This window comes from Triticum aestivum, chromosome 7D, assembly GCF_018294505.1.
Source record: "Triticum aestivum cultivar Chinese Spring chromosome 7D, IWGSC CS RefSeq v2.1, whole genome shotgun sequence".
NCBI lineage: Eukaryota > Viridiplantae > Streptophyta > Magnoliopsida > Poales > Poaceae > Triticum > Triticum aestivum.
Window position 1 is genome coordinate 458,189,717 of NC_057814.1, and position 144,179 is coordinate 458,333,895.

The 144,179-nt window shown below is 46.9% G+C and overlaps 1 protein-coding gene across 1 annotated transcript; it reads left to right on the forward strand.

Moving 5' to 3' along the window:
- Positions 1-10,164: 10,164 nt before the first annotated feature.
- LOC123171167 (E3 ubiquitin-protein ligase ATL4-like) lies at positions 10,165-116,693 on the forward strand. Its single transcript, XM_044588787.1, has 2 exons — positions 10,165-10,408; positions 115,952-116,693. Exons 1-2 carry the CDS (start codon positions 10,165-10,167, stop codon positions 116,689-116,691), a joined length of 984 nt encoding a protein of 327 aa, XP_044444722.1. The 3' UTR covers positions 116,692-116,693.
- The last annotated feature ends 27,486 nt before the right edge of the window (positions 116,694-144,179 follow it).

A 144,179-nucleotide genomic window follows, 5' to 3' on the forward strand; every position in this document is an offset into this window, starting at 1 on the left:
GTCGCCTTACCATGGCCCGGGACCGTTTGCGCCTTTTGGCTCACGTATATGACAATGTCGCTAGCATCCATATGACAGAGAACCCGGGCCGACATGGCTAGTTGTGAACCCAAAGCGGCACTAACGTATGGGGACAGGCATACATGAATCAACATCGAACGTGTCAGTCAGCAGCGTGTGAATCCAGGCTGTAGCACTGGGCTAACAGGACTCCGGGAACCCGGGCTGTAGCAGGCTAGGCAGGACTCCGGATGTCACCGCGTGACATTTCCCCGAAGGGACAGACACAGGAACGATATGAATCACATGCCGGCCAGTCAGGTGTCCAGAGCAGTAGTGCTGGGCTAGCAGGACTCCGGTGAACCGGGCTGTAGCGGACTACTATGGCTCAAGGAGGCACTAGACTACATTTCCCCATAAGAGAGGCTGCCAAGGATAAACAACTAGATTGTCTGATCCCACACATACAATGCATTTCAAACATACACACAATATGCTCGATATGTGCAAATACAACATGGCATCACAACAAAACTCTACAACTCAAAGTACTTTATTTAAAGGGCTCCGGAGAGCCTTACATAACTTGTTCATACAGATAGGGGTCACATGACCCGACACTCAAGTCATACAATCATACAAGCACATGCGGAAGCAAACTGTCTGGGTACAGACACTAGAAAGAAAGAAGGCTTGACGAAGCCTGTCTATCTACATAGGCCCTTCACAAGCCTAGATCACCACCTGGGTGGCAAGTCACTCGTCGTCGTCGAGTTCTACGTAGAACCCATCAGAAGGGGCGGTGTTGTCGTCTGAAAACAGTAATTGAAGCAACATGAGTACAAAGGTACTCAGCAAGTCTTACAACAGATCCTACTATACATGTTCGTTCTCAAGAAGGTAGTGGGGTTATTGCAGCAAGCCAGCTTTGACTCTTGGCTAAGCTATCCTACGATACACCACTTGTGAAATAGTTTTCGCACACGAGTCCACTAATCACCATCTCAATACCCCACCGTGGATCCTCCCTCGTCATCCCATGAGAGGGCCATCCGCGGTACTCACACTTATCTTGAGGCTTTTAGTAGTATCCATGTACTTGTCTATGAACTGCATAAGCAACCAAGTAGTCCTTTACCGCGGACGCGGCTATTCGAATAGTTTTATACCCTGCAGGGGTGTACTTCGTCACACACGCTCTCACCACTTATCGTCGCTACACGACGTGTACTCGGCAACCTTCAAGCGGAAGCCCAACGTGGGTGTCGGCCACAGCCTACCTAAACACTCGAGTCTCTAGTCCAGGTTTATCGCCTATTTAGGTTCCATCCGCAGGGAGTCCGGCCGAGGTTTCCACTTACGGCCCCAAACGATGTGTGCAGGGTTCCCGGACACCAAACGGGCGACTCGGTACACCGTGCCACGAGCCTACCGCATCACAGCCCACCCCTTGGTCAGCGCTGTCCACGGCCTCCAGCTTACTACAAACACCAGAAACTACGTGCAACTCCTGGACAGAGGACAAGGGTGATTAAGAAGCCGAGGGGGTCCATTGGTTTCGGGCCCAATGTGTGGTAGTAGCTGAATCTCAAATCACGCATACAGATCTCAGTTCTTAGGGACGGACTCAATGAAACAACCCACCATGTAGTCCTACATGGCCTCCCATCGACACCTTTACCAAATCGTATTCAAGACTTCACTCTCATTATCGACACACACACTTTCACTCTAGTTCATCACCCTGATGAGCCAGACCTGACACAACTCTAAGCGTAGCATTGTAGGAACACAACATGGCTCAATCAACTCCTACACATGCTAGTGGGTTTCATCTAGTTACTGTGGCAATGACAGGTCATGCAAAGGAAAGTGGGTTCAACTACCGCAACACACAGCAGTTTGAATCGCGTTGTCTTAATGCAGTAAACGAGAGCAGAAGCGAGAAGATGGGTTTGTATCGAAATGATCAATGGGTTGCTTGCCTGACGGAGTGGTGGTGGGATACTGCCCTTCAGTTGGATACTCATGAATATCCTCGGAGGTAGGACCTACCACAATGAACACATCGAAGCACAATCAAAACCAAGCAAGTGCAACAATATGATGCATGCATGAGACATGGCAAAATGGATGTATTGGGCTAATGCAACTAGGACCAGATGGGTTTGGACTATTTTGAATCAAAGATTCAAATTCCAAGTTCATAAATGGCCCATATTAGTGCTTTATCTTGTTCTGTGTAAAACAGTAGGTTAACTTGCTTAATCATGCATGAAACCAGTACAGATGGATAGAATGGATTTTTCTGATCATTTTTAATATATAAATCTTTTCATTCTGAGCTATAGATTATTTTCTATGATTTTTTGAAGTTTGTGATAATTTCTGGAATTTCCAATATAAGAATAACTCCAGTAATGCTTTACTGCGTCAGCCTGACTTCAGTGTGATGTCAGCAGGTCAACGGGGTCGTCCAGGTCAAACCTGATGTGTCGGTCCCCTGTGTCAGTGTCACTGTTAGGTAATTAGCTAATTAGGATTAGTTTTAATCTCTAACTCGGATTAATTAGCAGGCGGGCCCCACTTGTCAGTGTCTCTGGGGGGTCAACCTGTGGTCAAACCACGCTGACTCGCCGGCGTTTAGCCGCCGGCGACGTCCAGACGCGGCGGTGGAGTGCGGGATCCCTCCTCCGGCGACCAAATGGACGGCGGAGGGTACCTACGTGTAGCTGGGGGCGAACCGCGTCGACTGGTGGTGGTGGTGGAGCTCGGGGTCGCCGGAATCGACGCCGGCGACGAGTCGTGCGGCTGTCGGGGTACGGGCGTAGTTGAATCCGTTGCTAGAGAGCACGGCGAGGGACATGCGATGGTGCTATAGGTTCCTGGCGTTGCGGTGGAGCTAATGGCTACGGTGGTGCGGCCGTTGGATGGCCGGAGCCTCATCGGCGACGAGCTCGTGCGGCGGCGCGTACGGGTGAGCTTCGTGCAGTGGCTGCAGAGCTCGAGAGGGAGAGAGGAGAAAATGGGAAGGTGGCCATGCTCACGGCGGTTGCGACGGAGCGGACGGCGAGGTCGGAGGCGAGCTGTTGCAGTGGCGACGGCGGAGGGGATCTCCGACGGTGAGCGGCGAAGGCGAGGTTGGAGGCGAGGCTTCAGGGCAAACGAGCGCTCGGGGCTCGACTTGCTCGAAGGAGTGGGCGACGGCGGAGGGGATCTCCGACGGTGAGCGGCGAAGGCGAGGTCGGAGGTGAGGCTTCGGGGCAAACGAGCGCTCGGGGCTCGACTTGCTCGAAGGAGTGGGCGACGGCGGAGCTGTTGGACACGGTGGAACGGCGCGAGGTCGACGGTGGGCGCGGCTACTCCGGCGAGGTGGTTGCGGCGGCGTCGGCCATGGTGGGGGAAAGGCGAGGGAGAGGCGACGGGGGAGAATGGCGGTGTCCAAAGGCTCGGGGGCGCGTCGAGGGGTTCGTCCAGCGCATCCACGGGCGAGGGCGGCAAGCAGGTGGCGCCGTGGCGAGCTCGCGCTCGCCGGCGTCACCTCTCTGCCTACTCTGGCGAGAGCAGGCAGCTGACTGGCGCGGGCCAGCACAGTGCTGGGCCGCCAGGTGGGCTGCCAGGTAAGTCCTTCTGCTTTCTGTTTTCTCTTTTATTTATTTATTTCTGTTCTGTGTTTTGATATAGTAAAAATACTATTTCATTTGGAAAAATCCTGAAAATATTCTGAGGCACCTATGAAATTATTCTCAACAGCCTAAAAATACCTTCAAGATTATTTGGGCATTTGAAAATATTTATAGAATTAAAAATGCCCAAATGGAAATACTTATGGCTTGTGCAAAAATCCAAGATGGCCTCCAAAAATATGAAACCATTTTTGGCAGAGGTTTTGGCCAGAACCAAAGATGGTGAACATTTATGGAGGGCATTTCAGGTTCATTGAAAAGGATTTTAGTAAACCCTAGTTGTTTCAGGGGGGGGTGCTGGGGGTTTCTGACATCCCCATTTCAAGTTTCTGTGAAAAATAGACATGATGCAACACTCTAATGCATGAACTAGCTAGGATGTGACACTCTTTCTTTTGATAAGATTGGTGATGTTTTCAAACCGGTGTTTATGAACCCGGTTAGGCTGTCAACTACAAGTTGTCAGTACATGATCAAGTTATAATCCGGAGACTATCAGCCTGGTCTGGTTTTGACTGAAAGTCACCAGTAGGGAATAAACCGGTGTTTATCACAACCCGGAGCGATTTTATTGTAAACTGGAATCATATAACAGGAGTTACTTTTACTCCGGATTAGGGTTATTACCCTCATTATAAAGTTGGTCAGCCAACACTATGCCTAAAGGTCACAGGTATCATATATTTCCATATTTGGTTATCTTTTACAACCTTGGTTATAAACCTTGGTCATGTATATATTTGGGTATCATCACCCGCCCGGTGGTAAACCGCCAGGGCGCTTTAAGCTCCTTATCTGCAGGAACAACTTGAATAAATAGCTATGGATTATAAACATTGTATCTTAAGCATGGCGGATTAACATGCATCAGTCGCAGATAAATATGCACGAAGGCATAACAGACCAAGTGTTTTAACTAGCCTATTACAAGGCGTTTTAGTGCCAAAAGGGATAATTGTTTCTCAATAAGCATTGCAGCAAGTGGAAGACTAAACCGGCCCCCGTATTATGATTGCTTGTCAGCTTGACCTGACGGCTGCGGATCATCTTGCACCGGTTCATCTTCTTCGTCTCTACCCAGCGGCTGGAAGTCAACAGTTGTCCAGTCGATCGCAGTTAAAGCTTGGAACACAGCTTCGTCGCTTATAAGGGTTGACGGTTCAATATCAGGGGAATAAGTGTGCTTACGGATTGGAGGGATCAGATTTTGCGCTTCTGGAATTGGCGCCGCAACCCGTCTGTTCTTATCATCATAGCTTGCCTGATAATATGAGAGGTCAACTTCCTCAGCCAATTGACAAGCTAGTGGACATACTTCCCGGTTTATGGCACGGAGATCCTCCTGGCCAAATTCTGATCCATCTTCTTTTAAGCTTGGGAAGCCTTTAGCCACGTCCACCAGATCAAGATCAGGCACCCACGCCTTTGCCCGGGTTAGAGCGGTCAGAGCTCCGGCCCTTGCCGTAGCTTTCTTTAGTTCTTCAACCCGGGCAGGCAGCATGGATAGCCTTTCTAAGGTGTCCTTGATCAATGTTGGAGGAGGTTTATTGTGTGAAGCGATACAAATGATCCGCTGCGCGCCGGTATATAGCTGCTCTATCAGACTATAGGACGCTTTCAACTTCTTCTGTACATCAGAGCCCAGATGGCTAATGCGAGTTCCTGCATCATTATAAACGTCAGTAAACCAGCCACACATGGGAAGATATGTTGAAAGTATAAAGCAACGATGCTTACCAAACACAGCAGCGATCATAGCATGTACTTGCCGCTTTACACCAGTCAGCTCGTCTACCACCGGTTTGAGAGCTGCTTCGGCGTCTTCAGCTCTTTTCCGCAAAGCGGATTTCTCTGTCTTCCAATCCGCCCGCTCCTTGGCGAAGCTCTCCTTTAGCTTTTCCATAGCGGCTAAGGCGCTCGTCAGCTCATCTTTTGCTTTGGAAGTTTTGGCCTGTTGGGACTTGATGTTCTCTTGCAGATCTGCGGTTTGACTTTCCTTCTTGCTCAGTTCAGCCTATAAAGAGACAGATACATAATGAGTTAACAGTACATATTTGAAGTAACAAGCACATAACAAGTTATGCCCTTGATACTTGGGGGCTAATGCATATTTGCTCCATATCAGAAATTTCTACAAGTCCCAAGCACAATACAAGTATTAATCTTGGCACCTGGGGGCTAATGTGTGTTTGCTCAAAAAACTGTTGGTATGGGAATTCTTCTACAGTCCCGGTTCATCTTTATAAAGTTAAACCGGCCCTTGGGGGCTATACCGGTGAAAGAGCAGTATGGCAAATTTTAAGGAACCGGTTCATCTTAAAAAGGTAATCCGTTCCCTGGAGGCTAAATATGCAAAGTTAAGTTATGACAAAAGTCCCGGTTTAGATTGATATCATAAAACGTTACTTGGGGGCTACTAGGAGTTGATAAACTGCAATTGGACAAAAGAGAAAAATAGTAGTTACCTCATATCGCTCCTTCATCAAGTTTACCAAACTAGCTTCATAGTCACGGCTGGTATACACACGGTTCAAGAAGCCAGAGTGAATGTCTTGAGCATTGAGATGGGCGTAGCTTGATAAATCGGCATTCCATTTGCCTTTGCCGATAGCAGAGAGCTCATCCTTGGAAGTATGTTTTGACAAAGCGACAGGATTGCCAGGAGTGGTGTGGCCAGTGCCAGTAATCATAATTTCATCATCTTTGTCATCAGCAGCCTTCACTAGAGTTGGCGGTTTGTCAGTATCCTTAACTGGACTGACCGGTTTATCATCAGTTCGGACAGGGCTGGTTGGCTAGTCTGCATGGCTTGTAGCGTCAACTTGCACTTGTTTGGCAAGGAAGTCATGGTCTTGAGGCGGCGGATCATTAAGCATGGCGTCAGTGTCGGTTTCTTCCGAATCTGGAGTTGTTTCCGGTTCAGCAGCTACATTATCATCAGCCGGTTTGCTTAATCGAGCCTTCTTGCTGGGTCTTGGCTTGGCGCTGAGAAAAGATAGACATAAGGATCAGTACAGTATGTAAAGATAACACATCAAGAATAAAGACACGTGCATAGCTCACCCAGGAACTGTTTTGAGGGGTGGAAGCTGTGTGGCCGATGACTCGCCAGAGGATGAGTGAGAAGTACCCTGATAATTTGAATCATACGGGTTAAGAGGCTGGTGGAAACAACCTGCTTTTGGGCATGAAGTATCAATGGAATAAGAGACCTCTGATCGGCGTTTCCGAACCGGACTGTTCGGTAAACCGGCGGAGGTAACTACCTGGCCGCTGTGCCGGGTTGTACGGCGAGCCTCGTGCTGCTGCGTCTTCAAAAGAAAGTTTGGGTTCAAGTAAGCAAGAGGGTGAGAAAATTTTACTTTCCGGTTTGCTTGACGGATTTTTGATGTTGGCAGAGGATCTGAATCAGAGGAAAGAATGGTTACCTCTACGTCCTCAACATGACTGCCTTCAGAGTCGTCCTGATAATAATCATTGTCAATGAGATGTACGAAAAATGAACCAAGAGAGTCAAGTTCTACCTCTGGTTCCGGATTACCCACATCACCATCAGCTGGTGGATCGGAGGATGCAGTGGTCCTTCTCTTGGCAGGTTTTTAACAACCTTGGTCTTTGGACGAACTGGCTTGACCGGTTTGTCTTGCGGCTTCGTCGGTTTGTCTTGTGATGTTTTCTTGTTCCAGAACGGATCATCACCCTGTCAGAAATAATCACACTTTCAGAAATTATTTGGACAGAAGCAACTTCAGATAAAAAGATTATATGATTCTTATAGCTGGTGGTTTGTTGAAGGTGCAGAAAGGGATTAGTCCGGTTTGGGCACGAACAGCCTCCGGTTCATTCAGTATCTTTTTTACAGCCTCAGTGACTTCTGCATCTGTAAGCTGAATGTCAATGTGCTGCTGAGCATCCTTCAAACTCCCTGTATACTCAAACATCAAACCAGAGCGCCGGCTTAAGGGAAGAATACTCCAGCTTATCCAACAACGAGCAAGATCAACTCCTGTCAAACCGTTTGCCATGAAGGCTCTAAGCTTTGATAATTGAGGAGCATAGTTGGCCCTTTCTCTTGTAGTCAAGCTCTAAAGAAAAGGATGTGTGTTGCTTAGGCGTTCAGGGCGGTAACCCGACAGGGGGTTTTCATCAGGTGCAGATGTATCCATGCAATAAAACCAAGTCTGGTTCCACTCTTTGGGGTGACTGTGGAGTTTGGGATGAGGGAAGGTGACTTCTTTCCTTTTCTGAACCGCCATTCCGCCCAGTTCCGTGTTGGGTCCATCCGAGAACTCTGTGCGACGGTTTAAGTGAAAGAAATCCCTAAACATTTCAACAGTAGGTTCCTCTTTCAGATAAACCTCACAGAAGACTTGGAAGTGGCAGATGTTGGTCACAGAATTGGGACCGATGTCTTGAGGGCGCAGTTGAAAATTGGCTAGTACATCTCGGAAATTTTTTGAACCGGGAGGGCTAAAACCTCGTCCGAGATGATCAGCAAACACGACTACCTCTCAATCCTTGGGTGTAGGAGGATTTTACGGGCCAGGGACCCTCCAGTGGATGACATCTTTCTTGGCTAAAGCGCCCGTTTTAACAAGATTGTTTAACTATTCTTGGTTACACGAGAAGGAGCCCAATTGCATTCATAGACTTGCTTGGCCATGGCAATGAAGGATCTGAAACATGATTATTACCGGTTTAAGATTTGCAGTGGACAACTACACAGCGGTATAAGGATACAAGCATATTGATAAACCGGATTTGGTTATTCGTAAACCGGAGTCTGACAAGGGAAACGGTGTAATGCATTGACGGTTCAACAGGGGACTAATGGTATCTACCGGGTCATCATTTTTTCTATGAAGTTAAACCGCCCAATCTGGTATTCAAAGTGTGTAAGTGAAGGAAGAAACAAGTTTCACATCTTGCTATGGTAATTTCAGATCTACCGCGCGTTGGAAAAACAAAATATATCCTGACCTAATTTCCAGCGTGCTAAAAGTTCACCAAGTTGAGATGAGTTGGATACCAAACAGGTGCTAAAACTACTACGACGCGAGATCTATGTGGTTTTTGGATCTAATCCATGGATATAAATAAGGATAAAGAAGGGCGGCGACGAACACTGATGAATGTCGAAACCCTAATGGTGGATCTGGAGCAAGGAAGAGGAAACTTACCGATACTGATGGCACAGCGGAGGAGCGCCGCATTTGTCTAGTACGATCAGGTTGATGCAGCGGCCGGAGTTGAAGATGAGGGCGAAGCTTGACGACGGCGGCTGCGTGTGACGGTCAGGTCGGCGCAAGGAAGAAGAAAGATGAAGAGGCAAGGGGGAAAAATGGAAAGACCCCCTGGCCCTATTTATAAGGGCAGAAAGATAAACGTCAGGCGCAAAAATCGAGGAGCCGAATTTTTGGATATGAGGCGGAGCTGTCGCCTCGATTGTCGGAGGCTCATTAATGAAGATGGGTTATACATAGTTTTAAAAGAAACAGGTGATGTCTCGACGGTTTGTCATGGTCCTAGAAGATGATGTCACGGCGGTTTACAAGATTATGTGAAGATGTTGAAGAAGAAGTTTTCTTAAGTATTGAGGATTGACATGAACCAGTTCAAATCAATCTGGGGCCTAATGTTGGGGATATTACCACTGGGCATAAACCGGCCAGGAGAGGCCGGGTTAACCCCATAAGTAGTTCATCCGTATCTGAAGTCCATGAAGACAGACGGTGACGCTTTATGAAGGCCCAGGGCCCAAAGCTGGTTTAAGGCCTGTAGACATAAACCGGCATTGATATGTAAACTTGTGTTGTAAGATAGAAGTAGCAGAGACCGAGCCGGACACGATAATGAGCCGGCCTCTGGATTCTGAAAACCGACGGGCATCAACCCATGTATATAAGGGGACGACCCGGCGGCGGTTTAGGGACGACAGACAACAACTCGAGACTCAGGCAAAGCATATTCGCTCCCTGGTCATCGAAACCCCATTAATTCCATCACAACTAGACGTAGGCTTTTACCTTCATCGTAAGGGGCCGAACTAGTTTAAAACTCTCTTGCATCCCTTGTCCGCTTTAACCCCTTTAAGCTAACCCGTAGCGATGGCTCCACGACTAAGTCCTTTCTCTAGGACATCTGCCGTGACAAAACCACGACACCGCCCCCATCAACCACACTGCCCCGAGGGGCGTCCCCAGCAAGGGTGCCAAGCACCGAGCCCACGCACATGGAGGAGGAGGAGGAGGAGAACTTGGGCACTGGTGGCTTCGCCTCGACAGCAGATGTTGGCGGGGAGGGGACTTCTGCTTCCCAGCCTGGCATTGGTAAGTCTCTGGCCTTCCGTCCCTGCTCTCTCTCTTATTTTTGAATCTTTCATCTTGGCTCTACCTCACCCTCTTCTTGATATCTAGATCCTTTCTCCGCGGACCGGGAGGACCTGGACACCGTCATCGAGGAATTGGCCAAGGACGCCATGGCGGAGGCCGAGAAGATCGCCGCCATGGAAAAGTCCAGTGGTGTTGCGGAGGACGCCGCCGAAGGGCCTGCCGGGGAGCCCGACATGGCTACTGCCGAGGAAGCCAACAAGGGGCCTGCAGGAGAGACCGGCGAGGCCACCGCCGAGGAGGAGGTGGTCGATGACCAGCCTTCCTCCTGCGATGCCTCTGGCTCCGGCAATTATCTGAGGGTGGGCGGCAATCTGTTCGTCCACCTTCCAGGTGTGTCGAGCACCAAAACGCCCGTTGAGGGAGAGGTGTTCGACGACGAAGTGCTTGCCGCCGCTGGGCTTGAGGTCGTCGACGAGCCGAGCACTGGTGGCGATGCCTCCCAGGAGGAGCGGCTCCTCCAGGCCATGGACGCCAGCTTCCGGAAGCTCCAGGCACTCCACCGCGCCCGCCTGGACAAGGCCAAGTCCAGGATGGCCGTGGCGGCGAAGGCGGAGGAGGACCTCAAGGTGCGCATCGCCGAGGTGCAGACTTGGTTCCGCCAAGCCTGTGAAGAGCTGAAGACCGCCCGGGGCAAGCTGGCCAAACGCGAGGTGGAGCTCACCATGCAGCGGGCTGACATTGAGAAGGCCCAAGAGACGGCGGAAAACATGGCCGCCGCCGCCGAGGCCGCCCGGACCCAGCACGAGGCTGCGCTGAACTCCCAGGAGGAGTATCTCGCCAAGCACGAGGCAGACATCGATGCCAAACTCTGCGCCAAGGACACGATACGATCATGAAACAATTTGCATTGGGTACTGAAATGATCACGTTCATTGCAAAGTTCACAAGTACGGCTAAGAAAGTTTAAATTTTCAGCACAAAAATCTAGCCTTTCTTGCAACCATTTAGTTTCCAAATACTTATGCCTGTTGCAAAATCTATCTTCCCTGTTTGCTATGTACTTGCAAACTCTATGCACTCCATAAAAATCGACATGCTTATAAGAGATAGTTTCATCATAACTAGTGCAATCATCATTAGTACTATGGATATTCAAAGGGTACATACTAACAATATTACAATCATGCCCATCATTCAAAGATTTAGTGCCAAACATTTTAATGCATTCTACTTCTAACACTTTGGCACAATTTTCCTTTCCATCATACTTACGAAAGATATTAAAAAGATGAAGCGTATGAGGCAAACTCAATTCCATTTTTTTCTAGTTTTCTTTCATAAACTAAACTAGTGATAAAACAAGAAACTAAAAGACTCGATTGCAAGATATAAAGATATACCTTCAAGAACTCACCTCCCAGGCAACGGCGCCAGAAAAGAGCTTGATGTCTACTATGCAACCTTCTTCTTGTAGACGTTGTTGGGCCTCCAAGTGCAGAGGTTTGTAGGACAGTAACAAATTTCCCTCAAGTGGATGACCTAAGGTTTATCAATCTGTGGGAAGTGTAGGATGAAGATGGTCTCTCTCAAACAACCCTGCAACCAAATAACAAAGAGTCCCTTGTGTCCCCAAGACACCCAATACAATGGTAAATTGTATAGGTGCACTAGTTCGACGAAGAGATGGTGATACAGGTGCAATACGGATGATAGATATGAGTATTTGTAATCTGAAAATATAAAAACAGCAAGGTAGCAAGCGATAAAAGTGAGCGTAAACGGTATTGCAATGCTAGGAAACAAGGCCTAGGTTTCATACTTTCACTAGTGCAAGTTCTCTCAACAACAATAACATAATCAGATCATATAACTATCCCTCAACATGCAACAAAGAGTCACTCCAAAGTCACTAATAGCGGAGAACAAACGAAGAGATTATTGTAGGGTACGAAACCACCTCAAAGTTATCCTTTCTGATCGATCTACTCAAGAGTCCGTAGTAAAATAACATGAAGCTATTCTTTCCGTTCGATCTATCATAGAGTTCGTACTAGAATAACACCTTAAGATACAAATCAACCAAAACCCTAATGTCACCTAGATACTCCAATGTCACCTCAAGTATCCGTGGGTATGATTATATGATATGCATCACACAATCTCAGATTCATCTATTCAACCAGCACAAAGAACTTCAAAGAGTGCCCCAAAGTTTCTACCGGAGAGTCAAGACGAAAACGTGTGCCAACCCCTATGCATAAGTTCACGGAACTCGCAAGTTGATCACCAAAACATACATCAAGTGGATCACGTGATATCCCATTGTCACCACAGATAAACACATGCAAGACATACATCAAGTGTTCTCAAATCCTTAAAGACTCAATCCGATAAGATAACTTCAAAGGGAAAACTCAATCCATTACAAGATAGGCGAGGGGGAGAAACATCATAAGATCCAACTATAATAGCAAATCTCACGATACAACAAAATCGTACCACCTCAAGAACACGAGAGAGAAATACAGATCAAACACATAGCTATTGGTACATAACCTCAGCCCCGAGGGTGAACTACTCCCTCCTCGTCATGGAGAGCGCCGGGATGATGAAGATGGCCACCGGTGAGGGTTCCCCCCCTCCGGCAGGGTGCCGGAATAGGGTCCCGATTGGTTTTTGGTGGCTACAGAGGCTTGCGGCGGCGGAACTCCCGATCTATTCTGTTCACCAATGTTTTTAGGGTATATGGATATATATAGGCGAAAGAAGTCGGTCAGGGGAGCCACGAGGAGCCCTCGAGGGTGGGGCATGCCCAGGGGGGTAGGGCGCGCCTCCCTGCCTCATGGCCACCTCGAAGCTTCCCTGACGTCTACTCCAAGTCTCCTGGATTGCTTTCGTTCCAAAAATAACTCTCCCGAAGGTTTCATTCTGTTTGGACTCCGTTTGATATTCCTTTTCTTCGAAACACTGAAATAGGCAAGAAAAGAGGAATTTTGGCTGGGCCTCCGGTTAATAGGTTAGTCCCAAAAATCTATACCTATACTAATTCTAGACTTCCTAGAAATTCCCACGTTAATTGGATCCTGATTTCGAGATAAAATAAAACTACGCACGTAAGATATAGAAGGAGATTGGATCCGTATTTCGAGATAAAATAAAACTACTCATGTCAGATATAGAAGGGGATTGGATCCGTATTTTATTCCATCTACTAGTCCACCGTCTCTACCCCCTATTTTATCTGTCTCTGACTCTATCTCCTCCCATAGAAACCATTCGACAGACCCGCCCCCTCTGCAATCTCTCCCCATGAGAAAAAAAACAAATGCATCTACCGTGCCTCCTCTCTATTCTTTCTCTCCACCCATGGAAACTACTCCACCTCCCATCCCCCTCCATGGAAAACAAATTAATTGTCTCCCTCGAAACTAATGCGAGGATGGTTGAGATGGATCTGACCAGGTCAAGGGGCATACTGCCTCAAATTTATTTTCCCCAACTAGATCAGGTTCGTTTCTCATAGTATAGCGCCACCCGGATTTCTTGGCCCGTATGATTATTACTTCCCTGTTTTTCTCTAAGCTTAGTTGGCTATGCGACCTCTTATTGGCAGAATTAATTAGATATTCACAAGCAGAACTGTCGCCAGGAATGAGGCGACATGCAAGCGGAGGGGTACAAAACTGCATGCAAGGTCTTAATTAATGCAGTAGCCAATGCATGCCCGTTTTGGGCGAGGCTTTCTCTCTCTCCCATGAAGAATTAATCCCTTCCTATAGATGATGAATTAAATTCTTTTGGTAACTGATGGTGAGTTAATTTTTCCTTGATCTCAGTGTTTTGGCATGCATCCCTTTTAAACCGGGAGGAATTTTGGAAAGCGAGGATCGGTGTAATAGCTATGGGATTCCAGTAACCTCAACAAAATTGAACTGATTAGCCTTTGCATGGTACTACTTGATGAAGAGGTCATTTTTTATTTATTGAAAAGTACATGTATATTCATAATAAATAGGCTGCTACGATTATAGAAGTTTTTCTTCTAAATTTTGAAGCTTCTTCACCATTAACAGTAATTTTTTTAAGGGCACTATGTATGATATATTGCAAGGTAGTGAAACATATGTTTAGAAGTTCATGGTCTTTTGTATCATGTCCATTAGTATATCTATAAAAGCCAAATAGGTATTGCTCTCAAGACGATGTTGTAAGGAAATAAATATGGCGCCCACTTGCAAGGAACAGTTCAAGAGCGTATCTTCTATATCAGAAGAATACTACAACAAATAACTCTAATGACGTGTATAAATGTAAATACAGGTAATTATACATATTCCTTTTCTTATATTTTCTAATGTGCTATTTGTCGGGTGGTAGGTGCGACATATGCCAACGGGTGGCTTATCATTGTGGGAGCCAGTAAGACATCGCCGGTGCCTGGAAATGGGAAAAGGCGAAGACATGCACGCCGGCGAATCTTACCCAGTTCGGGGCTCTCCATGGAGATAACACCCCTAGTCCTGCTCTGCGGGGTCTCCGCATGATCACTAGATCAACACAAGTGGCTACAAGTGGCTCCTTGAGCTGTTTGGCTAGAGGAAGAAGAAGGGCAAGGCTAGCTCTCCTCTTCTCTCTATGTGGTGTCTAAAACTCTAAGAGATCAACCCTTTGCATGGGTGCCCCGGGGGTTTATATAGGCCTACCCCCCAGGGGTACAATGGTAATCTGGCTGGACGCGGGTCCTAGCAGTCAGTGTCTGTATTCACCGGCTTCTGCCCCGACCGCCGGGGCCCGCCGACTGGTGGGTCCCGCTGGCTGCCGACCTATTGGCCGACAGGCCGGCCCCACCGCCTGGGGATCTTGTTGGTGGCTGGTTACTGTAGCCTCGCCCCTGATGACGAGGGCTTTGTCGAGGCAAGCATGGCTTCAGTGCCGCCGCCTGGCGGGCTCTCACTGTAGCCTTACCTCGTCTTGTCTCCTTAATGATGCACATACTTCGAGGGAGGGAGGTAGCCGGCTATTGGGAGCCGGCTACGCCCTAGGCCGACTGGGGGAGGCTTGGCCGTCTTCGAGCTTCTCTCTGGCTGAAGGGGCCCGCCGCCCATCGGCCGTACTGACAGCCTGTCGTGGGTGGAGTCACAGTCAACATGGCAACAGTGCCACGCCGGACGGGGGATGGCCGACCCGTACGGCCCACTGTGGCCACACATGCTCCGGGATTCGGGGGTGGCAGGCTGTACTGTAGCCACGCCCCGTCTCGTCACCGTTATGTGGGTGCAGCCTTTGAGGGTGCAATCTTGGCCACTTGCCGGGAGCCAGTCCTCTTATGGCCGGCTTCTGGGAGTCGGTCCTCTTGTGGCCGGCTTCTTGGAGTCGGCCATCTTGTGGCTCTCTTCGGGAGGGTTTTTAGGGTCGGGCCGACTTCCAGCAGTCGGTCCATGAGATAGCCGGCCAGGGGAAGGCGGCCCTGCGCTTTGGGTGCTTGAAGGCTTGATCGGCCCAATAATTTCTTGAAGAGCCAGGGGGAGTCCGTTAGGCTACGTACCCGTGGTCATTTACTCCGACAGTAGTCCCCGAAGCTGGTTGGGCTTCGAGGCTGAAAGGAGGACGAGAAGCTCAATCAGCTTCCTATCTTGAAGAGCCAGCAGCTAGGAGCCGTCTTTGATCAGGTGCGCCGTCTTGGTGAGGTTTTGAAGTCTGAAGGCGGGAACCAGCTGGCGCGCACGCCGGGTTGCGGGCCGGCCGCTTGCCGCCCGCAGGCTACGTGGCACCCTCCGGCTGGAAGAGCCTGCCAGCCCCCGCGCGTGACGGGACGCCGCTGCAGGCCCGGGCCCGCCACTTCCATGCCTAGGCCTAGGTGTGGATCTTCTGTGGCCCAAAATGGGCCATTCGCCTTCCAATGGCAGTTTCCGCACGCCGTTAGGGCGCAATAATCGCGGGACGTGGGGGAGTGGGCGCAGTTAATCCCACATCCCCCCATGCCTCGCCTCCTCGGCTTCGCCGCACGAGGCTATAAATAGGGGGAGGAGGGGGAGCGGCAGACGCTCGCACGCTCACCCTCGCTCCGCCATCTTCTTCTTCTTCCTCTCCGTCGCTGCAGCCCCTCGCCGTCGCGCCATCCCTCTAGTCTTCGCACTACCTCGCAGCTTTGCCGCCGCGGGGCCGTGGTTTCGCCGTCGTCGCGCCCTTCTCATCGGCGTCCTGCCTCATGTTGCACGGCGGAGACTGGGACGGCTCCAACGTCCACGCGGACCACATCGACTTCCTCCGCAAGACGCGGCGGTTACCCGGCAGGGACCATGTGCGGGTCCGTCTTGCGCCGGAGAGGAAGATCTCGCCGGTGCCGGAGGAGGGCGAGCGGGTAATCTTCCGCTCACACTTCCTGCGCGGCCTTGCCCTGCCTGCGAGCGGCTTCTTCCGATCCTTCCTCGAATTCTACCAGCTCTAGCCGCACCACCTCACTCCAAACACGGCGGTGCTACTGTCTGCCTTCGTCACCTTGTGCGAGGGTTTCCTGGCGTCCTTCCCACCCTCGAGCTCTGGGGGGAATTCTTCCGTCCAAGCTCGGCACTGCCATGCAGGGCGTGCCGGCTCAGAGCGGCGCCTTCATCGCGGTGTGCAGGCCGGTAGCTGACAACCCTTTTCCTCCCATCACGCTGATCCAGTCAGTGAAGCTCTGGCAGAAATCCTACTTCTATGTGAAGAACGTCGCTCCGCAAGGCGACTTCGTCAACTTGCCGGCTTACGTAGCCGGCCCGCCGGATGGGAGGCGGCCCCAGTGGTCCTACCGGGCCAAAACGCTGTCGCCTGCTGGAGCCGCCGCCGTCGCGTGACTCCGGGTAATGGTCCAGTCGGAGGGCCTGACCGGGCCCGACCTGCTGGCCGCCTTCGTGGTGCGCCGGGTGCTCCTGCTCCAAGGCCGGCCTCATATGATTAGTCAAATGAGCGGCCAACTCGATCCGAGTTGGATGTGCACCAAGGAGATGCCTCATGCCGAGGTAGCTCTCATGGTGAACTACCTCGCGAACTGCAAGCTCACCGACGAGTGGCAGTTTGGCAAGGAGCCGTACTTCCGTGCCCATCACCCGCCTATGGTAAGCTTTCTTTATCTTCTCTTCTTTACTTTTGTCACCAAGTTTCTCTTGGCCGACTCTGATCAGTTGGTTTGTCTAGACAGAGCCCCCTCCTTCGACCGGCAGCCGGGGCAGCGGGGTTGGAGCGCCAATATCTTCCCGACCGGACGGCGCACGACTTGGACGACCCCGACTTGGGGGCGGCCGCTCTGGACGACAACACCATGGGGGGAGGCGGCGAGGCAGGCGGCTCCGGGCTTGGAGCCAGCTTTGACGAGTGGTCGGATGATGATGAGGCGGAAGTCGTCCCGCGCCGCCAGCCGGTGTCCGATCATGGCGCGTGTTCATCTGCCGCGACGGCTGCCCGAGGCGGTGCGCAGAAGCGCCGGGCCGCGCCGGGCCTACTCGGCAGTCGGCCGAAGATCCCAAGAGCACGGCGGCGGCGACCAAGCGGGACGAGGCAGCCGCGAAGGCTGCCCGCTTCCGCAAGGTGGTGAAGCACCCACAAATGGATTCGGCGTAAGTGTCAATTTTCTCGCGTATTCCTTCTTCTTTTTTGTTGATATCTTCTGAATCCTTGTCTTGACTTATCAAATAGGGCTCCGCTCTCTCTTGAGCGGACCGCTACCGCCTCCGTGGTTGCATCGGCGGGAGGATCCACAAGCGCCCACCGCGTGGATCCCCGTGCCGAGGTTCAAGCGGCGACGGAGCGGAATGCGCGAGAGGCGCGGGAGGAGCGGGAGGCGGAGGAGCTGAGGGCGGCTGCTGCCAAGGCGGCGCGGGATCTGGCGGAGGAGTCGGTGGAGGCACAAGCCAACGCGGCAGCCAAGGCCCAGGCGGAGGCTGCAGCCGTAGAGAGGGTGGCGGAGGCCCTGCTTGTCGTCCCCCTGCGCGCTATGGCGCCGGAGATCCCGGAGCCCCCGCCGGAGGAAGCCGGTGGCGACCGGCTGGGGATGGAGAGGGAGGAGGACGACATCATCGTCCGAGAGAGGGAGGCGCCACCACCATCGCCGACTGGGGCGGACCAAGGCAGCCGGCCTAGCGCGCCGCCCATGCAACCGGCTGGGGGCGAGCCGGCTGCGAGGGCAGACCTGGTGGTCCAGTCGCCATCGCACCAGCGGGCGGGGAAGGCGACTTCGGTGCCGGACCCGCAGAAGGCCGCGGGCTCTGGCTCGTCGGCCCAGGATCTGGAGACGGCCAGCGCCAGCTCGGGGTGGACACCGGGTGGTGGGACGGCCGTGCTGAACGTGGCAGCGCAAGAAGTCCGGAACCGTGCTGAGGCAGTATAATCAAAGAGTTCCTCGCGACACGGACGGCCATTAGGGTGAGTCTTCCCGCTTTTTGTTTCTTACTCTTGATTTCTTCCGTGGGGGCGCGTCAGCGCACCCACTGGGTGCAGTCCCCGAGTTCCGAGTCGGCTGCTGAGCACGCGGCTTGGAACTTCTTAGTAGACTTCGATTGCTATCTTGTTCTTATTCGCTCCTTTGTCCTATTTGCAGCACTATCACAACCTCCGCACGGCTACCTTCAACTCCCAGGTCCGGGAGCTGAACCAGAAGACCACTGATCTGACTGAGAGCCGGAGTAAGTGCTTCATCTTTTATCTCACATAGGGGCGCATCAGCGCACCCACTGGGTGTAGTCCCCGAGATTCGGGCCGACTGCCGAGCAGTCGGGCCGGATCTTGCCTAGCGCGCCGCCGTGCAACTGGCTGGGGGCGAGCCGGCTGCGAGGGCAGACCTGGTGGTCCGGTCGCCATCGCGCCAGCGCGCGGGGAAGGCGACTTCGGTGCCGGACCTGAAGAAGGCCGCGGGCTCTGGCTCGTCGGCCCAGGATCTGGAGACAGCCAGTGCCAGCTCGGGGTGGATGCCGAGTAGTGGGACGGCCGTGCTGAACATGGCGGCGCAAGAAGTCCGGAACCGGCTTTAATCCCAGGCCACCGTGCTGAGGCAGTATAATCAAAGAGTTCCTCGCGACACGAACGACCATTCTAGTGAGTCTTCCCGCTTTTTGTTTCTTGCTCTTGATTTCTTCCGTGGGGGCGCGTCAGCGCACCCACTGGGTGTCGTCCCCGAGTTCCGAGTCGGCTGCTGAGCAGGCGGCTGGGAACTTCGTAGTAGACTTCGATTGCTATCTTGTTCTTATTCGCTCCTCTATCCTATTTGCAGGACTATCACAACCTCTGCGCGGCTACCTTCAACTCCCAGGCTGGGAGCTGAACCAGAAGACCACTGATCTGATTGAGAGCCGGAGTAAGTGCTTCATCGTTTATCTCACGTAGGGGCGCGTCAGCGGACGCACTGGGTGTAGTCCCCGAGATTCGGGCAGACTGCTGAGCAGTCGGGCCGGATCTTTCCTGGCGACTTCTTTCTTATTGCTTTTTTCTTCTTTGCCATATCTGCAGAGGCCAATGCTGACCTAAGGGAGCAGTTGGGTGGGGCCCAGACCGCCCTTCGCGCCAAGGAGGCCGAGTGCAATGCCTTGGCTCAGGAGTGTGACCGCTTGGCCAAGAGGCTGGCCGACCAGGAGGAGAGCCATAAGGCGGCCCTGAAGGCGGCGCAGGACAGCGAGGCCGCCCTCCAAGCCGAATACGAGACCGAGGCGGCGGGCTGGGCTGAGGCAAGGCAATTGCTGATCAATGGCTACGGCCAGATCGAAGATTTGGTTGACGGTAGGCCTTCTTCTTCTTCGTTCCTTTGCTTGCCGCCTGCCATTTGGTCCATTTTCTGACTTTGTGTTTTTTCTCTTCCTTTCTTACCTGTGCACAGTACTTCCCTGGTTACTCCTTTTCCGCCAACCAAGTCATCAAGGCCCACCGCGAGGCGCAAAGGCAGGCTGGTGCTGAGATCGCACCGGATGCTCGCCGGTCGCTTGAGGAGCAGCTTCTGGCGATCCAAGCCCGCCTCCAGCTGGCTCACCGCATGCTCTGCCATCTTCAGCGTGTTGGGGCGCAAGTGCTGGCCGCCGTCTCGCCCAGCGAGGTGGTTCCCCGTACCCCCAGTCGGACTGCCGACTGGCTGGAGGTAGCGGTTGGCCGCTTCGAGGCCTGGAAAGCTTCTGCAGCTCGGTCAGGCGACAGGCGGGCGTTGGAGTTCGTCAAAGCTTGGTATCCTGAGCTGAATTTGGACCAGCTGGCCACCTGGCGGCAGGAGGCTGACGAGGAGCTGGAGGCGGTGCGGCCGGCTATCATCCAGCGCGCCTCGGCGATCACCGACTACACCGACACCAGTGCCTTTGCCCCTGAGGTGGATGATGACGGTGTTGCTCAGCCAGAGGAGTGGTTTGGGCTGAACCCAGCGGATGGTGAGGACTCGGTGGAGGAGATCGACTCCAGCGACGAGGGCGAAGAGGAGGAGGGAGAGGATGGTGAAGAAGCTGTGCCAGATGGTGGAGCAATCGGCCAGCCTCAGCTTGATCGTGCCTCCAGCAACGAGGCGCGTGCGAGCACGCCGCCTGTAGCCGGTGATGATCAAGCCGAGACTCACCAGCCGGCCACTCCTCTAGCCAGCACTGTCGTCTCCACTTACCTGCCTGGCTCGCCTGTTGCACCTTTAGCCTGATCCGCCACCTTTGCTTTCCTGTTTATTACTCTTTGAACAGTATTTGTTAAGTTTGCGCAGTTCCACCCACTGGGGGTGTATTCAAACGATGTTGAATGCCGGCCTTTCGAAGGCCTTTTGTGTAAATATAATCATGCATGTGCTTGGCTTCCGATTGTATTCGCTTTTCATCCTTTTGGCTATTTCCTTTGCCGCTCTCCCTTGGTCGTCGCCTTCCCAGCCGGACAGCTGCTCTGCAGTCTGTGGCTTGGGAAGGGCTTGGCCGTTCGGGAGGGCAAGTACTCTAGCTGTCTTGGGTTGTAGCAAGGTGAATGGGAAGCCGGCCAGCCGGCTGTTCTAACAGCCGGTAGGCGGGGTGGGAGGCCGGCTTGTGTTATATAAGTTCATTAGTCCTTAGTCGTTTTTTCGTGTGGGCATCCTTTCCTGCGTTTGACTCTTGCCAGTCGGACAGTCGATTCTTCGAGCTGCGACTTTCAACAAAACACGGCTTGGGTGCCGGCACACTACTTGTCTGACTGCAGGTAGAACTTTAATATAACTCAAGGCGGCATGTCCCCTGGCCGACTGATCGAACCCGGTGCCGGACATAAAACAAATGTGGTAATACATTCATAGGTATGACACTCATCATACATAGATAAAAGAGGGTAGTCCCCGAGTGCTCCTCGGGGTGCCCGTTGTCTTGTACTTAATACAAAAGGTAGTGTGGTACATACTGCTTTTAACTGTAAAATCTTCGGAGGAGATTGGCGTTCCATGGTCGTTCCGACTCCTTGCCGGAATCACCTCTCTTGCGTGCCTTCGGCTTCTGTGCGTCGATCAGGTAGTAGAAGTCATTGCCTAGGGCCTTGCTGATGACGAAGGGGCCTTCCCAAGGGGCTGAGAGCTTGTGCTGGCCGGCTGTTCGCTGGATCAGCCGGAGCACAAGATCTCCTTCTTGGAAGGATCTTGGCTTGACCTTCCGGTTGTGGTAACGGCGCAAACCCTGCTGGTAGATGGCGGACCGGCTGAGTGCTAACAGCCGGCCCTCTTCCAGCAGGTTAACGCCGTCTTCTCGCGCTTCCTTGGCCTCCGCCTCCGTGTACATGGTGACCCGAGGTGAGTCGAACTCAATGTCAGTTGGGATGACAGCCTCGGCACCATATACAAGGAAGAAAGGGGTGAAGCCTGTTGATTTGTTCGGGGTAGTACGCAGACTCCAGAGGACGGCGGGCAGCTCATCGAGCCAGCAGCCGGCCGAACGCTCTAGTGGTACGACCAGTCGGGGCTTGATGCCGGAGAGGACGAGGCCGTTTGCTCGCTCGACTTGGCCATTTCACTACTGGTGGGCAACGGACGCTAAGTCCAGTCGGATGCCCGGTGTCGCACAGAAACGTGCCAGTGCTCCTTTAGCAAAATTCGTGCCATTGTCGGTGATGATGCCGTGTGGTACACCATACCGGGTGGTGATATCTGTGATGAATGTCACGGCAGTCGGCCCATTCAGCTTCTTGATTGGCTTCGCTTCAATCCACTTGGTGAATTTGTCCACTACGACAAGCAGATGTGTCATGCCGCCGCGCGCCGTCTTGAATGGGCCCACCATATCCAATCCCCAGACGGCAAAGGGCCAGGTGGGGGGATGGTCTTGACTGCAGAAGCCGGCAGGTGTTGCTTGGAGCTGAAGACATGGCACCCTTGGCAGCATTTGACTAATTCCTTGGCATCTTCCAAAGCAGTCGGCCAGAAGAACCCATGGCGGAAAGCTTTGGCGACAAGTGATCTTGAGGCCGCGTGGTGGCCGCATTCGCCTTGGTGGATGTCCTTGAGGATTGCTATGCCCTTCTCTGGCTCGACGCAGCGCTGGAAGACTCTAGTGACGCTGCGCTTAACGAGTTCTTTGTTTACAATTGTGTATGCTCCGGCTCGGCGTTGAACTTGTCTTGCTGAGATCTCGTCAGCCGGCAGCTCTCTGTTTACCAGGAAGTTGAGGATGGGTTGGGCCCATGATGGAGCTGTGACTTCTTCTATTGCGAATACGACTACTGCGACCAGGGTGGGTGGGTTGGGTGGTGAAGAGTTGGAGTCGGCCACCGCCTGTTGTGTCGTTGCAGTCCCCGGGCCGACTGCTGCAGTCCCCGGGCCGGGTTTTGAAGTCCCCGAGCCGGGTGCGACTACGGCAGTCCCCGGGCCACCAGTCGAAGTCCCCGAGCCGCCTGCTGGGTTCCCCAAGTCGGATCCGATTGCATCAGGGGCAGGCGGTACGAAGATGGAGTCTGATTCTGGAGACAGCTTGACAGACGGTTTGAGGAGGCGTTGGAGAGAGACGCTGGTTGGTATAGCTTGTCGGGTGGAGCTGATTCATGCCAGGGCATCTGCTTGCTCGTTGTCGGCCCGAGGTACGTGGAGGAACTCGCATCCTTCAAAGTATCCGCTGATTTGCTGAACGAGGAATCGGTAGCTCGCCATGTTTTGTCCTTGGCGTCCCAGTCGCCGGATGATTGTTGGACTACCAAATCCGAGTCGCCATAGCACAGGATCCGGCGGATGCCGAGATCTTGGCTAGCCGGAGCCCATGTATGAGCGCCTCGTACTCGGCCACGTTGTTGGAGGCGGAAAAATGAATTTGCAGTGTATATCTGAGTTTGTCGCCCTTGGGAGAGGTGAGGACGATGCCGGCTCCCAAGCCAGTGCGCATCTTGGATCCATCGAAGTGCATCCGCCAATGAGTGGAGTCGGGAGCCGGCGGTAGGTACTAGGTCTCGGCCCAGTCGACAAGAAAGTCGGCCAATGCTTGGGACTTGATGGCGGTGTGAGGCTGGTAGAAGATTGTGTAAGGAGCCAGCGCAATGGCCCACTTGGCCACCCGGCCGGATGCATCCCGGCTGCCTATGATCTCGGCGAGCGGGGCAGTGCATACGACCGTGATGGGATGCTCTTGAAAGTAGGGCTTCAGCTTCTTGGCGGCAAGGTATACTCCATAGCACATCTTCTGGTAGTGCGGGTAGTTTTGCTTCGAGGTGGACAGTACTTCGCTCAAATAATACACCGGCCTCTGGACTAACTGAGCCCGGCCTTCTTCTGGGCGTTGGACCACAATAACTGTGCTGACCACTCGGTTGGTCGTGGCAATGTAAAGGAGCATGGGCTCTTTCTCAGTCGGCGCCGCCAGGACAGGTGGCGTGGTCAACATCTTCTTCAACTCATGGAAAGCTTGGTCTACTTGGTCGTTCCACTCGAAGTGGGTGGACTTTTTCATGAGTCGGTACAGGGGGAGAGCCTTCTCTCCTAGCTGGTTGATGAAGCGGTTCAGGGAGGCCAGGCAACCAGTAAACTTTTGGACGTCTCGCAGCTTGGTAGGAATCTCCATTCTCTCTATGGCCTTGATCTTCACTGGGTTGCACTCGATGCCGCGTTCAGAGACCAAGAAGCCTAGACGCTGGCCGGCTGGTACTCCGAACACGCATTTCTCAGGGTTGAGCTTGATCTGAAACCGGCGCAAGTTGTCAAATGTTTCTCTGAGGTCTTCCAGCAGGGTGCCGCGTTTCTCCGTCTTCACCACAATATCGTCTACATAGATGTGGGCATTTCTACCGAGTTGCTTGAGGAGGCAGTTTTGCATGCAACACTGAAAACTGGCACCGGCATTTCTCAAGCCGTATGTCATAGTCAGGTAGCAGAAAGCTCCGAATGGTGTGATGAAGGCGGTCTTCAGGCGGTCGGCTGGATCCAACTTGATCTGATGGTAGCCCGAGTAAGCATCCAAGAAACTAACCAGCTCGCATTCGGCTGTGGAGTCTATCACTTGATCGATTCGAGGTAAGGCAAACGGATCTTTGGGGCAGGCTTTGTTGAGGCTGGTATAATCTATACACATGCGCCATTTATTGTTTTTCTTCAATACAAGGACCGGGTTGGCAAGCCACTCTGGAAAAAACACCTCCATAATGAAGTCGGCTGCCAGAAGCCGGGCTATCTCTTCTCCCACAATCCTTCTCTTTTCCTCCGACAGTCGGCGGAGAGGTTGTTTGACTGGTTTTGCGTTTGCTCGAACGTGTAGCTTGTGCTCGGCGAAATCCTTCGGAACACCCGGCATGTCCTTTGGGGACCATGCAAAGATGTCCCGATTCTCACGAAGGAAATCGAAGAGCTCGCCTTCCTATTTGCTGTCCAGGTTTGCCCCAATGACGGCAAACCTCTCCGGGTTCTCTGGGTCCAGAGGTATCTTCTTTGTTTCCTTGGCCGGCTGGAAGGAGCCTTGAGCATCATATTTCTTGGGGTCAGGGGACAGGGCCAGCTGCTTGCCGGCCATGGCCACGACTCGGTCCAGCATCTTCTTTTCTTCAGCAATCACGAGAGACTCTGCCAGCCGGCTGCTGGCTGCAGCACACTCGGAGGATTTCTTGTAGTCTCCGGCTATGGTGATGATCCCCTTCAAACTTGGCATCTTCATCTTAAGGTAGGCGTAGTGGGGCACAGCCATGAACTTGGCCAGGGCAGGTCGGCCAAGCAACGCGTGGTAAGGGCTCTCTAGATCCACCACTTCAAACTAGATTGCCTCTCGGCGGAAGTGATCCTTGTCTCCGAAGAGAACATCCATCTTGATCTTGCCGATTGGTGAGCAGGACAGGCCGGGTACGATGCCATGGAACACAGTCCGGCTTGGCATGAGTTGTTTCGTCTTGATGTTCAGCTTCTCTATCGTGTCGCGGTACAGTATGTTGATGATGCTCCCACCGTCAATCAGTACACGGGAGAAACGGGCAGCTCGCCTTTCTGTCGCGAGGGTGGCGTCTAACACCAATGTATAAGAGCCGGGAGACGGCATCACCTCTGGGTGATCGGCCCGGCTCCAGCTGATAGGCTTCTCAGACCAATGCATAAACTCTGGGTTTTCGAGGCGACCGCATTGACTTCTTGATGTTGTCGGCGCCGACTGCGCCTGTCTTCAGTTTGGCTTGTAAAGACGACATAGGCGGCGTGCTTGTCCGGGAACTCGTCTTGAATGGCTCCGACTGCTGGTCGAGCAGCCGGCTGTTGAGGGGCTGGAGGTGGTGGGCCAGCAGGTGGAGGCGGCACCAGCCCTTCGCCTTTGGAGATCCGCGTGAGCCAATGACACTTCCGAGTCGTGTGGTTGGACGGCTTCGCGCCGCTGTGGAACTTGCAGGGGGCATCAAGGGTTTGCTCGTAGGAGAAAGCCGGCTGCCAAGCCGGCCTGCCGCCCTTCTGCTTCTTGGGCATGGGCCGCTCTTTAGGTTGTTCGTCTTCGACTGTGGCTACTTGCCGACTGGTGGAAGGCGGCATAGGGGCCTTGCGCTTGTTGTCGTTCTGGTAAGGGCGTCGATTGGAGTCACCAGCCGGCGTCTTGGGAGCTGGAGCAAGCACCTTTCCAGAGGCATCCACTCGAAGCTCGGTCTTCATTGAAGAGTCGGCCGTGGCGTACTTGTCTGCTATGATCAGCAGCTCCTCGAGGGTAGTCGGCTCGTCGCAGAGGAGCCGGTGCTTGAGGAGGGTTCCCTCTCGGCACCCAGCAGTGAAGTACTCTATGGCTTGAACCTCGTGCACCCCTTCGCAGGAGTTGCGGAGCTCGGCCCAACGCGTGAGGTAGTCGCGAGTTGATTCGCTGGGCCCTTGGACGCACAAGGAGAGCTGGCGGGGCTTGGGAGGCCGCTTGTACGTGCTGGTGAAATTGCGGATGAAGACTTCCGTGAAGTCTAGCCAGCTGTTGATGTTGCAGGGCTTGAGGCTGTTCAAGCAAGTGCGTGACGTGCCTTGAACCATGAGCGGGACGTACTTCACGGCAACGCGCCTGTTGCCGTTCGCTATGCGGACTGCGGTGGAGTAATCGATCAACCAGTCTTCCGGCTTCACGGAGCCGTTGTATTTTGGCGTGTCTCTTGGGAGTGAGAACCCTTTGGGGAAGGGTTCATCGTGGATGCGGGAGCCAAAGCAAGGCGGGCCGACATCATCTTCTTCTCCTAGCGCCAGGGATCGTGCTAGGCGGTCGATCCGGTGGCGGGCGTCATTCTCGCCGACTCTTTCGCGGTGGCCTAGTCGGCCACCGAGAGTCGGATGCGTAACAGGCGGCGGGGGGAGATATCTCTCCCCGCGAGGCGGCGGAGGAGGCGGATTGCCTCGTCGTTCCACAGCTCGGCGGCGGCCTTCTGCGTCGCGCTCGATGGTGAGCCGAGTCCGACTGCGGCTAGCAGCCGGCTCCTTGTCTTTTCTCGCGTGGGCGCCATCTGCAGTCGGCGTCCGGGATGTCGCGCCGTCACTACTGGAATCAGCTAATTTGCCATCTGCCAGCTCTTTGCCGTCTGCTAGCTGACGGCAAAGAAGCTCTTTGCCATCAGCTACCCAAAAGCAGACAACAAAGAAATGGCAGACGGCAAAGAAGCTCTTTGCCATCTGCGAGCTCTTTGCCGTCTGCTAGCAAGATGAGTTTAATTTGCTCCGCCGATGCCAGTGATTGCTCCTGGGACCACGGTGAGTTTAATTTGAATGGACATTACTTGCTAGTCTTAACATTTGAGTGTCATCATGCTAACAAGACATTGGAAACCCAGTAAAAAAAACAAGACATTGGAAATGATCTTTGGTGCAGCGTAACTCCAGACAAGCATCGCATGATCCTTCTCCAGCTACCGACACGAGCCAGCCCGCTCCTACACCTCCTGGATCTTGGTAAGTTTATCTAGTGTTTTGCTTAACACATGCATAAAGACCTAGACTTAGCTTTATTTCCTCCAATGCTTACCATAATGACCTAGACTTAGCTTCTTCTCCTCCAAAATGACTTAATAAGCTTACTGACCTCCAAAACCATCCATTTTACTTAAGTTAGCTCTAAAACGATCTGTCCTTAGCTTACTTATGTCAAAAATTGCATAATTAGCTTAGTTAGCTCATAAACGATCCATTTTACCTAAGTTAGCTCTAAAATGACCCATTTTACCTAGGTTAGAATATAAATGATCCAGTTCATCCAAGTTAGCTCAAAAATGACCCATTTTACCTAGATTAGCTCCTAAATGATCCATTTTACCTATGTTAGCTTTAAAATGACCCATTTCACCTAGGTTAACTCCAAAATGGCACATCTTACCTAGGTTATCTCATAAACGGCCCATTTCAACTAATTTAGCTCATAAACGATCCATTTCACCAGGTTAGCTAAAAAAGATCCATTTCACCTAAATTAGCTATTAAATGATCCATTTCACCTAACTTAGCTCAAAAAGATCCATTTCAACTAAATTAGCTCATAAATGATCCATTTCACCTAAGTTAGCTCAAAAACGATCCATTTCAACTAAGTTAGCTCATAAATGATCCATTTCACCTAAGTGAGCTAAAAACGATCCATTTCACCTTCGTTGCCTAAAAAACGATCCATTTGACCTTAGTTAGCTCATAAACGACCCATTTCAACTAAGTTAGCTCATAAATGATCCATTTCACCTTAGCTAGCTCATAAACGACCCATTTCAACTTAGTTAGCTCATATATGATCTATTTCACGTAAGTTAGCTCATAAATGACATACTCTTCTTGTTCTAGTCTTCTTCTTGTTCTACTCTTCTTGTTCTAGTCTTCTTCTTGTTCTAATCTTCTTCTTGTTCTACTCTTCTTGTTCTAGTCTTCTTATTCTAGTCACCTATTTCTAACTTTCTTATTTTTCATTTTGCAGATTTCATTCACTTGACGAAAGCTTGCATAGATGGAGTGCTCCTTATCCCTTTCTCTGTTTCTTTTGTATCGTTGAACTATGCATGTATCGTTGGATGAAACTATTGTAATATATATGGTTGGATGCCTCTATGTTGAACTTGCTATGTATGATGGAACTATGCATGGAACTTGGTAGTTGGATGGAACTATGCATGGAACTTGGTAGTTCGATGGAACATATGTGATGAAGTTATGTGATGGAACTATGTATGATGGAACTATGCATGTTGGATATCTTATATGTTTGCTCTGTAATTGCCTTGTGAAATATATCTATATATGTCATATATATATTTTCTGTGAAAATTGTTGGATTTAATAAAAAACAGAAAAAAGAGCCAATATGCAGGCTCTTTGCCGTCTGCCACCAACGGCAACGGGCTCTTTGCCGTCTGCCGCGGACGGCAAAGAAGACACGTGGAATCCAGTTGTGCTTCCTGGGAGCTGACCCATTTGGTCAGTTTGCCTACAGTGGCAGACGGCAAAGAGTAAACGATTTTGGCGTCAGCAGCGGACGGCAAAGGCCTGCCATGTAGTGACGTGTAGATGACATCATACGGCGGATGGCAAAGACACTAGAAAGTTTGCCGTCAGCGGCAGACGGCAAAGGCACTAGAAAGTTTGCCATCAGCGGCGGACGGCAAAGGCCTGCCGTTAGCCACTTAACGGACCGACAGCGCAATTATTGCCGTCCGCTCTCTTTGCTGTCCGCGGCAGACGGCAAAGGGCCTTTGCCGTCAGCCGCCAGGAAGCAGACGACAAAGTAGTTGTTTACCGTAGCCTACTTTGCCGGAGCCTTTTGCCATCCGCGGTTGACGGCAAAGGCCTTTGCCGTCCGCCGTTCATGCCTTTGCCGTCCGCCGTGGCAGACGGCAAAATAGTTGATTCCTGTAGTGCGTGCTCTCGGCATGGGGGAGGACTTTCAGCGCGGGCGCTAACTTCATGCCGCTCTGCGGCCGCGTCGATCAGCTGCTGGATGTGTCTAGTCATGTAGGGGAGCTCGTCGGCCCCTAGCCCGTTCAGCTCGTCTACGGCCGCCTGAGCGGCACGCAGGTTCTCGAGTGGCGTGTCGTAGACTGGGCGGTCTGCTCCCAGCATGCTGGCGATGGCCGCGCCGCGCTTCTTGACGATGCCGGCTCGGTTCGGCCCGCCAGGAGGCGGCGTACCAAAGGCGGCGCGGTCGACTTCGTGCTGGTGAGCCTCAGTGAGGCGTCTCATGGATGCTATCTTCTGGCCGTCCGCGATGAGGGCGAGGCGGCGCGCCTCCAGTGTCTCGGCGTCGGCGTCGGCCGGGATGGGGGCGGACAGGTCGTGTAGCGCCGCTTGTAGGGCGTCGTGGGCGTTCTCGCCTGTGTTGGCGCCGTGGCTGATGACCAGCACCTCAGTGATAGCGATGCTGCCACTGTCCGTTCGAGGAAGAGGGTCGTCGATGAACACAACGTTGGTGGGGAAGGCATCAAGCGATGCCGTGTCGGAGTCGACAAGCATCGGGTCGGTGGAGCTGACCGACTCCAAGTCCACAGCAAGCTCGCTAGAGACGTGAAGCTGGTCGAGGAGGCTGACAAGGCGGCTCTCGGGGTAGTCTGTGCCCGCGTCGGACGCAGGCTCGCGGAGATGCGAGCCTCGCCAAGAAGATCGGCGAGGCGGCTCGCCGCGCAGGCGTCATCGACGCCTTGCAGCGCGTCGGGGCAAGCACCATCGGGCGTGCCGGGCTGGCTAAGCTCGCTGGGAAGGAAAAGGGTTCCCGTCCAGAACAGGTCTCCGGAGGACGGTGCACCTGGCCCCATGGTGGGTGCCAAATGTCGGGTGGTAGGTGCGACATATGCCAACGGGTGGCTTATCATTGTGGGAGCCAGTAAGACATCGCCGGTGCCTGGAAACGGGATAAGGCGAAGACATGCACGCCGGCAAATTTTACCCAGGTTCGGGGCTCTCCGTGGAGATAACACCCCTAGTCCTGCTCTGCGGGTCTCCGCATGATCACTAGATCAACACAAGTGGCTACAAGTGGCTCCTTGAGCTGTTTGGCTAGAGGAAGAAGAAGGGCAAGGCTAGCTCTCCTCTTCTCTCTATGTGGTGTCTAAAACTCTAAGAGATCAACCCTTTGCTTGGTTGCCCCGGGGGGTTTATATAGGCCTACCCCCCAGGGGTACAATGGTAATCTGGCTGGACGCGGGTCCTAGCCGTCAGTGTCTGTATTCGTCGGCTTCTCCGCCGGCCGCCGGGGCCCGCCGACTGGTGTGTCCCGCCGGCTGCCGGCCTCTTGGCCGACAGGCCGGCCCCACTGCCTGGGGGTCTTGTCAGTGGCTGGTTACTGTAGCCTCGCCCCTGATTACGAGGGCTTTGTCAAGGCAAGCATGGCTACAGTGCCGCCGCCTGGCGGGCTCTCACTGTAGCCTTACCTCGTCTTGTCTCCTTAATGATGCACATACTTCGAGGGAGGGAGGTAGCCGGATTTTGGGAGCCGGCTACGCCCTAGGATGACTAGGGGAGGCTTGGCCGTCTTCGAGCTTCTCTCTAGCTGAAGGGGCCCGCCACCCGCGGGCCGTACTGACAGCCTGTCGTGGGTGGCGTCACGGTCAACATGGCAACAGTGCCGCGCCGGACGGGGGATGGCCGACCCGTACGGCCCACTGTGGCCACGCGTGCTCTGGGATTCGGGGGTGGCAGGCTGTACTGTAGCCATGCCCCGTCTCATCACCGTTATGTGGGTGCAGCCCTTGAGGGTGCAATCTTGGCCGCTTGCCGGGAGCCAGTCCTCTTATGGCTGGCTTCTGGGAGTCGGTCCTCTTGTGGTCGGCTTCTTGGAGTCGGCCATCTTATGGCTCTCTTCGGGAGGGTTTTTAGGTCCGGGCCGTCTTCCAACAGTCGGTCGTGAGATAGCCGGCCAGGGGAAGGCGGCCCTGTGCTTTGGGTGCTTAAAGGCTTGATCGGCCCAATAATTTCTTGAAGAGCCCGGGGGAGTCGGTTAGGCTACCCGTGGTCATTTAGTCCGACACTATTCATTTATAATGGACATGAAAATATCTAGAGTGTGAAGCTTTAAATTAATTACTAAATACATTATATCATCTATTTTGAAAACTATATATAAGGCAAGATCTGAGTCATGACGAATCATTACAAGAAATAAATGAATGAAATTTCAGGAAATCTAACTACATGAGGAAGACTTCCATAAATAACAAAAAATGCACCAATAGTCATAAGAAATAATAATGTGAATGAAGAAAGGACGCATTCATAAGCATAAAGATTCAAGGTCCAAGAGAAGGTTATATGGCGTTGACAAACTATTGGTGGTCCGAGACATTCAGAAACCTGGTGTATCGAATACTCGAAAGACATGTCAAACATGGATGGATATTCAGTAACATTTAGGACGTAATTGAATATATAGGAACATTAGATCTACACTTTATATGTACTTCGTTGTTAATTCCTTTCCTTCCTAGCGAATTACTAGAATGCCTCTTAATTAATCATGGTGTATATCTTGAATGTCTAAACCAATTCAATATAAGGCAGCCCCTGTTTCTCACTAGCTATACTCATAGAGGCCTATTAATCTACCTGTATTATTTGAATAAAAAATGGGACAGGTGATCAAACAATCCAAATTTGCAAAGCACGAAGACAAATAGGAAAAGGTTGATACATCACAAAAGCAACAAGAAAAGAAACAACATGAAAAAGGAAAGAGATGCCACAATTTGTATGCTCAAATCCTAGCCCGTGCGAATGCACGGGTTGACGACCAGTAATATAAAAGTGTATAATAAAGCCCATAAACATCCAAAACGGGTAATATAATAGCATGGAACAATAAAAAATTATAGATACGTTGGAGACGTGTCAGCAACCCGGCAGCAACATTCATGTGTACCTAAAGCCATTAGTTGAAGAACTCTTACAACTGTGGAATGAAAAAGGTGTACGTGCGTGGGATGAGCACGGATAGGAGGAATTTGACCTATATGCATTGCTGTTTGTACCATCAATGATTGGCCTGCTATCAATAACCTTTTAGAACAGACGAACAAGGGGTACCGCGCATGCATGCACTATTTGGATGATACCAACAGTATATATTTGGATAATTGTAAGAACAATGTGTACCTGGGACATTGTCGATTTCTTACCAGCAGGCATCCCGTAAGAAAGAAAGGCAAGCATTTCAAAGGTGAGGCAGATCACTGGACGAAGCCTCGCCATCGTACTGGTGATGATGTACTTGATACGGTCAAGGATTCAAAAGTAATCTTTGGAAAGGGTCCTGGCGGAAAATCTGTTCCGAATGACGCTGACGGACGCGTACCAATGTGGAAGAAGAAATCTATATTTTGGGACCTACCCTATTGGAAAGACCTAGAGGTCCGCTCTGCAATCGATGTGATGCGCCTGATGAAGAATATTTGCGTGAACCTGCAAGGCTTCTTGGGTGTGTATGGGAAGACAAAAGATACACCGGAGGCACGGAAAAGATGGCATACATCAGGGTCATGCCAGCTACGCTCTTACAAAAGAAGAGAAGGAAATCTTCTTTGAATGCCTGCTCAGTATGAAGGTTCCGTCTGGCTTCTTGTCCAATATAAAGGGAAGAATAAATATGGCAGAAAAAAGTTCCAGAACCTAATGTCTCATGACTACCACGTGATTATAATGCAAGTGCTTCTGGTTGCATTGAGCGGGCTTCTACCGGAAAATGTTCGATTAGCCATTGTGAAGCTATGTGCATTCCTCAATGCAATCTCTCAGAAGGTAATTGATGCAGAAATCATACCAAGGTTAGAGAATGGTTTGGTGCAAAGTCTTGTCAGTTTCGAGTTGGTGTTCCCACCATCCTTCTTCAATATCATGACGCACGTCCTAGTTCACCTATGCGAAGAGATTGCCGTTCTGGGTCCTGTATTTCTACACAATATGTTCCCCTTTGAGAGGTTCATGGCAGTCTTAAAGATATGTTCAATAACCGTACTCGGCCAGAAGGAAGCATCTCCATGGGCCATGAAAATGAGGAGGTCATTGAGTTTTGTGTTGAATTTATTCCTGACCTTAAGCCGGTTGGTGTTCCTGAACCGCCGCATCAGGGCAGACTGGGTGGAAAAGGCACGCTAGGACCGAAAGCAATAATATGTATGGACAAGCATTCTCTCACTCAAGCACACTACACAGTTCTACAAAATTCCGCCTTAGTGGCTTCGTATATCAAGGAACACAAGAATATTTTATGCTCCAAACACCCTGAGCAGTCTGACAACTAGATTACACATGAACAAACGGGGACTTTTGCCGGTTGGTTGCAGACACGTGCCATGCATGAAGACGCTGTTGAAGATGACCTCTACTTGCTGTCCCAGTTACCATATTCGAGTATAATGACTTTCAAATGGTACGAGATAAATGGGAATACATTTTACACGACTGCCCAAGATAAAAAGAGCACCAACCAAAATAGTGGTGTCCGCTTTGATGCAGCAACCAAGAGGGGAAATGACACATATTATGGTTACATAGAGGAGATATGGGAACTTGACCATGGACGTGGTTTGAAGGTCCCTTTGTTTCGGTGCAAATGGGTCAATCTTATAGGAGGCGGGGTAACAGAAGACCCGCAGTACGGAATGACAATAGTGGATCTCAACAATCTTGCGTACGCAGACGAACCATTCGTCCCAGCCAATGATGTGGCGCGGGTTTTCTATGTGAAGGACATGTCTACCAAGCCGAGAAAAATAAAAGATAAAGAAGCGAATACATCATACAATGAGCCAAAGCGCCACATAGTTCTTTCGGAGAAAAGAAACATCATGGGAGTGGAGGACAAGACATACATGTTACAAGATTATGAAAAGTTCCATGAAATTGCCCCCTTCACAGTGAATATTGATCCAAGCATCCAGTTAAATGATGAAGATTGTCCATGGTTACGGCGCAAAGGGACACACGTGAAGAAAAAGTTTTATACCAAAGATCCCACTCTGGGATGTGACCAGCTTCACTGTCATCAGTTTGTTCTCTGGTGAGTTTCTGGACTTATATATCTGGAAAGTGCCACTTCGGACAAACTGGAGGGAATCTTTGTAATAGTTAGGGTACTTATGTGTTTTGGCATTTGAAACGCGAAGAAATATTATGTACAAACAAATGTTCAACCCTTTCTCACATCATTTGCTATTTTTCCTGCATTTACTGGTTTTTTTGATCTAAATGACCCTAAAATTGAAATGAACTACAAAAAGGTTGAAAGTTGGCATGGAATCATCATTTCACCCACATAGCATCTGGTAAAAAGTTCAGAGGGTTACGGCAAAAACTGGATGCACTTCGTGTACAAAATGGACAATCTCTTTCGAAGTATCAGGGGTTTGGACGAATACTCATCTGTTACAAAGGCATTTCATTTTTTGAAACTTATTTCAACTCCAAACTTTTTGTGCATTCAGTATGCACCATTCGAAGCCACGTCATCAATTTTCAACCCTTTCTGACATCATTTGCTATTTTTCATGCATTTACTGGTTTTTTGAGCTAAATGACCCTGAAATTGAAAAGAACTACAGATGAACACTGAAAAGGTTGAAAGTTGGCATGGTATCATCATTTCACCCACATAGCATGTGCTAAAAAGTTGAGACGGCTACGGGAAAAACTGGATGCACTTCGTGTACAAAATGGCAATCTCTTTCGAAGTATCAAGGTTTCGAACGAATACTCGTCTGTTACGAAGGCATTTCATTTTTTGAAACTTATTTCAACTCCAGACTTTTTGTGCATTCAGTATGCACCATTCGAAGCCACATCATCAATTCTTAACCCTTTCTGACATCATTTGCTATTTTTCACGCATTTACTGCTTTTTTTAGCTAAATGACCCTGAAATTGAAAAGAACTATAAATGAACTCTGAAAAGGTTGAAAGTTGGCATGGTATCATCATTTCACCCACATGGCATGTGCTAAAAAGTTGAGAGGGTTACGGCAAAATCTGGATGCACTTCGTGTACAAAATGGACAATCTCTTTCGAAGTATCAGGGTTTCGGACGAAAACTCGTCTATACAAAGACATTTCATTTTTTAAATAACCTAAGAATTATCAAATTGAATATAAAGGTAAAACACACTAATATTAAATAGTAGAAAAAAGAAGCACTGGAAAATCTATTTTAAAAGTAAAGTTATTCACAAACGAGTGATTCACACAAATTTCAAATAATTCAAATTTAAACTATCCAAATTTGAAATCTACTAGCACTAACAGAAAGTTTATATTTTTTGTGACCTAAACCAAAAAGATTCACAAAGAAACACTAAATCAAGAAAAAACAACTCAGAAACAAAAGAAAATAAATAAAGCAGAAAACAAAAAGTAGAAAAATAAATAAATTAAAAAAACCCGCCTAGTGGGCCGCCACGGCCTACATACGACTAGAAACCCAACCTCTAGTTGGGCCAGGATGCAGGCCCGTACGGCCCAGTAGGCCCAACAGGGCACCACAGGTTCAAGAGGCCCACAAAGGCCTGCTTAGAGAGGAGCTCGATGGAGAGGCTGCGGCTGGGTTTATAAACTGGTATTGGCCCCTCTCCTAAGCGAGGTGGGACCAAACTTTCCCTGGACCGCACCTGCGCGAGCACCAGCCTTTAGTCGCGGTTGGTGGCTCCAACCGCGACTAAAGGGAGGCCTTTAGTCGCGGTTGGAGCCACCAACCGGGACTAAAGGTCTGGCTTCCCGCCACTTTGCCTGGCCAAAATTCACCTTTAGTCCCGTTTGGTGGCTCCAACCGGGACTAAAGGTCTGTGCACATATATACTCACACTTCAAAATTTTTAGTTTCTCTGCTTTCTTCGACCTCTTCGACATCTCTGCACCGTCGCAGTCTCGCCTCCCTAACGCCGGAGCTCGTCGCCGATCCCTACACCGGCCACCCACGCCTCTTTGCGCCGATCCCCGACGCCGCTCGCGCCCGTTCCTCCCCGAGCCCGGCCCGACGCCGCCCGCGCCCGCTGCTCTGGCCCCGAGCTCCTCGCCGCGCCACCGACACCGTCGCCGCCCCCGACTTGCCTCGCCTTGCCGTCGCCCTGTGGTGAGCTCCCCCTCTCCCTTGCCCCCTGTGCCGCCATGGCCGCCCCTCCTCGAGCCCCCCCCCCCCCACACACATATATGCATGAACACACATACACGCAAACACATTTTCTTAAGTTAGATGATTTATATATTTTTTGTATGCTTTAGTATATATGTATAGCAATTTTGACATTTTTTAGAAGAATTTTGACATTTTTTTCACTAGATGATTAGATGTATAGAAAAAAGTTAAGGAATTTTGACATTTGTGGAATATTTTCATTTTGATCCAATATGTATATATATATATATGTATGAATATAATGTATAGAAAAAAGCTGATGAATTTGACATGTGATCCAATGTATAGCAATTAGTATTTGCAAAAGTTGCATATTTTAATGTTGTACTTGCAAAAGTTTGTTATGTATTTGTAACTAATTAGTATATGTATGTATAAAATAGATTCTCTTAGTCCTTTAATAAGGGATTTATCAAGAATGCCCCCATTATGGATGTGAACAAGTTCATCCATTTTGAACATGTAGAATGGCGCCATTTTCTGCACATCATGAAAAATATGGACCATTTTCTGCAGATCTAGAATGGCGCCATTTTGTTAAATCCCTTAAAGGTTAAGAGAATCCGTTATGATTCTGAATCCAGTTCCTAGCCAGAGACTAAAGGTTCCTCGTATATAAGAAATCACAATCCAAGCATTTAAAAAATGTTAAATTTGCATAGAACTTCTTCTCGACATAAATGATGCCTGGCCCGCATCCACGTCGTCCACTCGTTCACGACGACATACTACTTCAGAGGCGCCATGTCCAAGACTGGGCTCCGTCGGGCTGGCACTGGGAGTGCTACCTTCAGGGGCACGCATCTTGGTGAGGAACCCGGGTCCCGTCGTCGGCCCGGAGCTTCTTTGGTGATGGGCGCATGGGCCACACACGGTGCGAAGGATGGCGTCCCCCGTGGAGGTGGTACGTCACCCTGTCAGGAAGGAGGATGAGCACGTCCGTCGCTACATGGTTGCATTGGACGTCAGGTTCTCCAATACCTGGCAGGTTCTTCAGATATCTTACCCGAGCTATGATCCTGTGATGGTTCCTTCTCTTTGGGTGTCCACCGCGAGTGAACTAGATTATTCGATAATATTCGATCTGTATTAGCTAGAGATGTATTCAAGAAATGATGTATTTGAGATTATATTATTCGATAATATTCGATAAGATGTATTCGAGAGTATATTTGATGTTGCATATTAATTATCTAGATTATTCGAGATGCATATTATCTACTCTGATTCAGTTTTTCCTTATTGATTGCATGATGCATTCTAATTTGAACACTAGTTTGTTTTATCTTTCTTCTGGATTAGTTAAGTAAAAGCTATGGACAATAACGACAGAGAAGGAGAAGATAGTATGTTTGACATCATACCCTCCCTGAGCCCAGATGGGAATGAAGAAGATGACGGCTCGCAATATCTGAACCCTACCGGTGAGGGTAGGATATTTGATGCAGACTAACGAATAGATGAAGTCCAGAACAATGATGACGACGAAAATGTTGTTCTTCAAATAACAAATACCGGGGAGGTAAATTTACATTAGCAGGCATCTGGTGATCAGAACATGTTTTAATTGATTTTTATATATATTAATGAATCGATCTTTCTTCTTTTAGCCCTCCGGATCGAGGAAATCTTCTATAGGCAGCAGGACCGCTCGAGGCCCGGCCAAAAAGTTGAAGGATGGCGTAAAGTAAAACATCGATGCCATCAGACCTAATGTCGAACCACGCGAACCTAAGAAGAATGTGAGCAAGTTCATTCGTCAATGCGGAGTTATTGTCAGGGACCAAATCCCGATCTCCATTCAAGAATGGAAAAAGCCAGCGAAGGAAGATCCAGATCATTTCACAGATGCAAATCTGGTGAAAGTCAAGAACTGTGCTCTTAAGAAGATGGCGATAGCATTCAACAACCACAAGAAAAATATATGGGCCGCGTACGTCAAAGCAGGAAAGCAGACTCCAGAATTCAAGGGAACACCGGAGAAGGCAAGAGATCACTGGGACGCTTTCGTGAACTTCAAGGAATCAGAAGTAGCTCAGGAACGGTCTAGAAAAAACAAGATTAATGCCACGAAAAAGCAGTGGCACCATAATCTGGGGCCAAGTGGCTACGAGGTGGCCTGGCCTAAGTGGGATCTCACTGAGCAAGAGATGATGGCTGTAGGGGTCACTCCAGGTACATTGAGCTGGCCCCCAGGTGCAGGACTTGGTTCGATGCACATGGGGGGAAGTTGGACCCAAAGACAGGCGAGGTTTTGGAGCGGGCAAGTCTTAATGGAGCCACCGACAGTTTACTTGTTGCAATAGAAGAAGCTCGAACGGGGGTGTTCACGCCTAATAGAGAGAACAACAAGCTTACGCGCGCCTTGAAGAATCCTGAACACCTGTGAAGAACACGAGGCAAAGGCGTTGTTACTTGGTTTGAGGGGTTTGCAGACTAGAACGCCGACTACAGAAGCCATGCAAGAAAGAAGCATCAGGAGGAGAAGCAGAGGAACCTGGAGGAGGAGCAGAGGAAGCAGGAAGCAGACTGCCTTTGCAACGTAGAATCAAAGCACGCGGAGTTGGAACTCGCTTTCAAGCGGCAGCAGTAGCAGATCGACTCACTTAGCCAGGAAAGGGGGTCTCAGCAGCGGTAGCAGCTAGCGGATCCAGCATTGGATAACACCGTCCCATCCATGCCGAGAAGCAGCGTGGGTTCCGCCCTGGGCGATGATGCACTGCTGGATAGATACCATATGGATGATATCATATCTACGACAACTTGTGAGCTACACATAAAAGTGAAGAACATATCCGTGAAGGTGGCGGACGGTTATTCTTATACAAATCCCCCTGAAGCAACCTTCTATTGCAATCCGATTCCAGCTGGCTATGCTCGTGTCGGGGTTGATGAGGTGGTGATAGGGTATTCGGGGCTAGAGCTTGACATTCCTAGAGGTGACAAGGAGCACACACTGGGAGAGGCCATACATCATATCATTCTATGGAGAAAGGATTGCATCGTCTTTCCAAGGCCACCGACTCCTAGTCCAACAAGTCTACCACGTTAGTCGACACCTGCTCCTCCAAGTTTGGCACCGTGTCACTCGACTCCTCCTCCTCCAAGTTCGGCACCCCATCACCCGACTCCTCCTCCTCCAAGTCAGGCACCGCGACAGCTGACTCCTCCTCCAAGTCAGGTGCCGCCTCAGCGTGCTCCGCCGCCTAAGCAACAGCGGAAGAAGAGAGGCACCGCAGCGGCTAGCAGTACAATAGGAGGCAAGAAATACAAATTCGTTCAAAGCCTCAAGCCTCTTCCGAAGTTGCCTTACCACTTGACTGACGAGGAAACCGATGCCGAAGTGGCTGCCCAAATGGCGGCCCATTTTGGACCAAAACTGCACCCACCGTCAAAGGAGATAGTACCTGAGCATGTCATACAACACTTTATTGATAATGCTAAACCTGCTGTCAAGCATAGGGACTCAGACTATGCGCGCTCTATCAAGAAGTTATATAATGCACACAAAAAAGAAGGAGTCGAGCTCGAGCTCGATCCAAGCAGCTACTAAAATAAGTGGGAAAATTGTTCCCAGCTGTGAGAACAGAAGTGGAATCGACCCCCCCCCCCTCATTGTACAAACACATGGGAGTACCGCCGATCAGCTGGTAATAACCGACGATCATAGAAGGCAAGCTGAAGAGGCCGGTGTCACTGTTGAACAACTCCTAGGCATCGAGGAATTCCCCGTGTTTAAGTGGAGGAACTACAATGGAAATATGTCCGCGGCCAACCTCTGGTCAAGCCTGAGAAGATCCCGCATATATCGACGAGAATGTATGAATTGCATCAATGGTATATGAGAGAAGTAAAGACCAATCGAGAGTCCCTCATGGTGAAAGTCGAGGTAGAGCATTACTTCCATGAAAAAGAATTGTGGGTTGAGTTCCTAGAATTGTTTCAGTTATTCAATCAAGATGCACTCGACAAATCTATCTTCAGTTACTATTGTCTGTAAGTGATTTCTTTCTGTAATTTAATTAAGTATCTAGCTAGTTCTAGTCACTGGTACGCGTCCATGCTATACAAATGGTTTTTAACCCCTTTCCGCGACGACATTTGGAACCGCCGCCAAGTGAGTGTGGGCGATAGTGGGGTCCTTCCAACACGATCCAGAAATGGTCGGGGATAGGCCCTCCTGGGACACAGGCTAGTCCTTGCTGATATAGGATGCCTCTTCAGATCCTTATGGCATATCCGGATGACCTTCCATCCCCCAATGGCCAATAGATGTTGTGTAGACAGACCATATCACATACGTCTTATTAGAAGCAATCGTCTGTGTTATTATCGGTCTTCGTACACATTTCTGATTACAGACATATTTGCCGCGTATCACACACATATTGATATATTGAACCGATTCGGCTCTCCTGTCTCAACGCAAACAGTTCATCCAAGTGAACCGCATGCCGTATATCGCACACACCTTGATCTGGCTGACCGTTTATTTTGTGTTGCCTAATCACAAACAGTTCATCCGAGTGAACCGTATGATGTATATCGCACACACCTTCATCTGGCTGCCCGTTTCTTTTGTTCCCTCCTTATCGCAAATAGTTAATTGAACTGGATCGTATGCCCTGCACCGCACATGCAACTAAAATCTGAACCATGTTTGATGCATCCTCCACCGCAGACGTTTTGCACCTTTTTGACTTTTTTTACACAACCATTTGCGATTATTGCATCGCACATAGTTTCGTTGAAGGTTCTCTGATTGTAGTGTCGCGTTAGCAGCATCCTGCAGTAGTGAGTGCTCGTTCATTACCTGTAATTATCAGTAGTATATTCTTTTCTATGGTATTATGCAGAATGAAGATGTATGAAATGAAAATAGCTGGACGCTATGGCATTGGAGTCATTGACCCAACCATTAATCAAGAGACATAGTCACATGAATATGATCGACCATACATAGAGAAAAGCTTGCTAGTGTTTTTGAAGTGACTAAATACCCAACCAGAAATACTACTTCCTTACAACTACGGGTGAGTGACACTGTCTTGTACTACAAGTTCTATTTTTGCAATTACTAGATGTTCATAAGTAGTGTAGTTGTTGAGTTATGCACATGCCCGCTTAATTATATATACAAACGTGCGCGCATGCAGTTTCCACTGGATCCTTCTAATCATTGAAGTTGACAAGGGAAAAGTTCAAGTAGTGGACTCACTACTTCAAGATATTAACGAGTACGCAATCGTGAGGGGGATGGTCGACAGGTAATTTCAATCATTATCACACTATGTTGGACTCTTTAGTTCATTTCCTGATATTAACTAATTAATAACTCATTTATTCATTTTCTTTGCCGACGGGCAGAGCTTGGCAGAAGTTCATCAAACAGGTTGTCAGCGAATGTAATCAACAGCTAAAATGGGTGCGACCCAAGGTAATTAGGTACTACTAGCTACGTCTGCACATCTCTTTAATTCTACATTGATCAATACCATTATCATGCTTGATTAATTATTATCTGATTGTATTCTATTCTCGTAAAGTGTATGAGGCAAGCGTCGGGGAATAATTTATGTGCATACTATGTTTGCGAGAACATTCGCTTGATGGTGTCCGAAAGGAGCAAAGATGCTAGATAACTTTGGGTACGTTTTGTAAAACACTATTCACTATTTTTACATCATTATCTAATATATACACACACAACTAATACATTAATATTGATCTCCTTCTTTAAAGATGTCGGAGATGCGGGATCAACTCCTACCAACGGATCGCGTACGAGCAATTCAAGAGGAAATAGCGGGATTTTTGCTCGACTAGGTCATAGATCCAAAGAAGATTACCATTACAAGTTGTAATGCCTCCGTGTAATGATATGCAAATTCTAGAATAAATCGTATATACCAAATTGTATATATATATGTGTGTGTGTGTGTGTGTGTGTGTGTGTGTGTGAGTGTGTGTGTGTGTGTGTGTGTGAATGGTCGTGCAAGAAATCTGATGATATATATATGATCGGTTCTACAAGAAATTTTATTTATATATATGCATAACGTGTACAATATGTAGTAGCGTAAAATATGTTTTAAATGGAAAACACAAAATTAAAAGAAAAAATAAACCATAAACCATAAACCCATAAACCCCTAAACCCTTTAGTCCCGGTTGGTGTTACCAACCGGGACTAAAGGTCCCCTAGCCCCTGGCGCCGGCTCGTGCCACGTGGTGGGCTTTTAGTCCCGGGTCATGTTGAACCGGGAATAAAGGGGGGGGGGCTTTAGTCCCCACCCTTTAGTGCCGGTTGCGGAACCGGCACTAAAGGCCCTTACGAACCGGGACAATGGCCCGATTCTACAATAGTGTATGTGAACAGGCCGTTAACAGGCTTTCCATGGGTCGGCCCGCTACCTTTTGACCAAGTCAAATGGGCCGGCCTTTTCACCCGAATGGGCCTCTGTTGGGCCATGCCACGTGTTGACGTATCATAGGCGCCTTCGGTCCAATAAGTGGATGACATATGTCCCAACGGTGAGCCGACACGTGGTTTCTCTGGCCATTGAGAATTTTACACATGGAAAATCCCCATTCGTCCGGGCTGTTAACGGGTTATCGGGTCCAAACGGGAACCCGATAGCTTAAAGGCGACCCGTTACAGTGGATGCCATGTGTCGGTTACCCTTGACGAAAGCACTTCTATGACGCGCGATTTATCCTCAAGGAAGTGGACACTTCCGTGATGATAATTTTGGTAATGTCATGGAATACTTCTACGACAGCATAGATATGACTATCTTGATTCTGTCATAAAATCATCATGGATGTACCTTCATGACCGAAAACGTGACCTACTGTGACAAACACGTATCATCAGGGAAGTGTATTTTTTTGTAGTTTTGGTTGATGCATATGGAACTCAGGAGGGAGGATGCCAAGGGAGTCGCAATGGAGGAGGATAAAGGAGATTCACTTTATGTTCGGCCTCCGGCTTCGGAGAGGGCACTGGTACGGCTCGGTCCTAAACAAACGGTTTTTAACCCCTTTCCACGACGGCATATGGAACCGTCACCAAGTGAGTGTGGGCGATAGGGGGGTCCTTCCCACACGATCCAGAAACCGTCGGGGATAGGGCCCCTACAGTACTCCAACTTGTTTCTGCTCGCATTGCCATCGCAGTCGGTATTCTGTGATCCTACGTTTACGATGCGCGACCCATCACAAACAGTTCACTATTATAGAACGTATATGATGCGCGGCCCATCACAAATGGTTCACTGTTAAGAAGATTAGCTAATCGTCGTACGAGTGTCGGACAGGATTACGAAACGTCGGACCGTCGTAACATCATCGTACACGACAACTATCGCACACGCTATTCTGTGGTGCAACATTTACGATGCATACTTCATCAGAAACAGTTCATGGTTGCGAATCGTGTACGATAAGGCAACTAACACAAACGTTTAGTTTGCCTGCATCGTTTTTGATATTGTCTGACATTGCACGCGCTTTGCAAACGGCAACTGTGTGCATGCTTGCACACGTTTCGTATCTGTGAACCGTGGATTATGGTGCATATCACAAACGTTTGTGTTTTACCAACCGTGTGTGCCGTAACAACCTGGAGAGCGTAATTTCACCTTAGTTTAATTGTTGCTTTTCCAAATTGTATCGGATTTGGATTTGGATTTGAATTTGAATGTATGCTACAGCTTTATTCATATCCATCAGGTTCAAACAACCAATGCATTATTCGATTCATAGGCACATATGTTCAAGAATTACATAAGAACCAAATAAAGAATGATGAACCACAGTTGTATACTTGTACTATTAAAGACGGTAAAGAAAGAGGCGAAATATATTCTAGTTGCTGAACAAGGTGAAGCGGAATGGCCATATTGTGCCCTCCTCCATGCAGAAGGCTCCAACCCCTTGTGATGGCCGACCACCCATCCTTCACGGTCTTGATGAAAACCTCTAGATAATCATCGTGTTCTGGTAGAAATATTTTAATCTTTGCATGCCCACCAATCATGTAGTTTGAGAGGTAATCCTGAGTAAACTGCTTTGGCAACCACTGCAAAGGAAAAAGATTCAGACATTGTCATCTAACACAACTCATTATGGGCAGTAAAAAGAAGGCTGCAGATTTCTTACTTACCATCCTGCAGTTTGTTGTTGTCTTGGATAAAGTGTAAACAAATAGTTTAATTGCCATCTCTGGACCCATTTTACTAACAATCTTTATTAGCTTACTCACTTGATGCTGGTTCATCGATATCTCATTGCCCCATATGCTGAAAGGGTTGAAACGCAGATCTTTACCAATGACATATGTACCTAAAAGCACCAAGTTAATATTAGAAGCTAAACAGCAATTGCACAATGATGTAGTACAACACTCTTTTATAATATGTCTATATACATCCGTATGTAGTAGTCCATTTGAAATCTCTAAAAAGATAAATATTTAGGAACGGAGGGAGTATCTTATAACATCCAATATACTCACATATTAGATGAATTAACATCTTATATTATGGGTCGAAATGAGTTTAGTTCATTCTTACAAATTATCGGCTGATTAACTGCAGCTGTATCCATGGGTTACAGTTAGTTTGAGCTAGTTCGGGCTCAAATAGCCCTCAAGTATATCTAAACATGAGGGCTAGTTTGAGCTAGTTGCATCTATAACCCACCCAAAAAAATCTACCCAACCAAGGAGGTGCTAATTGGAGCTAGTTCTCCTAGTGCATTTATTTTCAATGTAACCTTGCCATCCAAACAACTCTTTGGATGGAGTTAGTTCAGGGTTAGTAATGAGCTAGAAACTAACTCTAACCTCTAGCTAAGTTGAGTATCCAAACATGGTTGTGTTGTTGTTGTTGTTGCTGCTGCTCTTCTACGTATATCTAGACATCATTAGAACATTAATGTAACACTCTTCATTGTCGCTATGTAGCCTAGGATTGCATATTTAGACACTAAGTACAGTGCATGTTGCTATGTAGCCTCAGATATATTTCATATGGCCCTAGTAAACCTAACAAAAAATGGGTTGAAGATATATTCAGTCAAAAGTCCAATTCACCGATTAGTCCCTTATCAGCCGCCGGCCTATATGGTATCAGCTACCGATATCCTGAACAGTGATCAGTTATAAGCCATGGGATGAAACTAACCTCGATGCAAAACAGCAGTCGTTCCCAAAATTGTCCTGTGTACGTACATCCAGAAGCATGTTAAGCACAACATGCTAAACATCAACCAAAATTATACATGGCAGACAAAAAAAATCTCCAAAAGATAGCTTCAGTGTGCAGGTTTAAGCACGCTAGTAAAGCAAAACAAGTGGAAAGGTGTGCTAACTGCAACAGGCCTAACATTTAACAACAAGCAAACATAGTCATTCAAACTGGTATTGTGCCGGTCTAAGTACACTGGTTATGGTTAAATAAAAATGGAAAGGCGTGTTAACTACAAGATGCAGCAACCAAATGTAGTCATTCATAGTGGTATTGTTGAAACTTTACTGATGAAATTGAACTGCACAGTTCATACTTGCACATATAGAACATCATGTTGTGAACAACTAGAATACACAAGGCATACTACGAACAACCAAAGATAGCATTTGAAACTGAATATATGCTAACTACAAACAACCAAACAATCAAAAAACTTTAAAAGAGGCATATGCTAGCTATAACAGGCTTAACAGCAAGCAAATATATGCATTCCTATCGGTATGTTTAAAACTAGATTGATGAAATGTACTGCACAGTAAATAATTTCACATATAGAGCATCACATTGTGAACAACTGAAATAAACAAGGCATACTGCAAACAACCAGATATAGAAATTAAAACTGGACATATTCTCACTACCACTACTGGAATCAGCTAATTTGCCATCTGCCGGCTCTTTGCCGTCTGCTAGCTGACGGCAAAGAAGCTCTTTGCCCTCAGCTACCCAAAAGCAGACGGCTAAGAAACGGCTGACGGCAAAGAAGCTCTTTGCCATCTGCGAGCTCTTTGCCGTCAGCCAGCGGACGGCAAAGAATCTTTGCCGTCCGCTGGCAGACGGCAAAGAGTGAGGTGGCCCCCACCCCCCGCCCGTTTGGAAAAAACTTAATGGCCCACCTCTTTGCCGTCCGCCAGCAGACGACAAAGAGGCAAAAAGGGTGGACGGCAAAGATAGGCGGACGGCAAAGAGGGCACTACCTAACGGCCCGTACCCCCCGCCCGTTACTCACTTCTTCTCTCCTCGCCGTTCTCTCCTCCCACCCCGCCGCCGCCGCCGCCCGCCCCGCCCCGCCCCCCCGCCCCGGCCCGACCTCCACCGCACCCTCGCCGCCTCGACCTCCACCGCACCCTCGCCGCCTCTTCCACATCGCCCCGCCCACACCAGCCCGTGCCGCCGCCGCCGACCCCGTCCGGCGTAGCCGGCCTCCCCGCCGCCCCGCACCCCTCCCCAACCTCCATCGCGGCCCCGCCGCTCCTTCCACGTCGGCCAGCCGCGCCGCGGCCGTCCAAGCCCCGTACCGCCGCGCCCGTCCCCGCCCCCGACGCCCGACCAACCGCCGCTGCCGCTGCAGCCGCGGGTCGACCGCCCCCCGAGGAGCGCCGCCCATCGCTGCCCCTCCCCTCCCCATCGCTGCGCCGCCTTGCTGCCGCCCCGTCGCCGCCCCCTCCCCGACCCGTCGCCGCCCCCCCACGGTGAGCCCCTGCCGCCCCCCTGTGTCCTATTTTTTTTCTGTTTTTTTGTTTTTCTTTTCTGTTTAGATAAGGTTTTTTAGTTTAAGTTTTTTCAGTTTAGAATTAATTAGTTTAGGTTATTTAGTTTAATTAGTTTAGGTTTAATTAGTTTAAATAGTTTAGTTTTAATTAGTTTAGGTTTTTAGTTTAGGTTTAGGTTATATAGTTAGCTAGATTAGATTAATTAGATTGGATTATATTAGACAAGTGTTAGGTTTTAGTTAAATAGTCATAATTAAAGGAAGTGAAAAAAGATGAAAAAAGAAGACGAAAAGTAGAATAAGTAGAAGGGGGAAGAAGAAGAAGAAGAAGAAGAAGAAGAGGAGGAGGAGGAGGAGGAGGAGGAGAAAGAAGAAGAAGAAGAAGAAGAAGAAGAAGAAGAAGAAGAAGAAGAAGAAAAGTAGTAGAAGACGGGGGATGAGAAGAAGTAGAAGAATGAGAAGAAGTAGAAGTAGTAGAAGAATGAGAAGACCCCCTGACCCCCTGACCCCCCAACCCCGACACCATACCCCGACACCCGACCCCGACTCCACCCCGACACCCGACCCCCTAACCCCCTGACCCCGACACGACACCCGGACCCCCCGACCCCGAAACAGCACCCCGACCCTGACACGACACCCCGACCCCCGACACGACACCCCCGACACCCCGACCCCGAGACCCCGACCCCGACCCCCGACACCCCGAGCCTGACCCGACACCCCGACCCCGACACCGACACGGCACCCCGACCCCGACCCGGCACCCCGACCCGACACCCCGACCCCGAGACCCCGACCCCGACACGGCACCCCGACACCGACACGACACCCCGACCCCCGACACCTCCCGAAAAGGTGTTCTTTGGCCTTCCAGAGGCCGACGGGGTCATATATTTGTGAATTATTAGTTAGGTCATATATTTTTCGATTTTGTTATGAAAAACATCATATATAATTGTGTTGATCGGGTAGTTTTAAATGTGCAGTTGTTTCATCGCTGCGAGGTTTGGTGTTCGACGACCTCGCCGTGCGTTTGACGAGCTCTGCCCCTTCGTTCGTGGGTGAGCACAAATGACATGTCCTCCTCCCCCATTAATTATTTGATCTATTCCGATGAAACTTGATAGCTAGCTATATATGTGTCTTGAATCATCAGTATGCGTAACCAATATGTGTCTCCCGTTCGAAAGCGTCATAGTTATAAATATGCATGCATTTGCATATTTATAACCTTGATTCTTTCGAATTGTCCAACGCTATCCATGGACAGCCCGAGTATGTTTAGATTGGGTTCGTTTTCCCATATGCTTTGCTCCGGATCCGACGCATAAATTTCGTCAGTGCCTCCCCTGTTGTTCTCCGGGTACACATCCTCTCTGTTTATTGCAGAGACGTGTATCAGGAGAACAGCGGGGAGGTGCTGCCGAAATTTTGCGTAGGATCCGGAGCATAGCATGGGAAAATGAACCCAATCTAAACATACTCGGGTGGGATTAGGACCTATCATTACCTATTAGAGTGTAGGTTGCATGGACGTAATAAAATTGACAAAGTAGATCAACTGATGAATATATACATGCTGAATTATATATATATATATATTTGTTGTGTGTCTAGTAGCTCTGAAAGTCAAGATGAGTGATCGTGCGTGGATGTACACCGGTCACACTGGTCAGAACAAATGGAGCACTGAATGGTTCACAAAAACCAAGGGGTTTGTGCGAGCCGCATTTGCAAATGGCCAGAGGAAAACCTGGTGCCCCTGTTTACGGTGCGGCAATTGGGAAAAGAGGACAGAGGCTGAAATGGGCAAACACCTGCAGAAGAGTGGTTTTACGCCCGATTATACGGTGTGGACATTTCATGGTGAGTCTGCCCAACGTGACCGAGCTGAGGTGGATCGTCGTCGCACCGACGAGCATGGTACCGGGATGGAAAACATGGTGCAAGACTTTGATGATGCTCGGGATTCGGACGAGGAGATGGAGGAATCTGCAAAGGCCTTCAATGAAATGTTGGAGTCTTCAAAACGTCCGCTCCATGAGCACACTGAGCTTTGTCAGTTGGATGCCATCTCACAAGTAATGGCTCTGAAGGCTCAGTTCAACTTGGGCAGAGAATGCTACGATGCAATGATGACAGTATTTGGACGCTTTCTACCCAAAGGCCATGTAATGCCTGCAAACCTGTACCAGTCGGACAAAATCCTCCGTGCACTGAAGATGCCCTATGATAAGATACATGCCTGTGAGAAAGGATGTGTCTTGTTTAGGCTTGACTATGCGGACTTGAACTATTGTCCCATTTGCAAGTCTTCCAGGTATGTTGTGGTAGACAACGGTATGGGTGAGAAGACACAGACCAAAATCCCCGTTAGTGTTCTTCGGTATATGCCAATCGTACCAAGACTTCAACGTCTTTTCATGGTCGAAGAGACGGCCAGACAGATGACATGGCACAAAACGGGCAAAAGAACCGAACTAGATGCAGATGGGAATCTGATGATTGTACACACATCGGATGGTGTTGCGTGGAAAAAGTTTGATGAATTACATGGTGACAAAGCGGCAGATCCGAGGCATCCTCGAGTCGGCATCAGCACGGATGGGTTCAGTGTGTTTGGTATGACGGCAGCCCAATACAGTTGTTGGCCCGTATTTGTCTTTCCACTCAATCTCCCCCCCGGACAGATTATGCAAAGAAAGAACATTTTCCTGACGTTGATAATTCCAGGGCCCAACTATCCGGGGGAAAATATGAATGTGTACATGCAACCGCTTAAGGACGAATTGCAAGAAGCCTGGGATAATGGGTTCAAGACATACGATGCCTATAGCAAACGGAACTTCATAATGCGTGTCTGGTACATGTACTCGACGCATGACTTGCCGGCGTATGCGCTATTCGTTGGCTGGTGTGTGCATGGAAGGTTCCCGTGCCCCACATGCAAGGGAGCTCTTGAGTTTCGTTGGCTTCAGGCCGGTCGCAAGTTTTCTTGCTTCGACATGCATAGACAGTTCCTGAATCCTCGCCATAAGTTCAGGAAAGACAAGAAGAACTTCATCAGAGGTAGAGTTGTCAAAAACTCTGCACCACCTGCATTGACAGGCCAACAGACCCTGGATCAGTTAAACGCTCTCGAGCCAGATCCAGAGCGTCCAGGGTACTTCAAGGGGTATAATTCTAAGCACGCCTGGACTCACAAAACATGCTTATGGGATCTGCCTTACTTCAAAGACCTCCTTTGCCCACACAACATCGACGTGATGCACACTGAGAAGAATATCGCCGAGGCACTTTTTGGTACATTGTTCGGCATAGATGGGAAGTCAAAGGATAATACTAAGGCTAGAGTCGATCTGGAGGCGCTATGTGATAGGCCGTTACAAAACATGAAAGAACCGAAAGGAAAGCAGAACTGGACGAAGCCAAAGGCATGGTTCAATCTTGGAAGGCTAGCTATGAGGGAAATTATCTTGTGGGTGAAAATGCAGTTGATGTTCCCCGATGGGTATGCAGCGAATCTACAGAGGGGAGCCAGTCTTGATAAATTGAAGATATTTGGTCTCAAGAGTCATGATTGGCACATATGGATTAAGCGGGTAATGCCGGTGATGTTGCGTGGCTTCATCCCTGAGGATGAATGGCTAGTACTGGCAGAACTCAGCTATTTCTTCCGTGTTCTTTGTGCGAAAGAACTATCGCCTGGCGTGCTAGAAGAAATGGAAGAGTTGGCGCCGGAGTTGATCAGCAAGTTAGAGAAGATCTTTCCACCGGGCTTCTTTAATCCAATGCAACATTTGATTTTGCATCTCCCGACCGAGGCAAGATTGGGGGGGGCCGTGCAAAATCGTTGGTGGTACCCAACTGACAGGATGCAGAAGACGCTTCGACAAAAATGTAAAAATAAACGTAGAATTGAAGCATCGATGGCTGAGGCATTCATCACTGAGGAGGCGGCAAACTTCGTGACAGCACACTACGAAGCCAAAAATCGTCATTTGCATAATCCGAAGCCTCGGTACAATGCTGACGACCCTAAAAAGGGTGGATCCAACCTCAGCCTATTCAAAGGGAATCTGGCACCAGCCAGTGTTTCAAATCCAGTATCTTTGGATAACGAACAATGGCGGACCATTTCGTTGTATATCTTCAACAACCTGATAGAAGTGCGGCCGTACATCGAGTAAGTTCTCGGTACATAATTTCGCAACTTCTATTTCCTTTGAACTGCTCTTATTCCTGGATATTTCATACAGTCGATACGTCGCCTTATTCTCGTATGGAGCGGTGATCCAAAAGGATTCTGTCGAAGAGTATGAGCTTCTCGCAAAGCAAGGAGGCGGCTATCCCGGTTTCATCTCTTGGTTCAAACAAACGGTAATTTCTATTAGACTTGTAGGCTAATTTGTAGGCGGCTATCCCGGTTTCATTCGCTAATTTGTGCGTAATGCAACAATCCTTTCATATTAAACTTGTAGGCTAATTCAGAGTCTATGGACGGCGAATTGAGACAAGTCGCTAATGGTTTTGACTATAAGGTCCGTTCATTTGACAAATACGACATCAACGGGTATCGCTTTCGTACCTATGGCAAAGAGCTATCTATGGCCGACCGAAAGTCTACAAATTGTTGTGTATCTGCTATCGGCGAAGGAGGTACCGAGTATTATGGGAGAGTTGAAGCAATTTATGAACTTCTATTCTATGGTGAAAACCCACCGAATGTCGTAGTCTTCAAATGTTATTGGTTTCAGCCGAAGGAGACTAGAAGGACTCATGAACATATAGGGCTAGTTGAAATCAACCAAAGCACCCATTTAGATGTTCCTGATGTCTATATTACGGCTCAACAGGCGACCCAAGTATTCTATCTACCGTAGGCCTGCCAAACTAATCCAAATCTGAAAGGTTGGGATGTCGTTTATGAAGTGCCGCCACGTGCTAGACTATCTCCCCCAAAGGAAGAGGATTATGAACCTCACATTAACCCAGACACATATGAAGGAGAATTCTTCCAAGAGACACGTCTTTCCAAAAAGCGTTTCAAGAACCGCTATACTTCACCCCAAAACATTGAAGTAGACAGCGACAGTGAATCCGACATCACCCCAGAGGAGGAACAAGAAGAGCCAGAACAAGAAGAGGTTACTGCTGCAGATGACCTGTCATTGCTTGACCGATTACGTCAAGGTGGCCTTCCACATGTTGATGCCACTTAACCCTATGAGCCCGTCATTGATTATAGTGATGATGATGATTATGCATTTATTGATGATACTGATCGAGATTATTAGTAGTGTCAGGTATTAAATTTTTTAATGTTGTACTTGATGATGATACACTTAAGTGATACACATATTATTATTCATGTCGGTCTTTTTTTATGTTCTAATAATTTCGTTTACTGTTTGTCATGGCAGGTGTTGAAAGATGGTGGGCGCTGGTCGGGAGCGCGCCAAGGCCCCTTCTTCGTCGGCGCGTGGTCTGAGGTCTTCGATTCCAGACGCACCTCTCCGCCGAGCGTTGCTGGACAGTATGTCCACACCGCCGGGCCCTTCTTCGTCGACCGTGGTGCCCAGCAGGGGACGAGGTAGGAAGAGAGGAGGTGTGGCACGTGGTCGCGGGAGAGGACGTAGGGTGACTGCTACGGCGCCTTCCTCGCCGCCACCCCCAGCTGTTTCACCCGAGCACGTGACTGCTAGGGTGGACTCGTCCGAGGAGGATGCTACACGGACTCCGGTCCACGAGCCTCCGGTCCACGGGTCTTGGGCCCACGAGCCTCGGGTCGACTGGCCTTCGGCCCATGAGAGTTCGGCCCACGAGACCCCGGAGGAGCACACGTCCGGATGGGGTACCTGGCCGGATCAGCCCGAGGAGCCGAGTGGCCATGCTGATGATGGCGGGGAGCCGACTGATCTTGAGGAGGAGGGTGGCACCGTCTACCAGCGTGGTGCTACACGGCTCCCGTCCGTGCCGGCGACCTGCGAGCAGAGATGGTTGATTTTCCCTGATGGGGAGAGGTACGTAAGTGCATTTAATATTTTTGTACCTTCTGCATTCACGTTTCTTCAAATAACTAATGCGTTGGCCTTGTCATGCTGCAGGGGTTGGGACCACCATCATAGTGTCCGCCGGCCCAACTCCGTCCTTGGAGTTCTTTGCCGGCAAAACTTCCCGGGGTTTGTCACGTTGCCTGGTGAGGGTAGGCTTCCAGAGCTTGGATTGAGCTGGGAGCACTACGCGGCTGCCCCGGCCCCGCCAGATGAGATTATCGACGGTGTCGTGTGCGACACGAGGGCAGACATGGTGATCAGAAAGTTCTGGGTAATTTCTCCTTTACACATTTAAAAATCTTCAACTAGCTAGTTATTAATTGTACTAATCAATATTGTCTCATTTGATTGCAGACATTCTACAGGTGTGAGGAGGGATACGAGGAGGACGCGGCACATGTTATCGAGAACGTCTGCAAGCGCCTACTCCAGAACTTACGGCACGAGGCTCGGGTGCAGGCTGTTCGAGACTACTACGCCTTGCGTGGTATCAAGAAGACCAAGCCGGCGGGGCGCAACTGGGTATGTGGTTTGCTTCATGATTCATGCAATTCATTCATCATGCTAGCTTGAGCAATTTAATTACTAATTTTCATTGTTTCTCTCTTTCAGGCACGCTACAATAAGGCGGATAAGGTGCCAGAGGTGTACGACCTGTATGCCATGGCCCACACTGCCTCTTTCAAGAAAGTCAAGGCTTTCTCTCAGTCTGACCTCGATGACGCAAACAACTTCACCAACATCTCCTCCCACAACAAGCTCGTGAGATATAGAGATGCGGGGAAGGCGAGGAAAGGGGAGGACTTTAACCCGAGCCAGGGTCCCATTGATCCAGAGCTGGTGATGATATCTGGTGGCGGGAGGTCCCATGGCTCCATAGCCATTGGAGATGGACTTATCCATTGTCCTAGCACTCTCCCGGAGATCAAGGCGCGCCAGTCGAGCTCCGCTCCTGAGATAAGGCCTCGTGAACGGCCAGTGCAACTCGCCATCAAGGTTAGTGATACGTACTCAGTTATCTTTCTCCATTACATTGTGTGCGCTTCCATCAATGATTACAAATGGTCATGTGAGTGGTGTTGCAGGCTGCTATACAGACTGAGAGAGATAGAACGGAGAAACTTCTGGCGGAGGCGGCGGAGAGGCAGCGGGAGATGGAGGAGAGGACGAGAAAGATGATGGAGGAGGAGAGGGCACGGAATGACATGCAGGCAAGGGCCATGTACGAGCTCCTTGTGGTAAGTTTCTTCTGCAGATTACTTGCTAGTCTTAACATTTGAGTCTCATTACTAACTAGTATGACTCTGTTGTGAAAACCAAATGTGCAGTCTGTGTGCGAGAAGTCCGGTCAGCCCGCTCCGCCGATGCCAGTGATTGCTCTTGGGAGCACGGCGAGTTTAATTTGAATGGACATTACTTGCTAGTCTTAACATTTGAGTGTCATAATGCTAACGAGACATTGGAAATGATCTTTGGTGCAGCTTAACTCCAGAAACGCATCGCACAATCCTTCTCCAGGTAGCGGCACTAGCCACCCCGCTCCTACACCTCCCTGATCACGGTAAGTTTCTCAACTGTTTTGCTTAACAAATGCATAAAGACCTAGACTTACCTTTATTTCCTCCAATATGCTTACCATAATGACCTAGAGTTAGCTTCTTTTCCTCCAAAATGACCCATTTTACCTAGGTTAGCTTATAAATGATGCAGTTCATCCAAGTTAGCTAAAAAATGACCCATTTTACCTAGATTAGCTCCTAAATGATCCATTTTACCTACGTTAGCTTTAAAATGGCCCATTTCATATAGGTTAACTCCAAAATAACCCATCTTACCTAGGTTATCTCATAAACGATCCATTTCAACTAATTTAGCTCATAAATGATCCATTTGACCTAAGTGAGCTAAAAACGATCCATTTCACCTAAATTAGCTCTTAAATGATCCATTTCACCTAAGTTAGCTCAAAAAGATTCATTTCAACTAAATTAGCTCATAAATGATCCATTTCAACTAAATTAGCTCATAAATGATCCATTTCAACAAAGTTAGCTCAAAAACGATCCATTTCAACTAAGTTAGCTCATAAATGATCCATTTGACCTAAGTGAGCTAAAAAACGATCCATTTCACCTTAGTTACCTCAAAAATGATCCATTTGACCTTAGTTAGCTCATAAACGACCCATTTCAACTTAGTTAGCTCATATATGATCCATTTCACGTAAGTTAGCCCATAAATGACATACTCTTCTTGTTGTAGTCTTCTTCTTGTTCTAGTCACCTATTTCTAACTTTCTTATTTTTCATTTTGCAGATTTCATTCACTTGACGAAAGCTTGCATAGATGGAGTGCTCCTTATCCCTTTCTCTGTTTCTTTTCTATCGTTGAACTATGCATGTATCTTGGTAGTTGGATGAACTATGCTATGTATGATGGAACTTGGTAGTTGGATGGAACATATGTGATGGAACTATGTATGATGGAACTCTACATGTTGGATATCTATGTGATGGAACTATGTCATATATATCATACATATCTTATATGTTTGCTGTGAAATATATCTGTATATGTCATATATATTTGTGATGAAAATTGTTGGATTTAATAAAAAACAGAAAAAAGAGCCAATATGCAGGCTCTTTGCCGTCCGCCACCGACGGCAACGGGCTCTTTGCCGTCTGCCGCGGACGGCAAAGAGGCCACGTGGCATCCAGCTGTGCTTCCTGGGAGCTGACCAATTTGGTCAATTTGCCTACAGTGGCAGACGGCAAAGAGTAAAGAGTTTGCTGTCAGCGGCGGACGGCAAAGGCCTGCCATGTGGTGACGTGTAGATGACATCATACGGCGGACGGCAAAGACACTGGAAAGTTTGCCGTCCGCTAGCGGACGGCAAAGGCACTAGAAAATTTGCCGTCCACTGGCGAACGGCAAAGGCCTGCCGTTAGCCACTTAACGGACTGAGAGCACAATTTTTGCCGTCCGCTCTCTTTGCCGTCAGCCGCCAGGAAGCAGACGGCAAAGTAGTTGTTTACCGTAGCCTACTTTGCCAGAGCCTTTTGCCGTCCGCCGTTCGTGCCTTTGCCGTCCGCCGTGGCAGACGGCAAAATAGCTGTTTCCTGTAGTGTACACTACAAAAGGGACTCGACAAAACAAATCATCGGTTTCCCCCTGTGAAGAGGCACGGCAAAACAAATCATGGGTTTCCACACTTGTCACTGATGGGCTCGTTCCCGTGGGAAGAGAATGGACCCTGGATGCGCTCCATGTTTTTGCAGATGGGCTCCTTCCCCTTGGAAGAGCATGGCTGTAGGGTGCCCTCCCTGATGTCGTAGACGGGCGCTTTTCCCTTGGAAGACCAGATGGGATCTTTCCCCATGGAAGAGAGGAGAGGGTGCCCTCCTCGTGGTCGCCGTCGATGAGGTCTGACTTGGAAGCTGTGGATCCCAAGCCAGCGTCGCAGAATGTCTCCTTCAGAAATGACAAAATGGGCTCGATGGCGATGTAGAATGGCAAATTGTTGACAGCGAGCCAGAGGAGATCAGCGGCGGGGCCATGGATGAGATCGATGGCGGTTGAACCCGAGGGGTTGGGGGTGGGCCACTTAACCTGTGACACAGCCCGCCTCAGGCCATCGCTGTCGATGACGTCGATGTCGTAGCCGGCGGCGGAGACATGCCCGCATACTCTAGCCCACTGCTTGAGTGCCTGCCGCCAGTAATGGTCGTCAGCTTCCTCGGCGACGTCGGGCAATGAGACCGCTATACACCTCTTTTGGGCCAGTCGCTCCTCGAGCTCCACGGGTAGCATAGCCGGGCTTAGGTTGCGACGCTCTGGAGTGGGGGATGGGGATGGGGATCTGTGGGAAAGGGGGCATTTGGCAGGTGTCATCTAAGAAACTCAGGGCAGCCTGGGTATGGAGATTGGTGGGTAAGCTGCACGGGCAAACCGGCATATGTTGATAATGGAGGCCTTGCGGCAGCGGCGGCGGGGACCTTGCTAGGGTTTCCAGCGAGGGAGGGTGTGTGTGTGTGGGAACGCCCGAGGAGGTTTTGGTGTGTGTGTGTGGAAGGGGGCGCGGGGTGTTTGAGGAAATGATGCCGGTACTGAAAATTTTACTACGCGGGAGTGAAATGCCGGGCTATTGAAAATTTTGATGATAGTGCGTCGCACACAGTCCAGAGATAACAACCGTGTGTTATGAAATAGAAAAACCCTCGAGGCGGGCAAATATTTTCTAGGGATGCAGGCGGGATTGGGAACAAGAAACATCGCACACGGTCCGGAGATAACAACCGTGTGTTATGAAACAGAAAAACCCTCGAGCCAGGTAGATATTTTCTAGGGATGCAGGCAGGATTGGGAACAAGAAACATCACACACGGTCCGGACATAACAACTGTGTGTTATGAAACAGAAAAACCCTCGAGGCGGGCATATATTTTTGAGAGGGGGAGCCTCGTGGAGCCCAATGTACTATGCGGATGTGTGCGTCACAGGTGCACCGACGTGGCACACGGTTAGTTTGAGTGAACCGTGTCTGTTACGTCATCCGACTTGTCTAATGTTCATAAATTTGGTGAAAAATGACGTGGGAGAGGGTCAGAACACGAACACACTTGCATGTGGACCAAATTTATGTATCAAAAGGGTGGTTTGATTTTCAAATACCAAATGCAACTTCGTTGTGGCACCTCTCTCGCAAAGCGCACTGTATTGCTTGCCCCCCCTCCTCGTGTCGGCATGAAGGGAATCCTAAGCTATGAATGCATGCCCCCTCCCCCCCCCAACCGTGTTTCACTGTAACAGCCCCAAAATTGGATTATCAATTTTTGTGCTGTTATTTCTTCCTGGCAATCATTTTCAAAATCTTTCTCCTGAGTTTGATGGATGACGCTGAGGATTCTTGTCATTTCCAACCTTTCAAAACCTTGCTCATGTCTTTGTCAGTGGGCAATACCTCTTTTGCACCATCACAAATCCTCTCCAACCCTAATCCCAATTTTTTGGAATTTGAATGTGGCCTTTGTGATTACAAAGGATTCATCATTTTCCTTGATCTGTTGATCATCCCATCCGTTCCCAGAGACCCTTCTACCTTTCTAAACCCTGGATATGCAAAAATATTGCTAAGCCCTTTGCAATATTTTTGAGATATAGTTTATTCCTTTTCTTGCATTTTTGAGGAATAAAATCCTAAGGCATAGCTAGCCCTCTCCTAAATTTATGTGAATTGGTGGAGTTGATATTTATGCCGAATCCCAACTCTGGCAAATATATTGGCCATAATTAAATAAGGAGAGTTGCCTTTTCTTATTTTTTGCCAATATTCCAATCCTGCCATTTTCTAAAGGAACTACTATTTTTATAACAGAGAAAATTCCCACATAAATTTTGGATCTTGTCCTTGCTATATAATCACTAGTTCCATCCTTATCTCGTGTTCCACAGATAAAAAATTGGGCACATGATCCAATGCAAGTTTCTTCCTTCTTTGAAATTTTGCAAAGGAAGTGCTTTATTCCTCATTCCAATTGAGCTGAAATCTGGCAGGGTGATTAACATGGATAAATCACCCATGGATCCCAATCCGTTTATCTTAGCTTCCTCTGCAATTTTTCAAAGTTTCTGACCAGGTTGCAACTTTGTGAAGGAAGTACCTTCATAAAGTTTCCAAATGGGATGAAACTTTTCCATCTTCTCAAGTATCTCAGATCATTAGCCTCCACCTAAATTCAGTTCATTTAAGTGAACTATGTGAGCACAGGAGCAATTCTTGTTTTCTGCCTGAATTTCCAGTTTGTGAAGTAAGTATATTTTATCTTGCTCCCATATGATCCACCTCCACATGACTTTGGCTCATTTCATCTAGCCAATATTTTACTAGATTTTCCCAAGTTTATGGTCAGATGTGATGCTTGTGAAACAAGTACCAATTTGGCAAGTCCATTGGGTATGATCTTCTTGCAGCATCTACATATGACCAAATCATCAAGATTTGCCAAGTGGCAGCCCTATCCAAACTCCTAGTGAGTGCTCCTTCCTCATTTGTTTTCTGGATTAATTTTAGCAGTTGCAAAAGCAATTATGCTAAATCCTTGCCCAAATCCTCTCCACTTCCCAGGAGCGTAGTCCTTGCCAGCTAAAACCTCCCAGACATCAAGTTTATTCCTTAACCTCCCTAGATTTATCACCAAGATGCGGTCAAGTTTGCTACAGCAAACTTGTGGAGCTTGTTTCCCTCTGCTCACTACACCTCTGCCCGTGCCATCACCTCATCTTTAATAAGCCTTGGAAGGACTCCTCTGCTCACAAGGTTTGGCACTAAGTAGGAGTCCAGAACATGAAGTGTGCATGGTGATCACGAGGGATGCCGGCCAAAACAGTGGTATGCACACTATTGGCCTCGGCAGAGCAGCTCCGGCTGGGTCTGGCTCGTCTTAGCTTGTCCTACAACTCAGCCTCGGTGTCGCCTTCCCCCTGGAGCTCATTCCCCCTTCGTGTGCTTCCTCGTCTCCCATGTGCGCCGTCGTCTTCCTCCTCTGTCTTCTTCTCCCCTAAGCCCTCTTGGCGTTGCGCAGCCCTATGAGCTCGTCCGGATCCCCCTCGTCGCCTTGCCGCCACTCCCCGTGACCTTTGGCCGCACCTGCCGACACTGCGCCCATCGCCGGTGCACGGACACGTCGCCTGCCGCGTGCCACCTCGCCCCACCTCTAGAGCTCTCCCCCATGACTATAAGTAGCGCCCCGAGCTTCCTTGTAGTCCACAACCTCCTCTACTACAAAAAAGACACATCCGTGACATTTTGGGCCGAACGATTTTTTTCTGTCATACTTATGACACTTCTATGACAATAATTGTGACAAAACACGGTATCATCATAGATGTGGTGGGCTCCTACTTCTATGACAAAAAATCATGACAGAAAATGGGCTTTTCGTCCTGGGCGGGCTGGAGACGCAGCTGCATGACATTCTTTGGGCCGTCCATGACGGAAAAACCATGGTAGGAGCGAGGGCGTGGAAAATATCAGGGAGTTCCCGGTACGGTGGGTGGTCGGGGGCCGAGCGATGTGCGTTTCTCTCATACACGTACGCGCGTGTGTGCGAGGCGTTGCGCTCTAACTGAACCCGAGCGAGGCATTGGGCTCTAACTGAACCCGAGTGATTGCACTGCAGGCTACGCGTTACACTGAACCCGAGCGATCGATCGATCCCTTGCTATTAACTAAAGCTGAGTGATTCCTTCGCTACTGCTGCTAACTGAAGCCGATCGAACCTGCTGCCTCCTTCCCTTGATGAACAATGAGCGTTGTTGGGGGGCTTGGATGAACAGTTCCAGGTGGGGGGTTGGATGAACAAGACCCCATGTTGCCGCTGGATGAACAGGACCCCGATCGATCGAGTCGGGTGGGCGTGGATGAACAGGACCCCGTGGAGGGATGGATGAACAGGACCCCATGGAGGGCTGGTTGAACAGTAGCCGGTGGAGGGCTGGTTGAACAGTAGCCGGTGGAGGGCTGGATGAACAGTAGCCCATGGAGGGGGGTTGAACAGGACCCCGTGTTGAGGGCTAGTTGAACAGTAGCCGATGGAGGAGCGCGCGATGGAGGCTAGATGAACAGGAGCCCGTGGATGAATAGTCATAGGTGGAAGCTGGAGGAGGTCGACGGTGGATGAACAGTAGCCCGTGGAGGCTGGAGGAGGTCGACGGTGGAGATGAACAGTAGCCCGTGGAGTCCCGTTTTGCAGTACGCCACACTCCTACCAATGAATAGGACCCCCCATTTCGACCGTAGTGCTCCAACACAAGTTCGTTTCCTCCGTTTTGCGGTATGCCACACCCCTCCCAATCAACAGGACCCCATCTCGACCATAGGAGGTTCGTTTCCTCCGTTTTGCGGTACGCCAGACCCCTCACGATGAACAGGATCCCGTTTCCATCGTGGCCGGTCAAACACAAGGCCGTTTCCTCCGTTATGCGGTACGCCAGGCCTCGTTTCCATCGGCTGTTCCGTCCAAGCCGGTTGGCTCCCGATGAACATGACGACACATTCCGTTCCGACCCAGCAGGTTGGCTCCCCATGAACACGACGACGACGCAGTTTCTCCGTTCCGACCCAACCATGTACACGAGCCCTGGCCGTACGTATGCGCGAGTAGGCGTTCGAGACCCCACCGGTATGTACCTGTACATGCTATGTGCGCGCCTCTACTATGACACGTGTGCGCCTCTACTACGACACGTGCGCGCCTCTACATCGACCAGTATGTACGTACACGTTCGCGACCAGAATGACAACGCTATGTACTCGTCGGCTGGGTGGGTCCCGACTGTCAGGCACTTCCTTGCGTGCGAAGATGTAGCTGGTGGGTCCCGACAGTAAGGGGGTGAATCATTTTTTCCCATAATATGGACAAACTTCCTTGCGTGCGAAGATGTAGATGGTGGGTCCCAGCAGTCAGGGGAGAAACTTTTTTCGCGAAATATGGTGGCCCGTCCGGTGGGTCCCCGATGTCAGGTGGAGGAATCATTATTTTCCGCGTAATAAGGAGGAACTTCCGAGGGAGTCCTGGACTAAGGGGTCCTCGGGCGTCCGGCCTGTTATCCATGGGCCGGACTGATGGGCTGTGAAGACATGAAGGCCGAAGACTGTACCCGTGTCCGGATAGGACTCTTCTTGGCGTGGAAGGCAAGCTTGGCGATCAACTATGAAGATTCCTTCATATGTAACCGACTATGTAACCCTAGATCCCTCCGGTGTCTATATAAACAGGAGGACGTAGTCCGGATAGGATATACTCAATAGCATAGTCATATAGGCTAGACTTCTAGGGTTTAGCCATTACGATCTCGTGGTAGATCAACTCTTGTAACACTCATATTCATCAAGATCAATCAAGCAGGAAGTAGGGTATTACCTCCATAGAGAGGGCCCGAACCTTGGTAAACATTGTGTCCCCCGTCTCCGGCAACCATCGACCTTAGACGCACTGTTCGGGACTCCCTACCCGAGATCCGCCGGTTTTGACACCGACAACTTCCTTGCTGCAACCGTGGACCCAGCTGTCAGCCTCTCCATGTACAGTACTCTTTCGATGGCAGTCGTTCCTTGACCACGTTGACCACGCCGTGCCGAGAGCACCAGGGCGGTGGTGTAGCGACCCGACCTCAGACGGTCAAGTCTCTGTGCTTAAATGCCATCCCTGGATCGGTATGCTGACACACACAATACTCGAGGATTTATAACAGAGGTAAATCACATGTACAAAATAACATAAATACTATTACCTCAATCCAAATAGCAGAAGTAACAAGGTTGTGGATTCCCATCAACACCAACGGCAAAGTTGAGTGTAGAAATCGTAACCCTAATGTATCACTTACTCGTCGTAAGATTCCTGCAACATGAGACGTTGCAGCCACAAAGGGTCAGTACATTGAATGTACTGGCAAATTCACACCATAGGATAATGATGAATAATAACTATCACTATATGCATATTTGGCTAGTGGAAAAGCTCTATGGTTAACATGTTTTTGCGAAAAGCCAATTTTTCCCTACAACAAAGGAATAAATTTTATTTAACTATCATGGTGGTTCTTAAACATTGAGAAGGTACCTCCAACTCAATCCCAATTAAGAACGTGATTAAACCCAATGAAATTTAAATTAAAGTAACATGATGAGATACACATGATAATAGAGGAACTAGATACTCAAGATGTCCATAACCGGGGACACGGCTAATAATGATTAGTTTGTACACTCTGTAGAGGTTTGCGCACTTTTCCCCACAAGATTCGATATCCTCCGTTGTATTTCTCGCACTACTTGGTGTTTGAGAAACGGATGATCGAGACACAGTCTTTCAGAAGCATTTACTCTCTACTCCGGGCAGACCGTTACACCTACAATCCCCCTACATCTGCTAGTCCACCTCTTCAAGAGCTCACACAACTTACTCAACTATGCCAAAGTCCATAATGGCTTGTGGCTTCACACGGAAGTTTCTAGCATGAATAATCTTATGATCCCTTTGAGTCTGGGTGGCGGTCGATAGGATGATCACACGGGTACTCCGGGATATCCAAAAATACAGGCAACATTGGGTTCTCCAGGTGCCTCAATCCACCCAGATGTGAATTAAAGTAGCCACCTTAAGTTGAACCATTAATTAACAATCTCACATATGTCATGAATACTCTCAAACCCAATCCACGTCTACGAGCATAGTATAGCAGTATAAGCATAACGTAATATTAACTCCCAAGGTTTGAATGCAGGGCAATAGGTTCCTACCTCATCAACTACTTCCCAATACCCACATGTTATCAATCCTACTCATGCAATGTTTGAGGGTGAAACTAATCCATAAAAACTAGGTATGGAAGGGATATGATCAAAGTGTGAACTTGCCTGCAATGTTGACGAAGATGATTCACACTCATAACTCCTGATAGTTCTACTCGTCACACTCCGTCAATCTATCGTAAGCAAGCAATAGTAACCACACATAAGCAATCACTCAAAAGATCGGAGAAAACATCTAGGGAAACTTTGAAAGCAAGCAAACAACTCTTGCAACATAAAACAATTTCTAACAGTACCAAAATTATGTCAATTTGGCATTATCAGAAATTTTAGGTCAAGATCTTTAATTTGCGAAAAGAATCAATTAAATCGGAGTTATAAAACTCAAGTTACGATCAAACGAACTTCAAATACAAATCTGTTTGAATTCAAATTTTAAACATTTCAAAAATAAGTTTGAGTTGGATTACTGGACAGAGGGGATTATAACGAAGAAGTGGGCGTTGGTTTCATTGGATTTGGATAAGCGAGTAAAAAGTAGTGATCGTTTAAAAATCAGGGACTGAACTGTGTATAAAATATTCACGGATGGGTCCCTGGCCGAAACCTAAAATAAAAAGAAAAATCCTATCGAACGAAAGTTCGCTACAGAACGCTAACGAACGAAAACCATTCACTACAGAACCCTAACTAACGAACGCTCGCAAAATAATAAAAACCTAAATAACAAACCGATCTAAAAGAATCAAACCGATCTATATAAAAAGCCGAAGAAAAACCGGGGCGGTTTAAATTGGTTTATACCGGTTCGAGGGAAATAAACCGAAGGCGGCGGTTACTCCCGCGAGACAACGGCTCCGGCGAGTGCGAGCGTCAGCGGCTGTGCGAGGCGGCGGGGCGGACGGCGGCGGCGGGGTGCGGCAAGGCGGCGCGGGTAGCGGCGCGATGCGGCGGCGGCGAGGTGCGGTGCGGCGAGGAGCGGCAAAGTGCGGCGGTGGTGGCGTGACGCGAGGGCGGCGGCGCGGCTCGGAAAGAGGAGCGGGCGGGGCGGCTCGCGGGGTATTTAAGGAGAGGCGAGGCGTGGAGGAGGGGCGGGGCAAGGCGGCGGCGGGGCGTAGCCGAGCCGGACTCGGCGGCGTGCGGCGGCGGGAGTCGTCCCGCGCTCGGGGACGAGGCGGACGAGCAGCGTGGGCGGGGCCGTGGCCGGGCCCGGGAGCTGGGCCGGCCCAGTCGGCGAAGAGAGAGTTTTTTTTTAACATTTTTTTAAACAGAGAGAAAAAAGAAAGAAAATGAAAATAAAGTAAAATATTATATAGGCATATAATATATCAAAATTTTCAGAAAAAGATTTTCTACAACTTGAACATTTTTGTCAAGTCAAATAAAATCGGGAAAAATTCAAATAATTCAGAGAGTGCTACTGCCCTACTAGAATGCAATAAAAATCATTTTAAAAATACCAAAATGATTTCAAATTTATTTATCTCCAATTTTTCTGATGTAGGGAATCATGTTACCCTATTTTCCATATATTTTTATTTTGGACAAAAATAATTTGAATTAAACCCAAATAACTCGAAATTGAAAATAATTTCAAAAGGACTTTGAATTTGATCCTTTGAAACTCCCAACTCATATTTCATATAATTTGAAGAAGTCATTTTATGTTCTCTCGTGAAAATCATTGAGTTGCATAACATTTCAGAATTGGAAATATTTTCAAATGAAATTCAAATATTTTCAACACCCCTTGTTATTTAAATAAATGGAAGAAGTCATGTCATCTTCTCTCCAGGGTTTTTTGTTTAAAAGCATTTGAATTCATGGAGATCATAAAAGCAAAATGAAAGTTTGGGAAAGTCCTTTTATTCCCTCTCATTTAACTTTCAAAAAGTTCCGAATTTCACTCAACTTCACACAATCAATCAAATCTATCTATTTATTATAACATTCCAAAATTTAGAATTTTGGGATGTTACAAACCTACCACCCTTAAAATGAATCTTGTCCTCGAGATTCGGAGAGGCTAGCAAGAAGTAGGTTAGGTTTGGGGGTCTTCTCAAAATCCATCGATCATCACAGGGGGTCTGGGGTGCTACCACCCTTAGAAGCATTGTTACGGTTCCATCAAAACTCATATACTCCATCCTTATCTTTGACAGTGTCAGTCTTCTCAGATTCTCGGAAAATTCCTTCTCTGGGCTCTTCCGGCAGTGGCATAATCTTTACTGCAACTCTTCTGTCCTTTCATCTTTGTAAGGTTATTCCAAGACTGGGTCTTCTTAGCTGACGGGTCTGGAGCCCTTGCTAAACAACTATCGAATCTCATGGTGGTCATCAATTTATGGTTTCTCCTGCGGGAAATGTGTGTGGGTTGATCCTCACCGTATAACCTACAGTTGGCACAGCTGCCTTGTACAAGGGAAAAATACTTATACCATTCTAAAGTTTAAACAAGGTTTAATATCGTCGTCTCTCTACTATAGGTAAGTCACTCAGATTTACCATCCCATATAGCAAGGAGAATAATAAGAGTAAGTCGGTATGGTGATCAATCCATCCCGCACCCAAATCATTACCTTGTATACAGTTTAGCGAATCTCGCATTCTAACACTCGGTCATCCTCACAGCATTGCATAATTTTCTCTTGTCGATGAACTAAGTTCGGAAAATCCATTGATCTGCAAGCCAAACAAACATCTATTGTTTCTTCACAACCCTCAGGTTTTGCGTTACTCCTATAAGATCTTCGGTCGAATAAAGTCGTATCTTCTTCCAGGGTTTTTCCTTCAGCAAGAATGTGCTTGCTTCTTGGCAGGTCCTGGGGCTTGTAGGTTATGGGCCCACCTCATCACTTCTAAACCTTGAACTCGTCATCGGGGCAACTGATCCTTAATCCAACATCCAACTTCCTGGTATTCTTAAATCCATCCGGTTGTACTGTCTCCCTTATCTCTTCCTTTTATTGGTACCAAACTAAGATGTGATTACTCAAACTCATCATGGAATTTCCATTGATCCATATTTCCAATATCATACCTCCTTTATATCCAATAGTAATTCATCTCTTCATCCTCATGGGATATCCCACATACCGAGATAAAAACTTATACTTATGAAGTACATACTCCACTTCGTGGAACATCATTATCCTTTCCAGGGTCAAGTGTCCTTACAGGGGAATACTGGCCATCTCTGCATGGCACTTCTTCAACTGGAAAACATGAAACACATCATGAACTCCTGACAGTCCTTCGGGTGACTCCAACTTGTTGGCCACTTCTCCCATACGCTCCAAAACTCGGTATGGTCCTACAAATCTCGAGGCTAACTTTCCCTTAACTCCAAATCGTTTAATTCCCCGCAGAGGGGACACACGAAGACATGCTGTGTCTCCAATTTCATAGACTACCTCCTTGCGTTTTTGAGTCTGCATAACTCTTCTGCCTGGACTGAGCTACCTTCAGTCTATCTCGAATCAACTTAACATTCTCTTCTGACTCCTTGATCACATTTGGTCCAAGCAACTGACGGTCTCCAACTTCATCCCACATCAACGGTGTCTGGCTCCTTCTCCCATACAAAGCTTCAAAAGGGGCCATCTTCAAACTAGCTTGGTAACTGTTGTTGTATGAGAACTCCGTGTAAGGTAGATTATCATCCCTACTAGATCCATAATCTAGTGCACACGCTCTCAACATGTCCTCGAGAATCTTATTGACTCTCCCGGTCTATCCATCTGTCTGCGGATGAAAGGCTGTACTGAACTCTAGCCTAGTACCCAAAGTCCGGTGCAGCTGATTCCAAAACTTTGAGGTAAACTGTGTTCCTCTATCTGATACGATGGTCCTCGGAACTCCATGTAGACATATGATCCTGGTCATATATATCTTGGCCAACTTCGCACTTGTATAGGTGGTTTCACTGGGATAAAGTGAGCCACTTTGGTCAAGCGAATCATCTACTACCCAGATAGAATCATATCCCGATCGGGTTCTGGGAAATCCGGTAATGAAATCCATGCCAAGCTTATCCCACTTCCATTCGGGTATCGGCATAGGCTGTAGTAATCCTGCTGGCTTCTAATGCTCTGCCTTTACTTTCTGCCATACATCACCTACGACTACATACTCCGCAATATGATTCTTCATACCAGTCCACCAGAACCGCTCCTTCAGATCCAAATACATCTGTAGCGACCAGACCTCAAATGGCCTGTGCTGCTGTGCACCAGTGTCACCCCTGGATCAGTAATGCTGACACACACAGTACAAATGGAGGATTTATAACAGAGTAGCAATCACACACTTATTACATCGGATATCTCCATAGAGACTAAGTATGATAAACATGGCTTAAGGTCATCTAAAACGATAACAGTGGAAGACTTGGAAGATAAGTGAGTCCATCAACTCCAGCGGCATCACTGAGTATAAGACCACGACCTAAGGCACCTTACTCGTCGTCTGAAAAGTCTGCAACATGAAACGTTGCAGCCCGAAAACGGGTCAGCACATAGAATATGCTGGCAATGTAACACATAGAGAGCAATGAACAATAATAATGCTATACTACATGCATATATGGCTGGTGGAAAGCTCTATGGTTACATTTTTGCGAAAAGCCAATTTTATCCTACTTCAGAAGGAATAAATTTTATTTAACTATCATGGTGGTTGTGAAACATTGAGATGGTTGACAGCATCTCAATCCCAATTAAAAAGATCATCAATAACCCAACAAAATTAATTAGAAGTAACATAGTGTTGAGATTCACATGATAACCCAAGTACTAGATACTCAAGTTGTCCATAACCGGGGACACGGCTAATCATGATCAGTTTGTACACTCTGCAGAGGTTTGTGCACTTTTCCCACAAGACTTGATCTCCTCCGTTGGATTACTCGCACTACATGGTGTTTGAGTAATGGATGACCAAGACACAGTCTTTCAGAAGTGTTTGCACCTTACGTATGGGTAGACCGTTACACCTACTTTCCCCTACATCTGCTAGTCTACCACTGTAAGAATTCACACAACTTAGTCAACTATGCTAGAGCCCATAATAGCTTGCGGCTGCACACGGAAGTTTCTAGCATGAAAAATCTCATGATCCCTTTGAACCTGGGTGGCGGTCCAAAAGAAAAACAGGCAATCCTGGAATACCCAGGTACCTCAATCCACCCAGATGTGAGTTTAAGTTGCCACCTTAAGTAAACCATTAATTAACAATCTCACATCTGTCATGAATTTCACTCAAACCCAATCCACGTCTACGAGCATAGCATGGCAATAATAAAAGCAACGTAGAAGTAACTCCCAAGGGTTTGAATAGAAAACAGGTAATAGGTACTACCTCAACTACTTCCCAATACCCACAGTTTATTAGATCCTAATCATGCAATGTGTTTGAAGGAATAGATCTAATGCAATAAAAACTGGGTATGAACGGGGTATGATCAAAGTGTTACTTGCCTTGCTGATGATCCGCAAAACCTAGCGATTCGAAGTAACAAGCGGCACACTCCGGGTACTCTATCGCAAAAAAACAAGCATACAATCAGTACTCAACTAATGCACAGGTAAAACTCGAATGAAAGATCCAACCAGAAAGTTCAACTTAAGAACTCCGGTTTGCAAAAAGAATCAACTCGAAAGAAGCAACGAAAGTCAAACGGCGAAAGAAAGAAACTTCGTTTAGTAATCTGGATCTAGGTCAAATTTTACTGTAGCAAAAACTTGTTTGAGTAGGTTAAATGGAAAGAGAATTTCGAGACGAAACTCTAGGCGCTTGAATCACCTGATTCCGATAAACGAGCGAGAAGTTAAATAGAAACGAAGATTCGATCAGAAATCGAATCTGAGAAAATAACGAGAAAATCCGCCGAAAAAGAAAAACGGACGAACGGTTAAAGAACGGACGTTCGTTAACAGAGAAAAACCGACGAACGCGTTCGTTAAAACGAACGGTTCGGTGAACGCTCGTAAAATAAGAAAACCGAAAAAAACCGATCTAGGGTTTTTTTTAAACGAAGGGTTTTTTTTTTAAAAAACCGGTCAACGGGGCGAAGTCTACCTCGTCGGGGTAGAGCTCCGGCGGGGCTCCGGCGAGGGGTGGCGAGGGCGGCGGGGCTTGGGCTCGGGGGGGCTGCGGCGGCGGCGGCGCGAGGCGGCGCGTGCGGGCAGCGGCGGCGCGGCGCGTGCGGGCGGCGGGTGCGGCGGCGGCGGTGAGAGGGAGGAGGCGAGGGGGGGATATATATGAGGGGGGTGCTTGGAGGAGGGGCAAAGGCGGCGGCGGGCGGTGTGTCCGAGCCGGACTCCGGCGGCGGCGGGCGGCGTGCTGCGCGAGGAGACGACGGGCGGCGCGGGCCGTCGGCTGGGCCTTTGGCCCAGTCGGCGCGGGCGTTTTTTTTTTTAAAAATAAGTTCCGCGAAGAAAAATGCGTAGAAAAATAAATATAGATCAGAAAAATATGAAATAAATTTTCCCCGTCTAGTTAGAAAATCTATAATAGGGTGAACATTTTTAAAATCACAAATAAATATTTTGAAAACATGCATATTTTTAAATGCAATAAAAATTACAAATAAAATCCAAATAAATTTCAAATAATGATTTTAACATTTTTCCTCTAGTATTTCAATATTTTGGAGAAGTTATATTTTCTCCTCTCATTTATTTTAAGAATGAAATATTTTTCCGGAGAGAAAATAATTAAAACCAAAATCCTCGTCTTATTATTTGATAAAAATCAAATATGAAAATTTAAGAAAAATCCCCAACTCTCTCCGAGGGTCCTTGAGTTGCTTAGGATTTATCGAGGATTTGTCAAAATGCAATAAAACATGATATGCAATTATGATCTATGTATAACATACCAAATTGGAAATCAATATGCCTCCTGAAGTATTAACTTCCTGATCTTTGCATTATTGGGCACATATACACGGTCCTCGAACCATAAGGTGTCGTGCTCATCCTTAGGAAAACCCTTGGCCTTTCCTTTGCTCATCCTCTCTTTTACCTCATCAATCTCTTTGTCATCCTTCTGAGCTTCACGGATCTTTCCCAAGAATGTAGACTGAAGTTCCCTTGCTGCAACAAAACCTTTGGGAACAATCTCCAACCGAAGTTCCCTGAGATCCTCGGCTAACTCCTTTGGTAATCCTCCGATTATGAGGGTATTCGTCCTTGTTTTCTTTACGGTTGTGTCCTATTTCTCCACAAAGCTTGTATGCACAAGGTTTCTTCATATCCTTTCCATAAGGCCTCAATTTCTGGGACACAAGCCAAGACTTTAACAAAGTCCACTTAAATTCCTTCGAAGTGGTTACTCCTTTCCATCCATTCATGGTTTGGCACATCCTCTACCAGGTAGTGGCACCTCTTTCAAAGCACTCAAGAGCATGCTGGGTCATATCCTTTTCGGCTATATGTTATTCTCCATGTGATCCTCCATGTTCTGAATCCATCGGTCCGTCTCCAATTGACTTATCGGTCCCAGAACTGTGAGTTCATCTCCATTCATCCTCTATTGGGTCCATGGGTTTGATGTGAGTTAAGAGAGATAGAGAGGATTGCACACAATACAAACAAAAGTTTTAAAAAGTCAGATTTTATTAGTGGCTGTCGGAAAAACATCAAACAATTGACAGCTCACAATCGTCGCATCTAACGTAAGTATATAACAGGGGTTTGGTCTTCTAAGGGTCAACGTCGCCAAACTCTTCAAGCCTTGTTCATGTCTTCGATGGCTTCTTCCAATCGTGTTTGTCATTCTCAAGTTCTTTTGCCAGATCATCTCTGTTGTCGCAAAGTCTCTCGTGACGTCCTTAAATGTTCTGGAGTTGCATTCCAAACTTCTGGGTTTTAACAACCTCGACATGAGCCATGATCCTACTATCCTTCAGTTCCTGACAACTCTCCGGTATCTCGAGGTTTTGCTCCTCCAGATTGGCTACTTTCAGATTCCGGGTCCTGAGTTCTTCACGAACGCTTCCTTATCAAATACTGCTTCCTGCAGGTCCATCTTAACTTCTTGATGTAACACTCCAGATCCTGGCGATACACTAGCTAAGGTTAAAACTTCGTCTTGCTGATAGGTGCTCCATCAGCTTTCTTGTCATCCAATCCTTCCAAAGAAATACATGCTTAACTTAGCACGGTGGCAATAGCATAAGCGGGCGTTAAAATCATGGATAGCCATGTGTCTGCTCTTGTCATTTCCATGAGCTATCATTCCATAGTTGATATCTCCTGTCTTAGGGTTCTCTTGACAAAAACTTTTGAGTTCTAATGCTCCATGCTCCGGTCTTTCTCCGATACAGCTTGATCTCGGGTAGTGACAGCTTCTATAGTCTACCAAGTTCCATAAGGGGTAGCCTTCCTAGGTCATACAAATCTGGGAATTCTTCAGAGCCTTCAAATTCTCCTAGTCTTCGGAGTTTTCAACCGTTGAGGTTTCCATTATTCTAATGCATGGTAAAATCTTCTTCATTCCAAAGTGGTCTTAGCTGTCCAATATCTTGTACTTCTTAGAGTGGTCTCATCCGTCGAATCCTCGTGTGGTCAAATGGGGAAAGGGGTATAGTCCCACTAAAAAGGGAATTTTTGAATAAGCTCAGAAGAGAAGAGAGGTAAAAGATCCTTTTGAAAAAAAAATGAAGTTGTAGAGAAAAGTCTTTCCTATGGGCTTGCCAGTTTCTAGGGTCACGTCGTACAGTCAACCTGGCTCTGATACCATCTTGTAGCGACCCGACCTCAGACAGTCAAGTCTCTGTGCTTAAGTGTCATCCCTGGATCGGTATGCTGACACACACAGTACTCGAGGATTTATAACAGAGGTAAATCACATGTACAAAATAACGTAAATACTATTACCTCAATCCAAATAGCGGAAGTAAGAAGGTTGTGGATTCCCATCAACACCAACGGCAAAGTTGAGTGTAGAAATCGTAACCCTAACGTATCACTTACTCGTCGTAAGATTCCTGCAACATGAGACGTTGCAGCCACAAAGGGTCAGTACATTGAATGTACTGGAAAATTCACACCATAGGATAATGATGAATAATAACAATCACTATATGCATATTTGGCTGGTGGAAAAGCTCTATGGTTAACATGTTTTTGCGAAAAGCCAATTTTTCCCTACAACAAAGGAATAAATTTTATTTAACTATCATGGTGGTTGTTAAACATTAAGAAGGTACCTCCAACTCAATCCCAATTAAGAATGTAATTAAACCCAATCAAAGTTAAATTAAAGTAACACGATGAGATACACATGATAATCCAGGAACTAGATACTCAAGATGTCCATAACTAGGGACACGGCTAATCATGATTAGTTTGTACACTCTGGAGAGGTTTGCGCACTTTTCCCCACAAGACTTGATCTCCTCCGTTGGATTTCTCGCACTACTTAGTGTTTGAGAAACGGATGATCGAGACACAATCTTTCAAAAGCATTTACTCTCTACTCCGGGCAGACCGTTACACCTACAATCCCCCTATATCTGCTAGTCCACCTCTTTAAGAGCTCACAAAATTTACTCAACTATGCCAGAGCCCATAATGGCTTGTGGCTGCACACGGAAGTTTCTAGCATGAATAATCTTATGATCCCTTTGAGTCTGCGTGGCGGTCCATATGATGATCACATGGGTACTCCAAGATATCCAAAAATACAGGCAACACTGGGTTCTCCAGGTGCCTCAATCCACCCAGATGTGAATTAAAGTAGCCACCTTAAGTTGAACCATTAATTAACAATCTCACATCTGTCATGAATACTCTCAAACCCAATCCACGTCTACGAGCATAGCATAGCAGTATAAGCATAACGTAATAGTAACTCCCAAGGTTTGAATGCAGGGCAATAGGTTCCTACCTCATCAACTACTTCCCAATACCCAAATGTTATCAATCCTACTCATGCAATGTTTGAGGGTGAAACTAATGCATGAAAACTGGGTATGGAAGGGATATGATCAAAGTGTGAACTTTCCTGCAATGTTGACGAAGATGACTTGCACTCATAACTCCTGATAGTTCTACTCGTCACACTCCGTCAATCTATCGTAAGCAAGCAATAGTAACCACACATAAGCAATCACTCAAAAGATCGGAGAAAACATCTCGGGAAACTTTGAAAGCAAGCAAACAACTCTTGCAACATAAAACAATTTCTAACAGTACCAAAATTATGTCAATTTGGCATTATCAGAAATTTTAGGTCAAGATCTTTAATTTGCGAAAAGAATCAATTAAATCGGAGTTATAAAACTCAAGTTACGATCAAACGAACTTCAAATACAAATCTGTTTGAATTCAAAATTTAAAAATTTCAAAAATAAGTTTGAGTTGGATTACTGGATAGAGGGGATTATAACGAAGAAGTGGGCGTTGGTTTCATTGGATTTGGATAAGCGAGTAAAAAGTAGTGATCGTTTGAAAATCAGGGACTGAACTGTGTATAAAATATTCACGGATGGGTCCCTGGCCGAAACCTAAAATAAAAAGAAAAATCCTATCGAACGAAAGTTCGCTACAGAATGCTAACGAACGAAAACCATTCACTACAGAACCCTAACTAACGAACGCTCGCAAAATAATAAAAACCTAAATAACAAACCGATCTAAAAGAATAAAACCGATCTATATAAAAAGCCGAAGAAAAACCGGGGCGGTTTAAATTGGTTTATACCGGTTCGAGGGAAATAAACCGAAGGCGGCGGTTACTCCCGCGAGGCAACGGCTCCGGCGAGTGCGAGCGTCAGCGGCTGTGCGAGGCGGCGGGGCGGATGGCGACGGCGGGGTGCGGCAAGGCGGCGCGGGTAGCGGCGCGATGCGGCGGTGGCGAGGTGCGGTGCTGCGAGGAGCGGCAAAGTGCGGCGGCGGTGGCGTGACGCGAGGGCGGCGGCGCGGCTCGGAAAGAGGAGCGGGCGGGGCGGCTCGCGGGGTATTTAAGGAGAGGCGAGGCGTGGAGGAGGGGGCGGGGCAAGGCGGCGGCGGGGCGTAGCCGAGCCGGACTCGGCGGCGTGCGGCGGCGGGAGTCGTCCCGTGCTGGGGGACGAGGTGGACGAGCAGCGTGGGCTGGGCCGTGGCCGGGCCTGGGAGCTGGGCCGGCCCAGTCGGCGAAGAGAGAGTTTTTTTTAACATTTTTTTAAACAAAGAGAAAAAAGAAAGAAAATGAAAATAAAGTAAAATATTATATAGGCATATAATATATCAAAATTTTCAGAAAAAGATTTTCTACAACTTGAACATTTTTGTCAAGTCAAATAAAATTGATAAAAATTCAAATAATTCAAAGAGTGCTACTGCCCTACTAAAATCCAATAAAAATCATTCTAAAAATACCAAAATGATTTCAAATTTATTTATCTCCAATTTTTCTGATGTAGGGAATCATGTTACCCTATTTTCCATATATTTTTATTTTGGAGAAAAATAATTTGAATAAAACCCAAATAACTCCAAATTGAAAATAATTTCAATAGGACTTTGAATTTGATCCTTTGAAACTCCCAACTCATATTTCATATAATTTGAAGAAGTCATTTTATCTTCTCTCGTGAAAATCATTGAGTTGCATAAAGTTTCGGAATTGGAAATATTTTCAAATGAAATTCAAATATTTTCAACACCCCTTGTCATTTAAATAAATGGTTTTGTGTTGAAAAGCATTTAAATTCATGGAGATCATAAAAGCAAAATGAATGTTTGGGAAAGTCCTTTTATTCCCTCTCATTTAACTTTCAAAAAGTTTCGAATTTCACTCAACTTCACACAATCAATCATATCTATCTATTTATTATAACATTCCAAAATTTAGAATTTTGGGATGTTACAGGTGGACGACGACGAGGCCTAGGAAGGGGACGACACGGAGCCGGGGAAGATGCGGCAGTGGATGCCCACGTGGAGAGGAGTACGAGGGTTCACTGTTTTGGCTGTGGTGTGAGGCTGCCGTCCCCGCAGGGCCTGGCTAGCGATGGGAGTAGTAGGGGGTGGTGAGGCTTCCGTGGCAGCACAGCCGGCCACGGGAGGCAGGAGCAGGCGGTCTCGCCGCGCTGGTTTGGGCGGCTGGTGCAAGAAGATCATCGATTGAAGAAGCAGCAGGACCGTTCGATTCAAATCCAACGGTCACTGCTGCTAGAATTGTTTGTTGAATAAGTTGACAAGCCCTACGTACGTGTCAACTTAGTAGGCCGACAGGTCAGCCTCCCAACTGGTGCGCCCCAGATGTCAGTGGGAGGAATCATTTTTTTCTCGTAATAAGGAGGCAGTTGATTGCGTGCGACCAGGCCAGCGGAGGGAGTAGGGTGGGCCGGTGAAGCCTGCGCGGCATCACAGTGGGCCACAAGAGGTGGGAGCAGGCAGTCCCGCCGGCGCTAGTTTAGGCGGCTGGAGCAGGAAGATCAGAGATTGAAGAAGCACGTCGGTTGTTGGATGGACATCCAACAGTCACTACTGCTAGAATCGTGTGTTTGTTTTGCGGGGTGCTAGAATTGTGTGTTGACTGACAAAGCCTTGCGTAAACAAGTCAGCCTCGAAATCTATGGCGTGTACAGACCATTTGCTATTATTTTTATAATTTTACTTGTTTTCTAATTCATATGGAATTTATTGCAGCCCATTTTCCATTTTTAGAATTGCTGCCCATTCACTGGTCAGTACTAGGGTTAAAAAATTGAAATAAATATGTGCGAAATTTTGAAAATTCGCAAATTTTTGCTTGGGAACAAAATATTCTTAATCGAAAAATTAGTAGCCATACTAAAACAAATTTAAAAATAAAGTAGTACTATGTCATGTTAAATCCAATGAAATATAAAATATCAGTGAAGAACAAAAACAAAAAAAGAACCTAATTTCCCATTTGCTATAATTTTTTGGAATTTTCAACCCCTTTGATATTACTTTTAATAGTCACTGACCATACTCTTTGGCCAGGCCGGAATGCATCCCTCCTCGTATTGAAAGATTTGCAGCCCAGTAAGTCGGAGAAAACAAATAGGCCTAGTTTGGGTATTCTTCAAAAAGAAATACTGGGCTACCTATTTTCCCAAAGAAAAAACTGTTGGGCTGGTCATGTTGTTAGACGGGCCGCAGAGACCGCACAACCCAGTTTATAGCCTGCTCCTCCGAATTAATACTGAATAAAAGTTGTGCAATTCGGTCGTTAATTGACTAAACATTGAAAATGATGTGGGTCCCAGATATCAGCAGGGTGGATTAGAGTAAAAAAATGAGGGGTGCATCTGAGTAGTAAAAGAGGCGCTTGCTTGTGTTCGGGAGTGGACCTGGTGGGTCCGTACTGTCATACTCACAACTACAGTCCTCTCCCGATTCACTATGTTGACAGGGCTCGACGGCGGCGCCGCGGCGAGCGCACCAAGGCGGAGGATAAAGTGCTGTCGCCAATGTGTTGGGCTGGGTTGGACATTCTTATTGAAAAATAAAAATGGACCGAAACTATTTACGACGTTGACTACGATTTGCATGGGTCCGCTAGTTGCAGGAAGAAAATGGTGGGAGAAAGAAGACTGGTTGCTATCTTTGCCCAAGAATAATATCGACTGAATGTAACGACACTATCATAGGAAATAATATCCTCCTGTTAAATCGTGAATTTAAAGAGCTGGTGCATGAGCATTTAGCTTTATTTATTTATTTACTTATTTATGTCTAGGGGAACATGAGCATGTACCTGGGCCGGATTCATGTGTGAGCCTCCCTTCCACTTAATTATGGGCTCCTCTATTGGGCCTTCATCAGTGGGCTGCATGTTATCAACAAGTGGAAAATGTGTTCCGTACCAAAAATAGTATGTGCTACGTACGGTACGGGGCACTAAAGGATCGGATTGTGTAACGACTTCCAAAACATTATGTTTGTCATTCTAACGACACATTTATTCAACCAACAGACGAAATATACTACTGATTGTACATTGAAAACAGCAGCAGCAGCAACCAGGGCTGGGGGTGCAACAAAAGCAGTAAGCAGGCCACAAGAGTAAAGATGCAGCTCTCTCTTCCAAACCAAACATCTGCCATCATTACAAAAGGGCAACCAAGAAAGAACAAGTGTATGGATCAAACTAAATAAATATCCTACTACACAAAGTGTACACATCTAACTAACTGGCTCAGTGAGACGTTACTATTTATTAAGCTGTGGAGATTGGCTGACGGCTTGAACCAGATGGGTGCTTGACGGGGGAAACTCCAGCCAGCAGGTTGAAGTCTGATACTTGCGACCCTCTCTCCTACTTTGGGCTGTAGAGCGTGGTGGCACATATAAGGGTATGGTGCATGCAGAGACGCATGGTATGCTATGTACACACAGTTTTGCCTGATGAATGAAACCGCGCTGCCATCATGATCTTTGCCATCGGTTATCTCCTGGTTAATCGGATAATTCAGTCCGAGAAATAGAGAGCGTGTACCAAGGCTACTTACAAGCCTCCAGTCAAAAATTCCTGAAGGCCCAAAGAAGCTAGGATCCTGCTCAAAGACCTTGCACTGGCTGTGATTATATTCCGTGAAACAACATGTCCGGTACGAGCGAACGATCATCAATCGTTCGCCATCGTCTGATCGAGCCAGGAACCACCTGCAACTGCCATTCCGCTTTTCTTTGAAAGGTTCTGGGATTAGGAAGGGTAGGGACACCAGGCGGCCTACAACATCATATCAAGTTGGAGTCAATTAAAAAAGGGCTCTTAATGTAGTCAATCTTAAGAATAGCATGTTATGAGCATGAATATTTTTCAGTAAATGTTGACAGTAATATAAGCAAGCCATCATGATATCATAGGAAAGTAACATACTGCTGTAACGGCCGTTTGTAGCGATGACTGGAGTAGGCCAGCAATATGTCCAGCCATAGAAGGAGTCGACAGCGTAAATGAAGCCCTTGTGTTCAATGGAATCAGTGAACCATGGAGGATGTATGATCCTGCGATGGACGTGCAGATTTATCCACTTACCGATGTGACCTGTCAGATAGGCGACACCGCGGTTGAAGAACGCAATTAGCCTGAAGTCTTTATAATTCGCAGATCTTGTGGGCACTTGGCAGATTACAACCTTGAGCAAATCAAACTTGGTATCATGTTGGCTACTATAAGATTTCGAGTATTCTGGGCCGCGGTGCCAAAGCAGTGCGGTGTTAATCGAAGGAAGGGGGATCAATCGCCGGGTGTAGACCTCCACGAGCATCCAACTGCCGCGACCGTCGACGAGCACCATCCAAGATGTGTTCATGCCGACCCATTACATACCGTTAATGTAGTTGATCGTGAAGGGGATCAAATCGCAGTCAAGGGGGTAGATGCTCGCCACCCTACGATCGTTATGCTGCGTGACACGCCGTTTCTGAATATCAGGCGGCATCAGCAAGCAAGGAGCTGGCTTAAAAAGCTCCGGCCTGAGGCCTTTGAGTAAATGGTACTGCCCCGACGAGCACGCGGCGAGCGGCATGGTACTGAGATTGTCCACACGCGAAACAATGAGCTTGATTACCTTTGTGGGGAGTGAATTCCAGCCACTCTTTTGGCGGACGCTGCTCGGTTCTGCCATTGTTAGTGCTTGGGTTTCGGACAAGGGGTGAGGCGCCTTAGTGGGGATGGAAGATTGGACGAGATTATGTGCAGACAAAGATGGAGAAGCGAATATGTGCGGCGGGAAGTGGACAGGTGATGATGACTACAACACGCCGCTTGAGTTACGAGACACATACCAGCAGCCTAGGGTCATATCGATGCCAGACAACTTGCTTGAGTGATCATAGTACTGGTACTCCCTACAGTACCTACTAGTATGCCCTAACTTGCTTGAGTAGAGTAGTAGTGGAGTACGACTGGAGGAGTACTATATTCTAATCTAAAATAGTTACAAAGTTCAATGCCCGAGTGTGGAACGACTACGAGCCGCCATCGGTGCTAACTCCAATCCCGAGCAAACGTTCGCTGGGAGACATGGCAGGTGCAAACGCCCACGACGCAGTTACAGTACATGTGTAAGGGTGGCGGTTTTGTCAAATACTATGGCTTAAAAACAGGGCACCGTTGGATGGAAATCTCACGGTTACGTGGGATTTGCCAGGATTGAGCTCGTGGCGAACAATCGCCAGATATCATTACTAAAAAAAAGGTTAAAACACCCGGGGCTAGAACTTGCACCGGCTGACCACTAACAATGATACTAACATAGTTGTAAAATTGTCAAAGACCGTGTCTACGTGGTGTTTGGAATTATATGCAGAAAAATTAGCAAGATGCCCGTGCATTGCACGGAACATGAAGATGCATTTTTTTACAAAACACCTGTCGTGATAGACCCATGCAGGAGTAATCCCATGTGTAAAAACTAATGATATCTTGAGAATTTTATCGGAAAATGGTATGTCGACCATTTCATCGAAATAATGATATCTCGAGAAAGATGATAGATAAGGTGAGGAGGAGTCGGGCGTGGTGGTGACTGGTAGTCGGACTGGGCGGAGGCATGGGGATGGACGGCATCAGCAGCAGCCACCATGCCAGATTGTTCCAGAGACTTCCTTTTTTAATTGCTCAACAATGAGTTTTCGGGAGATAAGGATGAACGAGGCAAGGCCTCATCTGTAAAATGTGGTGAGAGGCGCGGGTATCTTTTGTAAATTGTCATTGTTTGTTTTCTATCCGTTAGATATAGATCGAACAGTCTATATTATAAGATGGCAGGCACACCATCATCACCAACTCAGTTTTTTCTCTACTCCTACTCCTATAAAAGACTCAGTTGGTGATGATGGTGTGTCTGCCATCCGCCATTTCCGACCATTAGATCTGCATCTAACAGCTGTGATGTAAGTTGTGGACTTTTGCAACAATTCCCACTTCTCTGCTCCAGTTTACACAAAACCCCTTAGTATCTTGAAACCAACCACATTCCTCCCTTACTTCGTCAAAACAGCCCAAAGAATATATTTGGAGTGAAACATAAGATATTTTTAGTGATATGTATATCAAAACTAAATTGTTTTCTTTCAAATTTTGTATTATGTTTTATTCTAATTTGGATCCGTTGCAACGGACGGGCTCATTGTTGTAAAGGTTTATCTCTTGCATTGTCCGCAATGAACACCTAGTGTACTGGTCCGGGCCGGATGGTCGCGCGCGATGACCTGAGTTCGAATTCTGTCCTAAACTTTAGCTTTTTATATATTTTTTTAATATATACTTCGTTCGCTACTGTACTGGTAGTGGAACCTATAGAGTACTTAGAATACAAATTAAGGATGGATTTGTTTCGTTTTAACTTGCTGTACGAATCTGTAGCCAGCCTGCAAGTCATGTACACTGTACTGACAGTGGAACCCACAGAGTACTTAGAATACAAGATTAAGGATGGATTAACTTTTTATAGAGGGAGAATTATACATGCAATTAACTCAAATGGATTGGACGTGACTCTATTATTCTCCAACGAAAACCGGCAAATTTCCTGCCGCGGGCCGGAGTAGGTTTCTCGGTTTGCATGCGGGTTTAACGGAGGGGTTTGATGAAGGCGAGGAGGCATCTTCAGCCGGGCGTGCAGCGGAGGGCGCGGTACTATTCGATTTGACAGCTACAACTACTATATTATAAAAAACAAAGAAGAGTAGTAGAGATAGAGATAAGAGTAGAGACTAGGGAGAAGCACCATCTACTACTTCGTGGGCTACTCTTGCGCTCCATTCGGCGGCCGCAACGTCCCCTACAACCACTCCCTCCTGCGCTCCATTCTGCGGGCGCTGTTGAAATTTGGGGAGTGCACTCTCGCGACTGCTGTCAGCGATGACTTCACCGACGATGACTTGTTCCCCGACCTCGGCAACCTCTTCCTCATCGACATGGGTGACAACCTCAACGCCAATGGTGCTGCTCCCGTTGCACCGTATGTGTTTCTGTCCTTCCTATTCGAAATCATGGTAGAATTCATGTTTCTAGTCTGTGTCCTAGATTCAATCTGTTCATCTACTATGCTAGTCCACATGATTAGTTTAATCTCTGTTATAGCCGGCATGATTTATTTTGTGCTTATTCGGACTAAATCTCGTAGTACCTTGCTCATCTATTCAACTGGCGGAACATCCCCTACATCCACTCCCGTTTCATGGACGGCCTGATCGATGCCTCCAAGGAGCCCTTCGTCTACTCCTATGAGTGTCCGATGCCGTTTTGGGCTCGCCGGCGGACATCGTGCATCACCTCATGCAGGCGTGCGGCGATCACTACTGGCCCTTGGCAGATAACATCAAGTACGAGACGTGCTACCCGTTCACCATGGCGGAGTCGCTGGAGGATCACCACCGCCTGTTAGTCTCGAAGGAGGACGACAGCGTCTTCCTCTTGATCGCGGGCACCGGCGAGGCCCGCATAGGCCGCCGCCCCGTCTCTGTAGTGGGCGTCAGGGGCGACGCCGCTGACGGTGTCCTGGACTAGGGGGTACTCACCACATCATCTCCCGTTCAGTTGGATTGGGACGAGGACCCCATGGCCGTTTACTCATGGGCCAGTTCGAACAGCCGAAGACATATACGAGGAAGATTCCACAAGACTTGGTGATCAAGACAAGGACTCCTCTCCACCGACGTATTCGACAAGGACTCTTGTTATCCTTGGCCTCTGGTATGTTATATAAGCCGAGGCCAGGCTAGTCAATAGATGATTATGACATTATTCATTATACCTCTAGGGTTTGGACCACAACATATGGTCTCGAGGTAGATCAACTCTTGTAACCCTATATTCATCAAGATCAATCAAGCAGGAAGTAGGGTATTACCTCGATAGAGAGGGCCCGAACCTGGGTAAACATCGTGTCCCCTGTCTGCTATTACCCATCGATCCATGACACATAGCTTGGGACCCCCTACCCGAGATCTTCCGGTTTTGACACCGACAATGGTGCTTTCATTGAGAGTTCCGTTGTGTGATCGGCAAACGATCGATGGCTCGTCCGCAGATCAACTGCGACGCCGGCATCTTCGTTGCCGGCTCGACTGGTCACCTTGGCTTGACCGAGGACCGCGCTCCATCTCCGATCGTCATGTTCGGACGGGGGCCTTCATCAACATAAACTCCGATCTATATCAAGATCATGGAGGAATCATCCACGGAGCTCGGAGGATCAACGTCAACATTGCCCTCGGGCGACCATGCTGTTCTTCCGAACAGCGAACTTGTATCCGCTACCACCACCTCCTCGAGCATCACTTTTACGATTCCTTTGGTGGAATTGTGCGGAATCGAGTCTACAACAACCATGCAAAATTTCGTCGAGTTCCGATGGAGGAATCTCCGGCAATCTACTATATACCGGAGCCCTGTCAAATCTGGACGGGAATCTGGACGAGTTTAGGGCGTGGCCTCCAGCACCTAGTTCGGACGTCCTTTGGAAGATCCAACCGTTGATCGGCTGCAGAATTTCTATATCTACTACCCCACAAAATTTCAGCTCGATCCGACCGTCCAAACTCCGGGAACCTTCCGATTAGTGCATCACTTTTCGGATCTGTTTTCTGCGCGAATACGGATCCGACCAGAATTCATGTTTCTTTATGAACGTGATATTGGACAACCTTTTTAAAGGAATTTTCTTCTATGGTATTGTGCGTTGTTTTTAACACGTGCCCATAAAATTTTAAGCCTTCTTTGATGCACTCTTCACCATCGCGCTGGTGTCACACCAGTCCGGTAACATTGCTCCACGTCTGCCGACCTGCGCTAGACGGATCGTTGCTTCATCGAGCCGAGCCTAACCTTATCGGATCATCAGCTCGGCAAGCCGAACAAGAGTTTGGCATCGCGAAGGATAAATCATCACCAACACCATCGCCCCACGGATTTCACGGGTGAGGCGCGCTGACATCGCCGCTCGGTCACTTCATCAATCCGGCATTGACCGCGTCACAAGTTATGACCAGCGTCGTCATGGCCGCACTATTGCTTTTTCAAAGCCGATGTCCATCACGTCGAACTGCTTCAACACCTCGGCTGACATGGCAGCTGCAACGTCTCCTTACTGGCCCGCTCCGTCATCTCGGTAGACCAAGGACTTTGCTATTTCTTCATCAACATGCTCCGGTGACTTCGGCATCACCAGCCGACCAACTTCGTCACGTTAGCTGGACCGGGGGCTTTGCCTCGGCGAGCCCACCTTTGCCAGCATCGCCATGCCATCGCTTTATCGCCCATCAGGCAATGGGTGTGCGGATCGAGTCCCAATGTTGGGAGTAACATTTCTTTAGATCGCTACAACAGATAAACCAGGTGCTATTAATCCTAGTATATTTTCTTGCTTGGGTTTATTTTTCCCAAGGAATTATTACTCTGGTTTGTTTCATCATCTGTACACAGGTCTATCAAATGGTGGCCGCATTAATAACAGTCGCGTGGTGGTTCGGTCAGTTCCCGTATACAGTTCGGCGAATTCCGCATCTGGAACTCAGACCGACCTGCGAATTCAGGCTTGGCCACGCCTACACCGCGTCACGCCGACGCCCTGCATCGACATGACTTCGGCGCCAGGCCACGTCTCTTTCAATAAATTATTTTTGTGAAAAGCAATTATCTTTTTTGGACCGCACTATTTTATGCGTGTAGGTGATCGACTTCGACTGCGTCATGCGGTCACTTTGGCAAGCCAACGTTGTTGTCCCAATCGGCTCGCGTGATCACCTAGTTGGTCGAATCGCCATACCAACATGTTCGGTTGTCTCGGGGACTTCGGCATCGCTGAGAGAGCTCTACCTCATCGAGTGTTCGACACACGGGCCATATTTCTTTTATTACTCACTTTGCGTAAATTATTAATTATGCAACAATTTTTTTATTATTCCTATTATCTCCGGCTTGCATGATTTTCTGTGCACAGGTAAAGGATCCGGGTCGGGCAGCACTGTCACCTCGGCGTACCGACGTACCACGTCACCTCGACTGGACCGAGGGCTTCGTCATTACTTCATTAAGCCACGCCGGGGACTTCGGCATCACACTGTCGGCCTGCATTGGCCGTACTATGTCGCCACTTCGGAGTGCCGAGCTCTTCGCTCCGCCACCTCGGGACCGGCATGGGGGTTGGGACCTTGTCCCGCCATAAGCTCGGGCCGTGCATCGACGCTGAGCACATTAACCAGCTAAGTCGCTTCCATGCTTAAAAACCTTTAGTTTTAAATTTCGTTCGGTTCGACCAAGCATTATGCTTTTTTGATAAAAAGTCAGTTGCGAAAAACTTTCTTTGTCAAAACCTTGTTTGTTGCAAGCAATTCAAATACCCCGTTTACTTGGGGGCTTCCTTTATGAAGCCTTTCCTCTCGCATATGATTATACTTGTACGGCTTCGTTCCTTGTTCGTGTATTACGCCACAATATGCACCATGTTGACTTAAGTGTTTCGCAAGCTGGGTTGCCTGGCTCCTGTGCTTACCCCTACGTTCCCGATTGTACGGCCAGGCGGTAAAGGGATCACCTCTGCGATTGTTACTACCGGGTCATCCGATTTAGTACCTCAGACTGGGTGAAGCCGAAAGCTAGCGCTCTTATTGTTTTCAATAATGGTCGGCACACAACGGAACTCATGAGTACAAAAAATCTATTGCACAAGTCACATAGTAACAATGAGCAACCGAAGAAAGGTATCGGTGGAGGTACTATTTTCTTCGAAGATGCTTCTTACACTTCGTCAGTAATATAGCATAAGTTCCCTGAGCGCGCCTTGACTGTTACAGCCTTATGGCCGAATTGCCTGGTTATCGGAAACACCGTCGATGCTTTCGATAGGTGGAGTACATGACACTTTTCGGTCCTTGACCGAAGAGGGAGAAGCCGACGGTCGGTTAAGATGCGTTTAAAGTTCGGGTGAACACAGATATGATATAAGTACATCGATACATACAATCATTATACATAAAATTCTTTCACCCAAGTCACTTGAGGGCTCTTAAAATTTATATGAGCTGTTTTATAGTAAATGTGTTTTCTTCTTGGTCGTTGCAACGTCTTTTTCTACCACTCCTTTTTTGACTCGAGTGTATGGTTAATAGCCGGATAGCCTGTCTTCTCTCTAAAAAGCCGCTCGAGTTTAGTTCGCTAAACTGGCCTCGAAGAAGTACTCCGCCTTTGGGATAAGGAGCTCGAAGCCGTAGGCTGGCCCGTTTGAAGTGTTGAGATCAGGTGTGTTATGTTAAAGCACGACAGAAGCACAATTTTTTCTTTTTTCCAATTTCCGGATTGGCACCAAACACTTGATCTTGTTCGGACGTCGAGTTTTTACTGATAATTTTTTGTTTTCCAAGCTTATGGCACTTTTCAACTATTTGTGTGTTTTCAGCACAAGACTCGCAGTGCAACGCCGGACACCTTTAGAGATTCGGCAAAAACATTCTCGGATATTACTAAATATGCATCGGTTTCGAATTGTGTCTTCGGTCAATAGTTGGGTTGCCCGGCTCCTGCGCTTTCCTCCTATGTTCCGCTTTGTTCGGCTAGGTGTGCAAAGGGAGAACCACTGCAATTGTGCTTCCAGCTCACATGGTTAAGCACCTCAGTGGAGAAAGACGAACACTGACTGTCACAATATGCGTAAACTGGTCAGCGATCTGATGACTGTTAAATGACGGGCCGTTCATAACATTGGCCGAAGTGTTTACGGCTTGACCTCGGATGTCGCCGAACACTAATCGGGAGCTCATAGCTAGCTTCCCCAGTTTAAAGATCCTATGACTAAGTGAAATTTATAAAGCCTGCATATCTGATTGCCTCGTTTCCGCTAACACAACCGCCTTCGGGCACCGAGACATCGACTAAGGGTTGTCTTGTTATTGCGGAGACACCCTGCGTAGTATCTACAAAGGGGTAGAAGCCGACGATGGGCCACTTTCAACTGATAAACGGTCACAATGGAGTCAAAATAAACATATCATCATCATTTGTATTTAATATACAAGGGCTGCCTTCCATAATCATTGTTATAAAGCCATACATATGCATCAATTTGACTTAAGATTTTGGCCAAGCTGGGTTGCCTGGCTCCTGTGCTTACCCCTACGTTCCCGGTTGTTCGGCTAGGTGGTAAGGGGAGCACCTCTGCGATTGTTACTACCGGGTCATCCGAGTTAGTGCCTCAGACTAGGTGAAGCCGAAAGCTAGCAATCTTAAAGGGTCAAATTGGTCGGCAACGACGAAAGTAAAAATTTTGGTTCATTAATACCATAGAGTTCGGGAACTTTCGCCGAACTAAATCCTCAATATTTTCCTCCCACATTGATCGGAGGTGAGTTTTCATGATCATGATAAGCATGACGACCCAAAGAAAGGAACAGATAGCGGGACTATTTTCTTTGGAAGTTGTTTCTTACGTTAAAACGTAATATAACATATCTCTCCGTGTACCTTTGTTTATAAAACCGTATGACCGGATTGCCTTGTTTACCGTAAAACTTTGCCCTTGTAAAGGCTTTATAAAGTAGGAAAAACACTCCCCAGCTACTGGCCGAGGAGGTTTAAGCCGATGGTCGGTAAACAAAGTTTTGTACAATGCGGATCTGAGCATTAATGATGTAAAGGACTTGGATACATAGAATCATTACTCATAAAAACTGCGAGTAAAATCCATTTACTGCACTCCATCTTTTAAACCCCTTGGGGCCTACCTTGGCGAGCTTGGATTTCGACCAGCTCTAAGCTGTTTTAAGAGATCTTTATTCTCTTTCTGAGAAGCTTGTATTAAGCACAACAAAATTTTCTGTCAAACGGACTTCGATCCTTAATTCGGCTACCCGTGCCCACATTAAGGCTCGGGGGCTACTGGGCTTTGCGATCATTATTTACATATATTAAAGGGGCACATCGATCCCCTGATCTGGTGTTGCCACCCGACAAGTGGCTCGGGGGCTACTGCATTGCCTATTCAATGCAGAAAATTCAAAGTGCTCAGTGTTCGGCATAACCGAACTATGACAAGTACGTCTTCAGACGACAATAAGTACCATATGGGAATTATCCGGCATCAAGTTGATATATCACCGCGACTTCTCACGACCCTCTCTAAGGGGCCCGTCAACCGATCACTATTACCTCTAATATATTACACTGCGTTTCTATTCCTATGTATGCTGCCGAGCTAGGAGTTGATCCTCAAGCCGATTTCACGACCTGAGTCTCAGAAGCTACTAAGATCAGCGGTTTCATATTTTCCTTCAGGTGCATCTCGGATTTTAGGCCAACAGACACCTTGAGGGCTACTGGCAATACATGATGACAGCGAATAAATTGCACCAATCAAAAATATTAACGAAAAATTGGCCCACAGTCGGGGTGGTGGACCACCTCGGAAGCAGTCCGGCATAAAGCTCGGGCGCCAGTAGCTGGCTCCATAGAGGGCATTTCCGGCATTAAGCTCGGCTAAACTCCTTCAACTTTTTTGAACCAAGGTGATCTATGACACCTCAGATATAGTCCAGCATTGGAGCTTGGACATAGTCCGGCGTTGGAGCTCGGATACAGTCCGGCGCTGGAGCTCGGCTGTAACAATACTCTCCGGATACGGTCCGGCGTTGGAGCTCGGATACATTTCGGCGTTGGATCTCGGACGCAAGAGGACACTCCCGCCTGGGAACAACTTCAAACCCGAGGTGTGGCATAAAAATAACAAGGCATTGATAAAGGCCGAAGACTTAAAGGGCTCCTCCGATACCCGACGTGTAAACTTTTCGGATTCACTTCGGTGATCCTCAAGATTAAAGATGAGAAGATTTGTTGAACCAGTTTTCAAGACCGACGACCGAAGACGAAGAACATTTCGGAAGAACCGAGGAGCGTCCCCAACTTGAAGACCGGTTCAGGGGGCTACTGACGGTGTCCTGGACTAGGGGGTACTCACCACATCGTCTCCCGATCAGTTGGATTGGGCCGAGGACCCCCATGGCCGTTTACTCATGGGCCAGTTTGGACAGCGGAAGACATATACGAGGAAGATTCCACAAGACTTGGTGATCAAGAAAATGACTCCTCCCCACCGACGTATTCGACTAGGACTCTTGTTATCCTAGGCCTCTGGTATGTTATATAAGCCGAGGCCAGGCTAGTCAATAGATGATTATGACATTATTCATTATACCTCTAGGGTTTAGACCACAACATATGATCTCGAGGTAGATCAACTCTTGTAACCCTATGTTCATCAAGATCAATCAGGCATGAAGTAGGGTATTACCTCAATAGAGAGGGCCCGAACCTGGGTAAACATCGTGTCCCCTGTCTCCTGTTACCCATCAATCCATGACACATAGCTTGGGACCCCCTACCCGAGATCTGCCGGTTTTGACACCGACAGCCGTTGACGCTGACACTGACACGAGGCTGATGTACGGGTGCGTTCTCACTATTACTACCCCTTGGAGGTACATGGGCGGCGACACTGGCTACGTCGAGCTGACTAGGACTGTGCCGAGCTGGGACCTTCCCGCCGATGTGGACATGGAAGACGCATGGCATGATTTGACCCCCAACAATCTGCACGGGGACTCCAAGGAGGTTCACCTGGACATATGCATTACCAAGTTAAATGTTGATCATTAGTCTTCGCTCAATGTAATCTGATGTCTAAGCATGTGGAGACTTCCATGCATGATACTATTGCTCTATTGGAGTATCGTGCATGAATAAAAGTGTATCCATTTATGGTTTAGTCTAGAATCTTCCATGTATGAAATTTTTACTACAGTACTGGTGAAAGACTTATGATGAAGCATTTCTTACATCTCCTCTGCCCCCTTCCAAGTTGATTTAATGCCTTCGTCTAGGTGTATAAGGGCATGGTTAATACTTAATAGTATAGCCAACTGTTGACTATAAGAAAGTACCATGTCATCTATAGCCAACATGTGTAACAATCGATACTCAAAAACTAATTCTTAAAGAGCATTTCTTGCAAAGGACAATAAGTGTTATTTCTTCACAAGTTTTGGATGCAGGTTGAACTGTTGAATGCTTTTGTTTGCAAATGATACTTTTTTATCTATTTCACCTTGATGTTTGTGAGCTCTAGAGATGAAATAATAACCAAAGAAACCTATCGATACCCGTTAGACATGAGATGACCCCCACATCCTTTGTCAAAATAAACAACTCCCTGATCAATGCATTTCACTGTTCTGTGCAACGCAGGGGCACCTTACTATAGATTGGTACGACAAAAAATTGAACTAACATTATATATTGTACGATAAATGCTGATGCATGTCACCTAAAATTAGATCATTGAAAACTATGTTCAAATACGAATCCAACGATATAGTTTTTGTTGACATGCACTAACAATTTGTCAGTTAAATCTTCAGTCAAATTAAATGGGGGACTAATAAACCACGACCGATGTAGTACTAGTGTAGAGGGCGGCGCTGCACGCGAGTCTCACCCCGCTCGTGGCGCGGCAGTAAAGCCGTCATATCACAAAACCCAACTACTCCTAGTAATAAGTGGCCTGGTAAAATAAACGGACAAGCAACCATCACATCCCCCTGTCTTTTTTGCATTTCATCTCTCTGCATTTACTTTCTCCGGTTCATCTCGCACACTCGATCCCTAGCTACCACTCCTAGTATCCCTAGCTACTACTCCTAGGGCCAGTTCTTTTGGTGGCTTAAAAAATAAATCGTCTCTTCCCCGGCTTTTCCCATAAGACTAGTCACAGTGGAGAATAACATTAAGGCCATGTTTGGTTCATAAGTCCTTGGACTTTTTCAAGTCCCAACTAAAAAGTCCCTCCATGTTTGTTTCCAGGGACTAGAAAGTCCCTAGTCCCTCCCTGGAGGTTATTAAATGACCATGTTACCCCTAGTATACAGAAAAATAACAACCAAACAACACCATGGGCCGGCGGGGCAATGGGTGCAGGGAGGGGCATTGTTGGAAAAGTCTCAAAAAGTCCCAAATAAGACTCTCCTTGAGAGTCTTCTTCATTTAGTCCCAAAATGCAACTTTTAGTCACTAGTAGTCCCTCCTGTTTGGTTAAAAAGTCTCTAAGAGGGACTTTTTCTAGTCCCTACACCAAAAAGTCCCTGGAAACAAACACCCCCTAAGGCGCCTCACTCATTTATTTAGGCCTCTAAACTACTACTAGTACCTCCGTCCTGGTTTATTCGTCACCATTGTAATTTGCACTAAATTTTGACCAAAGGTTTAACAGATAAAATGTTAGTGCATGTGACATGCACTAAGAATTCATTAGTTAAAATTATGATCAAAATTTGACACAGATTACAATGGGGACCAATAAACCAGGACGGAGGTAGTAGTTATGGGATTACTAATCTAGAAGCCTAAAAGAACTGGCCCCTAGTACTCTTAATAGTAGTAGTACTCAAGTTGGAATTCCAATTGCACGGCACAACTTGTTAGGCAAAAAATTCGATACAGGGTGTAGGAAGCGGTTCGGGAATTTGCATGCCTTTCCGACCAGTGAGATACTCCGTACAAAGTACGACAGAGAAATAACCACAGAGAAGGAAGCTAAAAGTAAACAATCAAATGAGCATTTTTGCATTTGTTTTGCATTGAATCATTTCACCAGCTTGACTAGTGTTGTTTTTCTAATTTTACAAAAACCACATCGTAATGTTAAAACGTGCATTTGCACGTACATAAGTAATACCAGTACTCCCTCCGCCTAGGTGTATAAGTCTTCCCTCCTTCTTGGTCATGGTGCACAACTAAAGTTGACTTATTCACCTGGACGGAGGGAGTAGCACAGTCTGCAAGCATATATATAGAGAGAGACGTGTAGTGCGATAGTATATAGGAGTCGTAAAGTTTGTGCTATATGCACGTACTTACAAAATGCGTACGGATACAGAAGGTTTCCAAACTTTCCCTTTTACATACTCAATTAAGGACGCTAATAATTCCTGAACGTTCGGGATTTATCATTTGCGTCCCAAAACTAATGAGATCGCCTTACGAAATTAAATTATACTCCTACTAAAGGCCATGACGCTCGCAGGAGCGCTTGCGGCGCGCCACGAGTGCCCTGGTGCGCGGCCGTTTCCCAGCGCGCCGACACAACACCTCTTCCTCAGCCTCACAACTCGCGAGGTGCTGATTTGTGGCTTGCTGGCGGGCGAGCGCGATCTCACCGGTGTGGTGATCCGGGACCATTAGGTACTCCTCCTCGCTGGAAGCGTGCACCCAGTCCACGTACCGCCATGTGTAGATGAGGCGCTTGGGCCAGACTGCACACAGGGCTATGGCACGGGCGTCCTCCGCCACCCTCACGGCCCTCGCACGAGCCTTTTGCCAAAGTGCCAATTGCCTGACTCTCTCGGACGCGACATAGGCCTGCCAGGCAGCTTGTCCCGCGGCGCGCTTCTCTTCCTCGACCTTCTTCTCCGCCTCTATTTTGGCGCGCTCTGCCAGAGGCGAAGCCTCCCACAAGGCGACATCCATTTCTTTCCAAAGCTCCTCAAGGCTGGGGGGGCTCGGCGGGCGGCGCGGCGTTCTCCTCATAGCGGGGAGCCGACGCATCCTCCGATGTGCGTGCTGGCGAGATTGGGAACGCCGACGCGTCCACCTTGACGCGTCGCGGCAAGGAGCGTAACACCGACGCGTCCTCCTCGACTAGTGGTAGCGAGGAATGGAACGTCGACGGGTGACCGTCTGCGCGGTGCAGCGAGGGGCGCCTAGGTCTTGGGAGGGGCGATGCCGTGGTGATCGACATGAGAGGGAGGGGGAGGAGATAGCGATGAACGTGAGCGTTCTTCCGAATGTCGTGGTAGGCGCAGTATTTATAGCGATTAATGGCACACCTACGTAAGATATGGACTGAGCTGCACTAACTTAACTGCAGGTCCAGTTGCGTCACTGACATGTGGGCCAGACCCCTGTTGGGCCCATATGTTAGTGACCCAATGCACCTGCAGTTAAGTAACTAAAGCCCTAGGCGAAAATTACTTTTTTTAAGAACGACAACATTAGTTGAGTACTTTTGCATACTACAAAAACTATTCCACCGCCTCTATCTTTGTAAGAGTAGGTGAAACTTTTGAATCGAGCCCTTTAAAGTAGAAGGGAGGTAGTAGTACTCTAATAGCTAACGTTGTTGTGATGACTAGATAGGACATGGCACGCACCTAGACGGAGGAACTAGTCTACATTGTGCAATGTACCTCTACTTTGACCAAACTTATAGAAAAATGTATCAACATTCACAATGTCAAATCAATATTTTTATACTCATTATGAAACGTAGTTCTTATACTCATTATAATCAGTATTGTAGATATTGATATTTTTGGTATAAATTTGGTCAAACACTTTGCAAACGGTTGAAGGGAGTAAAAAGGACCAGAGGGAGTATGATGCATGCGGACTAGGCAAAAAAATGCTCATTTATAGCCGGTCGAAGTCTCAAAGGGCGCGACCACGCGAGGGAGGCGAAGGTCGTGGGAGGTGCGACGGTTGACGGAATTACTCCCTCCGTTCCATAATGTAGTGCCTATAGATTTTTGGAAAAGTCAAACCTTACAAACTTTGACCAGGTTTATGGAGAAAAACATTTACATTTAGAGTGCCAAACATATATTATTAGATTCATCGTAAGATGTATTTTCATATTTTATATATTTGAAATTCTATATATAAATAGTTTTATCTATAAACTTGGTCAAAGTTTGTAAAGTTTGACTTTATAAAAAATCTATAGGCACTACATTATGGAACGGAGGGAGTAAGTGAAGTTACATCCACGCGCCGGCATGGCGTGCGAATAGGCAGAAGCTATACCGCCAGGCCTATGATATGGGTCTAGTAGACATGACATCTAGTGGGTCCCGCATAGTACTCGAGAACTCTTTGGGGGCTTGCAGTCGTTTATCCACCGAGCAAGCCAACAACCCCACACCGTTCGCACGCCCTACTCATTCCCGTCTTCTACTACTACCTTACAATAGTTCGCTCCCAGTCGTCCCGTCCTTTCACATTACGCCAGTTCAACTTCTCCTAACCCTCCTCCAAAATCCATGGCCTCCCAAATCTCCATGGTCGCCGCTGAGTACCAGGTTAGAACAATCACCGGCGATGAGTTCATCGTCATCTACACACGTGGATCTGCGACGCTGAAAGCATGCCTTGCTCGCTTCCTACGCATGTTCAACAGTTCAAAGGATGAGTGGGTCGCTGGGCTAGATGTTGAGTACAACACAGTCCTGGAAAGAGAGAAGATTCTAAAGGAGGCAGAGAAGAAGAAGCCCGCCGTGATCCGGGCTTGCGTAGATAACGTGTGCTTGGTCTACCACATATGCCATGCCGACGTTGAGTGCCAGGATTTAGGACGAAAGAGTGAAATTCGTTACTGTGGACTTTAAGAATGATAGGGATGTCCTGGGTCGGATAGGCCTTGTTGTAGGCCAGCCCTTCGATCTCTAAAAGGCAATCCTGGTGTCCTCCTCTCAGCCATCAATGCTGACCCTGGCAGCATCCATGATTGATCATTCGTATGCTAAACTGAAGAAACCTCACCACGAGTTTCATCATGCATGGGAGTCGATGACATTAGATGAAGATCACATCATGTACGCAGCAATGGATGCCTACCTTTGTTTAAATATCTACAAGGGTTGGATGAAGAAGCAGAGCCCACTATCTGGTTCAAGCAAAGAAGCATCGGCGAAGAGGAAGAGGAAGAGGGACGAGGACGAAGTCGAGGATGTGGAATCGAACTCGGACTCCGAGTAAGGTGGCAGTGCCGTCGCTCATGCTAGTTCTACTGCAGTATCAAGCGGACTTGTTGCTTAGTTTTATTTCAGGGGTGTGTTGTGCTGAGCCCCCAGCAGAACTATGTTTATGTTCTTTCTTGTTATTTGAACTTTATGTTCTTTCTCGTTATTTGAACTCTTTAGTATGTACAGTAGTACTAGTACTAGTATGTCCTACTACTATTCTTCTTGCAGTTGGTACTACTGCTCGTATCTTCGTGTTCCTGCTGTACTTAATACGTCCGTACTAGTAGTATAATTTGGGTAAGTCGATTTGTGAAAGAAGTTCGACGATGCGAAGGAAAATGACCGCAGAGAAGCTACCCTAGTATCTATATTATGGTGGCCGGGTGCCCATAATCTATCTTATGAGTGTTGTGTGTGGAATGTTGTTCGCCAGAAAAAATGGATCGTGCCCAGGGTTAAACGGATGGCGGGGGTGGGGGGAGCATGGCGGTGGCAGGCGGTTCAGGGGAGGGTGGGGCGGCAGCGATAGGAGGTTAGGCGTGTGGCGGGCTGAGAAGATGAACAGTGCATCAGTTTGGAAGGTTGAAGAAGCCCTTCTAGCCATCCATGTTGCATCCAACGGCTCACAAGAGTCGACTGACCCAAATTGTTCCTTCAGATTGCAGGATCCACGTGGCATTCAAGGTCTCGAAGGTAGATTCCGCGTCCGCACCCGGTTTTCGGGCTCGACGCGGGCGCGACCGGCTTCCGCCGCGACAACCACCATGTGCGCCTCCTCCGTGCGGGCGGAGAAGACAATGACACGCTAGTTCCTCCTCGCCGGTATGCTGGAGCACGCGCTCGTCCTCCTCTTCATACGCTGCGTGCATAGACGCGGCTGCACCAGCTGCTCGCGTGCTTGGCTGCGCAGCGGCATCGCAAGGAGGGACTGCAGACGACGTGAGCGGGCGAGCCTTCGGCTTCATGGCAAAGGGATGGTGGCGACACGGCGGTAATGGGCTAGAAATTGTTGGCCGGAGCAGGCGGGCGGCGGCATATTGATGAGTGCCCGTATGGGAGCTTAGTTTAGTTTTATATAGGATTGGTCAAACTTAAAAGAAAACCGTATTAGTACACGTAAACATTAGACTTAGGCAGCGCTTATATTAGTTACCACAGCCATGATACGGAATCCTGTGGAAGCGCGTGAACCGCGGCCGCGCGGTCGATCGAACAGTGCGTCACCGTGTTGCGCTCAAAGGACATCCACCGAACCTTTTTGTGTGTGTGAAAACAAACCCCGAATATTACTCAACTTTTTTTTCCTAGAAAAGTTCTTAACGCTACAATATTTCCATATATTTGAATTTAGCTCCAGTTCGTGTTTATTTGGATTTGGATGTTTTGGGTGCGCCCTAGTTTTTTTTTAATATTGATTTTGTGTGTGTGACTAAGAGAGAACGTGTGTATGTGTCCATATGTGTGTTGTAGCGGAAGGGCAATGTGGAGACGGCGTGCGTGTGATAGAGACATAGAGAGGTGTGAATGTGCAAATGATCGTGCATGGGTGAGACATAGACAAATGCTGATACGTTGTGTATAGATGAGAGAATGGTCTTCTATTTTACTTGTGTGTGTGTGTGTGAGAGAGAGAGAGAGAGGAGCATCCGTAACACAACAGCCATCTCTCTTGACTCGTCCGTCCCTCGCACGATCGCATGTAACACGTGCATCAACGCACACATTTTGACACCTTCACCGGGCCCCTGCCCACCTCAAGGCCCGCACGTCGCTCTCTATCTCGCACGCACAATCTCTTCGTCAAAACCTTATTTAGCATGTAGCTTTCCGTCACATACACACACATTTCTCTCAATAGGTTTGATTTCTCTCAATATCTGACACACACACTCATACACACACACACAAACACCGCACACACACACACCCTCCCCCGAGCACACAATTCATCCCCATCCAAGGTTATATGGCGACCACTCTCGCTTGTGCTTCTCTGCACCCCAGCATGCACAACACCTCAATGTTCAAAGAGGGCATCGAGGAGATCGAAGACGGCGACCACACTGCACTAGAGAATGTAGGGCCATTTGGAAGCAGGATGATGTGACGACGGCTAACTGACTCCTCCCCCCCTCTTCCTCTCGCACAAAATTACCAATCCCTCTCTCCCCCGCACAAAATGATCAATCCCTTAACCCACGAGATCCTTCCCCTCTCGTCCATGTTTTTCCAGCTCTCTCATCAAACCTATTGTCTCTTCTCCTTCCACGTGTACAGAATCCTGATGCACATGCGTCTAACGTATATTACATGTCTCCATCTTTCTCACAGACCTAACTTTTTCCTCTCTCTATCTCTCTCTCTGTCTCATTAGGTTTGTCTCCTACTCTCTCGTCCACATACATACAATCTTTCCCGCCCTATCTGCTTCATCTTCGCAAGCTCTCTCTACATGTTTCATTCCCACATTGGGATGTGTTCAAAATTTTGCTTTTATAATGGATGATGTAGAGTTATGGTTGGTTTTCTTGCATCCTACAAAGTAATAACTATGAAATGCATTTAGATTCTCATTTGACTGGGATTATGTGAGTTTGAGCATATTATGAAGTACTATAGACCCCGTATACATCTTGGTATTCAACAATGATTGCAACTATTGAATTATATAGAGCATTACATCGAACTCAGTAGCCTAATATATTTATTTCACAATTACAACAAATGATTAATTCAGTACAAACTAAGAAAACAAATGTGTACTCCCTTCGTTTTTATTTAAGTCCGTGTATTAGAATTGGTCAAAGTCAAGTTTTGTAAACTCTCAGAAAGTTTATAACAAAAAATATTAACATATACAATACAGTAACAAATAAATACCATTAGATTCATTATTGAATGTACTTTCACATCATACATATTTTTTATGGTAAATGTTTATATTTTTCTATAAACTTCGTCAAACTTTAGGAAGTTTGACTTCGGTCAAACCTAATATGCAAAGTTAATAAAAACGGAGGGAGTACTAGTAGTTACTAGTACTACTCGCTAGTTGCTTAGCCCAATCACCCAGCATGCCACACGGGGAGTTCATTGTCACAAAATTTTGAGGTTGGCAGGAAAATCTCCCGCGACCCTGATTCGAGCAGTGCGAAGTTACCATAATAGCCATCGGAACAGGCCTACGGATGACGATTGGTAGGGGGTTGTTTTCGTAACCTCAGGTTCACCCTACCCAGCCAACCCCACCCGCGCACCCAGAGTAGTACACCTGAATACTCCCCATTTTCTATACCCACCGCAAAATAGACTTCTCCACGGCATCGCAGCCTTCGTGCTCCTCCCCTTCTACATCGGCGCACTCGTCCACTGTGGTGCATCTGCCTCATCGACGACCTCGTATGCCGCACTGGAGCCGGTCCACCGTCGTCGTCGTACACGGAGCCTCTTCCCCTACACCGTCTTCCACGATCTCGGATCTGCTTCCCGGAAGCCGACACCAAGCGCAGAAGCACCACCGTCGTGGGAAATGAACCGACTCCCGTTGCCGACCATGATGCACTGAGGCCGCCGCGACCATCGTTCTCCTCCTCGATTGGTAATGTGTGTATTGAATAACTTAGCAGTACATGTGCAGTTCCAATTTTGTTCATACCTACCCTTCAAATTTCCTGGTTGCTATTATTCCCATAAAAGTAATTGGTTAGCCTCCATTGTCCAACAGAATATCAGCTTGTAATTGTGTGTCGCTCCTGTATCGCGCTGTGCTTGGGTAGGTTCTTCATCTGCAACCAGTAGTGTGGCAAATGATGAAAAAGGTATTTAGAACTAGCAAGATGCCCATGCGTTGCACGCATCAATACGCATTTGTATGAGTAGTTTATCTTGTGGGAGAAATGGATGAACGAGGGAAGGCCTTATTTGCAAATCTGGAGAGGGGTGTGGGTATCTTTCTGCAAAATTGCCATAGTTTCCTTCCTATCCGTCAGATATAAATCGGACGGCCTATATTGCAGGAAGGCAGGAACACCATCATCACCAACTCTGTTTTTTAAAAGAAAAAATAGAGTAGGGAGTAGAGAAGTAGAGATAAATATTAAATATTAAATAAATATAACAGTAGAGAAGAGAGTAGAGATAGCAGGGACGTCGGGAAAGGATCGCGCGGGCGCGAGAAAAATCGGCCGGAGACGCGCTAGTTTTGGCACGCGGCGTCCAGCGCCCTTTATAAAATCCAACGCCCTCCCACCGCTCTGTCCCTTGCCACCGCTCTCTCCCCGCTCTGTGCCTTCCCACCGCTCTCTCCCCGCTCTTTCTCGCCTCGCCGCCGCCGCGCCACCATGCCATCGCGTTGCACGCGCCCCTCCGGCGAGATCCGGTTCCGCGGGATGCGCCACGGCCTCGGCAATTTCAACACCGGCAACGAGGTTGCTCGCGCGTACGACGCAGCGGCGTGGTGCCTCCGTTGGCCTCATAGAACATTGAACTTCCCCAACGTGCCGACGAGTATCGTCGCGACAACCGGAGGCGGGAGCACCGTCTCGGCATCGCCGAGATGGACGAGGAAGCCATGGCGTTGTGGCGCCAACGCTTCCCGTAGGACATCATCAACGAGTGCGATTTCTACGTGCAAAGGAGGGCGGAGAGGAAGAAGAGGAGGGTGGAGTGAGCCGCCTATCGTGAGGACAAGCGTACGCAAAAAGAGGACGCTCAATTCAACACGAGGCTAGGAGCAGTGTCGCCCTGGGAATCCGACGATGATTGGTATCTTCACGCCTACATTGAGATGTCAGAGGACGACATCACCGAGGAGGAGTGGGACGACAAGGAGTAGTTGAACTATCTATTTTTTATCTATCTATGCTATATCTATGCTGAGAACTATCCTCTACTCTCTAGTCTCTACTCTCTATCTCTACTTCTCGAGCTCAGCACTGTAAACACTTTTTTAAAGCGCCGCGCATTGCGCTTCTGTTGCAGATGCTCTAACATGGCAGACGAGTGCTTTAATGTTGCCCACAAGATGTGTGAGTATTACTAGTAGTATATTTTTCTTGCCATGTTGATATTTTAAAACCATGAGTGCGAACATGCAGAGGAGCAATGAAGACCAAACACGGGATATTGGGGACATCTTCAAGGAGCGTGGCAAGTTAAAGAGGAGCTGCACCGAACCTGTAAAACAAGCTTTGGTAAGTAACACCCTTTCAATTACTTTCATTTAGCCTCGTGTTCTTCGATGTGTATATGTTGTAGTTTCTGTTTCTCTTATCCTCGTGTTCTTCGATGTGTAATAGGAGATTCTTAATCGTCCTAATGCTTTCATTTTTAGCTTGATGTAGGAAGTGGGTGTTCTCACCTTGTAGTCTGTTTTTATATTTTTCGTTTTGAATTCACTTCTGCGAGTCCTGTTTATCTGGCTTCTACTAAATGGATCTGGGTTTCTTTCAGTATTGGTAAAAAAAGAAGTAACTTCAAGTTAGGATGCAGTTCCTGCGAGGAGGGAAGTATGGTCAACCTCAAGATCATGTTTCCAAAATGAGGCTGGATTACACACAAGGTGCTTGTTCCCTAATGATGCTGGATTAGACACAAGGTGCAAATACCCAGATGATGCTGGATTACACACAAGCCAGGTGGAGTCGTCAGCTGTTCTTGTCCTCGTGGCTCTAGTAAAGGCTAAAAGAAAGCGTGCAGCTGCCCTTGAGAATGTAGCTGAGTTCCTGAATAAGCGAAAAGAGCAATCAGATGCTCTCTTCACCCAAGCCAAAGAAGAGATGGAAGAAGCCATAAATAAGCTAGCAGAGGCAGAGCAGGCTAGGCGTCTCCTGCTATCTAAAACTGTTGTCAATACAATATTTCCTTCATAATAGCTAGGTTCAAATGTTTATCCAGTCATCATGCCTGTTGTGATGTCCGTGCATCTGCTGATGTGGCACAAAATAATTTTTTTCGGGTCATGTAATAACAACAATTACTTTCCAAACAATAACAGACGAAGCATTGGACATGGTATAGTTCACGCGCAAGCCCGGCATTCCAAGTTCAACTTCCACATCAAACTCATGTTCACAGATATCTGCACATTCATAGATAATGTCCACAACCATGATTCACTTCAAAGCCAAAAAAATGTGAGGAGAGTTATAATTAAAGAAAAACCTCTAGTTCCTGCTACCACTGCGAGCACAACAAGTCAAGACCATGCGTAATTAATTATATTTTGGTCATTTTTTGTGTTCTAAAATGCCGGCCGGCTCGTGGAAGGACGTGTTGCCAGCACACGTGCAGATTCAATGGAGGCAGGCCGGGCAGTCTAAAGCCGGTTGCATGCGGCGAGGAGGCGTGTTCAGCCGGGCCTGCAGCAAGTGGGGCCCTCTTCGCCGGTGCACCGGTTCAATGCCTGCGCTATGGGAGGTCGCGTCTGTATCAGAGCAATCACTCCCTCTAGTCCTTTTTTGTTTGGGTATAACAAAATTTCGTTTTCCATTCACATTTTACAAGTAAAATTTGTGGACAAACTTTGACCCAAACTACGATGAGGACTAGTAAACTGGAACGGAGGTAGTAGTTTTTTTAATCAAAGAAGTGTTTCCCCCTTCCGATTTTCATTACTGAAAACCAACATCTAAACCATAGTATTTTCCCTAGAACTACCAGGTTCAACATCTCGCAACATAAACCCATACAACCATACGCCAAGGAGGTGGTAGTTATGAATTCCATTTTCGCTCCATACCAATCATTCTAAAAAATACGTAGTACTTATAACGCGCCATTGAATATCGAAACTCTTACCCCGCTAAAAAAATGATATTTAAACATGGCTACTCGATCTATGGCAACTAGCGAGCCACCGCCTCCAGGTCGTTCACCTGTGGCCCCGACCATCAATTCCTACGGATCAATTATCACGCGAGCTGACTATTCCTACAAAGGTGCGCTCCACCACGTAGCCGGTACCCGCGCATGCAGCAATCGTGCACCTAGGGTTTTAGGGTTTATTTGTTAACGGTGGCTTTACGTAACTCTCATGTGTGTGAGAAAGCGAGAGACCGACTGCGTGCGTGCTCCTCTTCTCTTTGTATATGTACTCCACCATTTGTCTAGTGTCCAAAAAATTATACAGTAGTAATAACTAGCAATGTGTCAATGCGTTGCCACACGATCAAAGTAGATTAATACATATTCACCGATTTGATAAAAAAATACTCTAGTTTTGAAATACGTATATCACTAAAAATGTGTTATGTTTCACTCAAAATATATTCCTTTGGCGGTTTTGATGAGATAAGGGAGGAATGTGGTTGGCTTGAAGATTCGAGAAGTGGTATATCTCTAATTTCTACTCTTATAAAAACGAAGCTGGTGATGATCGTGTGCCTGCCATCCTGCAATATAGGCTGTCCAATTTATATCTGACGGATAGGAAGGAAACTATGGCAATTTTGCCAAAAGATACCCACACGCCTCTCCACATTTGCAAATAAGGCCTTCCCTCGTTCATCCTTTTCTCCCACAAGATAAACTACTCATACAAATGCATCTTGATGTTCCGTGCAATGCATGGACATCTTGCTAGTTGTTGCAAAAAGCCCATGTGTGTGTGAGAGAGAGGGAGAGAGGAGGAGGACGGAGTGCATGTGTGACAAAGACATAAAGAGTGTGTGTGCGAGAGGTATCAGCTTAAAATGGGGCGATAGTGTGTGTGTGCACGATCGAGAGGGCGTGTCTCAAGAAGGGAAGAAAAATCTACATAGATACAAGGAGCGCAAGAGAGACATGTATGCGATAGTGGAAGCACGAGTGTGCGGGTGTATAAACCAAACTAGAGGCTAGTCGATAAATGTTTGTGAGAGAAATACGAGTCGGGGGTGCGAAAGTGGGAGTTTTGTGTGTGAGAGAGAGACAGTAGTCGGGAAGGGGAGTGGAAGCAGAAGTTGTGTGTGTGTGAGATAGAGAGGGGGGAGTTTGTCTGATTGGTAAACAAATGAATAATGTCAGTTTTATAACTGGGATGGAGACGAAAAGGAGACCGCAACAAATGTTGTGTCTGCAGGAGAGAGTAATTTTAGTGGTATGAGTCATATCTAGAAACATATAGGGTGTGTGAGAGAACCCATAGAGAGAAAGACAAAGTGAAAGACGAGTGAGACTGTGTGTGTGGCGGTGAAAAAGAAAGCTTAGGTACCTAGTGATACCAGAGAACGGTAGAAACGTGAGAGATAATGAAAACCGTGTAATGTATAACGATAGGGAGAGGTGACACTTCTCTAGGGAGACGTCGAGAGACCATGTTTGCGAAGATAGGAGAAACCAAAATTGATCTATCAAACATGCATACTCATATGAATTCATGCGCATCTATGTTATTTAATATGTAGATATTACTGATCCATACATTTTAGTAGAACATAATTTGGTTTAAATTTTTTGAATTCAACCTTATGATTTTGAGATCATTGTATTTGTAAATCATATTATACATATAAAGGAGCAGAATTCTTTGCTGTGCCTTTGAAAGTATATATATATATATAAATGATGTATATAGAATTTTATTCCGATCGAAAATGGATCCTGCCCAAACAAAAATAGAATACAAACTGGATTCGAATTGAGTTGGCACGGTAAACATGCACTCTCTTGCTCTACGAAAATTTGAACAGAGCGGGGAAGGTCGCAGTAACCACCCGAAACCAAAATCTGCGAGATGGAAATTACTGCCTATCCCTGCCACGCAAAGCCTATCGACTCGATTTCTATATGTTTCGATAGGAGTAGGTTTGTAATTTCACTCAAACATGACATAACCACCTCTCACCCGGATTCATACACGGTGGGCGCCAAAACACAGTGTCTCCTCGGCCGAAATTGACTCCCTCCTTGATTCATACTCGGTGGGCGCCAAAACACAGTGTCTCCTCGGCCGAAATCGACTCCCTCCTTGATTCATACTCGGTGGGCGCCAAAAACAAACTCTCGTCGGCAAATATTCGGTGTATGCGAGATTACCGTCCTATCCCCAACCGACTAATATTGTTGTGATGTAGGAAATTTTAAATGGGGGCTAAGTTTGTAAATTTCCTCGCATTTGAGACAAGCGCGCCCTGAAGACATGGTTCCCCCCTTCCTCTCTCCCTCCATTTCCCCATTCGTACTCCGTGGGCGCCAAAACACCCTCTCCACCCTAGCCTCCTCCGTCTGCCACCCCATCCACCGCTGTCCTCCTCCACCATGCCGGAGCTGATACCCCGACGCCGTCGGCCATTACAAGAGATCGACCTCTCTCATCCATGGCTTCGGACCGGTATCCTTGCATCCCATCCTCTCACTTCATCCGCGCCGTCTTCCACCTTGCCGACGCCGCTCCCACGACCGTCTCGTCCACCGCGCTCTGCCGCCACTGTCTACCCTCCTAGATCTGCTTCCATGCCGCCGACAGCCATCGCTACCACAGCACCGTCAAATTCTCTGCAGATGCATACACGGCGCCGCACCAGAGGCGGTACTCTTTCGTATCTTCTCAACTTATTTATCGCAGCAAGAAAATAGATCGCCACTGCTTTACTCCGATATCTTGTCGATCGGTTACTTGTTAGTTGAAAGCAAACATTGGTTGCGAAGTTGCCTTTGTCTGGTTTGCACCTTCAGATCCGCCATGGCACGCTCAACACTATACTCGCAATGCTTATGGTTTCCCCCTTTTATATTCCACACTAGTTAAATGACAGTAGACTAAATTTCAAAATTGGTTCAGTCGATTTTTGAGAGCTCGCCAGAGTTCGCCGGTGCGAAGGAAGGGGCTCGGGCATGGATGGTGGTTGTGGGGGCGGTGGTGGGGCCTCGCCGAACGAAGAAAACCCGACGCGGGTGGGGGCAGGGCTGGGGTGGGGTGGCTGAGGAACACAGGCGGTGGGGGCCGGTGGTTTGGCCGGTGGCCCGTGTGGTGTTCTGTATGGGAAGAATCAGAGACGAGGAAGAAGAAGGGTTAGGAGACATAGGATCTTCATCCAACCGCCTAAAATGGTCGACTGACCCAAATGACAAAAGTGACGCGACTTGCATGCAGACATGCCTTTATATTCAGTACCATCATCCTACCTGCTTAGCACTGCTCCTGAATCCATCAAGCTAAATAATGTGCCACTCATAATTCCAAACTTGTTGCTCAAATACGAATCTGATATGATGCTGATATTACTAAAACAGATAATGTTTAATTGGTCAGGTAATGTTCCTACTTTACTTTCGAAAAGCACGTGCACCACATATAGAGAGACAGCAGGGAGTTGCATTCTTAATGCGCTCTGGTTCATCATGTGTGGGCACTGCGCAACGAACATTTTATTATCCAAAATCTGCTTGCTCTTCTTTAGCATGTTCCTCTTCTGTTCTTCTTTAATAAGTACTCTCTCCGTTCCTAAATACAAGTCTTTGTATAGATTCCACCATGGACTACATATGGAGCAAAATGAGTGAATCTACACTCTAAAATGTATCTGTATACATCTGTATGTGATCCATAGTGGAAATCTCTACAAAGACTTATATTTTGGAATGGAGGGAGTATGATAGTAGTATAGTATGTCCCTTGTAGTGAAGATGAGCAGGGACATTTGCAGTGTAGAAGTGTATATGGTCGGTTGTGATGGACACTTTGAACTCTTTGAGCCTCTTTGATTCGTTGTAAACATAGGAATAGGAATTGTAGTGGCTTTCCCACTTGAATCCTATAATATTAGGAAGGAAATGCGGGGAGCTGTGTCTCCTTTGAGAGTTACATGGATATTAACAGTACCGCACCTTCAGTTGAAGAGAGCTAGTATCCGAAGCCTTTCTAGCCAGACCGGAAATACTAGCACATATATTCCAGCAAGTTCCACTTTGCTGATTTTACTTGTGATGCTTATGGTTTTCCCTTTATATCTACACTATGATCTGTGTAGCTGCTTTGTGTCGCACTAGCAGCAGTCCACTCTTGAAGGTAAACAACACACCAATCATAAGTCCAAAGCTTACTTCTTCAACTACGAATGGTGATATGATACTGATATTAGTTAACAGACACACATTTAATTTGTCAGGTAATGCTCCCACTTGATTTTCCAAATGCATGTGGCCACGTATAGAGAGACAGCATGGAATTGCATTTCTTTGGGCGCTGTGATTATCATGAGTGGGGAACCAACACTATATGCAATGAAGCGGAACCTCAAGAATATGCTTCCTCTTCTGTTATTTAACATGTTACTCTTTTGTTATTCTGTATTTAGTACGTACAGTATGTTCCTTGTCAGGAAGGGGAGCAGGGACATCTGTAGTCAACGACTGATAGAGCTGGCCTGTACGTGATTGATAGGATTTCAATTAGTAGCGGCAATACAACACCGTAATTTCCAGCCAGTTCCACTTTCCCGATTTGTATATCCTGGGTATGGTGTATACATTTTATGTAAACTATGATCTGCCTAGTTGTTGTGTGCTCTTGTTATCATGGTTTGACAATAAACACTCTATATAGTATATTATGAACCTATCATCTGCCAACTATCCTTACTTCCGGATCCTTTTTTTGTACTTGTGCCAGATTATATTGATGCACGCACCATATTACAGCACACATGGGCTCTCTCATCAGAATCCAGTGATAGCACACAAGGGTTTACAGGGGCGCCCCTATATTAGAATATCCTCTGCATTACAAAGATAATCTCACTACTATTTATGTTTTCATGCTTCTCAGATATTATACGTAATCACAGTGAATATAAGAATCCACGCATCAGAAGAATATTGTGGAACACTGCAACGACTTACAAAATTGGCACCAAGGCATTGAGTGCCATTCTAGATGCAATGAAACTCATACACTCCCCACCTATAGATTCTTGTTCAGAATATGATCCTAATGACTATTCTGACCTCGAGGAGTCAAAGGCAGATGGCCTGTCCTGTTCAACCATCAAGGTGCCTGTTCTAATTTGGCAAGGTTTTATTGATTGCGCATATCTTGCATAAGTTGTCTTGAATTTCTTCTACTTTGTAGCACCGCCATTTGCTTAGTTTACTCATCATATATGTCAAGATACCATGCCCATCCATTATCAATACATATTCCATCTGTCATCATACCATGTTTTTCCACTCAAATGTTGTTCTTCTGCATCAGACATCAGAAAAGGAAGAGGGTGATTGCCGAACCTGAAGGAGCACCAGCAAAGTCCTTGAAAAACGTGGTGGTGCCGGAGAAATCACACAGCACCCCACTTATATTGGCTCTACAACCAGTGACACAAAACGTAGGACCGACTCCAGCAGACTGTAGTCAAGATGGCAACGGGGACGAAACCCATCGTGTTTTGCTTGCCCAAACCCAACCCCACGAGAAAATCGCAAACCCGTCCCCGTCCCCATCAACGTGTGCGGGGTTAAAATTTTGCCCGTCCCCTAAACCCGTCGGGTTTTCTAAACCCACGGGGAACTCGTCTCCCCGAGCAGTCAATGATGACAACAAAATTTAAAAGAAAAGTAGGAACATATTACAGCAGCAGACGACGGCTGGGGGACCTAGGTTTAGGTTTAGGTGTTGTGTTGCCAGGAGAGAGAGGCCCGAAGAGCGAGCGACACTGCAGCGACCAAGCAAGGGGTTGGTTTCTACTCCAGGGCCTCGACGATGGGGGGCTCGGCTGCTCGGGCGTTGTGGCTTTGAGCCACTTGAGTCAAGATGGATCAATGCATACTAAAATACGTATTTTGACGGGTATTATCGGGTTTCGGGTCCGGGTAGTACTCAAACGGGTTTAAACCCGTGAAACATGCCGGGTTTTATAATGCACCCACGAGCAGCCCCGCGGGGATAGAAAGTCACCCATCCCCGTCCCCTAATAGGGTAAAAACCCGCGAGGACGCGGGTTTCGGGGCCCTATTGCCATCTTGAGACTGTACCCATACTTCACTGGCCACACCACTAGCCCCACCACACAGGACCTGCACTCCAGCAAAAGGTATGCCGATTTCAGTTGCCGTAGCACCAGCCATACCACAGAAAAATCCCACTCCAGCAATAAGTACAGCAAGTCCACCGGCCGAAGACCTATCCCAACTGCAGAGACGGCAAATTCCTGCAGACTGGAACCCCATTCCAGTTATTCCCAATTTAAAATAGAATGCTTTCAATGTTGTTAGGGACTACGTGCATATATTCCCATCATGGGAAGGTTATAGTGAAGACAAACACCATTTTCACATCTTCCTGTCCCACTTATGTGTACGTGTTATTATTCATGGTGATTATTTTCCTGTTTTCTGCTGATTGAACACATCAATGATTTACATTATATTGTTGTAAGTAGGTGAGGGTCAATCTAGATAGTCATGACGAGCAAAGATTGCTTGCGCTTTTCAAGGAAGCATTGCAGCAGTATCGATGTTACCTGAGGAAATCACACTTTGATGGCAAGTCTATAAACGAATTTCCGGTGAAGTCTCCTATGCTAAATTTAGAAGACATTGAATGGAAAAACCTTGTTATGCACTGGTCTTGTTCCCAGGATGAGGTACTATCTATGATATCACATGACAATTTGAACTTCTACTTTTCCGCATGTGCCTTACGGATCTTTTTGCAGGAAATCTGCTCAAAGAAGAATTCTGGTTTGAAAAGGACGACAGGATATCGCAAATATGCTGCCCGCTACATTGCTCTTGTTAGTACATGTTGTCATGTATCACTTTAGTTGCATACAAACCTGGTTCATTATGTGACAGCTTGCTTATTAATTGTTCGCTCCAAATTATCTGATCTGTATGAATGGTTACATTAGTGTAGAATATATCCAATGCCAATGAATTTTTTTAGCTCTGCATTGTCCTTGTAAGTACCTGCTGTCCTTTATCAGTCTACTTATATTGACAGCTAGTTGTACATGTACTATCACTCTGCAGCTTATTTTCCTTTGCCCTCCATTTTCTACACATCAGATCTGTATTTACTCTTACCATAAGGTTGGATAACACCGATGGTACTGAAGAAGTTTAGCTCTGCATTGCTGTTGGCTGTACCTTTTGCCTGTATCGTTGTACTTACATTTATAGCTACTTGGTTTTGTAGCATCACTCTTCATCTTATCTTAAATATTCTCCATTTTTTCTTATATTATCACATCTATATTTACTCTTAACAAAATGTAGAATAAAGGCAATGCTTATGATGAAGATTGTATGGTAAACTTCCTGAATTGCCCCCCATCAGCATGGACAAGGGCTTTATAGAGCCTGTCCTCACCAATAATGTAATTTTGTCCTTCTCAAGCCTTCAAACTTTGTTGTGTATATTTGGTTAGGCATGACTGCAACAGCTATTTATTTTTGGTGTTTGCATCAATTTGCATGTTTAAAGTTTATTATGTAGTTCATAAACAAAAGTTTGTCCTTCTCAATTTAAGTTTTCAGTTGTACAACCAAGTTCCTTCTTCATACCATGTAAATTAAACTATACAAAGCAAGTGATCTTCTTTTGCACTGCATGTATGCTTCTGTTCTTGATCCGTAATCCAGTGGCTTCGTGAACCAACCCACTATAGCACAATGTCATATTCTGCAATGTCTTAACTATGAACAATGTCATATCATTAATTCTACTATTATTTAAACCGTCTCTTTATTTGCCAATCTGAAATGGCATAAAGTGACAACACACTAACCATTGATACTTATGAGTTCTTGATCTGTAATCCAGTGGTGTCGTGAAGCTGCCTACTACTTCACAATGTCATTTCCTATCATGGCTTGACCTGAACAATACCATATTGTGTTAATGCTATTTTAAACTGTGTCACTTTATTCGTTAGTAAGAAATGTGATGAACTGTTCGCACTCATACTTATATGTGCAAAACCTGTCATTTGTTTGCTTGTTTATCTTTCAGAGTAAGGAGGATATAAGTGTCAAACAAGCGTAGTCTCATCAGCTTGCTCAGCTGCTTGTGCTGCAGCTCCCGAGTAGGGCTAACCTTTCTTGAACTCTATTTAAGTGCTGCCGGTTTTGTATTTTATTTTTTTGGCATGTTTATTTGCACTAGTGGCGATCTTTGATGCCCAGTGTATGTAATCTGCTGTCTGCTTGTGCTTTATTATCATAGTGGCGAACTTTGATGCCCAGTGGATGTAATATGTCGTAATTTATTTATTGTGTAGTCTAGGTTTTTCTTATTCATGATGCTGCGGTTATTTCTGTATATATATATATCCTGTCTTCGCAGTAAACTGGACAAACCGTAAAATTACGGTACATAATCGAGCCGTCATGCAAATCACTATATATGATCCACATCATGGGCCCAGTCATCTTGGTCCGTTAACAGGCCTAAATGTAAACTGGTCCACAAGTAGATTCGGGCCTTTAATAGGCCGAGTAAACTGCCGGCCCTATTTTCGCAAGAAAGCTCAATGGGCTTTTAGGAGGCTGAAAAGTAGGTTGGGCCTGAAATGTGCCGAACAGCTCACGGGCTGGCGGCTGGCCAAAATAGGCCCCGGCCCATGATTGTGCCCATCACATCACGGGTCATTAATAGGCCAAAATTGTCTTGGTCCTTGTTTGGCCCAATCAGATTATCGGTTGTGACCAGGCCGGATGCAAACCGGGCCGTAGTTAGGCCCAACTATATGACGGGCTTTTAACAGGCCGAAATAAATATAGGGACGAAATGTTAAACGGGCCTTTAATAGGCCGAAACTAATATCAGGCCTAATTACTAAATGGGCCTTTAGCAAGTGGGCCCAAAAGAATAGCGTCCAGTTGACGAGCCGAATCTGATATGGGCCATAATTTGGCCCAAAGCCTCTTAAAGGGCCGGATCTTATATGGGCCGTAATTTAGCCCAGAACATGGTAGGCTTTTAACGGGTCGGATCTCATATGGGCCTTTATTAGGCCTAGAACGTGGCAGGTTGTTAATGGACCGGATCAAATATGCCGACATTTGGCCCAAAACATGGCAGCCTATGAATGGGCCGGCCCACTAGTGTTCTGAAAATCTTGTGGGCCTTTAGCTGGGCCGGCCCATTATGGTCGGCAAAATCTTGTGGGCCTTTAGCTGGGCCGGCCAATTATGGTCCGCAAAATCTTGTTGGCCTTTAGGTGGGCCGACCCATTATGGTCCGCAAAATCTTGTGGGCCTTTAGTTGGGTCGGCCCATTATGGTCCGCAAAATCTTGTGGGCCTTTAGTTGGGCCGGCCCGTTTAACCTATATGGGCCTCTGTTGGGCCCTGCCACGTGTCGACGTATCATAGGCTTGTCTCCTCCAATGGACGGGCGACATCTGGCCCACCGAGGAGCAAACACGTGTTTCCTCCAGCCAATGAGAAATTTACACATGGAAAATCGCCATTGGTCCGGACTGTTAATGGGTTATCGGATCCAAAACCGGACCTGATAGCTTAACGGCGAGCCGTTACGGTGGATGCCACGTGTCGGTCACCCTTGACGAAAGCACTTCTATGACACGCGATTTATCGTCATGGAAGTTGACACTTCCGTGATGATAATTTTGGTAATGTCATGGAACACTTCTACGACAGCACATGTATGACTATCTTGATTCTGTCATAAAATTGTCATGGATGTACATGCATGACAGAGAACGTGACCTACTGTGACAAACACGTATCATCACGGAAGTGTATTTTTTTGGTAGTGCTCCCCAAGCCTCTCCCGAAGCCCTGAGCCCCTCCCTGACCCCCACCATCGCCATGGCCGCTACCTCGGGCTCTGCTCGATTCCAGCGATGCCACGCTCCTCTCGCCGTCCCTTCACCACCACTTCAAACCTCAGGGCCCGACGAGTCTTCCCATAGCCTCAGCCCCTCCTCCCCACCATCGTAGCTCGATGCTCTCTAGTGACCAAAGCCCCTCCCCGCCGTGGGCGATGCTGCTCCACATCCCGAGCTCCTCGCTGGCAACAAAGACTACCTCTGGATGCGCCTCTCCCTCCTGCGCATCTGGGTAGGTCTCTAGTCAAGAATGGTGGCCGGAGTCGCCGACGAGCGACGTCGGGGCGGCTGCCTCCCTCGGCCAGGCGCGCACCCATGCTGGAGGAAGAAGAAGCCAGGCCGGTCAGGCCCCACCCCCATGCGGGCCCCGCAAGTCAGCCACTCAGGGGTTGACCCGGCTAGCTGACCTGGCGTAAGTGGAGACGCCCCGTGAGAATACGTTTTCGTCTTTCGAAAGCGTACTTCGCCCTGCCTTCAGACAGAAATACGTTTTCGTTTTCTAAAAACGTACTTTGTGTCGCCTTCGGTCAGTAATGCGCTTTCCTTTCTCTGAAAATGTATTTCCTTAGTGCGCTTTCTGTTTTAACCGACAAGGGCTTGTTAGTGAATATTTATTTTACAAATTAGTCCCTATCCTCTAAACGGCCGTATCTTTGCAACCGTAACTCCAATCGAGGTGATTCCAGCGCTCACGTTCTCTATTCATCGAGCTCTTTCCGTTGGTATCATTTTCATTATGTTTTCACACAGTGAAAATGACCACTTTGCCTTTGCCCGTAAACAGCCCCTTCCTAGAGAGAACTGTTTCCGGCAACTCTTTCCGTGATCGTTTCGCACGTCTTCCTGAAATATATGTCGACCCCCAAGCAAGCCAACCTCTTATCATGAGCCCCGAACTTGCGTGTTGACTTTGCTGGTACGTCGTGTGTGTGTTTAGTTGCAGTTGTCCTCGTCTGTTTCGTCTGCCATGATTTCAATTGTGCTTTATGTTAGTACTTCTTGCCACGTCATGCTTGCCTTTCATGATAGGACTTGCCATGCTAGTTATAGTGTTGTTCATATCATACTTGTGTTTGGTTAGTTTTATGCCTGTAGTATTTATGCTATGATGATTTTGGTTACGCCGTCTATAAGCTAGTACCCAGTATTGTCATGTTTCATATGCTATACCTGTTCGCTTGAAAAATCCTGATATTTGTTAATGCATTTGTTTGTTGCATGTTCATTGTTGCATCCTTGTTAAATATGCACATAATATTAATGATAACATGACTTAATAGTAAACCTCCTCTGTCATCGATGGGAACGAGTCATAGTGCCACCCAAATCGAGCTTTCTCCAGTGCAACCACATTTACCTTTATGGGAGGTCCTAGCTGGGTCTATTGTCATGCCTCTCGCCGGTGCCTCCAACGAGGGAAGGTTATGGGCGCGCCCTACATTGATAAGGTAGGCGGACATAAGCCTTGTGTGCCCAGGTTTGTTTTTGAGCTCATGTCCCGGTTTGGGACCGTTATTGATTTGCCACGACGGTGGCCGTTGGTGCCTTTGGTAGGCACAGGGCCACCCAGGACTGAACCCAAAAGGGGTGTTGGTCGGAGTGGCCGGGAGCGTGTCATGGTAGTAGGTCGGTTTTGTCGGAACACCGTTGGTCCACCCGAATGGGAGTGCGAGGCCATGGGTTCCGTGGTGTGGGTAAAGTGCGCTACCTCTGCAGAGTGTATTCAATCTATCTATAGCCGCGTCCGAGGTCATGGGCACAGTTCGTAGTATGTCACACTATCGGGTCTTGGTCGAAATGGAGGATAAATCTGCTAATAACTAATGTGATAACTAAGATGTGATAAATAATGTGGTGACTTGGATTATGAGAGAATCGCGAGAAGTCATGATGATGTGCTGATATGAGTCTCGAGACGAGGTCTCGGCAAGTCATGAGTGTGCTCCGAGGAGCCGCGACAGAGTAAGTGATTTTTGCATGAGCTTAATACAACATGTCTTCACAGGAGGTAACTGGTAATTTTTTTCCAGCATAGTTGCATTAGGCCATTGCCATGTTTTGATATGCTATGTTTTTGCTGTTGCTATGTTATAAGTACGTTCGAAACGTCCTGTTTTTGGCATACTAGTAGATGCTATGATGTTGTTCATGCTTAGTTTGAGTTATGATTCTAGTTAATATGATGCCATGCTTAGAAGTGGTGTAGAAGTAGACTGTTGCATATGCTTGGTTCTTGCTTTGTCACCTGCTTGTTTGGATGCTATGTATTTGGTTGTGTTGCAAGTACATTCAATGTACTAACCTAGCGTGTCATGCCAGTTGTAACATCCCAAATTTTTAATTTGGAATGTTATACATAGGTCATCATATGCATATCATATTTTTTTTGCTTTTTGCTTTGCGATCCTCGAAATTCTAAGCAACTCAAGGACCCACGGAGAGAGTTGGGGATGTCACCGTTTTCATATTTGAATTTTATCAAATATCAAAACAAGGATCATTTAGGTTTTAATTATTTTTCTCTCCAAAAATATTTCATATTAAAATATATGAGAGGAGATAATATGATTGCTCCAAAATAAATGAAATATTGGAGGAAAATGTTAAAATCAAATAAATAATTTTATTTGGATTTTATTGCTATTTTATTTGAATTAGAAAAATATGCATTTTTCAAAAATTGCATTTTAGGCCAAGAAAATGTTCACTAAGTTCTAAATATTTTATTTAGACGGTGAAAATTGTTTTTGGAATTTTTAGATTTTTATTTTTATGTATTTAGGATTTTCTTGGCGGATTTTTTTAGTCTTCGCCCGACTGGGCCGAAGGCCCAGCCGAGCCGGGCCGCATCCCGCCTCGCCGCCGCCTTCCTCCCGAGCGGGAGGAATCCCGCCGCCGCACGCCGCCGAGGGAGTCCGAGCCGGATTCCCCTCGCTGCCCCCTGCCGCACGTCGCCCCCCTCGAGCGTTTATAAGGCGCCGCCCCACCCCGAGCCCGCAGCCCCGCCGCCTCAGTCGCCGCGCCACCGCCCGTCGCCGCTGCCCCGCGCTGCGTCGTTGCTCGCCGCCCCTACCCCGCGCCGCGCCGCCGTCACCCGCAATCGCGCCCCGCCACCCCGGAGCCGCCGCCGTTGACCCGCGTTTGACCGGTCGGTTTTTCTCGGTTAAACCCTGGTTTTTTTTTAGTTTTCCGATTTAATTTCATACATTGGTTTTCGTCTGTTTATTTTATTTAGCGTCCGTTCGTTCGTTTTAACGAAAATTGTTCGCCGGTTAGGTTCAGACAGCGAACGTTCGTCTCGATTATTTTATTTTCGGCTAGGGACCTATTCGCGATTATTTTTTATCATAGATTAGCCCCTGATTTTCAAACCCTCGCCGTTTCTAAACCGTTTGTCCAAATCCAGTGAAACCAATGCCAAAATCTTTGTCTCGAGCCTCTCCTTCTGTTTAATCAGCTTGAACAAGGTTTTGACAATTTAAAATTTGGTTTCAAGCAGATTTGATTTCGAAGTTCTTTTGGCCGTAGTTTCAGTTCCGTAGCTCCGATTCGATTGACTCTATTTGAAGATCGAATCTCTTCAGTTGAACTTTCAGATTTGATCTTCTTATTTGAGTTTTACCCATGCATCTTTGCTTGATTGCTTATGTATGCTATTGTTTGTTTGCGATAGAATTCCCGGAGTGCGAAGCGTGCTACTACGAGTCTCTAGGGTTTGCAGATCGTCAGCAAGGCAAGTAACACATTGATCATACCCTTTTATTACCCAGTTTTTATGCATTAGTTCAACCCCTCAAACATTGCATGAGTAGGATCTCTTAGCATGTGGGTTTGGGTAGTAGATGATGAGTTAGAACCTATTGCCCTTTTATTATCAAACCCTTGGGAGTTACTTCTACATTATGCTTATAATGTCATGCTATGCTCGTAGACGTGGATTGGGTTTGAGTGTATCCATGACAGATGTGAGATTGTTAATTAATGGTTAACTTAAGGTGGCTAATTAAATACACATCTGGGTGGATTGGTTGCGAGCACCTGGAGAATCCAGTGTTTTCCTAGGATATCCCGGGGTACCCGTGCGATCATCCTATGGTTCGCCACCCAGGCTCAAAGGGATCGTAAGATTATTCATGCTAGAAAATTCCGTGTGCAGCCACAAGCTATTATGGGCTCTAGCATAGTTGAGTATGTTGCATGACCTCTTCCAGTGGTACGCTAGCAGATGTAGGGGATGTAGGTTGGTACTGTCTACCCAGGGTTAGAGTTAAGGCTTCTAAAAGACTGTGTCTCGGTCATCCGTTTCTCAAACACCATGTAGTGCGAGAAATCCAACGGAGGAGATCGAGTCTTGTGGGGAAAAGTGCACAAACCTCTGCAGAATGTACAAACTAATCATGGTTAGTCGTGTCCCCGGTTATGGACAACTTCAGTATGTGGTTTTTGGATTATCATGTTGATCTCATCACTCTAAATTAATTTTGTTGGGTTGTTAATTACTTTTAATTGGGATTGAGTTGGAGGAACCTTCTCAATGTTTCAACTACCATGATAGTTAAACAAAAAAAATATTCCTTTGTTGTAGGGAAAAATTGGAGTAAATTGCATAGAAGTACCACAATTGGGGCATTGGAAGCAGATTGATACCAAGATTGGTAATTTTTACGTGTCAGTACCAACTTTGGGGCGAGGCGTTGCAAAAGAGGCTAAAACAGCTGTTTACACGTATTGACACGGAAACTGACCGGTTGGGCCCGCCTGTCAGGTGCTGACGTGGCATGTTTTTTGCAGAAAACTGCCTGGAATCTCCTCTCTCTCCCCCGAACGCTCTCCCCCTCCTCTGTCTCGATCTCTCACACACAGTTGACGTCTGCCTGTCGCCGTTCGTGCCCGACGCCGAGCTGCGGCTGCTCCCGGCGTGCCGGCACGCGTTCCACGCCGCCTGCGTCGACGCGTGGCTCCGCAACACGTCGTCGTGCCCGCTCTGCAGCGCCGCCATCTCGCTGCCGCACCCGCCTCTCCCCACCGCCTACACCGCCGCCGCGCAGCAGGAGCCGTTGGACGCGAGGAGCAGCAGCAATGCGTCCAGGAGCTTCCGCGTCGAGATCGGCAGCGTGAGCAACCGACGCTCGTCCGCCGCGGGGGACGACCGCCGCACATACTCCCTCGGCTCCTTCGACTACCGCGTGGACGAGGAGGTGGAGGCCATGGTCGCGCGCATCACGGGCCCCGCGGCGGCGGCCAAGTCGGCGGTGGCCGGGCAGCGCGCCGCGCCGCAGGGCCCGGGCGAGGTGCTGGCGGAGGCGGCGGGGTCGCGCGGGTGGCTCCGGGAGTACGTGGACCGGCTGGCCTCCTCGGCGTCGTCCCTCTCCGGGCGGTGGAGCGCGCGGTGGAGCCAGAGCCACCACAGCCACCGGCAGGAGGACTCGTGGCGGTGGGACCCCGAGGCGGCGGCCATGGCGGCGCCGCGGGCGGCGGACGAGGACGAGGCGGGCCTCATGGGCCTGTACCGCTGGATCGTAGGCGTATAATAGGAGGAGGGGGAGAGATCGAGACAGAGGAGGGGGAGAGCGTTCGGGGGAGAGAGAGGAGATTCCAGGGAGTTTTCTGCAAAAAACATGCCACGTCAGCACCTGACAGGCGGGCCAAACCGGTCAGTTTCCGTGTCAATACGTATAAACAGCTGTTTTAGCCTCTTTTGCAACGCCTCGCCCCAAAGTTGGTACTGACACGTAAAAATTACCAATCTTGGTATCAATCTGCTCCCAATGCCCCAATTGTGGTACTTCTATGCAATTTACTCAAAAAATTGGCTTTTCACAAAACATTGTAACCATAGACCCTCCACCAGCCATATATGCATGTAGTGTAGCTATTATTCTGTTCATTGCTCTATTGTGTTACATTGCCAGCATATTCCATGTGCTGACCCGTTTTGGGCTGCAACATGTCATGTGGCAGACTTTTCAGATGAAGAGTAAGGTGCGCTAGGTCGTTGTCGTGCAGTCAGCTTTGCCGTTGGAGTTGATGGACTCACTTTATCTTCCAAGCCTTCCGCTGTTATCTTATTTTAGATGGCCTTAAGCCACATTTATTGTAATAAGTTCTCTCTTGAGACTATCGATGTAATAAGTGTGTGATTGCTACTCTGTTATAAATCCTTCGAGTATTGTGTGTGTCAGCATTACCGATCCAGGGATGACACTTATGCACAGAGATTTGACCGTCTGAGGTCGGATCGCTACAAGATGGTATCAGAGCACACGCTGAATGTAGGACACGGCCACTAAGATAAGCCATAGGTCACTCTTCTCTACTCATTTCTCACTCTTCTCCATTTTCTACTCTATAGGATGGCTGACTCAAGGAACAGGTTTGCACAACCGGATGAAGACACACCTTTTGGGAGACACTTGAAGGAAGTCACTTGGTACCTAAACATCGGGATACCAAGTTTCACCGGGACCTACACCTCGACTTTACCAGAAGAGGAGCGATGGATGATGCGAGTTCAAGTTCCAGGACGGACATTCACGCCAGTCACTGAGCCCATAGAGTTTTCCTTTGATGCACCAACCTGGAGTCTAGGTAAGAGCATGGCAGCCCACATCGCCATGGGGCGCATTGGTGAAGTTTATCACCAGGATCTTAAGGACACCATCTACCAGATATGTGGGCGCCGAGATGAGCAATGGGAGATGATCAGCACCAGGAGGGACAGGTCCATTGCATCTTTCATCCAAGAGTTAAACCAGCACATTCGTCGATAGGAGAACCAGATGTGTGCAAGCATGATAGACCTGAAGAAGGTGATGACCAGGAACATGGAGCTAGAAGAGGAACTCAAGTCTACACGCGACGGCTACAAGGAGGAAATCGCAATACTAGTGGAGAAGAATGACGACCTGACAAGGAAGCTAGGAGTATTCATGGAGACCCCGCGCCAGGAGGAGATGACGACCATCGCAACGACATCCGTTCTGGAGACTACATCATCATCGACGACACCGACTCCGACCCCGATAGTAGTGATGATGAATATGAAGACGAAGCTAGAGCAGATATCATGGAGTCTTCCACCAATCAAAACTTCTAAACGACCACCATATTATCAGTAGTATACCCCCATGTATATAGTAGTAGTCCGAGCACTGTAACGATAGTTAGATCGATTGTATGCCCTTGCTTGAATTGATTTTGGTGTGATATGAATGTGTTTGTCTCATGTGCATATGGGTAGTGCCTTCTCATTAGACCTCATTCTATTCTAATCTCTCCCCTCTAAACCCATCAGATGCCTCCGAGACGTGACCCTGGATTTGTCTTCCCACCGGAGCACACCCGGTTTATCCAACAGCAGAATGCCTTGATGCAGCTACTAGTCCAGAACCAAGGCAACAACAACAACAACAACAACAACAACAACAACCACCCACTGCCACCACCTCCAGTCGAGAACTTAGCCCGTTTTCTAAGGTTGCAGTCGGTGGTGTTTTCCACTAGCACCGAGCCAATAGTTGATGATGACTGGCTACGCAGGATTGGAAGGGAGTTGACCACCGCAGGTTGCACAAATGCTGAGAAGGTGCGTTTTGCCGCACATCAATTGGATGGACCCGCAGCCTCATGGTGGGAGAATTACACAGCCACTTTACCTATAGCCAATGTCACTTGGGAGCAGTTTCAGCAAGCATTCCGCACTGCCCATGTCTCAACTAGAGCTATGAGCATGAAGAAGCGTGAGTTTCGCAACTTGCGCCAAGGAAACCGTACTGTGGGGCAGTACGTGGATGAGTTCAGTAAGTTAGCACGCTATGCCCCGGATGATGTGGCCACACATGCCGCAAAGCAGGAGAAGTTTATGGAAGGGTTGAATGATGAGATGAGCATGCAGTTAATTGTGGCAACATTTAACAACTACCAGGAGTTGGTAGATAAGGCTCTTATGATTGAAGGAAAGCAGCAGCAGATTGAGAGTCAAAAAAGGAAGTATGGACAAGGGAAGTACAATTCAGGAGCTCAGCAGAAGCCTCGTTTTACCCCGAACTCGGGAGGATATACCCATAACCATGTAGGCCATACCCACAATGGAGGAAGTTCGCATAACCACAGTGGCCCCAAGAATGAAAACGGGAATGGAGCAAGCAGCAATCAGAACTGCTCTAACCCCGCAACGCCCGCCAAGAAGGATCTAAGCCACATTACTTGTTTCAAGTGCGGGAAGACTGGACACTACGCCACTGAGTGCCCTGAGCCAAAGAATGGAAATGGCAATGGCAGCTCTGGGAAGAAGCCCAACCCTTTCCACAGGGGACAAGTGAACCACGTGAACGTGGAGGAGGTTGAAGAGTAGCCAGATGTAGTTATCGGTAAGTTTTTGGTTAAGTCATTTACCGTTCTTGTTCTTTTTGATACTGGTGCATCGCATTCATACATTTCAAGGGGATTTGTGGACAAGTTTAAGTTACCCACCTTAGCACTTAGGACACCCTTGTTAGTAAGCTCACCAGGTGCGGAGTACATGGCCAGCCGATGGTGCGATTGGTTACCCTTAACCATTGGTAGCCCTGTTTTCCCCTCAGACCTAATAATTTTGGAGTCACAAGGATTGGATGTGATACTAGGAATGGACTAGCTATCAAAGTATGGAAGAAACATTGAATGTGCTAGTAGGTCAATTCTGCTCACCTCCCCGGAGGGAAAAAGGATTATGTATCCAGGCATGCACCAAGGAGGACCCAAGTAAATTCCCTCTCAGTAGTTGTTCAGGAGGAAGTGCCTGTAGTGAAGGATTACCCGGATGTATTTCCAGAGGAGTTACCAGGCATGCCGCCAGATCGAGACACTGAGTTTTCGATAGAGTTGTTGCCAGGCACCGGACCAATATCGAAGAGACCATACCGGATGCCCGCGAATGACCTGGAGGAGATCAAAAAGCAGATTAAGGAGTTATTGGAGAAAGGTTACATTCGAGGAAGTTCGTCACCGTGGGGAGCCCAGTGCTCTTGGTTGAGAAGAAGGATGGATCCTTGAGAATGGTTGTTGATTATCGGACATTGAATGAAGTGACGATCAAGAACAAGTACCCACTGCCGATGATCAATCATTTGTTTGACCAGTTGCAAGGAGCAAAAGTGTTTTCAAAGATCGACCTGCGATCAGGATACCACGAGCTGAAGATTCGAGAACAGGATATACCTAAGACAGCTTTCACCACAAGGTACGGGCTATATGAGTACACGGTTATGTCATTCTGATTGACTAATGCCCCTATCTATTTCATGAGTATGATGAATAAGGTGTTCATGGAGTTCTTGGATAAGTTTGTTGTGGTGTTCATTGATGATATCTTGGTATACTCGAAGAATGAAGAGAAACACAAGGAGCACTTGCGTTTGGTTCTCGAGAAGCTCAGGGAACATCAGTTATATGCCAAGTTCAGCAAATGCGAGTTTTGGTTGAAGGAAAGGATTTCTTGGACATGTTATATCAGGAGAAGGTATAGCGGTAGACCCTACCAAGGTTAAGTCAGTCACTGATTGGCTATCACCCACCACTGTTGGAGAGATCCGCGGTTTTCTTCGACTCGCGGGATACTACCAGAGATTCATTGAGAATTTCTCTAAGATTGCGAAGCCCATGACAGAGTTGTTGAAGAAGGACACCAAGTTCAAATGGACAGATGAATGTGAGGCAAGTTTCCAGGAGCTGAAGAAACATTTGCTTACAGCCCCAGTGCTGATTCTCCCAGACATACGCAAGCATTTCCAAGTGTATTGCGACGCTTCTCGCTTAGGACTTGGAGGTGTACTTATGCAAGACGGAAGAGTTGTTTCACACGCCTCGCGTCAACTTCGACCGCATGAGTTGAATTATGCCACGCATGATTTGGAGTTAGCAGCAGTAGTGCATGCACTCAAGACCTGGATACATTTTTGTTATTGGAAACCGTTGTGATGTGTACACGGATCATAAGAGTTTGAAGTACATTTTCACACAGAAGGAGTTGAATCTCAAGCAAAGGAGATGGTTGGAGCTTATAAAGGATTATGATATGAAGCTGCACTATCATCCAGGCAAGGGCAATGTCGTAGCAGACGCTTTGAGCTGAAAGAGTTATGCCAATACCCTCGTAAGCGGAGGTTTACCAAAGGAGTTAGCCAAAGATCTCAGGGAGCTTCGTTTGGAGATAGTCCCTAGAGGTTTCGTTGCAGCATTGGAGGTTCAGTCAACATTATTGGGAAAGATTCGAGAAGCTCAGAAGGAGGATAAGGAAATTGCCGAGATAAAGGAGAGAATGAGCAAAGGAAAAGCCAAAGGTTTTCGTGAGGATGAGCACTACACCTTGTGGTTTGAGGACCGTGTTTATGTGCCCAATAATGCCGAGATCGGGAAATTGATACGATAGGAAGCTCATGACTCGCCATACTCGATACACCCCGGAAACACCAAGATGTATTTGCATTTTGTCACATCCCTCGAATAATGCTTGTAATTAGTGGCATTGCATCCATGCATCATGTGTAAATTTTGTTAAACTTGAAATGGGGAATGTTCAAACCCCAGCACTTTGAAATTCAATTAGGTCTAGCTAAAAAATTGCATTCAATGAACTCAAAATGCTCTTCCTTGATGATTGATATTTTTGGCAATGGTTTTGATCCAAACAAAAAATACGGATCATTTCTAAGGAATATTTTGGGCACTCAATTTAAATCATTACTGTATTTGCACTTGGAATTATATTCATAATATATAAGAATATATTTTCAAAAGCTCTGAAATATTTTATGTGCATCTGGAAATGACCAATGTGCACATAAAATTATTTAGAGGAATCTTTGGCACTAGTTGAAGTAATTTTGATTTTCAAACAGTGTCAAATAAAAAAAACAGAAGATAATTAAAACAGAGCAGAAGAACTTACCTGACCTCACCTGTGCAGCCCACCAGAGAGGCCCAGCCCACCAAGGGCAGCGATGTCTTCTTCCTCCTGCCAGGAGGAGAAGCAGCTGCGTGCGGCGCGCACAGCCACCCGTGGCCACCTCCTGTCTCCCTACTGGCCTCCCCGGCACCCTGGAGACGCCACGCCCAACACCCTGGCTCACTATCCCACTCTCTCCGTGCTCCTCCCCCTCCTCTGTCTCTCTCCCTCACATGCGCCGAGCGCAGCCGTTGCCGCCGCTCGCTGCCGCCGTGGCCACCGTCGCTGTCTCGCCTCACCACCGCGTCCTAGAGCTCCGCCACCGTCGCCTACGCCTCCTAGAAGTCCCACGGGATGCTGGACGTACCGCACAAAGCTCATGCCGTCGTCTTCAACCTCTCGGCCGCCGAGATCGCCGGCGACCGCACGCCGTCACCAACCCTTCCCCGAGCCCTCCGAGCTTCTCTACGTGACTGCTATGAGCTACCATTTCAAACCCCTCTCTTCCCCGCCTCGATTGCGCCTTGTAGCCCTCGTTCTCACCGGAGCCGAAGCTCGCCGCCGCCGCGCCATGTTGCTGTCGTGGCAATAGCCACTGGAGCTTCCACCTGAGTTCACCACCGTGCTCACAATGACCCCACGAGACAGTAGCCACCAACATATCACCCTCTCGTGCACCGCAACCCCAAACCCGCAACCCACCATGCTCCGGCCACCGCTATTTTGGTCGCCGCCGTTGTCTCCGTCCACCCCCGCTCGAACCACGGCCACCCACGGATGCGTCTCGCTCCCCTCTTTCAAACGCGCCCTTCCGCGTGTCGAACGGTGACCCGTAGAGCAAACCCGACGCGGGCACCGCCGCGATCTGTCGTCGCCGGCGGTTAAACGCCGGTGGCTGACGTGGCATATATGTTTAGGTGCTAACCGTGTTTAGTTAATATCCCGTGTCGATGACATGTGGGCCCTGCAACTGACAGAATTAGTTTAGGATTAATCTAATGTCAAATAACCCTGTGTAACCTCCTGTGTCACTGACGTGCGGGTCCCAGCCATTAGGTTTGACCTGGACCTGGCGTGTTGACCTGCTAATGTCACACTGATGTCATGCCAACGCAATAAGCTATTTTCTGGATTTAATTCAATTCAGGAAATTTCAGAAAATGTCCTAAACTTCTAAAAATCATAAAAATTCAACCGTAGCTCAGAATGAAATAAGTTATACATGACAAATTATCAGAAAAATCTAATCTATCCATTGGTACAGGTTTCATGCATGATAAAGAAACTTAACCTTGCTGTATAGATCAAAACATGTTAATGCACTTTGGAAATTCATAGTTTGAATTTGAATTTGAACATTTGGTTCAAATCAACTCAAACCCTTCTGTTGCTGGCTGATCATAGCGTATTGCCATGTCATGATCATGCATCATATTGTGCATTGCATTGATTGTGTTCTTTCTCTGTTGCCGGTGTTTGTCCCCTCTCAGTAGACGTGGTTCCGACGATGAGATCGATGACACCGATGAAGAATTATACTATCTTCAGAAGTGCCAGGCAAGCAAAACCCCCCTTGTTCATTCTGATACAATCCCACTCTCTCGCTTCTGCTCTCTTGTACTGCATTAGGACAACAACGCTTCAGCTGTTACATGTTGCGGTAGTTGAACCCCTTTCCTCTGCATGACCTGTCATTGCCACAGTAAATAGATGAAACCCACTAGCATGAGTAGGAGTTGTTTGAGCCCTGATGTGCCTACTCATTCGTGCTTGTTTGTCATACCTGCTACTACTTAGAGTTCAGTCAGGTCTGATTCATCGGTGATGAATTGGAATGGTGTGAACATGTCCTACTGTTGAGAGCTAAGTGTGTGAACACGATTTGATAAAGGTAGCGGTGAGAGGCCATGTGGGAGTACATGGTGGGTTGTCTCATTGAAACCGTCCTCAGGAACTGAGTTTTGTGTTTGTGACCCATGAACAGCTACTACCACGCATTGGAATGCTTAAGTGCCCCTCTCGACTTATTAATCGCCTTGATCTCTGTTTAGGAGTTACAACTAGTTTCTTGTGTTTGTAGGATATGTGTTCGGGGCCGTGCGTAGCGCTGACCCTAGGGGTGGGCTATGATGCGGTAGACACACGAGGCACGGTGTACCGGGACGCCCGTTTGGTGCCTCGGGAACCCTGCTCTCATCGTTTGGGGCCGTGAGCGACACCCCGGCCGGATCTCCTTGCGGATGGAACCCGAATAGGTGATAAACATGGACTAGAGACTTGTGTGGTTAGTCAGGTGATATCTACTATGCAACCTTCTTCTTGTAGACGTTGTTGGGCCTCCAAGTGCAGAGGTTTGTAGGACAGTAGCAAATTTCCCTCAAGTGGATGACCTAAGGTTTATCAATCCATGGGAGGCGTAGGATGAAGATGGTCTCTCTCAAGCAACCCTGCAACCAAATAACAAAGAGTCTCTTGTGTCCCCAACACACCCAATACAATGGTAAATTGTATAGGTGCACTAGTTCGGCGAATAGATGGTGATACAAGTGCAATATGGATGGTAGATATAGGTTTTTGTAATCTGAAAATATAAAAACAGCAAGGTAGCAAGCGATAAAAGTGAGCGTAAACGGTATTGCAATGCATTGAAACAAGGCCTAGGGTTCCTACTTTCACTAGTGCAAGTTCTCTCAACAATAATAACATAATTGGATCATATAACTATCCCTCAACATGCAACAAAGAGTCACTCCAAACTCACTAATCGCGGAGAACAAACGAAGAGATTATGGTAGGGTACGAAACCACCTCAAAGTTATTCTTTCCGATCAATCCATTGGGCCATTCCTATAAGTGTCACAAACAGCCCTAGAGTTCGTAGTAAAATAACACCTTAAGACACACATCAACCAAAACCCTAATGTCACTTAGATACTCCAATGTCACCTCAAGTATCCGTGGGTATGATTATACAATATGCATCACACAATCTCAGATTCATCTATTCAACCAACAGATAGAAACTCAAAGAGTGCCCCAAAGTTTCTACCGGAGAGTCAAGACGAAAACGTGTGCCAACCCCTATGCATAGGGTCATGGGCGTAACCCGCAAGTTGATCACCAAAACATACATCAGGTGAATCAATAGAATAACCCATTGTCACCACGGTTATCCCACGCAAGACATACATCAAGTGTTCTCAAATCATTAAAGACTCAATCCGATAAGATAACTTCGAAGGGAAAACTCAATCCATTACAAGAGAGTAGAGGGGGAGAAACATCATAAGATCCAACTATAATAGCAAAGCTCGCGATACATCAAGATCGTATTACCTCAAGAACACGAGAGAGAGAGAGAGATCAAACACATAGCTATTGGTACATACCCTCAACCCCGAGGGTGAACTACTCCCTCCTCGTCATGGAGAGCGCCGGGATGATGAAGATGGCCACCGGTGAGGGTTCCCCCCTCTGGCAGGGTGCTGGAACAGGGTCCCGATTGGTTTTTGGTGGCTACAGAGGCTTGCGGCGTCGGATCTCCCTATCTATTCTGTCCCCCAAATGTTTTAGGGTATATTGGTATATATAGGTGAAAGAAGTATGTCAGGGGAGCCACGAGGGGCCCACGAGGGTGGAGGGCGCGCCCGAGGGGTGGGCGCGCCCCCTGCCTCGTGCCTTCCTCGTTTATTCCCTGACGTGCAGTCCAAGTCCCCTGGATTGCTTCCGTTCCAAAAATCACGTTCCCGCAGGTTTCATTCCGTTTGGACTCTATTTGATATTCCTTTTCTGCGAAACACTGAAACAAGGGAAAAAACTGGAACAGGCACTGGCTCTGGGTTAATAGGTTAGTCCCAAAAGTAATATAAAAGTGTATAATAAAGCCCATAAATATCCAAAACAGATAATATAATAGCATGGAACAATCAAAATTTATAGATACGTTGGAGACGTATCAGCATCCCCAAGCTTAATTCCTGCTCGTCCTCGAGTAGGTAAATGATAAAAACACAATTTTTGATGTGGAATGCTACTTGGCATAATTTCAATGTAATTCTTCTTAATTGTGGTATGAACATTGAGATCCGAAAGATTCAAGATAAAAGTTCATATTGACATAAAAGTAATAATACTTCAAGCATACTAACTAAGCAATTATGTCCTCTCAAAATAACATGGCCAAAGAAAGTTCATCCCTAAAAAATCATATAGTTTGGCCATGCTCCATTTTCGTCACACAAGAATGCGCTCATCATGCACAACCCCGATGACAAGCCAAGCAATTGTTTCATACTTTAGTAATCCCAAACTTTTTCAACCTTCACGCAATACATGAGCGTGAGCCATGGACATAGCACTTTGGGTGGAATAGAATATGATGATGGGGGTTATGCGGAGAAGACAAAAAAGGAGAAGGTCTCACATCAACGAGGCTAATCAATGAGCTATGGAGATGCCCATCGATTGATGTTAATGCGAGGATTAGGGATTGCCATCCAACGGATGCACTAGGGCTATAAATATATGAAAGCTCAACAAAAGAAACTAAGTGGGTGCGCATCCAACTTGCTTGCTCACGAAGACCTAGGGCACTTGAGGAGGCCCATTGTTGGAATATACAAGCCAAGTTCTATAATGAAAAATTCCCACTAGTATATGAAAGTGACAAAACAAGAGACTCCCTATTATGAAGATCATGGTGCTACTTTGAAGCACAAGTGTGGTAAAAGGATAGTAACATTGTCCCTTCTCTCTTTTTCTCTCATTTTTTTGGGCCTTCTCTTTTTTTATGGCCGTTCTCTTTTTTTATTCCTCACTTGGGACAATGCTCTAGAAAATGATGATCATCACACTTCTATTTATTTACAACTCAATGATTACAACTCGATACTAGAACAAAGTATGACTCTATATGAATGCCTCCGGTCGTGTACCGGGATATGCAATGAATCAAGAGTGACATGTATGAAAGAATTATGAATGGTGGCTTTGCCACAAATACTATGTAAACTACATGATCATGCAAAGCAATATGACAATGATGAACGTGTCATGATAAACTGAATGGTGGAAAGTTGCATGGCAATATATCTCGGAATGGCTATGGAAATGCCATAATAGGTAGGTATGGTGGCTGTTTTGAGCAAGATATAAGGAGGTTTATGTGTGAAAGAGCGTATCATATCACGGGGTTTGGATGAACCGGCGAAGTTTGCACCAACTCTCAATGTGAGAAAGGGCAATGCACGGTACCGAAGAGGCTAGCAATGGTGGAAAGGTGAGAGTGTGTATAATCCACGGACTCAACATTAGTCATAAAGAACTCACATACTTATTGCAAAAATCTACAAGTTATCAAAAACCAAGCACTACGCGCATGCTCCTAGGGGGATAGATTGGTAGGAAAAGACCATCGCTCGTCCCCGGCCGCCACTCATAAGGAGGACAATCAAAGAACACCTCATGTTTCAAATTTGTTACATAACGTTTACCATACATGCATGCTACGGGACTTGCAAACTTCAACACAAGTATTTCTCAAATTCACAACTACTCAACTAGCACAACTTTAATATCACTACCTCCATATCTCAAAACAATCATCAAGCATCAAACTTCTCTTAGTATTCAACACACTCATAAGAAAGTTTTTACTAATCTTGAATAGCTAGCATATTAGGATTAAGAAAATTACCATGTTGTTTAAGACTCTCAATATAATATAAGTGAAGCATGAGAGTTCATCTATTTCTTCAAAATAAAACCACCATTGTGCTCTAAAAGATATAAGTGAAGCACTAGAGCAAACAACAAACTATTCCAAAAAGATATGAGTGAAGATCAATGAGTAGTTAATTAATTATGTAGCCATGTCAAGACTCTCTCTCATTTAAGAATTTCAGATATTGGTATTTTATTCAAACAGCAAGCAAATCTAAAGAAAATAAAATGACACTCCAAGCAAAACACATATCATGTGGTGAATAAAAATATAGCTCCAAGTAAAGTTACCGATGGAAGTCGACGAAAGAGGGGATGCCTTCCGGGGCATCCCCAAGCTTAGGCTCTTGGTTATCCTTGAATATTACCTTGGGGTGCCTTGGGCATCCCCAAGATTAGGCTCTTCCCACTCCTCATTCCATAGTCCATCGAATCTTTACCCAAAACTTGAAAAGTTCACAACACAAAACTTAACAGAAAACTCGTAAGCTCCGTTAGCGAAAGATGACAAAACACCACTTCATGTTACTGTAATGAACTCATTCTTTATTTATATTGGTGTTAAACCTACTGTATTCCAACGTCTCTATGGTTTATAAACTATTTTACTCGCCATAGAGTCATCAAAATAAGCAAACAACACACGAAAAACAGAATCTGTAAAAAACAGAACTGTCTGTAGTAATCTGTAACTAATGCAAACTTATGGAACTCCAAAAATTCTAAAATAAATTGGTAGACCTGAGGAATTTGTCTAATAATCATATGCAAAAAGAATCAACTAAATATAACTCTCCAGTAAAATGTTTTAGCTAATCTTGTGAGCGCTAAAGTTTCTGTTTTTTACAGCATGATCATAAAGACCTCACCGAAGTCTTCCCAAAGGTTCTACTTGGCACAAACACTAATTAAAACACAAAACCACATCTAAACAGAAGCTAGTTGGATTATTTATTCCTAAACAGAACCAAAAAGCAAGAAACTAAAATAAAATTGGGTTGCCTCCCAACAAGCGCTAACGTTTAACGCCCCTAGCTAGGCATGATGATTTCAATGATGCTCACAAAAAGATAAGAATTGAAACATAAAGAGAGCATCATGAAGAATATGACTAGCACATTTAAGTCTAACTCACATCCTATGCATAGGGATTTTGTAAGCAAACAATTTACGGGAACAAGAATCAACTTGCATAGGAAGGTAAAACAAGCATAACTTTAAAACTTTAAGCACATAGAGAGGAAACTTGATATTATTGCAACTCCTACAAGCATATGTTCCTCCCTCATAATAATTTTCAGTAGCATCATGAATAAATTCAACAATATAACCAGCACCTAAAACATTCTTTTCATGATCTACTTGCATAAAAATTTACTACTCTCCACATAAGAAAAATTCTTCTCATTCGGAATAGTGGGAGTATCATAAGAGACTTGAATACTATAAATTGTTTCCACATTAAAATGGTAATGTTCAGAAAAAGGGTAATCATAATCATGACAAGTTTTATAAGTATAATCATCACTACTTTTTATAGCATAAGTTTCATCACAATAATCGTCATAAGTAGCAACTTTGTTCTCATAATAATCAATTGAAACCTCTTCCGAAATAGTGGATACATCACTAAATAAAGTCATGACCTCTCCAAATCCACTTTCATAAATATTATAAGATTCAACATCCTCCAAAATATTGGGATCATTACTTCCTGAAGTTGACACTCTTCCAAACCCACTTTCATCAATATAATCATCATAGGTAGAAGGCATGCTATCATCATTATAAATTTGCATATCAAAACTTGGGAGACTAAAAATATCATCTTCATTAAACGTAGCCTCCCCAAGCTTGGGAAAACATTAATTGCAGCAAATATATTCTCAAAAACATCATCTTCATTAAACATAGCATCCCCAAGCTTGGGCCTTTTCATATCATAAGCATAATCACTCTCATTATTAATAGTATGGATAACACCAATAGTATAGCAATTATCATATCCTTCCAAGCAAGTGCCAAAAAGAATTTCAAGATCATAAGAAGTATCATTATCTTCCCAATCATAATCATCACAACAAGCAATAGGCATAACGAGATCATCATCAAGTGCATCATCTTCCACAATTATTTTTGATTCATTTTCATGAGGCACAACAATAATAGGAGCAACATTATTTGGGAGAGATATCTTTTTACCTCTCTTCCTTTTTCTTTTCTTCTTCTTCACCACATCATGTGTAGGTTCAATCCTCTTTTTGGAGCTCCTTATTAATGAGATTGGTTGAACAGAAGGCTCCTCCTCGTTACCTGATTCATCAAATGAAATAATAGGAGGATATTGGGAAGTCTCTTCCCTTTCATTAGTATTTTCTTCATCTTCTATTTGTTTTCTTTTCTTTATGTAGTTGGCAATATAAGCATTTTCAATGCAATTCACCGCACAATACATATAAATTTCTTCTAGATCAAAATGAAGAACTCTATCAAGGGCAAATTCTGGAATGACCTTAGTTATACGTTTCATTTCTTCATAACCCAAGAGCAAAGTAAGTTCATTATGATGTGCAAGGGAAATCAAGTCATCGAATTTTTGGACACGATACGATCATGAAACAATTTGCATTGGGTACTGAAATGATCATGTTCATTGCAAAGTTCACAAGTACGGCTAAGAAAATTTAAATTTTTAGCACAAACATCTAGCCTTTCTTGCAACAATTTAGTTTCTAAATGCTTATGCCTCCTGCAATATCTATCTTCCCAATTTGGTGTGTACTTGCAAACCCAATGCACTCCACAAAAGTTGACATGTTTATAGGAGACATTTTCATCATAACTAGTGCAATCATCATTAGTACTATGCATATTCAAGTAGTTCATACTAACAACATTGCAATCATGCTTATCATTCAAATATTTAGTGCCAAACATTTTAATGCATTCTTCTTCTAGCACTTGGGCACAATTTTCCTTCCCATCATTCTCACGAAAGATATTAAAAAGATGAAGCGTATGAGGCAAACTCAATTCCATTTTTTTAGTTTTCTTTTATAAACTAAACTAGTGCTAAAACAAGAAACAAAAAGATTCGATTGCAAGATCAAAAGATATACCTTCAAGCACTCACCTCTCCGGCAACGGCGCCCGAAACTGCTTCATGTCTACTACGCAACCTTCTTCTTGTAGACGTTGTTGGGCCTCCCAATGCAGAGGTTTGTAGGACAGTAGCAAATTTCCCTCAAGTGGATGACCTAAGGTTTATCAATCTGTGGGAGGCGTAGGATGAAGATGGTCTCTCTCAAGCAACCCTGCAACCAAATAACAAAGAGTCTCTTGTGTCACCAACACACCCAATACAATGGTAAATTGTATAGGTGCACTAGTTCGGCAAAGAGATGGTGATACAAGTGCAATATGGATGGTAGATATAGGTTTTTGTAATCTGAAAATATAAAAACAGCAAGGTAGCAAGCGATAAAAGTGAGCGTAAACGGTATTGCAATGCGTTGAAACAAGGCCTAGGGTTCATACTTTCACTAGTGCAAGTTCTCTCAACAATAATAACATAATTGGATCATATAACTATCCCTCAACATGTGACAAAGAGTCACTCCAAAGTCAATAATAGCGGAGAACAAACGAAGAGATTATGGTAGGGTACGAAACCACCTCAAAGTTATTCTTTCCGATCAATCCATTGGGCTATTCCTATAAGTGTCACAAAGAGCCCTAGAGTTCATAGTAAAATAACACCTTAAGACACACATCAACCAAAACCCTAATGTCACCTAGATACTCCAATGTCACCTCAAGTATCCGTGGGTATGATTATACGATATGCATCACACAATCTCAGATTCATCTATTCAACCAACACATAGAACCTCAAAGAGTGCCCCAAAGTTTCAACCGGAGAGTCAAGACGAAAACGTGTGCCAACCCCTATGCATAGGTTCATGGGAAAATCCCGCAAGTTGATCACCAAAACATACATCAAGTGAATCAATAGAATAACCCATTGTCACCATGGTTATCCCAAGCAAGACATACATCAAGTGTTCTCAAATCATTAAAGACTCAATCCGATAAGATAACTTCAAAGGGAAAACTCAATCCATTACAAGAGAGTAGAGGGGGAGAAACATCAGAAGATCCAACTATAATAGCAAAGCTCGCGATACATCAAGATCGTATCACCTCAAGAACACGAGAGAGAGAGAGAGAGAGAGAGAGAGAGATCAAACACATAGCTACTGGTACATACCCTCAGCCCCGAGGGTGAACTACTCCCTCCTCGTCATGGAGTGCGTCGGGATGATGAAGATGGCCACCGGTGAGGGTTCCCCCCTCCGGCAGGGTGCCGGAACAGGGTCCCGATTGGTTTTTCGTGGCTACAGAGGCTTGCGGCGGCGGAACTCCCAATCTATTCTGTCCCCCGAAGGTTTTAGGGTATATAGGTATATATAGTTGAAAGAAGTACGTCAGGGGAGCCACGAGGGACCCACGAGTGTGGAGGGCGCGCCCAAGGGGGGTGGGCGCGCACCCCTGCCTCATGCCTTCCTCGTTTATTCCCTGACGTGCACTCCAAGTCCCCTGGATTGCTTCCGTTCCAAAAATCACGTTCCCGCAGGTTTCAATCCGTTTGGACTCCGTTTGACATTACTTTTCTGCAAAACACTGAAACAAGGGAAAAACAGGAACTGGCACTGGGCTCTGGGTTAATAGGTTAGTCCCAAAAGTAATATAAAAGTGTATAATAAAGCCCATAAACATCCAAAACAGATAATATAATAGCATGGAACAATCAAAAATTATAGATACGTTGGAGACGTATCATCAGGTCGTGGCCGACTCCCTGGCCAGGCTTCCGCTTGAAGGTTGCCGAGATACACGACGTGTACATGGTGGTAAGTGACGGGAGAGTGTGTGAAGAAGTACACCCCTACAGGGTTAACATGATCTATTCAAATAGCCGCGTCCGTGGTAAAGGACCTCTGGGTTGCCTATACAGTTCATAGACAAGTGAAAGTGGATACTCTAAAATGAGCAAGATAAGCGTGAGTGCTATGGATGGCGTTCTCGTATGGAGACGGGAGTGGATCCATAGTGGTGTATTGATATGGTGAATATGTGGACTCGTGTGCGCCACCTCAAAAGAGTTACTTGCAGTCATAATTTAGGATAGCCATCGAGCCAAAGCTGGCTTGTTGCAGTTAAACTCCACCACCCCCTTTGTTGATACCGATGCATATGTAGTTAGTTCTGATGTAAGTCTTGCTGGGTACATTTGTGCTCACGTTTGCTTAATTTATGTTTTTTGCAGAGAGACTTCAGTCTCGCTAGTAGTTCCGCGTGGACTTCGACGTTTAGCTTGTTACCTCAGCTATGATCTTGTACCCTCGGCAGGGTCTTATAGATAGTCTGGCTTCTCAGCCTTTTTCATTTGCAGTTGTCTGTACTCAGACAAGTTAAGCTTCCGCATGTGCTTGCTTGTATGCTATGTATGTTGGGTTATGAGACCCATGTTTGTAATACTTGCCTCCTCGGCGCCTAATGAATAAATACTTTGAGTCATAGAGTTATGTTGTGATGCCATGTTGTATTTGTACATATCAAGCATATTGTGTGTATGTTATTGAAATGCTTGGTATGTGTGGGATCCGACAACCTAGTTGTTTATCCTTGGTAGCCTCTCTTACCGGGAAATGTCTCCTAGTGCTTCCACTGAGCCATGGAAGCTTGCTACTGCTCCAGAACACTTAGGTTGGCCGGCATGTGTCCTTCTTCATTCCTGTGTCTGTCCCTTCGGGGAAATGTCACGCGGTGTCGACCGGAGTGTGACAGCCTGGTTTTTGCCCTTTCTTATTTGCTTGAAATTTCATTTGAAAGTTTTTGAAACTTGGAGTTTCTGAATCTTTTCATTTGGACTTAAACACTTGGGCATCCTTGGCTTTCACCCAAGTGTTCACTTCTCTCCAAAACCATCACTTCACTTCTGATCCACCACAAAATAACCTTTGGAATATTTTTCTTAAATGAATAATATTCATTTTCTCTCAAAAACCCTAAGCCAGATCTGTTTGCTTCAAGGCAACCCTAATTTTTATTTCTCAGAAAATTCTAAGATAATTCACAAATATTCTAGGGACCCTAGGGCACCTCCCTGAGCAAAAATATTTCATCACTTTTTGGAATATTTTTGCTACAGAAAATCTTTTCTGTTCTGGACAGAAATGGTGGTTTCTACAGCAACTACCATTTTACTTGCTCCATTTGACCTGAACTTTCTTGTTCATCTTTACCTTAGTAACTTATTACTGGCCTCCAAAGCACAGCCCCAAACTCCCAGCCATTTGACCACAGTAACATCACAAAGTTACTGACCAGAAACTTACCTGGCTTGTAAAATCTTCTCTACTGCACCTGGATCCAAACCAAACCGTGGTGAACTTCAAAACTACCATGAACAACATGCCAGACATGAATTTTGGACGAAGGCTGGCTTGAGGAGAGAGTTCGCGCGGTGACCACGCGTGTCCATGATGCCAGGCATGTGTGTCGACGCGCTCTAGGTGCCGCCGAACGCTCTGTTCGCACGTGCTTGCTTCCCCCGCCTGCCCAACCATGCCAAACCTCGCCACCATCATCGTCTCGACGTCCTTAACTCCACCCTAGCACTCGCCGACGCCGGAGCTCGCCGTAGCGAGCACGGGCAAGGTCCGGCCAGCCCAACAGTGCGGGCGCACTGTGCTCGTCGTCACCCCCATTGATCTTGTGCTCGTCTCCGCTCGCCCACAGTTGCCGCGTGACCTCCGTCGCATTCTCCCCCTCTCACTGACGCCGCTCGTCGCCGGGCGCCATGGACAGGTGTCCACCGGCGGAGCCCGAAGCACCCTCGCCACTCGCCTATAAATAGAGCCACCCCCAGCCTCCTCGAGCACCATCCAGCACTCACACACACCCCATGATCGAGTAGGAAGCCATAGCCCGGCCGGGCAGGCCTCAGGCTGCCATCCCCGAGCTCGAGAACGCCGGCGATCCCCTCGGGTCGCCGCGGTAGCTCCAGCCCCTCCCAGGCCTGGGCGACCCCTCCAAGGCATCCGCCTCTCTCCGGTGAGCCCCTGGAGCAGCCTCTGCTTGCCGTCTTCCTCAACTCCGACGACCTCCTCGTTCTGCCTCCGCTCGCGAGCTAGATTCCGACGTCGTCCGACCACCCCTAGCCACGCTACGGGTACGGGCAGGTGCGCCTCGAGCTCCTCTTGCCATCCCTCCCTCTCGTTTCGGCCAAGGAGCCCTCATCGCCGGCGAGAGCTCCGGCGAAGCCACGGCCCTCTCTGTTTCTCTCTCCCTCTTCCCCCACCAGACTAGCAGGGCCCGCTAGTCAGCCACTCAGTACACGCGCGAAGCGGTATGAGTGGTGGCGCCCCTAGGCTTTACGCCTTCGACGTCATCCCCCCCAGCTGTTTCTTTTATTCTAATTCATTTATATTCCAGAGAGCTTCAAACAATTTTAACATTTTAACCATAAGTCCAAATGAGATGATTCTTTTTGCATTGTGTTCTTTGAAAGGAAATCTAACAGCTCACCAAAGATGAGATTTTTCTGAGCTATTTAGAATTTCTGGTGAATTTCAGAAGTGTTCTTGATATTCTCTTTTTGTGATTAAAATTATTTTCAGAAGGTGAGGCTTGTCTTGAGGATCACCAGGAGGCTTGTGAACCTCATCTGTACTAAGGCAAGCCACAGCAACATTTTTATGATGCCATTTCAATATTTGTAATTTTCTCACTTAAATGCAATGATTAACCCATGCATTTAAATAATTATTGAATTATTTGTATTCTGTTAAGTATTGGTCAGTTGTTATGCTTGATTTACAGAATAGTTGAAACTAGTTTAAGTGGGTAAAGCAAGTTAAAATTTATTTAAGGTGATGTTAGAAATAATTTTGTTATGCATGTTAGTAATTATGTAAAGCTTTGTGTTTGCATTCTTAAATTGATAAAAATTTGTTAGAAAATATTCTGTTAAATACTTGTTTAATCATATTATTTGTCTTACAGAATGTTTGAACCCAACTTAGTGATAAAGAAATTAAGGGTGGTGATATTGATATCTTTTGGTCAAGCATATGAAAGATTTATCGGAGTAACTTTCTTGCGTAGGAAATTAATAGAACTTGTTGCAAAAATATTTTGGTTAAGTTGTGAGTCATTTTGAGCAAATAGAGTAATATGAGTTGTTGACGTTTATGCTTGGTGTGCATATGGATGACGTCGGTCATTTTTATCAATATGTGATGCATGTGTTGTTTTGCATTTCATGGCATGCTATGACACCGGTCATTTTTTGTTTAAAGATTAATCTTGAATATAATTCAACTTGAATATACCGTTGACTGGGTCATGGTGCCGTTGAATCGAGTTTCTTTCCAGTGCAACCACATTTGCCTTGTGGGAGGCCTTGATTCGGTCCATTGACATGGCCTCTGGTCGGTGCCTCCATCTAGGGAAGATTATGTCGTGCTTGCCCTGGCCCGGTAAGCACACATAATCTTGTGTGCTCGTTGATGAGATTATGGTACCGAGTCCCCGAGTGGGAGTGTTTTGACCACGACGGTGGTCGGGGTGTCTTTGGTAGACACGGGGCCACCCAGGACCAGCCCGTTGGGGATTTGGGTCGGAGTGGCCGGGAGAGTGCTGTGGCAATGGAGGGGTTTTGTCGGAATGCCGTTGGTCCACCTGAATGGGAATGTGAGGCCATGGGTTCCGTGGTGTGGGTACAGTGTGCTACCTCTGCAGAGTGTATAATCTATCAATAGCCGAGTCCACGGTCACGGACACCTCATACTAGGTCCCACCATGAGTCAACGTTTAATAAAAATTGCACACTAAGCTATGAACTTTGCATTGTCAATGGATGCAAAAAGGCCATCGAGGTATTTGGGACCAAATGATGGTCGTGGTTGTGATCGCCGTAAGGATCACGAGTTGTTCTCTAGAAAGACCACTATGGTGGTGTGTTTGTGGTCCAGAGATGATCACAGTTGGTAAGCTGTCCTGAGGGACGTTCGGGCTTGATCACAGCATGTTGACATAAAATGTTGCATTATTAATAATTGGTTAAATATCATGATATTGTTTGTCATTATGATTATGTTTGTTGTGAGCTTGCAAGTACATTCAATGTACTGACCTGGCGTGTCATGCCAGATTTCAAGAAAGTCTTGTTGGAAAGGAGCGTTGTTCGAGTCTAGATCGTGTTCACATCAGTGTCCCTGTGATATGGAGCTTCCGCTACGACGTTATTCCGCTGCCACGTAGTTTTTCGAGTCGAGGCCCTTTTATGTTCACTAAATAATGTACATATTGTTCGGCCGCACCGAGTGTGCCGCTTGGCCTCGACCACTGTTGGAATATGAACTCTGTTCCGCTAGAATGAATAAAGCGGTTGTTTTCTGTACCAATATGTTGTGTGTTGCCAGAAGACATGATCTCTGGGCTGGCAATGCAGGGTAAACCGGTCGCTCTGAGTCGGGTGCCACACGGAGTCCTGTTAGCCCAGCTGCTACAACCCGGATTCACTCGTTGATGACCGACACGTTCGTTGCTGGGTCATGTATGCCTGTCCCTGTAAGTTAGTGCCACTTTGGGTTTACGACTAGTCATGTCGGCCCGTGTTCTCTGTCATATGGATGCTAGCAGCACTATCATATACGTGAGCCAAAAGGCACAAACGGTCTCGGGCCAGGTAATGTGGCACCCGTGGGAATACCGTGCGTGAGGCCGCAAAGTGATATGATGTATTACATGCTAGATCGGTGTGACTTAGGATTGGGGTCCTGACAGCTTTGGTATCAGAGCCTGACTGCCTGTAGGATTACCAAGCCAAACTGATCGAAGCTGAGTCTAGAAATGCTTTAGTTATATAAGGGAATTGATTGTGGAAGGGAACGTAAGGCTCTTTTTACTCCTTTACCTTATGCCCTTCTGATCCGAGTCATACTATCTTTCCTATGGGGTTAAGGAACTAGGCTTTCTCTTCTTTCTATCAAGATCACGTGTTACTAATCCATAGACTTATAGGAATGATGGATTTAATTCTCAGTTCAGTTCCTACTATTTTCGTGTGTTGACAATTGATCTCGGAACCTTGATATAGTGATGTTGAGTGGTTATGCCACCATTTGCAGGATGTCTCAAATCTTTTGAGCATTTATAGCCGTTATGTTGTCTGGGTCATCCCAGGTTTCTAAATAGTCTGATGCACTTGCAATTCATTACTCCATGTTCCCGATGTTCCTTTGGGCCAGATTAACCACACTAACTGGTGCGTTGAGGTACTCTATTGCCTCAACATATATGTTGGAGCTATTATTATGACCCTAGGTGTCTTAGGGAGTCACCTAGTAATCTAGCAATGCTTTCTATCCCTAGTGTGATGATTCTGGACATTATTCTCGAAAGCATCCTGTGATGCCATTTAGTTGGTAGGCATTCTATTTCTGGGTTCTTGAACCCAAGATTCACTCCACTTACCTCTTGTTGATAGTGTTTGCTCGTTCCTTTATGATATTAGTAACCTTTGTGATAGTCCTCGAGATCCGTGGTATTTCCTTCTTCCGAATACCATGAACTGTTTATGGCAGAAGTTCTTTGTTGAACCAAAAGATCACGATCAGAGTGCTCTGGATGAGTTGTCCGTTCTACATTGTGAATCTGCTAGTCCTACCTTCTGCATGGGTTATCCGGAAGAAACATGTTGAACTTTGCTCGACAAGCTAATCCATGCATCCACAACTCAGAAAAATATATGTTCCTTTGAGTTGTCCCTCTTCAGTGGTATTCCGACTTTAGTCCATCAGTTGATAGTCAGGAATAGTTGCGCATTTGTGTTCATTGATGCCTATTATTCCTATGGCCGTCGAGCCATTCTGTTTCAGAATGATTAGGAGAAACAAACTCCAGTACCTCATCTATTTCTTGGATTGGGTCGAAGCAGTTGTATTCCGCAGATCAAAATGCTAAACCAGCTTTTGTTCTATTCTACCTTGGAATATTACCCCCTTTATGTCAGGATTTTCATGAGAATTGCACCACCTCTTATGAATTTTTGACGCAGTGATACTTCTTGCCATCATTGTCCATTCCTCGGTTCCCGTGTTATTGTAACCAGAATGCCGACAAGTGAGTCATGATGTGTGAAATCAATACTCCTAGCAACTCCATTGCTTTGTAGTTAATGGACAATATTCTCATTCTTAGCGTGTTGGTTATTGAATCATCATCCTAAGATTGACCGTGCTACCTAGTCCTTATTTCTGGTGCACTCTTCGATCAATGAGTTAGGATTGTGTCAATCCCTCACTCTTTTGGTCATATCATCTTGCCCTGAAAAGCAAGGTTGTTCTCGAGCTTAGTAAGATATCGGTGGTTCGTGATTTTTCGAATATCTTCTCGGAAGTATTACCAGGTTGTCCCATGACCGTTATGTTGAGCTCGTGATCAAGTTGGTTTTCCTCTAAACCAGCCATTCTCCAAGAATCTGTGTTGGATACTCCTGAGCTAGTTGGTCAAGCTAAACAACAACTTGGAGAGTTGGAAGATAAAAGCTTTGCCTAACTTAGTTCAATTCAAGGGGATATATTTGTGTGTGTTGAACAAAGATGATATCTTCATCGATTGGTCCCGTGATCAATTGTTGGAGCTATTGTCTTATCCAGTCTTTGATTTGAGTACGGGCTATCGTCAAATCAAATCAGAACCAATGATGTTCGTAATGTTGTCTTACTCGTGGTTTTTTCCTCAAGCATACACCATTATATATCTCGGGTCTGACCAATGCTATCACCTTGTCCACATAATCATGGAATTCCATCTTCACGGAAATCTTGATGACTTGTTGTTGAGCCCAACAGCAGCATTTTATCTCCTCCATGATTCATGTTGAACATTAAGCTAGTGTTGGAAACTTTGTAAGCAATGCCTTTGTGTTCCGTTCATGAGGTATATGTTCGGATGAAAGAAGAGACATCCTCTAATTCACGTGCATTCAATGCAAGTTGCCACCGTGAATTCAAAAAAGTTTGGTTTGCTCCCTCCAGAATCATCCCAAGTCAGTCATGCACGTGCGAAGTATTCTATGGTTTGATAGACTGATCATCTTCATTCCATATGTATTTCCTAGCACACCAAGCCACTGATTGATTTGTTCAAGGAGAAGAAGTTCCTTCCTAAGAGCTAACCCGGGCTTATACAAGAACTTCGATATCCCCAATGATGGTTCCCCCTCTGAACTCAGTAGTGTTTTATTGTAAGACTACTATGTGGTCATGCTTGTCTGGGACATCATGTTCACATGTGTGTAGCAGAACCAGCTCATGATTTGGGGATTGCTATCGTAGTTCATTTCCCGAGAATCTCGCAACGCCATATCCTCGATTTGTGTTGCAAACTTTCATTTTTCTTTCTAGACTTGGTGAGTCTGGGATATCCTGACGCCAAGCAGATCTGAATCTCAGGCAGATATGATGGTTGGAACATTCCCAACAATTGCATTTTGTTCCCAGCCTGCACCCGCCATTGTGCCTTTTACTATGGTCCGGCTTCTCGGTAATTACTGCTCATGATTACCTTCAAAAGTGGGCTTACCATGGGTCCCATCCATTTCCGATGATAAGAAAAAAATCATCCATTGCGTTGTCTTCAACAAGGTAGTCCACATCAGCCATTCTAGTCTGGGTATGCCATTCTTTTGAATTCCTTCAAATGATCAATTGTGAATTGCCTCAGGGTGGTATGAAGAGTTCCAATGATCTACGAATCAAAAGTAATTCTTTTTCCCACTTAAGGGAATATTTCCACGAGCCACCTTCCCTAAGGTGTCCCATTATGGAATCATGGCAGTTATCTCCTCGCTACTTTGAAACCATGCACCATCCTACTCCAGCGTGGGATTGTTGCCTACCAAATTGAACCTCCGTCATCTATTTCTTCCATCCCTCCTGATGTGCGTTTTGTGTCTCAACTCGAGAGATGTTTCAATGTCTCACTCCATGAATTGATCCTGAGTTGCTAGATCTTTGAGAAGATCGATTCTTCTAGAGTTTTCCCTTTCTTCTCGTTGTCATGTTGGATGGAGTTCTCAGAGCAAGACGTCGATACAAAGTTGATGGTCGAATCAACGTTTTTATTAAGTGCATCCTGGATCGTGAAGATTCTGCTAGCTTCTGTTCCCTCCGTCTTCTTACCTCACGTCTTAAATCTCGGGACGAGATTCTTGTTTAGTGGGGGCGAGTTGTCACATCCCTAGAATAATGCTTGTAATTAGTGGCATTGCATCCATGCATCATGTGTAAATTTTGTTAAACTTGAAATGGGGAATGTTCAAACCCTAGCACTCTGAAATTCAATTAGGTCTAGCTAAAAAATTGCATTCAATGAACTCAAAATGCTCTTCCTTGATGATTGATATTTTTGGCAATGGTTTTGATCCAAACCAAAAATATGGAACATTTCTAAGGAATATTTTGGGCACTGAATTTAAATCATTACCGTATTTGCACTTGGAATTATATTCATAATATATAAGAATATATTTTCGAAAGCTTTGAAATATTTTATGTGCATCTGGAAATGACCAATGTGCACATAAAATTATTTAGAGGAATCTTTGGCACTAGTTGAAGTCATTTTGATTTTCAAACAATGTCAAATAAAAAAACAGAACATAATTAAAACAAAGCAGAAGACCTTACCTGACCTCACCTGTGCAGCCCACCAAAGAGGCCCAGCCCACCAAGGGCAGCAATGTCTTCTTCCTCCTGCCAGGAGGAGAAGCAGCTGCGTGCGGCGCGCACAGCCACCCGTGGCCACCTCCTGTCTCCCTACTGGCCTCCCCGGCGCCCTGGAGATGCCACGCCCAGCACCCTGGCTCACTCTCCCACTCTCTCCGTGCTCCTCCCCCTCCTCTGTCTCCATTGCCGCCGCTCGCTGCCGCCGTGGCCACCGTCGCTGCCTCGCCTCACCACCGCGTCCTAGAGCTCCGCCACCGTCGCCTACGCCTCCTAGAAGACCCGCAGGATGCTGGGCGTACCGCACAAAGCTCATGCCGTCGTCTTCAACCTCTCGGCCGCCGAGATCGCCGGCGACCGCACGCCGTCACCAACCCTTCCCCGATCCCTCCGAGCTTCTCTACGTGACCGCTATGAGCTACCATTTCAAACCCCTCTCTTCCCCGCCTCGATTGCGCCTTGTAGCCCTCGTTCTCAACGGAGCCGAAGCTCGCCGCCGCCGCGCCATGTTGCCGCCATGGCAATAGCCACTTGAGCTTCCACCTGAGTTCACCAACGTGCTCACAATGACCCCACGAGACCGTACCCACCAACATATCCCCCTCTCGTGCGCCGCAACCCCAAACCCGCAACCCACCATGCTCCGGCCGCCGCAATTTTGGTCGCCGCCGTTGACTCCGTCCACCCTCGCTCGAACCACGACCACCCACGGATGCATCTCGCTCCCCTCTTTCAAATGCGCCCTTCCGCGTGTCGAACAGTGATCCGTAGAGCAAACCCGACGCAGGCACCGCCGCGGTCTGTCATCGCCGGCGGTTAAACGTCGGTGGCTGACGTGCCATATTACTTAGGTGCTAACAGTGTTTAGTTAGTATCCCGTGTTGATGACATGTGGGCCCTGCAATTGACAGAATTAGTTTAGGATTAATCTAATGTCAAATAACCCTGTTTAACCTCCTGTGTCACTGACGTGCGGGTCCCAGCCGTCAGGTTTGACCTGGACCTGGCGTGTTGACCTGCTGATGTCACACTGATGTCATGCCGACTCAATAAGCTATTTTCCGGATTTAATTTAATTCAGGAAATGTCAGAAAATGTCCTAAACTTCTAAAAATCATAGAAATTCAACCGTAGCTCAGAATGAAATAAGTTATACATGAAAAATTATCAGAAAAATCTAATCTATCCACCAGTGCTGTTTTCATGCATGATAAAGCAACTTAACCTTGCTGTATAGATCAAAACATGTTAATGCACTTTGGAAATTCATAGTTTGAATTTGAATTTGAACCTTTGGTTCAAATCAACTCAAACCCTTCTGTTGCTAGCTGCATTAGCTCAAATTACGGCATATTGCCATGTCATGATCATGCATCATATTGTGCATTGCATTGATTGTGTTCTTTCTCTATTGCCGGTGTTTGTTCCCTCTCAGTAGACGTGGTTACGATGATGAGATCGATGACACCGATGAAGAACTATACTATCTTCAGAAGTGCCAGGCAGGCAAAACCCCCCTTGTTCATTCCGATACAATCCCACTATCTCTCTTCTGCTCTATATTACAGCATTAGGACAACAGCGCTTCATCTGTTACATGCTGCGGTAGTTGAACCCCTTTCCTCTGCATAACCTGTCATTGCCACAGTAAATATATGAAACCCACTGGCATGAGTAGGAGTTGTTTGAGCCCTGATGTGCCTACTCATTCGTGCTTGTTTGTCATGCCTGCTACTGCTTAGAGTTGAGTCAGGTCGGATTCATCGGTGATGAATTGGAATGGTGTGAACATGTCCTACTGTTGAGAGCAAAGTGTGTGAACACGATTTGGTAAAGGTAGCGGTGAGAGGCCATGTAGGACTACATGGCGGGTAGTCTCGTTGAAACCGTCCTCAGGAACTGAGTTCTGTGTTTGTGATCCATGAACAACTACTACCACGCATTGGAATGCTTAAGTGCCCCTGTCGACTTATTAATCGCCTTGATCTCTGTCCAGGAGTTGCAAATAGTTTCTGGTGTTTGTAGGATATGTGTTGGGGGCCGTGCGTTGCGCTGACCCTTGGGGTGGGCTATGATGTGGCAGAGACACGAGGCACGGTGTACCGGGACGCTCGTTTGGTGCCTCAGGAACCCTGCTCTCATCGTTTGGGGCCGTGAGCGACACCCCGGCCGGATCTCCTTGCGGATGGAACCCGAATAGGCGATAAACCTAGACTTGAGACTTGTGTGGTTAGTCAGGTGGCCGACTACCTCGCCAGGCTTCCGCTTGAAGGTTGCCGAGATACACGACGTGTACATGGTGGTAAGTGGCGGGAGCGTGTGTGAAGAAGTACACCCCTGCAGGGTTAACATGATCTATTCGAATAGCTGCGTCCGCGGTAAAGGACCTCTGGGTTGCCAATACAGTTCATAGACAAGTGCAAGTGGATACTCTAAAATGTGGAAGATAAGCATGAGTGCTATGGATGGCGTTCTCGTAGGGAGACGGGAGCGGATCCATAGTGGTGTATTGATATGGTGAATATGTGGACCCGTGTGCGCCACCTCAAAATAGTTACTTGCAGTCGTAATTTAG

Coding starts and splice junctions, on each gene's coding strand:
- LOC123171167 (XM_044588787.1), top strand. CDS start 10,165: ATGGCGGAGGCCGAGAAGATCGCCGCCATGGAAAAGTCCAGTGGTGTT. Junction 10,409..115,951: donor TCTGTTCGTCCACCTTCCAG/GTGTGTCGAGCA, acceptor TGTTTTTTGCAG/AAAACTGCCTGGAATCTCCT.